Genomic DNA, 144,179 nt, shown 5'->3' on the forward strand with positions numbered 1-144,179 from the left:
CTCCAATGTCATCTTGCTCCATTTGCTTGCTAGGTTCTGGCCATGCAAGCCCTCTATGTGTTTCTTGAACACACCAGCTGATTCCTACTTCAGGGCCTTTTTTTCACTTGCTCCCATTCCTCAGATGAACTTTCCCACTTTGTGGATGGGTGCCTTCTCATTGTTCGGGTCACACTTGGACTGTTCCCTCCTCAGAGAAGCCTCCCTGACCCTACTGCTCTTCGACATTCCTCCTTTTAATTTTCCTCATTTTTTGGTAATATGAAGTCCATAGTTGATATAAATTTCTTTAGTTTTTGGGGTGGCTGGCTGTCTTGGTTGATAGTGCATGTGACTCTTGATCTTGGAGTTATGATTTCGAGCCCAATGTTGGGTGTAGAGATTACTTTAAAAAAAAAAAAAAGAGGCAAATCTCCTCAGATTTTGCCTCATGTCCTTTATCTTCTAGGACCCCGTCCAGGATTTCACATTACATTTAGCTATCATGTGTCCTTAGGCTTCTCTTGGCTGTAACAGTTTCTCAGACTCCATTTTTGATGACCTTGACAGTTTTGAGGAGAACTGGTCAAGTATCTGTAGGATGCCCCTCTAGTGGAATTTGTCTGGTGTTTTTCTCATGATTAGACTGGGGCTGTGGGTTTCTGGGAGATATGGCCCAGAGGGAAGGTGGCATTTCATTACATCATGTCAAGGGTTCACATTCATTTTTATTAGCTGTCGCTCCCACTGTTAGAATGTTAAGTTCCACAAAAGTAGAGACTATTTTGCTCATAGTTTTATTCCTAGAACCTTGAATAGCATGTAGTACATAGTAAACCTCTTTAATTATTAGTTGATGGGATTAATGAATAAATTAGAGAAAAATGACCAATATACTGCCTACTGCTTTTGCATGTGAAATGAAATATGGGTCAAGAAGATTCATTGAGCATAGGTCAAAGGCACTAAAACCCTTTCAAATAATATGGCATATCCGTGAGATAAATCTAAACCTTCATGCGAATAAATAATTAACCCGAGGCCAATAGTACACTCAAAATCATTAATGAATATTGATTTTCCTTCTCTGTAGGGCTGCTTCTCTCTGCTGCACCACAATGCCATTTACAGAGCCAGCCATGATTCATTGTGTTTTATTTCATTTCTACCCAGGGTCTTCTTTCTCTTGAATGATGCTAGCCTCTGTGAATTAAAAAATGTATATCTATTTGGCTGAGTTGGCCTATACATGAGAAGGGTGATTTCATGTAGGTGAGTTTTGAGAGGCAGAACAATGAGTTCATGCATGATGGGAAGCTTGGCTTGCCCGGGAGAGAATTCAGGAAGAGGATTAGTGAGCCCCTGTAGCTGCATCAAGGGCTCAGCCAACTGACTTCATGGATGTACAGGAGCAGGAGGAGGAGTCTGTTGGCAGCCAGCTAAATGTCTTTCCAGGAACATGGTGGAAACTGATTAAATATATATACCATCATATGAATTGATAGAGGGAACCTGGGGGATGTCTCTGGCCATTAGAACACCAAACACCAGTGGGGGCTCCCTGGTGATCATGAAGGAAGTTTGTTTTCTGGCATGAGCTCTCAGAGAATAAAATCCCTGAAAGGAAGAACTATTTGTATTCCATTCAGATTTCATTTAACTTTTTCTTTTGGAAGCCCCAGTAAGAAAGGCACATTTGTCAAGGGTTCAGGATGAATGGGGAAAGCTTTTGTGCATTAAACTTGCAGATATCTAGAAGGACTTACTGGAAAGGCAGCCCTGGGCTGGGAGTAGGAAGACATCCACTCTAGCTGGCCAGGCAGTGGGGGTTCTCAGCTATTATCACCTCCATTGAGTCAATTTCCTGACCGAGCATAATCCCCCAACCAATTGATTTGAACATGAATTCCCTAGGTAATTAACAGCATTGGGTATGGCTGGTCAGAATATTTGTTTTTCCCAGCATCCCTCAGAGTATGTGACTTAAAGATCAAATACTAGAGAGTTATCGAAGAAGTTTAACACATTTCGCTTAACTCATACTATTATGACATATTTTGTGTTTGCGTGACTCTAAGATGCCATTGGTGGTGGCTCTAGGGATTTAATACACAGCCTTTGGGGGAAAACAATCACAACAAGACACATTCCAGTTTCAGAAATGTTAGTATGAGGGAAATCTATGATATAGAGCTGAAATTTGGGACGTCAAACAGCAACAGAGTGCTTGCAGTGCTTCCTGGGACCTCAGTCTGCAGGGCTCATACATCTCACAGGCAACCACCGTGCTTCCTGGGTGCCGACATTAATGCTTAGTGTTCCAGGTTTTCCAGGATTCCTCAAATTTAGCTGGTCTTGGAGGCTGCCTGGAAAACCATCTTGGTGCCACCGCCCCTCTGGCTACTCTGCTTGCTCAAGCTGGATAGTAGTGGTGGTCTGCTAGGCCTCTCTGTTCCTAAACCCTTCTCTAGAAGGTACAAGAATTCAATCCTGCTGTCACTGCTGGCCACTTTCTGTTTCTCACCTATCTGGTTTCTTGTGTCGACCAACATCAGTCTCTACCTTCAGTGAATTCTCTAAGGTTCCCTCTGTCTATTCAGTCTTCAATCCCCACCATTCTCTATATTGTATCCTTTACTGCATTCCCAATACATTTCCATTTTTACCCAACATAGGCATTCTTTCTCTTCTATTAAAAAAAAAAAGAATTCTGGGCTTTTCCATATTTGCTATAACATACTAAAGCTCCACTAACACTACCACACCAACAACTAGCATTTATTGAGCACTTACTGTGTACTAGACACTGCGTTATGTGTTTATGGCCTCATAATTCACTGTAATTCTGAGGCAGACTCTATTATTATCTTCTCTTACACACAAGGAAAATGAAGCATGGTGTGTAGGTCACTTGCCCACATTGATACAGCTAGAAAAGGAAGGGCCAAGATTCCACCAGGTCTGCCTGGTTGCATGGAACAACCTTATAACCAGCACTCTGCAAGACTTCTCCCTCTGCTAGAAGTCTGCAGCTGTTGTACAAATAGCCTCTGTGAGTGGGCTCCTTGGCAGGATGGAGAGGTGAAGGAGAGAGAGGATTTGAAGATAAAGCCCAGGTTCCCAGCTTGAATAACTGAGTAGATAGTGATACCTTTCATCCATGTCACAAATTCAGAAAGAGGTTCGCGAGGACTTTGGCATATACCTTCTGCACTGTGAATCCATCATCTTCTTGAAGAATTTCAAGTCCAACTCACAGTCTGACCTCACACTTCGGCCAATCACGTTCTTGACCTCTTTGTCCGGTGACCTTTGGGTGGACTCCATGTCAGCCATGTGCCTTCTTGGCTGTGCTTGTTCCTTGTCTTCCTCAGAACTTTCCTCATAAGAAATCTCACGTTTGAACAGGGAATGTACCCTTCCTGTGTCCTGCCAGCACCCTCACTGTAGCTACTCACGCCACACATTCTTCTGCCTCAGTAAGACCACCAGGACTTCAGCCTATCTTTTTTCTCCGCATGTGTAAACTCTGTCCTGTCTTACTCTTTTTCCAAACCAGCCAAACCCCATGGATGGTGATTCCTACTTACTTCTGCAGCCTCTGCTTTTGCCATGGCCTTGTCTCTCTTTGTCTCCTTATTCTGGGTAAAACAAGAAGGAAAACAGAATTGTTTTCTGTTGTAGAGGGATTATGTAGAGGGATTATGACACTTTCAGTTCTAAAGCTTCTCACAGTCTCTTTGGTCCCCATTACTCTTCACATACTGCTCCCTCTGTCTGAAACAGAAACAGAAATAAAAGGGTAAATGATCTAGTCTATCCTTTTAACAACAATATAACACGGATATTATTATCTCCATCTTATATGAGTATGTAACTAAAATAAGTTTTAGAAACTTGAATTTCTTTTCTCTCTTAAGGTTACATAGGTAATTAGGAGAATCAAGTCTCAAACATAGGCTTTCTAACTTCAATTCCTATTTGCCTTTCATTCGGCCTCAACATAGCCTGATTCATTAATCCCTACTGGTCCTCTAAGCCTCCCTAATAGTACCTGACATGAGAAGCCCTTACTGACTGCCTTTTCCAGATACAGGGTTGACTCAGTGCCCTCTTCTGGGCTTCCTTAGCACCTGTGCATTCCTCAGACTTAGCCCTTTCTGCACCCTTTGGAATGACAGGATATAGTGGTCAAGATCATATGTATTTGTATCTTTAGGACCACCTTGGGCTTAGTACATGGTAGACATTCAAACTCGGTTTCCCTTCCCCAAAGCCATGTAAAGGCCCCACTGGGCACTGCAACTCCGTTTCATCTTCTTGGGGCCATCTGAACTGCAAGAACCACACAGATGTTACTGTTCCTTTCAAGACCTTCAAAAGCTCCCAAGCCTATGTTTTCAGGAAACCTTCAACATTCACCTTAGAAAATTCTAATCAATATTGCAAATTAAATGTATGCTTTTCTGGCCAAGCTACACTGCAAATGGAGGTTTTCACATCACACCTGAAAAACCTGTTAGCTGGGGAGGTTAATAACTGTCTCAGTTGTTCAGTGTTTGGCCCTGGCTTTTTAAAAAGCCCACAAGTGAATTTTACTGGTATGAGCAAAGGCTTGATGATAGCATAGTCTCCGGGGTAGAAGTGGTGATAGGGGCAATGGAGCAAAAGAACTCTTTCCATGTATTGCTTTCTTTAAAAGTACTGGCCTGGCCAAAGCCCTGCTTAGATGACTCATTGATCTCCGCCTTTGGCTCATGCCAGAGCCTCGCCTGCTGGGTTTTCTGAGTTTCTGGTGAAGCCTTCAGTGCGCCATGCAGGAAGTGAGGTCATGATTGTTTTGGCAGTTTGGGTGGCGTTTGTCCCCTGGTAGCAGCTGAAGTTTATCAGTAGGTTTAGCCTTTGCACTTTGAGAAACCAACTATTATCTCACCCACAATTTAGAATAATAAAAAAGTCCACGGCAGCAAAACGTGCAGTAAGTAAAGATAAAGAACAAACGAGGGAGAATCTGGTGTCCCTGTCGACATCAGCCCCCAGAGCACACATCCTATCCATGGTCTGATAGAGTCAGCAAGAAAGCTCCTCCTGCATTCTCTTTCTTTCTGGAATAAGCTTCAGATGAAGAAAATTTTTAGAGGGCAGCTGAGAGCAGAGAAAATGATGTGACAACTTTAGTTAATAATTTAGATGCAGTTGCTTCCTGAAGTGACCTGTCATAGAGACACTAGGTTTAGGGATACTACTATTCTTCATCCTGGAGGCTTGTCTCCTCCCTGGGCATTGTCAGCAGAGCAGCTAAAAGATGGAGTAGGGCCCCTACAGTAGTTGCTAGAACTGGCTGGAAGAACCTGGGGACTGTGGGTCGGGGATCCTGCATGGACTGTTCCTGCACCAGGAGGGACACTAACTGGATTTCCGAGTTGGTTCTAAGAGTGAGATTCTATAAGTCTGTGCGTTATACCAGGACTCTCTTTGTAACATTTTGCCCTATAGGAACCGCCAAGACTACAAAGTAACTAAAAAAATTTATTAAAGTCATTTCAAATCTTACTTTAACTATCCAAAGCAATGGAAAAGTAACATTATATTGTCATCGAAATTGTCTAAGATTGGTTAAATAGCTGAGACACTACACTCTTGTTAACTGGAGAACAAACACATAGATAAAAGCTGTTGAATAATTTATGATAATTCATCAAGCAAGTGGGGACTCTTTATGCAAATACAGTGATTCTGGCTTGACTTCTTCAAGTGCCTTTATTTAGTCTTAAAATCTGGAATATATTGTGGGCCTTTGAACATGTAGTTATAAACCCAACACACACACATATATATGGATTTATAGTTTTGGGGGGGGGTCTAAAAGTTATTGTAGAAATGATTGAAGGTTCATCATGTTGGAAGATAAAAGAGAAGCTTGATACAAAGTGTGGACCTTACAAATCACCCTATGAACTTATTCATTCTGTGAACACGCTCACCTTCAAATCTCTTTTCCTTCTCTTTCTCCATTGTCCTGGCTTGGAAAACCCCCAACCCGAGACGGACCCATCAAGCCACTGCTCAGGGCTTCGCCCTCATTCTCTCACCTAATGGGTTGGAGAAATCACTCACACAACCTTCATGCTTTTCCACCCTCATCCTTTCCAGCTGCCAGCACCGTTGACCCAATGACTGCTCCCTTCTTCTTGACTTCTTACCACTGTTTAAAAATATACTTTAAAGTTTTTTTTGCCACATTGTTTCAATGAAAACTAAGGCTTTTTTCCCCTTTTCACAGGGCTAAGATAACGCTTTTCACAGAAGCAGAACACAGTGATTTTACTGATGAACAAACCACTCAGAGAATGGACGCTCTTTCAAATTTTGGACAGAGCCCTTCTGATACTGTCTCAAACAGAAGACCTATATTGCCACTATAAATGCTAGTGTCTTCAAACTGTGGTTCTTGAGTACCTAAAGAAATTCAGGGGGTGAGGTCAGCAGGCCCTGTAACACTCTGGGTCAGCCTCGGCGTTGACCATCAGCTGACTCCTCTTCATCACTCCTCAGAGGTTGAGACTTGAGGAGACAAGTGGGTTCATTTCACCAGTGAATCACAGGGCCTCAGAGAGAGATTTATAAATACCTGTGTGGTTTCCACTAAGGTCTAAGTAGGTGTGGGTGGGACAGGGGAATGCCCAGTGTCTAGGGTGTCGACTGACAGGGAGCAGACATGATTCATGGGCCTAGTCTCTCTGGGAGGGAAACCCAATAGCTACCACACTTTCACAAATGCTTATCCCATGCACCTTCCGCCTGAAAATGACTGCATTCATTTGCAGAGTTACTTTTTTACAGTATCTTTTACAGCAATTGTTAACTTCCAGCTCTCGAAAAGAGTATGAGGGAGTTCAAGTCACTGCCAGTACCCCTGCAGGAAAAAGAACCAGCCCTCAAAACTGAGTTACTCACAATGTGAATTCATTGAGTAAATAAAGGCTGAATGATAATGGGAAGAGTTACTCATATACGGTAACAGACACTCACTGCCATCTGGCCTCTTCATACCCACATTGCTCCTTCCTCTAAATGAGGTTAATGGGAATTAATACATATGTATTAGGGAAAGGAAGAGTTCCTTGGGGACGTGAGCTAAATATCAGCACAGTGCTCTTCACTAGGTAGACATCAAGGGTGCCTGGGGAAGCACTGAGTCATGGTTGAAAGATAAATTACGTATAGATTAGTCAATATCTTGCCAATTACTCTATTCCTAAATAGGACATTTCTGAGAAAAATCCTGGCATCCAGCAGTTCAAACAGTGGCATTTTGTTATGCTATTTTACAGGGCAATTTCCTTCCATGTGGACTTGCACACAAATAGACAGCAGACACTTTTTTTTACATACAAGTAAAATACTTCAAAATTGTATCTGCAGTAATAGCAGTCATTGAGTAGGGAAATCAGTCATCACACGAGACATTGCTTGGTGAAGAATGTCCCTAAAATGTGTGATATTTTCGGCCGAGTGGTGCATTTCTGTCCTACCCAGTAAGAGCAGAGCATTTGAGCAGATCTTCTTGCATGTAATCTCTCTGATTCATATCAATGCCTTCTCAAGCCCATGCTGTTAATTATTTATACAATGCTCATATTGTGAAATATGTATCATGCATTATGAGCATTGGACAGGGCTTCTCTATGGCTTATATCATAGTGCTCTATCAACCCACTATATAAACAACCTCTCTCAGACATAGGCTTGCATGATTACCCTGATGAATTGATCTTGTTCAGACCCCGTGTACATATTAGAGCAATGTTTTATCAGTATATAGAGATATACACACACTCAATATTCACTGGTGTTAAGATAAATATTGTGACTTTGTGGTGAGGAAGGCCTCATTGCTTCAGATGGTCCTTATCAGCCATGCAGATAGGAGTGAGTCAGCTTGTAGCTTGGTTGTCTTATTGTTTGGGGTGCTTCCCTTTCTCATCTAACCCAGAAAAGGGTTCTGTTCTTCATCAGATCAAACTCCTGTGGGATGGTCTAAGCCTGTGTCTACTGGAGAAATCTGAAAGCATTCAATCAGTCTAATTTGACTAAAGTCTCTACTCTGTTGACTTGCATTTATTGACCACTTAGCGGTGTATCTTGAGCACTGTGGGAGATATTAAAGAACAATAATCCTTTAAAGAGTGTAAGCATGAATTGTTCAAGATTGAAATTGTTTCTTAATAGTTTGATTGTGATATAATTCATATATCGTCCAATTTATCCATTTAAAATGTACAATTCAATGGTTTTTTAGTGTACTGAGAGCTTTGTAACCATCACCACAGTCAACTTCAAAATACCTTAGTACCCATAAAGATAGACTGTGTACTGATGAGCAGTCACTCCTCAACCCACTCCTCCCAAATCTCCTAGCCCCAGGCAAAAACGAATCTACTTTCTGACTGTGGTTTATCTGTTCTGGACATTTTCTACAAATAGAATCATACAATATGTGTTCTTTGTGAGCGGCTTTTTTCACTGGGCATAATGTTTCCAAGGTTCATCCATGTTGTAGCATGTATCAGTGCTTCATTCCTTTTCATTTTATTCCTTTTTAAATTTTTTATTCCTTTTTTTACAGTGGAAATAATATTCCATAATGTGGATATACCACACTCTACTTATCTATTCATAAATCAGTAGATATTTATATACTTTCCATGTTTTGTTGCTATGAACATTTGCGTACAAGTTTTTGTCCTTACGTACAGTTTCATTTGTCTTGGATATATTGCTAAAAGTAGAATTCCCAGGTCATATGGTAATTCTATGTTTACTATTTTGAGGAATTTCCAGAATGCTTTCCAAAGTTACCGCACCATTTTTCATCACCATTTGCAGTACATAAAGGTTTCAATTTCTCTGTCCTTTTCAACACTTGTTATTATCTGTCTTTTTGATTACAGCCATCCCTATGGGAATGAAGTGTTATCTCATTGTGGTTTTGATTTGTGTCTCCCTAATATCTGACTATTAATGTTGATCATCTATTCATGTGCTTATTGGTCATTGTATATCTTCCTTGAAGAAATGTCTATTCATATCCAGTATGCCCATTTAAAAATTGGGTCATTTTTCTTATAATTGAGTTGTAAGGGTCCTTTTTGTATTCTAGATACAAGTCCCTTATCAGACATATAATTTTCAAATACGTTTTCCTGTTTTATGGGTTGTCTTTTCACTTTCTCAATGGATTTCAGGGAGGCACAAAATTTTAAATTTTTGTAAAATCTAATTTACCTAGTTTTCCTTTTGTCACTTGTGTTTTTGGGGTCATGTATAAGAAAGCTCTACCTAACCTCAGGTCATGAAGGTTTACACCTATGTGAAAGTCCTTGTTGATCTTCTTCCTAGTTGTTCTATCTATTATCGAAAATTAGGTATAGATGTCTTCAACTATTACTTTTGAATTGTCTATTTCTCTTTTCAATTCTGTCAGCTTTTGCTTCATGCATTTTGGGTCTCTGTTGTTATGTGCATATATACTTATAGTTGTTATACTTTCCTGATGAATTGACATTTCTGTTATAAAACATTCTTCATCCCTAATAACAATTTTTGTTTTAAAGTCTATTTTGCCTGGTATTAGAATAGTCACTCCAACCTTTCTTATGCTTTCTGTTTGCGTGCTATATCTTTTTTCATTCTTTTAGTTTGCATTCTGAATATATAAAGAACTCTTATAAAACAATAAGAAAATGGCAAACAACCTACATGATTCCCTATGACACAGCAATTGCTCTCCTAAATATATACCCAACAGAAATAAGTGCATATATTCAAAAATCAATGAGCCCCAGACTGTTTGCAGAAGCAGTATTTACAAGTTTCAAACTGAAAATAACCCAAACGCCCATCACCAGCAGAATGGATAAGCAAGCTTTGGTATATACATACAATGAAATGCTATATTTCAATGAGAATGAACGGTATATAACCACACACGATAATATGGCTAGATTGCACAAACATAATAGTGAGTGAAAGAAGACTAATAAAAAAGAGTGCATTTGTATGAATCCATTTAAATAAGGTGTAAACACAAATAAAATTAGTCTATGCTGTTGACAGTTAGGATAGTGGTTACCCTGAGACGGAAAGGAGAGTTACTCTCACACTCTAAGGCTAAGGTACTAGAAGGAAAAGTGAGGGGGAGATTTTGGGGTACTTATGTTGGTGTATCTCAATCTGGGTGCTGGTTACTCAAGTATGGTTACTTTTGAAAATTAATTGATATATGTACTTTTCTATATATATAGTTCAATAGCTTTTTTTTCTAAAAAAGAGGACTATAACTTGAATGAAATATGGAATACTTTGCATTTTCTATTAAAAAAAAACTAGCATATACTGAAACCTGACAAAGATGGCACAATTTTTTTTTTTTACTAAGCTCACTTATGGATAGATACAAAACATTTAATTAAAGTACTGGCAAATCGAATCTAGCATCATATTGAAGGAATAACTCTCTAGGAAACTGAATGATTTCATATTAGGAAATTTAAAAATAGCATTGGTCACAACAATGAAACTTTAAGTTCATCTTGACAAATGTCAAAAGGCATTTAACAATATTCAATATTCATTTGTGGTAAAAAGTTAAATAAATTGCATATAGAATATCCCTCAAGAGTGCCTGGGTGGTTCAGTTGGCTGAAGTTCCAACTCTTGATTTTGGCTCTGGTCATGATCCCAGGATCATGAGATTGAGCCCTGTGTCAGGCTCCACACTGAGCATAGAGCCTTCTTGGGATTCTCCCTCCCTCCCTCTCTCTCTCTTTCTCTGTCTCTGTCTCTACCTCTACCCCTTTCCCCTACCTGAGTGTGTTCTCTCTCTAAAACAAAGCAAAACAAAGCAAAACAAAACAAAACAAAACAGAAAAAAAGAAAGAATACTCCCTCAACATGATTAAAAAGTTATCTCAAGCCAAGGAGCTTACATCATACTTAAAAGCAAAACAATGGAGCAGTGCTTTCCAAATTTATTTTGTCAAGGAACATGATTTAAACCATAATATATTGAAGCACTACCAGTAGGAGCCCATGACATATATACAACACTATGTTAAAACGGGACTTTTCCTGTTGACTCAGAGTTTCAGTTGAGGTCTAAAAATTTGAGGACAAATACAATTGTTGTTTAATATCTCCATATCCCGCATCCCTAGGAAGATGCTAGACTGTCTATGCAGGCAAAGGCTAAGAAATTGTGAAATCATCTGCCAGCATTAGCCTGTCATTACCTCTAGGCTATAAAAGAGAAGACAAATGAGTCGTTGTAATTGAAGTTGCCTGTGTTGACTATTTTTTTGGAATCGTTAGTAGGCCATGTATTTCTCCTGTGGAGGAGGAGAGGAGGGTCCTCAAGTCAAGAAGAAGGGCTTCAAGAGACTCATTTGAAAACTTTGACATGGGTCCCCTGGCTAGAGAGACTGGAGCTGGTGTCTGATTGATGCCTGAACAGTTTAAAGGGAAGAGGCTGTGACTAGTCAGGAGGCCCAAGATAGTGAAGCCAAGGGAAGCTGTTGTATTGGAAACAGTCTAACTTCCTGAGCTGAGCAAGGCAAAGAATGTGTGAATTCCCATGGGCCAAATGGAATGGAGCTGGATTGTATCATCTTGAAAGGGACTCTGGCCAGTGTGATTCCAAAGGAAATCATCGTACTGGTCATTAGCAGTTGGAGGAAGGGAGCTGTTGATGAGAGATCCTAACAACAGTCATGGTGAGTTGCAGAAGAGAGAGCCTGAAGAACTCACAGAAGGACATCAAGAATCAGTGTGTCATCAAAGGAGTCTACCATATGGAGAGGGCATCTACTCCAGGTTCCAACTGCACCAGCCAGGCAAGACCCTTCTGTCCCTTAGTTGTCCTTCCTTGTTCTATCTTCCTGCAAACTCCCAGCCCATGCCCAACCTGAGAAGGGTTGAAATAGCAGCTTGCAAGTAGATGAGGTGGTAATGCCAGATATGGGAAAAGAAGTCAGCCAAAGCTCCCACTCCCGCTCCCTGCTCCCACAGCAAGATTCCAAGCTACAGAAAAAGGGGAGACATTTTTCCTTAGATGACAAACTGGAGATAGGCAATTATGATACTGGACTGAACTTTCATTATCTGAAAAAGACCAGATAAGCTATGGACAAGGTTGTGATTTAAGCAAGGAGGGGGAAGAACAATTGAAAGAACAGCTCTGAAAGGCCTGTGGTGAGAAAGAATAAGCTTGCCTTTTCTTAATTCCCTATGTATGCTAGCTCATTTTGAAAATTCAGTACATATACATGTACATATTGGTGCATTTACAAATAAATATTTTTATAAGAAATTATTAAAAAGTTGACTTATATACATTTTGAAACATTAGAACAGGACTGAACTCAGCAATAAGAGGAAATAATTTCTAGTTGTTAATTAGCACAAAATATATCAAAAATAAAGACATCTTTTATTTTACATTTTGTGCTATCCAATAAGACCCAAGTGATTCAAATAGGAAAACATTGTTTTTGTGTCTGTTCAGCTCACGTCCAATTACTACAAAGACTAGTGCTGCGAATTGCATCCTCACATAAAATACCGTATTGCTGAGACACCTGGGTGGCTCAGTTGGTTAAGCATCCAACTCTTGGTTTCAGCTCAGGTCATGGTCTCACACTTTCATGAGTTCGAGCCTGCTGGGATTCTCTGTCTCCCTCTCCTTCTCTGTCCCTCTCCCACTCACACTGTGTCTGTCTCTCTCAAAATAAATCAATACACTTAAAAAAAATACTGCATTGACTCTACCTCTGTATTTTTTCATTGCAGCATTACACAAAAATCCCATTTTCCACAGGTACCACAAGTAGTACAGAGAAGAGAATCATTAACATCAACATTGTCTTCCAAAGTGTCTGGAGGCTTAGTGGGGTGTAATGGAGAATGTTCTGTCCCACAATATGCACTGAGCATGAAGTACCTCTCTATTTACAGCGGATAGAAATCCTGAGGACAAATAACTTTTATTGTCCCTTACTGCCTGATATTTATTTGTTCACGTTGGGTATTGTTTCTTCTTGGAGAACTTTCATCTGTGTTTCTAGAAACTACAGGATGACATAGATAAGCTTGTCTTTGAAGTATTCTGACTTTGGGCCTGTTCGATTAAGATGGTTTGAAACTCCTAATACTGATTTTCTTTTATATAGCAGGCTTCCTTCTTTGACTTGTGCTGAACTTCATTGTATAAAGAGAATAATACTTATTCATTGTTAAGTATCAAATACTGGCTAAATCTCTTATAATTAGGATTTAATTGAATGCTTAGACCTATGGTAGACACCATTATTTGCCATGGATGAGGAAGCAGAGGACAGAGAAAGTAATTGTCTAGCCAAACTCCACTACTGCCCTATACGGTCTTCAATAAAAAACCAAAAAAAAAAAAAAAAAAAAAAAAAAACCCACAAAGGAAAAATTTTTAAAAGTGTATTTAATAAACAATAATATTTAAGTAATAAGACACATAAATGTTTATAACATGATCAATCATAATTAGGCAACAATAGGATAGTAAATGAGGCTTGTGTAACAAATATAAAGATTAAAGATCATTCATTTCTTTATTTAGCCATTTGATGCCCTCCCCTGCAACTTTCTAGTGTTCTCAAATATCCACAGAGACTTTTGTACTACAAATTAATTTATACTTTAATTTAATTTTGGTAGTAACAATTAATGTGGGATTTACACATTTAAAAGGTTTTAAGGTGTACAATACAGTATTATCTATAGGCGCAAGGTTGTACAGCAAGTCTCTAGAATTTATTCATTTTGCATAACTGAAACTTTATACCCATTGAACAGCAACTTCTCATTTCCCTCTCCCCGCAGCCTCTGGCAGCGGCCACTCCATTCTTTGCTTCTATGAGTTTGACTACTTGAGACACCTCATATAACACATGGAATCCTGTAGTATTTGTCCTTCTGTGACTGGCTTATTTCCCTTAGCATAATGTCCTCAAAGTTCATTCATGTTGTCACATATTTGTAAGTCTGATAACATTCTAGGGTGTGTATATACCACATTTTAAAAATCCATTCATCTCTCCATGGACACTTAGGCTGTTTCTATATCTTGGTTATTGTGAATAGTGCTGCAGTGAATACAGGAGTGCTATTATCTCTTAAAGATCCTGATTTCAATTCTCCTGGATAAATGCCCAGAAGTGAGATTGCTGGAGCATATGATTGTTCTATTTATAATTTTTTGAGAAACCACCACACTATTTTCCATAGCAGCTAGACCATTTTGCATTCCCATCAACAGTGTACGAGGGTTCCAATTTCTCCACATCCCTGCCAACACTTGCTGCGTTTTGTTATTTTAATAATAACCATCCTGACAGGTGTGAGGTGATATCTTACTGTGGTTTTGATTTGCATTTTCCTGACAATGAGTGATGTTGGGCATCTTTTTATATACCTATTGACCATTTGTGTGTCTTTGGAGAAATGTCTATTCAAGTCCTTAGCTCGTTTTTCAGTTGGGTTAGTTTCTTCACTCTTGAGTTGTAGGAGATCCTTATTTTGGAAATTAACTCCTTATCAGATGTATGGTTTGAAAATATTTTCTTTCATTATATAGGTTGCCTTTTTACCCTATTAGTTTTTCCCTTTGATGTATAGAAACTTTTTTAGTTTGATATAGCCCCATTTGTTTATTTTTGCTTTTGGTGTCATATCCAAGAAGTTTTCAAGATAAATGTTATGAAGATTTTTCTTTTTCCCATGTGTTTTCTTCCAGGACCTTTACAGTTTCAGGTTTTATGTTTAAGTCTTTAGTCCACTCTAAGTTAATTTTTGTTTATAGTGTAAGATAAGTGTCCAACTTCAACTTCATTCTTTGGCCTGTGGGTATCAGTTTTCCTGGCACCATTTGTTGAAGAGACTTTCCTTTCCCCCATTGTGTGTTCTTGGCACTCTTGTGAATGGATTTATGGATTTATTTCTGGGCTTTCTATTCTGTTCCATTGGTCTATATGTCTATCTTTATGCCATGCCATACTGCTTTGATTACTGTACCTTTGTAATATACTTTGAAGTCAGGAAGTGTGATGCATCTAGCCTTGTTCTTCTTTGTCAGAATTGATTTGGCTATTTGCAGTTCCATATGACTTTTTTCCATTCCTGTAAAATTGTCATACGGATTTTGACAGGGATTGCATTAAGTTTGTAGATTGTTTTAGGTAGAATGGACATTTTAATAATACTAAGTCTTCCAATACATGAGCATGGGATGTCTTTCCATTTGTTGATGTCTTTAATTTCTTTGAGCGATATTTTGTAGTTTTCAGTGTACAAGACTTTCACTTCCTTAGTTAAGTTTATTCCTATTTTATTCCTTTTGATATTTCTTTAAACGGGACTGTTTTCCTAATTCTTTTTCAGAATGTTTGTTATTAGCATATAGAAAAATAACCAATTTTATATGTTGATTTTGTGTCCTGCAACTTTACTGAATTCATTTTTTTGTCCTAGCTGGCATGTGTGTGTGTGTGCGTGTGTGTGCATATGTGTGTGTGCATGTCGTCTTTAGAGCTTTCTATATATGATATCATGTCATCTGTAAACAGGGACAATTTTACTTTCCACAGAGTTTACTGAAGGCAGATCACTGCATAATAAAGTTGGTATCATAAATCACTGAGAAAAGAATAGTTTATTCAATAAATTGTGTTGGGATATTTGGCTATCCATTTGTCAGGAAATGTTCTTCAAACCATACATCAAAATAAGTACCAGATGATTTAGCATTTAACTCAAAATAGTGAGCCATAAAAATTCTAGAAGAAAATATAAATGAATGGAAAGTACATAAAAGGCAGAAGCCACACATTTAAAAAACAACAATATAAAAATTAATGCATTTTGGGGCGCCTGGGTGGCACAGTCGGTTAAGCGTCCAACTTCAGCCAGGTCACGATCTCGCGGTCCGTGGGTTCGAGCCCCGCGTCAGGCTCTGGGCTGATGGCTCAGAGCCTGGAGCCTGTTTCCGATTCTGTGTCTCTCTCTCTCTCTGCCCCTCCCCCGTTCATGCTCTGTCTCTCTCTGTCCCAAAAATAAATAAACGTTGAAAAAAAAATTAAAAAAAAATAAATAAAAATAAAAATTAATGCATTTCAAAACCACTGTAAACCAAAAATGAAAGGTTAACAAAAAAACTCAAGGATAACCATAACTTTCATGGTAGGACAAGATCAGTATCTTTTATAAAAAATAAATTTATGATTATTACAGTAGACAAGTTTCCAATAGTAAATTGGGCAAAGGACATGAACACATATCATAGGAGGAAGATTACCAGTGGTGATGAAAATGTTCCATTCTACTAGAAGTTAGAAAAATACAAATAAGAACAACACCAACAGATAGATTCTTCCCAACTGTGAGGAGGAGGACATGGAGAAAATGGCAAGTCAGCTGGGACCTGGGAGATACAAAATCAGGAGGTTGGAGATAGAAGTAGGGACTGCCTCCAGGCAGATGTAACTACAGAGCAAAGGCAAATCAAGCCAGGCTCCTCTGGGACTATAGCAAACCTAGATATTTGGGTGGTAGAAGAGACCAGAAAGATACACAGGAAGTTTTCAATGGTGTGTTTTATTATTTTCTTGAAATGACTTACTGATTTTCAGGGGTTGGCCAAAAACAAACAAAAACTAATACATTAGCATATAGTGAAAAATAAAAATAAAAACAAGCCAATCAAAATATGCAGTTTCCAGGGGTTTTGTTTTTCTAGAGATTTTAGCTAAAACATGAAAAATCTCATTCTCTTTAAGAAATAGTTTTGAACCCAAAAGGCAGTGGGTGGACCAGACCAACCCCCAAGTTGTATGGGTTCTGCTCCTGGAGTACCTGGTGCCATGGATCCTCAGTCATGGCTCTCCAAGAGCAGGGAATCTTCAGACCCTTCTATCCAGGGGGTCATTTTCTTTTATAGTAGTGTTTGGGTGCCATAATAGAGCTCAAAAGCACAAATGCCATTCCTGAAAGAATGAATGCTCTTCAGAGTTCTTTAAAAGTTCATTTTCAACATATTAGCTTTGTCAAAGGACCATTTTATATTTGCAGTACTCCAAGAAGAAGCCAGCAACTTCTAAAAGTTTTCTGAAGATGAGAAATATGGGGAAGAGAGAGAGATGATGCGAATGAATAAAATAACTAAGAACAACTGCATAAATGTTGGTCCTGGGGGAATTTCTCTTCCAGATCGGCATTGCAGGAGTCTGCTGCATTTTTCAGACCCCACGGTCTGAGATGCAGTCCATTTTTGAGGCTGATTTCTGTGTGTGGCCACTGACAATCCTGCGTAGCTGTGGCCTAATCGATTTCCTTTCCAGTAGTAGATCTTTTCTGCTTTTCCCTATCTTTTCAAGGTGTTTTACAATAACTTAGGCTAATTAATCTTCTAGGTATTCATGTCGCCAAAAGAGGAATCTCATCCAACTCTCCTACAAGGATTCTTTCAAAATTCCTCAAATTTGGATGTACCTCATTCCTTAACAGCAGTTTTCCATGTTCACAGTTCTGTCTCATCTTGGAAATTAAATTCAGCCTTGCAAAGAGGTATTCTCTCCTTTCAGTAAGGGGCATGTAACATGGGCACCAACCTATTTATATTGATAGTTCAAAGCCAAATTGGCCCCCAAATTTACAAATGATTCTTAGCTAGTAGTTTATTAAGAATGTTTTGGTGAACAATAAGCTACCCACTCTGACCTCTATACCAAAGGTTTATAGAGAAATTTTAACAGGATTCTGTCACTCCAGACCCAGCAAGGCCATATTGAATGATGGCTGAAAGACCAATTTTTACTTTTTAATTTCAAAAGCATAGGTTTTTTTAAAAAAAATGTATTTATTTGGGGGGGGCACAAGTGGGGGAGGGGCAGAGAGTGAGGGGGACAGAGGATCTGAAGCAGTCTCTGTGCTGACAAGCTGACAGCAGTAAGCTGGATGTGGGGCTCGAACTCACAAACTGCAAGATCATGACCTGAGCTGAAGTCAGATGCTCAACCGACTGAACCACTCAGGTGCCCCTCAAAAACACAGTTTTGTGGAAGTATTCTCCCTATGTCCATAGAGCCCTCATAACTATCTCAAAGATTAGAAATAAATCTTGTTCTCTGTGACTTTTCTGTAGCCAACTGTGACAAAAATATATTAAGCATGCAATAAACATTTGTTATAGATTGAACCTGTGGGAGCAATAATCACTTTTCTTGAGTACCTGCATATTTCAGGCCAAGTGAAATCCTGGATTTATCCACTCTCTTCCAAAAGAAACAATCATTGTGGTAAGATATTTGGATTAATAACATCATTTCATGTTTTAGTTTGCATAGTACTCTTCCACGCCATCAATGTGCTGTGCAACAAGGCCTCCTTATAATGTCTTCCAGAAGGCCAAACTTTCTCAAACCTGAGGAATTAAAGTCTGGCAGATTGTAAGCTACTCCTCAAAAGTTAGTTAGAACTTTGTGAAATTTCTTTGTTGAATAGCACTGAATTCATTCTCAATCAGCTTGAAAATGCATCACCGCCCTCTGAAGAGCCAGTAGCAGATTACTCATTAGGTCTGAAATAATCTAATAAGATAGGACATGGAAGGTAAGTATTAAAAAAAAAAAAAAAGAAAGAAAGAAAAAACCGGCCAACTGAAAAATGCTTATTTTGTGAAATTTTAGGTTTCAGTGACTTAAAATGTTACCTATATACAAAGATTGGCATCTGAAGGTTTTTTTTCTCCACTGTAAAAAGCTATGAAGACAGCAAACATACTGTTTTGATCAATAAAGCAACAAGGCTCAGGAAGGCCAGAGGTTTAGGGTGACCAGCTGGGCTGAAGTGTTTTCTGAGAAGCAGAACTTTGGTGCTAAAACTAAAAAGGTCCCTGGAAAACCAGGCCGATTGCTCACCCTAGCACGAGTACTAACTGAGAATCCTTACCCTTAGATTCTAGTCCCAGCCCTACCTGTAGGTTGGCCCTGCCCTGGGCGAGATATGCAATCCTATTTCCTTACCTATAGAATGAATAATCAAATGGTAACTGATGCTTCTATCAGCTTTGAAGTGAATAGTGTTCAATATTCCACAACATATATATATATTTTTGTCTTTAAAATATATATTTGGTCTTTGTCCACATTCCTGGCACAAAGCTCCTAAAACCCTTGGGATTTCCTAAATGAGAAGTGGGAAAGAGTCTTTTTTTATGTTAATGAGGTGACTTTTGAAAAGACCCTGGGTAACCTAAGGATGGGGACTGGTTACCAGAAGAACTAACCTTGTAATTAGAGATTGGAACTTTTAGTTCCACCCTCTCTGACTTCTGAGGAGGAAAGTTTAGAGAGTGAGTTCAATCACCAATGGCCAATAACTTAGCTAATCATGCCTATGTAATGAAGCCTCCATAAAAACCAGGAAAAGGACAGGGTTCGGAACACTTCCAGGTTGGTGAATGAGTGTAATGCTCCAAGAGCATGGCAGCCCCAAGCTTTCCCCACACCTGGCCCTGTGCATCTCCTCCATCTGACTGGTCCTCACATATATTCTTTTATAATAAACTGGTAAACATAAGTAACGTTTCTCTGAGTTCTGTGAGCCGCTCTAGCAAATTAATTGAGCCCCAGAAGGAGGGACCTTCCGATCTCTAGCCCGCGGGTTAGAAGCACAGGTGGGTGACAATCTGGACTTGGGATTGGCATCTGAAGTAGGAGGGGGGGCAGTCTCATGGGGCTGAACCCTTAACCTGAGGGACCTGACACTACCTCCGGGTAGACAGTGTCAGATTTGAGTTCAATAGCAGGTCACCCGGCTAGTGTTGGAGGATTGCTTGGTGGTGTGAAAACACACACACACACACACACACACACACACACACACACACACACATACATTGGACTTGGTGTCAGAATTGGAGTGATATTCTCAGGACTCCCATCTTCTATGAGAATATGAAGGGGAAAAAAAGGTTAAGTAAAGCTTGCTTGCGGGGTGGGGGGTGGTCACTCAATTACAGCAGTGAGCTGATGGACCATATCTGTCCCACCCTTGGCCGGTCTTTCCTAAGAATCCCGGGGGCTCCTTAAGAGAGGGCTGGGAGAGAGCAGAAGCCAAATCGGCTACGGGTCCCCTCGGTATTGACTGACCACACTTGCGTCCTCACAAAGCAGTGAGGAGCTCCTCACTGGGTCTCAAATAAGAAAAGGCCCAGGCCCTGCCTGTTTAAGGGTGTGCATCCCAGTGTGTGCCCTGCAAAACGTTGAAATGCAAAAGAAAATTTAATATGATCAGCTTTTTCACACAGATCTTGGACACTTTCAACCCAGACTGTGACTTCACCACAGCCACGGCCCAAAACCTCTCAGAATGAGGAGGGCAGGAGTGATCACAATTTAACAGGCTGGGGAGCCAGTGTTCAGAACACCCCCCACCCCCGTGGAGGGGAAGACTACCCCCCAGGAAAATGTAGAGCAGGGGAGGGAAGCCCAAAGGAGGAAAGGAACAAAGGTTGGTTCTGCTGGCAGGGAGAAGATAAAGTTGGGAGTGGAGAAGGAGAAAGGTAGTGTCAGCCAAAGGCAATAAACAGGCCTTCCACAAGTGCCTCAGAGCAGCACTGGAGAGGCGAAGGAAATTAGCCCATTAATAAAGGAGAAGGGAAGGAAATGACTGCTTCAAGAATGTCTGGGGCACTCAACTATTTAAAAATATTTTTAGTAAGAAATCTAAAGAGGCCCTGCATAAAGAGCTGGCGATCAGCGTCAACCTGACAGTCCTAAGAGGTAATAATGCTAAGTGAGGACAGCTGAGAAAGCCAAGTAGCCAGGAGCCTGTTTGTCAGACAGGTGGGGTAAAGAAAGCTGTCATCTTAAGGAAGAAATCCGTCAAGCTGGTTATTTTCTTCTGGGGAGAACATTGTAGTAGCAAGAGGATGGGCCTTCCATGGGCTTAGATACTCCAGGTCTGAATCCTCTCTCTAATGCTGAGACCTCGGGCCATGTTCCTAGACTTTCCACTTCAAAGTTTCCTCATCCGTAACATGGAGCTGTGAACAGTTCCCTCCCATGCAGGTGCATATCGGGATCCCAGGAGACCATGTGAGGGCGCGAAACGGCAGCTATTTGCCTTAACAAGCCTACAACCTCTTCTTCGTGAAACCCCAAATCCAAAAACTTCAAAACCAAAAGGGTTTTGATAACTCATTTGGCAACAACAACCTCATCTAGAATTACTTTGACAGTCCAAACTAGCCCAAATTGATTATTTATGTTTTCTACTTACATTATTTATTATTTTAATATTTATATCTATATTATGTTAAATATTTATGTTTCCATTATTTGTTATATTATGTTGTTTATATTGTGATAATATCAGACTATTTATATTTTACATGTATCCCACTTAAAGTGAATATTTATATATTTAGCTACGGAAACATTAATGTGTTTGATTAGGGGTGCTGCCTCAGACCCCTGTGGGAGATGTTACGTAATGTGCAGCAAATGCACATATCTTCCCTGAAGTCTAAACAATTCTGAGTCACAGCGGTTCAAAGAGTTTTGGAGAAGGGCATATGGACTCACACCTTGGCGAGTCTCGGATCCACCCCCTCATTAAGAATGGCACAGCTCCAGCGTGGAATCCTGACCTTATAGCCCAAGTGGAGGATCAGACCCAGAGTAAGTTCCTCCCAAATTCCGTGAGGACTTGACTCCGCCAGCCCTGCTCAAGCAAATGGCAGGGGGGAGCCTAATTTATTAGCTGTTAATGTTGTTACGCAACAAACTTGATCTCCAAGTTGCAAAAACCCAGTTGGAAGAGGTAAAAATGTAAAGTGATCATAACGACCAGAGTGTTAAGCTCAGAAGATATATGAGTTTCATGGGAAGAAGTTTCCAGAAGTCAGAATGACACTGAAGCTCATGAATTTGTTTTTTTAAAGTACTACTTCTATTCAGCATTAATTTCCTTTTATGTTGTGGTTTAATTTCAGTCTTAACAAATTCAGCCAGGATTTTGGGCATGAGGATAGGATAAGTAAGCTGAAAATTTGGATATGCAGATAATGGAAAGGAATCTGCTCCAACTGGGCAGTCAGGACTTGGCGGGGCGGTGTGGGGGGGGCGGTGAAGATGGCAAAAGGGCGGTAAGAATGTGTTAAGCAAGGAATCGGGCAAGGTGAAATTGGTGTAGAAAAAAGAGGTGTGTGTGAAGAGAGGCAGAACCACCCCTACCAACTTACCTGGGGCTTCTTATGAACTGGTGCGTGGGTGTGTATGGACACGTCTGTGTGCTATGCACACACCTTACTGGTCCACATTCCATCCCTCACCAAGTCTCTTTCCTCTTCCCCACGAACATACTGTAATCTCCACATCTCCACCCACCATGCCTGAGCGGAAAATGCACTTTCGACAGCCCTGTATCTCAGGCCTGGGACAAGGCACGTGTAGCTATCATCCAAGTTCACCTAACACGGCGCTGCATCCTCTTTCCCAGTTGCTAAGGTCCCCCTGCAGGAGGCGGGATGGCGCAGTGGTTAGGAGTGTGGCCCTATGCTGGAATGTGAATCCTAACCCTGTATGAGTTTGGTGGTCACTTAATATCCCTGCATTCAGTTTCCCCTTCTGTAAAATGGGACAACAGCCACAGTGCTTTACTCACGGGGCTTTTTGAGGCTTGAATGAGGCAGTTCTTGTACAGCTGACCACAGGGCCTGGCTCAGCGATTTCTCCGTCCAGGGGCTTCGTGCCCTGTGCTTACGGCAGCTCCAGGGCTCCCAACTATGCCAAGTAGCCTGTCTTGCAGAGACATCTCCAACCCCTGCTTAGACAATTGAACCTAAAATAAAAACAGTATTTTATGGTGAGGTCTCTCTGGCTAACAGCTGTTAATTTGGGGGTTCATTATTTTCTTAATCATATTAAGCCCTCAGTCTCCAAATCTCTCAGCTAAACTGCCCCGCCACTTCCTGCTTTCCCACAAGCTACTCCTGGCTCCTTTGTCTGTTCTTGGCCCTCTTGTCAGTTGTGGTGGTGTGCAGGGTAATCCTAGTTGTGCAGATTTGCTTCCATGGGACAGACAGGGTGGGACCCGGGCCGAACCTACAGGCAACACGGCAGCCTCACGTCTAAGTTGCTTGCCCTGTTGGTGTTGTTGCAAAACTTCCAAGTTTTATTGGCAGAAAGGATTCCAAGAATCTTTTTTCAACTTCAGATAAGAAATTCTGGAAGAGAGACCATTCAAATGATATCCCTTAGAATTTGAAAAATGTTCACTGGCCTGTCTCCTACTATTATTTATGTACTTCTTATTTATGTTGAGAGTTGATCCTTTGATTGTTGGAACGCTGTCCTTTATTTCACGTATCTAGTGCAGTCTTATCGTCAAAAACCAGGAACAGTGGTAATATAAGAGGACTCCGAATACAGCACGGGGCAGGGCTCCTGGAACGCCCGGGTCTCTGCCACTGCCCCCCTCTGAAGCTGGTCAAGATACAACAAAGGCATCACTTAACATGGCCTTTATCCCCTCTGGGGATTGTGAAGCTCTGAATCCTCTGCTGAAAGGAGAACTGAAATTACTTCAGTAAAATGAACATAAAGGATTAAAAAACAATGGGTAAGAAGTAGGAGAGGTGAGAGAACAGATCTGTGGAATACATACTTTAGCCAAAATATGAAATTTCTTCACTTCAACACTTACTAGGATGCCATTCAGAGATAATTACACCATTTATTAAGCACTCCCTGTGGTGGGCAGAGCGGCAAGCCCTTGGGACATTAATCTATTGTGAATCCTAAATCCTGCAAGGTGAATGTTATGGCTGTTTGAACGGCCTCATACAGAAGAGAAAACTGAGGCTCAGAGGGGTTTAGGAGGCCAGTAGACCATGGGGCCAGGATTCAAGGTAAAGACCGTTCGTCTCCAAAACCAGCAATTTGCCACATGTCATCACACCTTTTTAGGACTGGTTTCAGTCATAATACAACATCAGCAGTGAATGTGGAAATGTGACCAGATTTTCTTCCTTGTTTTTAAATTTTACCATCTCCTATATCCTGATGATTCCCTTTTGCAATTTCTATTCATTTATTCACTTATGTATTCATTCACTCACTTATTTGACATGTTCTCTCTCTCTCTCTCTCTCTCTCTCTCTCTCTCTCTGTCTCACACACACACACACACACACACACACACACACACACACACAGGAATTACTATTATAATCACTGTCCTTGAAGAACTTGCAGTGGAATCAGAGTTTGCTGTAGTGAAATTTGCTACAAAGTATAGATTTATGCATTTTACCAGAAGATAAAGCCAAAAGAAATAGAGGTAGGAAAACAGTTTGCAGACAAAAGTTAAAGAAGACATATTAGCAGCATACAAGGCGGCTTAAATTAAATGTTATTTATGCTTTATGATTGCTGTTTGACAATCTCCCCATTGTTTATCAGCGACACTACAAATTACTATGAAGAAAAGCTTCTCTGTGCACGGGGTAAGACAAATTCACTTTCTGTTTCTGTTGACAAGGGAATCAGAATCTGTTTGGTGCCATCTAAGGTCTTCCAAAACAACATGAACACTGTTCATGTGCATTTTCTGGGAGAAGGCAGAAGGGGTTAGCATGTTTCTGGACTGAGGGCCATGATAACTGTCTACCGATATTTAAAGGGTATAAATGAAGACCTGATTGCTTTAAGACATGTTGGTACTAACTTAGTTTACTAAAGATGCAGAAGAGCCGGGTGAGGCATGACTGAACTCCAGACCCCCCCCCCAAAACTTTGTACTGGGGGCCTACCAGATATAACACAGCAGGGAGTGAGCCTTGGGCTCTGAGAGGAGAGAGCCCTTACAGATTGTATCAGCGAGGAGGTGACAAAGATAACGGTCTATCTGGTGGCCTCCAGAAAGACTTTATGAGGGAAGATGATTGCAATTTAATGGCATTCCAGGAGAAGGAAACTATTCATGGACGCTCCACTGAGGAGAGAAAAAACAGAAGTACCTCCAGCTTTAAGAAGAATGTAAAGGGCAGACTCAAGCTCAGGGAAGTGGATGGTTGATTGTACAGTTTGTAATCACCAGCCCTCACTTCGTTTCATTCTCCTCTGACTCTCCACCTTTCCTCTGCATCTCTTTGGAACTTTTCATGGAAGCGTGGGATGGGAACAGAGTAAAGGCTCTCAAAGTAGTTAAATTGTATTCTTTTTTGGCAACTCTAGGGAAAGGCTCTTTAGATTAATTTAGAGCTATTAATTATTAAGAAGTTATTAAGGTTAAAGTTTCTTGGAACACTTATGGATATCATTTATCCAGATAACAGGTCCCAAGTTTATGTGGGTAATTGGATTTTGGAGCTACATACTCTAATTTTGGGGTGAGAGGAGGGTATTGTTGCACAACAGGATGGAACCATGTAGAAAGAGATCATGTTAAATGTTATCATCTACAATGAAGGCTAACTCTACAGAATTTAGATTTTTTTAATGACCTATAAATGCCTTCAAAAAGACAATGAATTGATGAAGTCTTTTGATAGGTGTAAGTCACAAAATTAAGAGACTGTTTGTAACAGACGCAACCAATGACAGGGCACTCAGAGCAGACAGAAAAACAAAAACAAAAACAAATAAAACAAAACAAAACAAAAGCAAAAACAAAAACCTTCTCTAGAACAGAGGGCATGAAGATGAAAAGAACTTCTCTTCTGCCTTATGTAAGAAGTGGCTGATGATTTCTTTACAAATACCGAATAGTATAAGTCCTAAATAAGAGGCAAAATGTCTCAGTTCCATCCAAATGCTATAAATGTAGTTAAATGGGAACATACGGTTATTTAACATTTCTATAGGACTGTCTGTTTGCCAAAAGATTTATAATCACTGTTCCTGAATATTCACGACATCTCTCTAAAGCACAATTTCCCATACAGGGACTATGAGGCCGTGGGGATGGTGGAAGAATTCCAAAAGAGTCATGGGGATTGGAACTGTAGTATTTCAAACAGCTGTCTGGTGGTGATGCAAAATTGGGGGCTAGAGGAGGGAGGTACAGAGATCCCAGCACCCTGCGTTCCCTGGGCAAGTCTCCCCCTGGACCCTTGGCCCTTTCTCAGGACCAGGCCTGACCCCCTGCAGCATCCTAGGCTCCGCCCACTCTCCTGTCCTCTGGAGCACCAGGGGCACCTGAACCCCTTGGGAGCATAGTATAGAAGGGGCTTTTTGGAATCTATTTGAATCCCAGCTTCCGTCCTTGCTTGCTGGATGGCTCTGGCTGGCATATTTCTTACCCATTCTGAGCTTTGAGTACTACATCTGCAAAATGTTAGCTATTCATAATGCTGTGCAGAGTTGTGATAAAGAATGAGTAGGAGGAATCACGCAGGCTTATTTCACTTAGCATAATGCCCTCAAGGTCCCCCATGCTGTTGCACATTGCAGAACTTCCTTCTTTCTTGAAGGTTGTATAGTATTCCACTATGTAAACACCACATCTTCTTTATCCATTCATCTGTCGATGGACATGTAGATTATTTTCATACCTTGACTCTCGCAGATAGTACTGCAATGAACACAGGAGTGCAAATATCTACTCAAGATCCTGAATGCAATTCTTCTAGAAAAATACCCAGAAGTGGGATTGCTGGGTCATATGGCAGTTCTATTCTTAATTTTTTGAGGAGCCTCCATACTGTTTTCCATAGTGGATGTACCAGTTTGCATTCCCACCAACAGTGTACAAGGATTTCCAGTTTCTCCACACGTGTTGCCTTATGTTTTCTTTGAAAACAGCTATGCTGACAGGTGTGAGGTTATATCACACTGTGGTTTCAATTACATTTCCCTGGTGATTAGTACTTATAGTTATAATGTGCGGTACACTTAAAAATTTGTTAAGAGGGTAGATTTCATGGTAAGTGTTGTTATAACAATAAAATAAAATTAAAAATAAAGTAAAAAAATATTTACACAGATAAAAATAAAATATAAATTAATTTCAATGTATAAACTACATATAACATACTTAACACATTGTAGGAGCCCAGGGATTAGTAGTAACTCTGTTCCCATAATCTCTCTAGGTGCTTCTTTGATGTTTCAGGGAAGCAAAGACTTTTTCATTTGGAGAGCTGAACTCTGAATATCTCTGACTAAAACAAATAGGAAATGCATACATACATATCTATAAAAATAAATAGATAATATTGCAAATACTTAAATATATAGTATATAGATATAATAAAGCTTGATAAAACTTAAGTGTTCTCCCAGTCATGATCTTTGGTTTATTCCTTCTGACTATCTTGCTGGGATAGTGCACTGGAAATCCCATTTGACCCGTGCCCCTACTTTTATTCCCCAAAGCCCCAGCTATAGCAGAGTCTGGTGACTTTATTTTCTAGGATGGGCTATCTTCCTGGAGGATATAACTGAAATATGATGAGACTTTTTTCAAGAACAATAGGTAACTTCTTATCTCAAATAGAAAATTTAATCTTTAGGTATTTGGTGGCCATTCTATCAGGAACTTCCCCTTAACAGAAGTTATACTATTCTGGAAATTTCTTCACCTTTCACATGTTCCATGTCGTAGTCTTTTAAGTGGATTGAAGAAGGAGGCTGAAGCTACAAGGACAGTGATGATGAGGGTGGCACCTGAAGATCAAATGTAGTCCTTTTTCTGGAGGATCATTCTCCCAAGGGTAAGTGTTATGTGATCACAGTTCCAGAAAACAAAGCAATTTGATAACTCAGATATTCTAATAGTGAAAAAGTTCATTATTTAGTCTATTGGCCAGTCAGGGGAAGTAGGGAGATTTCCTCGTGTGCAGCCTGGTGACTGCCAATCACTGCAGGAGGAGAGGCTACAAGTTGACAACGAAAAGTTGTCTCTCACCATCCCAGCCTCATGTTCAAGGTGAATTCCTTTTAGCTCAGAATATGGCCCTGGGCTCTCTCCTCACATACATTTCTTGCAAATAGCTGATTCAGGAAGCCTCACCTCACTTAAAGATGAATAACCAGAAAGGAACCAGCACAGTACCTGTACATGAGAAAGGCTGAAACAAGTGAGAAAAACAAATGAAGAAGATTTGAAAAAGATTCAGTAGAAAAATATTCTCACAAAACAGATGAAATTTGGGACCCAAAAGACTGTCATGAATTTAAAAAGAAAAAAAAAAAAAAAAAACCCAACAACTTAGTGAAGCAATCATCTTCAAAAAAACAGGAGCTCAAAGCAAAACAAAACAAAAACCCAGAGCCCAGATAGACAATAGTTCAGGAAATATTGAGCAAGAGAAAAGGAGGTGAGACAAGAACTGGCAGAAAAAGGTGACTGAGAAATAAAAACTACAATGGTGGCCACAGAAGGGAGGTAGATTCTGCTGGATGCATGCCAGGTATTCACAGGATGGGAGGGAGGAAAGGAACGAAATGGAAATGAACAAAGGTTTGTTAAGGATTAGCAGGAAAGCAAACAGTAGATAAAATAGACCTGAAAAAGAAAACAGAAAGTGTGCAACAGGAATAATGTTTTAATATATAAAATGTTAACCCTTTCATATATAAAAGACTGGACTATTCAGACTGAAAGGGGTTACTCCATTGCAGGAAAAATTAATGCAAAACCATCAACATCAAGTCAAATCCTAGAAACATTTTTGGATTGTAAGGATACATAGGAATCCTTTGAACTTATTCATTGCAAGACCAAGTCACCTATAAAGAGACTTGAAATAACTCAGGCTGGCCTTGGGTTTCATCATAGCAACACTCAGAAGAGCTAAAAGACATTTAAACAACGTCCACAACATATGACCAAAGAATTTTATACCCAACCAAACCACTTTCAAGACAGAAAGCAGAAGACAAATATTTTGGGTATACAAAACTGATAAAATGTTAAGTTTCATGTAAGAGACTTTAGTTCCCTTTTGTTATGCCTTTTAGTGCAAATCAACAAAAAATGTAATTAATAAAGTAAATTTAATTGATACACACAGCTTTCTATACTATGAGAATATACTTTTCCAAGTACTCTTGGAATAGTCAAAAAATTGACTGTATAGACAGGGGCACAAAGAAAACTTCAATGAATTACAAAATTTAGAATGAGCATAGAAAACTTCTCTGATCACAAAGCAATTAATTTAGAAATTAATAATAAAATTAGGGGAGAAAAAAATCCTTCCACTTGGAAAAGCTAAAATACTCTTTCGTGTACAATACTACTATCAGGGATGGGTTTAAATAATGAAATAAAAATAATTAAGTTAGCATATATCAGAACCTATAAAATAGAGCAGAACTCTGAGGAAAATTTCTACATTCAATATTCACATTTATATAAGAGAAAGAAAGCATGTAGGTATAAATTTAAACAAAAACTGAAAATTTAACAAAAACATATAAGCTCTGTAGAAGGTGACATCTTTAAAATGCTGTTAAGAAGCAAAAGACTTGGGGGCACCCGGGTGACTCAGTCAGTTAAACATCTGACTTTTGATTTTGGCTCAGGTGATGATCTCATGGTTCCTGAGATAAAACCCCATGTCAGGCTCTTTGCTGAGTATGGAGCCTGCTTAGGATTCTCTCTCTCTCCTTCTGTCTCTCTCCTCCCGTCCCCTGCTCATGCTTGCTCTCTCTCTCTCTCTGTCTCAAAATAAATAAATAAATAAACATATAGAAAAAAGAAACAAGATTTGAAGAAATTGAAAGGTATACCATATTCTTAAACAAGAAGACTTTAAGCAAAAGCCTCAACTCTCTAAAAAAAATCTATGTGTAGCAAATAAATATATAGGATTTTAAAAACTAGAAAAACTGTTTTTAAAGCTTATAAGAAAAATCAACAGGCATAATTCCATTTCTGGTAATAGTGGGCTCGGTTATTTAGATTAACCCTTCCACTGAAAAAAAATGAAAAAATGAATAAAATATTAAATAAAATTGTTCTTAAAAGTATTGAAAAGTTGGGGCACCTAGGTGGCTCAGTTGGTTAAGCATCTGACTCTTGAGCTTCAGCTCAAGGTCAAGATCTTGAGGTTTGTGAATTAGAGTCTCATGTCAGGCTCTGCACTGACAGTGAGAAGCCTGCTTGGGATTCTGTCTCCCTCTCTCTCTCTGTCCCTCCTGCTCTCTCTCTCTCTCTCTCTCTCAAAATAAATAATTTTTTTTAAAAAGCATTGGAAAGATGACAAATAACAAGAACCTACTGAATGATCAGCATCTGACATCAGTGACTTTGTTGATCAGGTTAAATTGAGTTGGCTCTGATTTTTAATGGAGCCTCAGGATGAAAAAGACAGAACTCAAAGGCCAGGATGCACCCAAGGTCAGAGGAAGGGTCTCATAACAGACTCTTGCCCCACATTAGCTGGGACTCCCAAAGGTGAACCAGAGATAAACCTGTTCCCCTTGCCTCTACCTCAGGGACCTTAGGGAGAGTTGCCTGTCCACTAAGCAAAGTAGGGAAAAGAAAACAACCACCACCACAACAAAAAACACATGTCTCTGTTAGATGTCACTATTAAACCATTGGCCAGCATTCACACTTATTTACCACCCAAAGGCATATCACTGGAGTGGCCCAAAAATCTTCAAGCTATGAATTTGGTTTAAAGTGATACCAAACCATAGTGCTTCCAAGCACAGGGCAGAAGCAAACGCTAATCATCTCTGGGAGCAGATGCTTTCATCCTAGGCCTCGGGGATTTTGTACAAATGATTTTTCATAGGCAGTAAGCATTGCAGTTGAAGACTAGTAAACACACTAGAAAGCAAGGCACCATTAGTTAATGCCAGCACAAATAAAGAGACAGAAGAGGTGATTCACACAACTTTGGCTCTTTAAACACAGAGCATAAACAGCTATGCCAATTTTATTTAAATGAATGGAAGAGAAGCTTTAAATATCTGCAAGGAATAGGAAACAATAAAACGTGACATGGTGGGTTGGAAAACCAAATAGAACTTCTAGAAATGAAAGATAGAGCAACAGAAAAATACAGTAAAAAAAAAAAATCAATGAATGGGTGTGGCATTAGATTAGACACAGTAGAAGAATTAGAAAACTGAAGATAGTAAGAATAAACTATTCGGAATGGTAGTGCAAAGAGGCAAAAAAAGAAAATATGAGAGAATAAGAGACACCAAAGATAGAGAAGTTCTCTCTTGTCAAAGTCTCTCTCAAGAGAGTAAATGGTGTGTCAGCTGGAGAGAAGAGAATGGGGTTATGGATTGGTGAAGGAGTAATATTGAATCTTAAATTTGAATGAAAAGAAATTCACACCGGGGCACCTGGGGGGCTCAGGCGGTTAGGTGTCCAACTTCAGCTCAGGTCATGATCTCCCTGTTAGTGGGTTTGAACCCCACATCTGGCTCTGTGCTGACAGTTTGGAGCCTAGAGCCTGCTTCAGATTCTATGTCTTCCTCACTCTCTGCCTTTCCCCTGCTCACACTCTCTCACTCTCTCTCTCAAAAATAGGTTAACATTGAAAGAAAGAAAGAAAGAAAGAAAGAAAGAAAGAAAGAAAGAAAGAAAGAAAGAAAGGAAGGAAGGAAGGAAGGAAGAAAGAAAGAAAGAAATTCATATCAATACACATCACAAAGAAACTATGGAACGTTCTAGACAAAGAGAAGATCTTAAAAGCAGCCAGAGTTGAAGTGGAGTGGGATGTGACAATTATCGAGTAAGACTAGCTCTACCAGATGTCATAGTACATTGTAATGTGCTATCAATGAATACCTCATGGCATTGGTACATGAGCAAATAGATAGATCTATGTAACAATAAGAGACCCAGAAATAAATCTATGATATATGGGGATTCAGTATATGATAAAAGTTAGCAACTCAATAGGGAAAAGATGTCTTATTTAATAACATACTGAGACATATAAGCCTCTGGGAAAAAAAATACATGCTTGGATTCTGACTTCCCACATTATTACAGTTAAATTGTAGATGGATCCAAAATTTAGAAGGGAAAAAAAAACAAAACAAAAAAAGTTACTGGAAGAAAAAATAGAATATACTTAAAAAAAAAAAAACTCTTGAGTAGTAGAAGCTTTCTGTGTATCACAAAAAGAAAACTGAGAAAATATAATTTTGGTAATTTTGGCAATTTTTACTGTACAACAATTTTTAGAAGTGTGTCTTGTGTAATAATAATCACAAATGAATAAAAAATAATGAGCTGGTAAACGCATGTGCATGCAGCTCATATCACTGATTAAAGACAGTGTGAATAATTTACACAAATCACTGTACAAATAATAAAATATAAAATGGATGAAAGCTCTAAAATATTTCACCAAAAAACAAACTAAAACGGGCTTCTAATGCTATGAAAAGATGCTCAACCTCATTCATAAACAGAGAAATGCAAATTTAAACTAAAAAGTAATGCAACTCTTGGGGCACCTGGGTGGCTCAGTCGGTTAAGCGCCTGATTCTTGTTTTTGGCTCAGGTCATGCATGATCTCATGGTTTGTGGGATCGAGCCCCAAGTTTGCTCTCAGCACAGAACCTGCTTGGGATTCTTTCTCTCCCTCTCTCTCTCTGCCCCTCCCCTACTCCCACATGCATGCTCTCTCTCTCTCCCAAAATAAATAAATAAACATTAAAAAAAAAAGTAATGCTATTCTTCCATTATCAGATTGGCAGAGATGAAAACATTCGGTAGTACGCTGTGTTGGCAAGAATGTATGGAGAGCATTTGGTTCTATGCATTGAGATTTTACTTCATGTGGCCTTTGACCCAGGCCCTTTACCTCTGAGCATTTCTCTTACAGATATGTTCATAAATATATGAGATGGAGGGTTCAGGAATATTTATTACAACACTGTAAAAAACGAAAGCTTGGTAACAACTTAAATCCTTGTCTTATCTATGGGGAACTTATTAGCCTCCTGCCAGCTGTTTGCTTTTCTGTCTCTCTCCACTTCATGTGCACATTACCTGGTCCACTTATCTATCTCTCAGACCCCGTACACATAGGAGACCCTGTGGAGGACTCTTTCTCGTTCAGAAACACAGCTCTTCCTTCCTCCTGTGGGTTGTCTCTCCTGGCACCACCACCCACTTCCAGGGGGTTCGCTTGTCATTTGTAATGCCCTTACGTCTTTTCATTCGAGCCAGCCTGTGAATTTTACCTCAATTTAAAAAATGGGTTTTAACATAATGCCCTCCAGGCCCATCCATGTTGTCTCCAGTGGCAGGATTTCCTTCTTTCTCATGGCTGAATAATACTCCATTGTGTGTATATATACCACACCTTCTTTATGCTAAGTGAGATCAAGTCAGACGGAGAAAGGCAAAAACAGTAAAACCTTGGTTTGTGAGCATAATTCATTCTGGAAACATGCTTGCGATCCAAAGCACTTGTATATCAAAGCGAATTTCAAGAACCATTGGCTCACTTGTGATCATGTGACATTCAGCATCAAGTACTACTCATATTGTAAGACTTTGCTCATTTATCAAGTTAAAATTTATTAGAAATGTTTGCCTGTCTTGAGGAATACTCGCAGAACAAGTTACTTGCAATCCAAGGTTTTATTGTACTGTATGATCTCACGTATATGTAGAATCTCATGAAAAAGCCCAACTCGTGGAACCAGAGGGTACAGAGGTGGTTGCCAGGGGAAGGAGTGGGGGAATTGGGAGATGTTGGTCAAAGAGTATAAAGTTCCAGTTGTAAGATGAATAAGTTCTGGGGATCTTCTGGTGATTATAGTTAATAATACAGTATTATATATTTAAAAGTTGCTGAGGGGGTGGGAGGGAGGGGAGGGTGGGTGTTGGGTATTGAGGAGGGCACCTTTTGGGATGAGCACTGGACTGGGTGTTGTATGGAAACCAATTTGACAATAAATTTCATATATTAAAAAAAATAAATAAATAAACAGAACAATCAGGTCTCACAATGCAAAAAATAAATAAATAAATAAAAAATAAAAAATAAAAGTTGCTGAGAGAGTGGATCATAAATGTTCTCACCACAAACAAGAAATGATAATTATGTGAGGTGATGGAAGTGTGAGCTAACACTCTGATGGTAATCATACTACAATACAATGCATCAAATCTACACATTGTACACTTAAACTTACACAGTGTTTTAAGTCAATATATCTCAATAAATATAAAAACTAAAAACCTGGTTTTCATTCAATCCCCAAAGCCCGCTGCAAAGGTCCTCTGCGGGAAACCTTCCTTACTCCCTTCAAGCAGAGTCAGCCCACCTCCCTCCCTCTCCTCCTGTGTATTCTCAAGGGGGCGAAATGCATTGGGGATAGGCAAACCATCCTACTCTTTTGATGTCCAGAGCATTGATCTATGTACAGTATATAAATACATATACAATATAGCTGGGGTATTAAATTTTCACAGGGGCAGGGAGATTCAGAAAAAAATATTTTAAAAGGCTGCTTAAGGGGGCACCTAGGTGGCTCAGTCCACTGAGCATCCCACTCTTGATTTCGGCTCAGGTTGTGAGGTCACGTTTTGTGAGATCAGGCCCCGTGTTGGGCTTACACTGACAGCACAGAGCCTGCTTGGGATTCTCTCTCTCTCTCTCTCTCTCTCTCTCTCTCTCTCTCTCTCTCCCCCCCCACCCTTTCCCCGCTCACGTGCACATGCTCTCTCTCTTTCTCTAAATAAATGAATGAATAAACAAACAAGGCTCCTTAAGGAGCAAAAATTTGAAGAAGGTTGAGAAACCCTGCTCTTGATGTTTCCTCCAGGTTGAGAAAGAGACGTGCCAAACCCAATTTGTCCGAAGCCAGATGAGCTCTCCTCCCTCACCTTGCTCCCCAGTCTCTACCCTCCTCCCAGGTTCCTGTCACAGTTACAAGGGGCAAAGTCATTGTCAGTTACCCAGCACCCCTGCTGGGATCCTCAGTCACATTTGGTGAACACCTGTCCCTCACCCTCCATATCGAATCACACCGAGCCTGCCTCCTGTACCATCTGTCTGCTCTCACTGTTCCAGCCACCCAGCCTTGTTGTCCCTTGCCTGGACCCTGCAATAGCCCCCTAAATGGTTTTCATCCACTCCCCACTCCAATCTGTCTTCCACTCTGTCACTAAAGAGAATGTTCTAAAGCACAAACTGATTAGGGCCGTCTGGGTGGCTCAGTCAGTTAAGAGTCCGACTTCTGCTCAGGTCATGATCTTGCAGTCTGTGAGTTTGAGTCCTGTGTCAGGCCCCATGCTGACAGCTCAGAGACTGGAGCCTGCTTTGGATTCTGTGTCTCCCTCTCTCTCTGCCCCTCCCCTGCTCATGTTCTGTCTCTGTCTCTCAAAATAATAAACACACGTTAAAAAAAATTAAAGCACAAACTGATTAGTTTTCATTTATTCATAGTTACATTCCTGTTAGCTTAACATATAAGTCCATAGCAGAAAATACAAGATGTCTACCACTTCCCGCATTCCCCTACAGACGTGTTCTGTTCTAGCACATTTGACTGTGTGCTTTCCCCAGAACTCATTCAATATTTTCATCCTTCCCCATCTCTTTTGTACCAAATCCTCTGCTCAGAATTCCTTCTCCTCTCTTTTCACCCTAACTCCTATTCCCACCTCAGGGCTCAGCTCAAATGCTACCGCTTCTGTTGAGTCTCCCCTCAGAAGATTCCAGGAGAATTGTTTGTTGCTTTCTTTGCAAACCTACAGCGGGATGTCCATATTCATATAACAATGAATGCACCACATTGGTTTTCAGCTGGCCCCCTTATTACACTGTAGATTTTTGAGAGCAAGGAGACTTACCAAATCAACACATTTATTGAGAAAAATACTCCTATTTGCAAGGCGCTGTGCTGGGTGTCAGAGGAGCAGTCAGTGAATGAATGAGACTTGCCGGCACGAAAATCTGGTAGGGAGGACAGATACTCAGCAAAGTAATTTAACAAGTAATCATTTAAATATAGTTCCAATAGGGGCGCCTGGGTGGCTCAGTCGGTTGGCGGCTGACTTCGGCTCGGGTCATGATCTCGCGGTCCGTGAGTTCGAGCCCCGCATCGGGCTCTGTGCTGACAGCTCAGAACCTGGAGCCTGTTTCGGATTCTGTGTCTCCCTCTCTCTGACCCTTCCCCATTCATGCTCTGTCTCTATCTCAAAAATAAATAAACGTTAAAAAAAAATAAAAAAAAAATACATAGTTCCAGTAAGTGTGACACTGGAAAAACATGAGGGCAAGGATCTGGGAGATTCACCTGTACCTGAGGAGCCTGAGACAGCTTTAAAGGTGAAAAGACCTCTAAACCAAGAAACAAGAGGGCCAGTGAGTGTGGTGGAGGAGAGATATCCAGGCAGAGAGGATATCACAGGAGGATGTCCTGTGCTAAGAAAGCCTGAGATCATGGAAGACTTGAAATAAAACCAACAACCCAGCTTGCAAACACACCAGCCATCTGAGGCATGGTGAGCAAGGGGAGCCGGGTGGGAGGTGACACTGTGAATACCCAACAAGTGACTGTTGGGGGGATTTATGCAGGAAGGAGTTACTCTCAGAACATGAAGGGGGATCTTCACACTGCTCCCTTATGCACTTCTCAGGGCCACAAGAATGGACTGCTGACCTGGATCTGTGCGACAGTGCTTTTGTCCTTGTTGTCATATGGCTGCAAATACAGACCCAGAAGTATTTTTCTCTATGACGCCAAAAAAAAAAAAAAAAAAAGACCACAAATTCTGATAGATGATTTATATTCAACACCTTCTAGAAATACTCCAATTTCATTATGCAGTACTTTGGGAGCTCAGCCTCTTGTACAAATGACTAACAATCTTGCAAGGTGTGATTTTTCAGGACCTGACCTCGATACCTGGTGCTCGGGTGAAATGGCTCCGGGTTGAGGAAGAACATTTCCCTGTGCTTGAGACTCGGGGATCAAGCGTCAGTCACATGAATATGAACATGGAGCAAAGACAGTATGCTCACTTCCATGACCGGGTGACAACTGGGCAGTTTCATCCTGCATCTTGTGTGCTGGTAGTTGTCATTTGTCTGGGGCCCTGGAGGTCCCACGTGCTCCCCCCCAGCAGTTTAAGGGGTGTTGCAGGTACAGATGGGGTCGAATGAATTGCTTTGTTAAAATAAACCAGTCTTGCGGTCAAGGAGTCATGTGGACGTGGGGCCATCGACAGAAATGACTCACCAAGGGAGGTATGTAGATGGCTGTGGAAAGAGAGGAGACAACTAAAAATAACAGTTCCTTTGAACGGTGGAGCTAGGGCCTGGTGTTGTCTCATATTTGCCTGCTGTTTCTGAAAATTCCCCCAGTCAAGTGGAGAATGGAATGGTGACTGCAGATACCTGGCCTTTGCAGAAAGAGACAAGCCTACAGATGGCTCTGGCTAGGTCCAGCCTTCAGGAGAGACAGGGATTTCAGGGTCACAAAGGCCTCCCTGAAGCTGATGCCTGACATTCCATACTAGAACCCCACACCTGCATTGGAGACTTTGGTCCCTGATAAATCAGAAGAGCAACACATAGGCTATTATTAACACTACACTCAAAGGTTGTTGGGGTGACAGGGATGTTCAGACTTGGTTTTCTTCTACTTTCTTTCTTTTCTCTTCCTCCCAATTTTCCATACACTCCGTGGGGACCGAGACCCTGTGTGTCCTGCTTTCAGTTCATTCTCAGTGTCTAGCACAGAGTAGGAGCTAAATAAATATTTGCTTAAGGAAAAATGGAAGGAATGCATCTAGCTCAGCCCTGTTAGCTTGCAGACAAGGAAACTGGGCAGGGAGCGGAAATTTGCCAGGGTCATGCAACTGGTAGGCAGCAGTGGGAGTGAAGCCAAGTGGCACTCCTCACTCAGTGCATCCCTCACTCCAAGCCATGAAGAGGGCTCAACATGGCTACACTGGTTGAGGGCAAGGGAGACTTGCCACTTGAGTGGCAAAGTCCATAGACTGAGGAATACTGTGTAAGAGGGTCCTAAGGGTGCCCAAAGATGGTGTGAACCTATATAGGGAGGCGGTGGCATTGAGGGCTGCCCAGCACAGCCCCAAGACTGCAAAGGTGCACCTTTCTTGGGCATGCTATGTTTGCCTAAATTTGTTTTTAATCAGACCTTGGAGAAAGCAGACGTTCTGGAGTGGCAGAGGCTGGTGGCTTGTTGTTTGCATCAGACCATGAACTTGACTATATGTGGACAGTCCTACAGTTGTTACCACTGATGGCGTGCATGCTTTTATGTATTTTGGGGTTTTTTTCTTTTAATAATCAGATAATAGTTTACATCTGTACGTTGGCAAGGAGCCACAAGGAAGAGCATCCAGACAAAGAGGAGAAAAGCCACACTGGCAAGTGGGGGAGCTAGGAAAGAGAATCCAGATACTTTGCCTTCTGTCCCTGTGGATGGAAGGATTTAAAGTTCACTTCGGGGGAAGGGGAGAAAAGGGGAAGAGAGGGCCTTTCAGGAATCACTAGTGGATGCAAAAATGGTTATGTTAAAAGTCCATATGCATTTAGTCCCACGTTGTCTTATTGTCTTAAAAACTCTCTAAGGCGAAGGGCTTCTGAGAGGTCAGCAGCAGTTGTAGGAGTGGCAGGGAGAGGCCCGGGGCTCAGGAATTGAGTGGAGGAGATGCAAGAAGGGCAGCCACTTATGGGGGCCTCCGGGCCCCACACCCCCACCTGCGCGAATCCCCCTACTCTCCCCATCTGCATCCCCACAGCCTTGGAGGAGGGAGCAGAGCCCTATCTGGCTTGCCATCCAAGTCCCAGAAAAGATGGATTCTATTTCATCCCCAGCCAATGGGGTGGCAGGATTTGGCTTTGAGTTCTGAGAGAATGTGCTAAGCTCCCAAGTCTGGGGCCACTCTGGACTTTGGTGAGCCCAGATTTGCACATGAGAACAACACCAGATATTCGACTACAGCCTTACATTGAGTCGATCCACCCAGTCTGTATATTTGGACACAGAATTAACAATTATTTGAAAATATCTGCTTCTTTGGGGTACTTGGGTGAATCAGTCGTTAAGCATGTGACTTTGGCTCAGGTCATGATCTCACGGTTTGTGAGTTCAAGTTCCACATCAGGTGAGCTCGAGCCTCGTTTTGGGTGAGCACCTACCCCACTTCGGGTGAGCCCTGCTTCTCTGTCTCTCTCCCTTCCTCCACCCCTCTTGGGATTCTCTCTCTCTGCCCCTTGCTCACTTGTGCCCTCTCTCTCTCTCAAAAAAAAAAAAAAAAAAAAAAAAGAAAGAAAATCTCTGCTTCTTTGATCAAGCTATTGAATGGGGAAAACCACAAGGATTGATTTACCTGCAGGTTTACAGCCAAAGCAGATTTTGGAAACGGGTGTTCAAACAGCTTATAGAATTTCAGCTTAGAGGTCCTGAAGCTCCATCAGCTGAAGTCGGCGGAGACTGGTTAAGGATATCCATGAAGCAGAAGTAGTTTAGATTATTATTGGTTTTTAATTTTGATTTTAAACTTAAAAAAAATGTTTTTGTTTACTTATTTTGAGAGCGAAAGAGTTTGGGAGGGGCAGAGAGAGAGGGAGAGAGAGAAAGAATCCCAAACAGACTCCGCCCTTGCCAACACAGAGGAGGACTCCATGTTACAAACCATGAGATCATGACCTGAGCCAAAATCAAGAGTCGGACTTAACCCACTGAGCCACCCAGGCGCCCCTGATTTTGATTTAAAAAAATTAACAATCAGGGGCGCCTGGGTGGCTCAGTCGGTTGAGCATCTGACTTTGACTCAGGTCATGATCTGACGGTTCATGAGTTGGAACCCCGCCAACGGGCTCTGTGCTGACAGCTCAGAGCCTGGAGCCTGCTTCGGATTCTGTGTCTCCCTCTCTCTCTGCCCCTCCCCCGCTCATGCTCTGTCTCTCTCTCAAAAATAAATACCCATTAAAAAAATTTTTTTTAATTAACAATCAAAAATAAATTAATTAATTAAAAATCTTCCAATCGTTGACAACATTACTTGACGAGTCTGAGATGCATATTTATTTCTAGTCCAAGTTGTAAAGCAGAGACATCCAAGTCAACAGAACTCCCACACAAACCTTAAGGACACAGGATTTTTTTGTCTGTTTTTAAAACATTTTCAGCATAAGAACATATTCTAAACATATAACAAGTAAGGGTGTACTTGTTAGTACTAGTAACGGCGATGACGACATTGAGACAGAATAAAGAAGGAAGGAAGCAGAAAAAAAAATGAAGGCAATACTGACAGCTACTCAGATGGCAACCTACATAAATTAGTCAGTTTCCTTATCAGAGATTTACATGTTAAAACTGCTTGATATAACCCAGCAGGAAATTGAACAAGTGATTCTATGTCCAGACTTGGAAACAAAAATAACCGCTCAGGGCCTACACACATTAGTTTGTTCAAACTTGCGCTGATAAAAGTCTTTTTGGCTGGAGCTGTAGTGTGCAGTTATGAGACTGGAGGGTTTGGTTGGTGGATGATTGACACTAAAACAATTGCAAGCGCTTAATACAGGAAAGCATGTTTCATGGAAGTCTCAGCTGATCCGTGGTAGCCACTGAGATGAGGCAGAATGTAAGATACTGCACGTGATTTAGCATCCTCCCTGGTAAAGAAGAAAGAAAACCTCCTCTGTCAGCGCTGCAAGGCAAGGTTAGCCTATGAATTAGGCTTACAGTCGTCTCACGTTCACATATTCTCGTTCATACTCACACACAGATACTTCGCTTTCTCCTCTTACATTTGTACCCATTCCAACACTTCTTAGTGTTTCCCCAAGAATGAGAACGGTTTTGGAATTTCTGACTTGTAATGTTAGGGACAAGCAGACATCTGCCGGTTGAACCCTTTGGGCCGGGACCCCCCTGCTCCCCCTGGCAGGCCCTAGACGCTTTTCCAAACAGTCTCTCTCTGCTCTCTGTGAGTTCCCTTGCATACCACATGCATGTTCTATTTATATGTTTCTTTGTCCTGAACAAGATTTGGCCCCATTGTGTGGGAGCAACACCAGCAAAGAAAAACAAAATCCATCCACTGAGAGAAAATGGATATTGTGGGAGCTTGGAGAAATTTACATACTTTGCTCATTCCATTTTCTGGTGATGTCAGAGCCAAAGAATATGCCTTTAAAAAAAAAATCACACACACACACACACACACACACACACACACACACACACACACACACATTAAAAAATGCTGGAGCTCACCAGCTCTGTCCATCAAGTGGACTGTCATGAAAAGGAGAAATGTAAATACTCCCTTGCCTGTCTCCCCCTCTTCCATTTCCCTCATCAGCCCCGTAAAGATTCTAACAAATTAGTCCAGACTCCATTTGGATGGAATTAAGGGCCTGTCTGCAAAAGGATGAGGGGTATTAATGGAGATGGGCTGGGCTTGGGAATAGCAGTGGGAGGTGGGAATGCGGTGCCTGAGTCTGGGGTGACCGCTCTGGCGTTTCATGGAGGCAGAGAGAGGGCCGACTGACACTTTACAGATTGGGTGTAATGTTCAGGGAATTTGGCATTTCTGCCACAGGGCTCCGGCTGCTCTGCTCACCGCTTTCTTTCTCCCTGCTGGTAAAAGTGCAGGAGAAAAGGGTTAAATAAATGTTTGTGATATGATAAGGTGCTTGTTTATTCAAGGAATGACAGATTATTGGCTCCAAAGGCAGCCCTGAAAAATAGTACAAAGGAACTGGCTCTCCCCTCTCGGATGATGTGATTTCCTCCTAGATTCTGCTCTTTCCTAGGAACACTTTGCTTTGGGAATGAAGAAGGATGATTTTCCTGCCGTTGGAGACAGAAGGCTGGAGCCCCGGAAGCTGGCCGGGTACTGGGATGGCTTGTCTTGGGGAGCGCTTGTCTCACCGAGCTTGGCACCAGCATCCCCGGGCCCTGCTCACCGTCCCAAGGAGACTGTGCAGCAGGCGGCCTGCCGCCATTTCTTGGGCTATGGGAAAAGCATCTGCCAGCTCTGGAGGAAAACTTCTTCCCCAGGAGATCCCGTGTGCAAGGTCTTCCTCCAGACACAGACCGCCACGTCCATCCCAAGACCATCCTGACACTCCATGAGCATACACATGATCAAATGCACATTTGTGTAGTCATATGCAAACACGGGCTAGACCCCAGGAGCTTTCTCTTGTTGGGCTCTGGTGATTTCATAGCTGGTTCTGGAGGAGAATTCAGCTCCAGAGCCCCTAATTTCTGCGCACTTATCCTGGGGGAGGAAACACCACTGACTGCCAACCCTGAACGTCACAGAAAGGCCTGGCCTGGGGAACCTGGAGGCAGACACCACCGAGTGTGCTCCAGCGGCTAGGCCCACACTCTGCTGAGTTGCTCAGTCCATGTCCTGCTCCCAGATGTCACTCCAAGCTGGCTCCTGCCTGCAGAGAAAGAGTTCCTAGCTGTCCGTGTTTTCTACGGAACTCTCCCTGCCCGCCACCCCCCCACCCCCACCCCCGCCTCCCCCTTCCCCCTGGCAGGCTACAGAGAGGTTGTTTGCATATCTGCCGAGGGGAAGGGTTCGAACAAGATGTTTGGCATAGTTCTCATTTGAAAAGAACTCAGTGCCAAAGTCAAACACCAAGGAAAAAAAACCGTTGTGATTGAACTGCTGTTTTTCCAGGATCCTGGGAACTACTGTGTGATTTTCACAATAGCCTGCCGCCGTCTTATCAGCCAAGGTGCTTGTCTGAGAGACACAAGGCACCAGCCTAGGGAACCCAGTGCCCTTCAGACACGATGACTAAGGCTGACTGCAGGGACATTATCAAATATCCACGTTTGGGCTATTTTTATGATTGCATTCAGTACTAATGGGGCTTGTTGAGGGTACACAGCCATGTGCTCATTCTTGAACTTATACAAGATAAGATCCCTGTCCCAGGGAGCTTACTGCCTGACTTTTGCAAAAACCAGATGGCAGAAAATGGTTTCCCTCTGCCCATCAGCAATGATGGAAGGAGTGGAGATGAGAAGGGGTACAGTCAATTCATAACTCTCCCAGGGTGGGACCTCTGCTTTGGCATTTATCCCATGTGACATTTTAATTGTGGACTATCTTTTCCTCCATCATCTGCTACTCCATAAACTACATCTCCTGGGGGCTCTGAGAACTCAAGCTAATTTGAATATCAGCCTAAGTGAAGCATTATTAGATACATAAAGATGCCTTCTACCATACACAGACACATATATTATGCATAGACACGCTCACAATAGATCATGGATTCCCAAACTAGGCATTAATTGGTTTTGGTCTGCCAGTGGGGACAGCAGAATGTGTAGATGTGACCTAATGTTGTTGATCATGTCTGAATTATAGGCTGTGATACTGGAGTAGGAAGGGACAGCAGGACACCCCATCACATCCCCACACTCCAGGACAGCTTCTGTCCAAGTCTGTCTCCAGCTGTGAAGTCAGCAAAGCAGCAGGAACAGGCCACCCTGTCACACACACCAGCATCATTGTCCCCAGAAGAACCTCCTTGCATGTGAGCAGGTCAGTGGACTTGTGTTTCAGGATAATCCCCTACCTATTAAGGCATTTGCAATCGTGTGGGTTTTCTTGAGGAACAAAAATCTACTTTTTATGTTAATGAGGGAACAATCTTAGCAAAGGAGCACGCCCCAGGTGAATCCCAGAAATGAGGCAAGTGTTTGTTACTCCACACATGCTTATCCTTGGAAGCCAATCCTGACACTGGCATTTGAGTCAAAGGAGTTGATTTGGGAGGTGACCTGGGGGAGAGTCAGCAGAGGAGCAGGGAGGGAAGACCAGACATGGTGTGGGCAGTTACTGCTGTGGGTAGCTGGGGCTCAGCCCCGCTGGGGACATCTGAGGGATGGTATAGGATGCATCCAGAGCTCTAGCTTTCTAGGGGCAAGGCAGCTGGAATATCAGTCCATCAATTCCTCTCCGCCATTGGCTGAGGGTTATTCCAAGGACTTGCAGCTCCCAGGAGCTTCCAGCCTAGCTCTGTGTACACACTCAGCGCACTCCTTTAGCCAGAAACGGCTCTCAGGCAGAGTTGCAGTTGCTTGCAGGCTTGCTAGTGTGCAAGAAAATGGTGGGAGCCAAGGACACATAAACAGAGATCAGAGTCTCTCATAGATCCCCTCCCTTGCTCCCTCCCTCCTTCCCTCTCTCCTTTTTTCCTTCCTTCCTTCCTTCCTTCCTTCCTTCCTTCCTTCCTTCCTTCCTTCCTCCTTCCTTCCTTATTTTCTCCTTTATTCCTTCCATTCTTTTTTTTTTTAAGTTTATTTATTTATTTTGAGAGAGAGAGAGTGAACAAGGGAGGGGCAGAGAGAGGGGGAGAGAGAGAACCCCAAGCAGGCTCCGTGCTATCAGCACAGAGCCCATTGTGGGGCTCAAAGTCACAAACTGTGAGATCATGACCTGAACTGAAACCAAGAGTCGGGTGCTTAATGGACTGAGCCACCCAGGAGCTCCCCTTCCATTCTTTTAATAAGGAACTCCTTTGAGGTACATTGTAAGTATGTATAAATTTGCTTGAGGAGGAAATACATATTGAGAAGTCTAAGATAAACAAACAAACAAACAAATAAATAAGAAGAGAGAAGAAAAACAAAGGGTCCAGTTCAGTCTTCATTTCCTCTGGGAAATCCCCAAGCCTCTCCTCCCATGCCCTGTCCCTCAGCCTGAGTTAGGTGCCCATTCTGTGGTTCCAGTACCACACTGAGAGCACCCCACCTTCCCCTATTACCCTGACTTGTAATTGTGATTCATTTATGACCCTTCCAAACCAAGGCATTCTTTTGTTTGTTTGTTTGTTTGTTTGTTTGACTTTCTGCATTCCCTGTACTAACTTGCTTGGAGATGAATAAAGCCACTCTTATCTCTACCCAAAGTTTTAGAGTTTAGCATTCAAGAAGAGAACTTCCAACCAAGTTACCTTGGAGCTTTTGTGATTGAGTTTGAGAGTGCCTGTCCTGAAAAACAAAAAAACAAAAAAACAAAAAAAGGACTCCCCATGGAAGTGAAGTGGAGAGCTCAGGTACTCAGGCTGAAAACTGTTCCTGAAGGTTCGTGTCTAGCAAAAGGTAGTAGCTCATTAAACATTCATGTCCAACCTTGCAAAGAGAAAAGCAGGGGAAGCTTTATCATTTATCATTCTTCAGAGAGGAAGAAAAAATACATAACAGGGCACAATCCAGTCACCACCTCCAACCAAGGTGGAGAAACCTCTCCCTGTCTCCATGATTTGAGCCAAGAGATGCATTTCTCCAGAAATAGATCTCTTCTCTGTTGCAGATGATTTAAAGACACTGTGGTGACCTTCACCCCTAATTCTCCCCCAGGAGACTCTACCCTGCTGGAACCCAGAGCACATCCCTTCCTCACATGGTGCCCATCTCTGGGTTTCCTGCTGGCTGACCAAAGATCTGAGTCATTCCAGACAGGACTTCCCTGGGCCTGTGTTCTCTGTACTCGGCAGATCCCCATTAGAGCTCCTAGAATTGTCCTTGTCATCTACAAAGAAGAGCAGTCATTCTACTCCAAGGATATTCAACATCCACACCATTGACATTTTAGACGAGAACATTCTTTGTGGTGGGAGTTGTCCTGTGCAATGTAGGAAGTTTAGCAACATCCCTGGCCTCTATTCACTAGATGACAGTATCACCCCTTCCAATCACAACAATCGATATAGATATTGCCACATGTCCCGTGGGGATAAGATCATCCCTGGTTGAGACCCATTGGTCTAACACAAGCCTGTGAGGAACTGGGAAACCACGACCTCTGGCCTGCAACCTATTTTTGTAATGCTTATGATTAAAAATGGTTCTGACATTTGTAAAGATTTATTAATAAAGAAAAATCAAACAAAGAAAATAGATGAGAGAGAATATGTGTGGCCCTGATATGGCAGAACATGCACTGGGGTGGAAGGACACAAAGGAAGCCCACCAACTTTGGGCACAGGGTAAAGCAATCCTCTGGACACTAAGTGTCTTCAGTCAAATGAAGGACCTGGACCAGCTTCAGGAGTTTGGGGGTTGACATACAGTATCTAAGGACATGGGAGGACAGCTGTAGGACCAGAAAGAGACCCCCTCATATGACCACCACATTCTCATCACAAAAGATTTTGATCTTTAGTCAGACATTGTCTTTTCACAAGACATGGCACGGGCTGTCTTGGAAAGAACCCGGGGGAATGGTTGATTGTCTCATACCCTACTGGGTGAGAAAGCTTCTAGAGAACGTCACCGCCATTCTACAATGTTCATGCCAGGATAAGCAGAGATAAGTGACAAATGGTTCACTTGGGGGAAGGTAGACAGGTCAGCAGAATTTAAATTCAAACAACAGGGGTTGCAAACATGTTATGCCTAAAAACCAACCTGAGGGGTCCAAGAAGGCTTTCCAGGGAAGGTGGCATTGTCTAGGAAGTGGAATCAGGAAGGCATTAACTAAGTGAGGGGTGCTTTTAGAGGAAAAGGAAGAAAGGCAGGGGACGTTGCTCTTCAAAAAGAGCACAGCAAGAATAAAGGCTTGGAGCCTAAAGAACAAGGTGTATTTGAAGACCTATGGGGAGTCTGGTATTGCCAAAGGGGAAAGTGAGAAGTGAGGAGCTGGAGAAGTAGACACGGGTCATAAAGGGCCTCATAACACATGCTGAGGAACCTGTCTTTTATTCTGTAGGCAATGGAAGGTCATGGAATGGATTTTTTTTTTCACAAGTAACATGATAAGTTTTGGATAAATCATTCTCCCTCATTATGTTAGAACAGTCCCACAACTGTCTTCTGAGGAAAACTCTTTTCTCACTCTTTTAAATGACAAAGGTAACACATGTGCATTGCAGAAACTCTGGGAAGTACACCAAAGCATAATCAATAATAAAAAAAAATTACAAATAAACTCCTCATGCAGAGGGAACCATTAAGAACTTTTTGGAACACATTTTTCTAATCTTTTTTGTACTTATATTTTTAAGTACCTGAGATTATACATACATGGTACTTTGTTGTCATTGTTTTTCTATTTGTTTCATATCTATCTCCCAGTCTCTGAAAATGAAGCCAATGAGAGGCTTCATTACTGGTCTCCCTCCTTCTACTTTTCTTACCCCACAATCTCCCCCCCAGCCCATTCTATTCTCAATACAGAAATCAAAGTACTTCTGTCAAAATGTAGAGAAAACTATAAATAACAATAAGAAAAAAGTTACATATACATGCACTATCCAGAGTCTCACTGTGCACATATTAATGTATTTTTTCCGTGTCTTTTTTCTGTGAATATTTTTAAACAGCTTACGCCACATGGAGCACAGTAATTGCCTTTCATTTCCTTGTAGCATAAGCCCAACTGTTAATAGGACGTCAATTATACAAACTAATATTTATTAAGAAAAACATTTGCCATTCATACAGTCCTCCAGCTAATGTAGATCTCCCCTTCTTCCTTCAGCCCCAGATCAAGAGAGGCTACCACAGAGCAGCAACTTGGTTGGATTGCTTAAATCCACTGCAAATTTTTTGTTTTAAATTACTTTCTGGTGTTATGTCCTCAGCTTGTAAAAGAGATAGCATTTTTAATATGAAATTTGCTGTCATGTTTGCAGTAAGGACATGATTGGGGTCTTGTCCACTACGTCAGGTGATATCTCCTGTAAGAGGCCTCAAGAGAAACATTCTTTTCATAGCTATTGCTAAAAAATGTTTTGCTCCTCAACAGAGAGCATGAGTTTTAAGAAAACTCATTGACAGTGCAATCCAGGTAACTCAATGTATTCTTTTCTTTTTATTGGCCACTAGAGACTAAAGCTTATGTCTAGTATAATAACTAGTATATATTATATGGTATTCTGTAGGGTATAGACCAATATTGCCTTTTTTATATATATAAAGTCTTTATTACAGGCAATACTGGTCCACACACAACATAGTACCAACAGTATAAGTTTAATCTTTCAAAATCATCAGTTAGACAACAAAAGACCAAAAAATAAAATTTGAGTCAATATTTAAATATTATGAGAATATTAAAAATATTCTCAATGCACATTATCCTCAGTTCCCTTATTAATCATAAAACATACAAGTACAGAAAAGTACCTCATTTAACATATATTAGTGCTTCATACCAGCCACCATGTAGAAATTTATAGCATAAATTTGTGTCCTAAACTTTTATCTATCCTTGTCTCATTCTATCCTTATTTCCTCTTTCCCTTGACTCTCTGTATAATTATGTATAATATTCATGCATGTACAGGCACATATATCCATATAAAATGCATATGTATACATATATTTCTACAATGCACTATCTCTTATGGTATAGTAAATTTATAACATTTTTGGAATGAGAAAGGTCTCAATAAGCAAGTGTTGTACAGATAAGTAGGCAGGGCCAGTCTGGAGACAGGGAGACCAGGTAGAGAAGTATGGCAAAGTGACGGGCAATGCCAGTTTGACCTAAGGCCACAAATGTTCAGATGCACGGAAGGAAATAGAATGAGAGATATTTGTAAGGCAGAAACATCTCAACCTGATGACTGGTTAGTTGGGATGGAAGGAGAAGTGACCTTGAGGCTTCTGGCTTAGACTGTAGAGTTACCAGTTGGGGCAGGGAGTGTTCTATGAGGAAGCGTGAAGCACTCATTCTTGAACACGTTGATCTGAAGGAAACTGTCCAGGACAGCTGGATGGAGATGTGAAGCCTTCTTTACCACTTCACAAATTTACGTTGATGTTCATTTGCTCCCACTACTTTTCTCTGCCTGGAAAACAGCCACTTTTGCTTCTACTACTGACCTAATTTGAGCCATCTTTGTGGGTCCAGTTGAGGTCCTAAACTTCCAAGAAGTGTGTTTGTTCACTTCTTTCTTCTGACCTCCCATAGCTCTTATTATTAGGATTCCACTCAGAGCAAAGGTGTGAAGTTGCCCCATGTTGCTCTTGTTCTAGGTCACAAGTGAAAATCACCTACTTATTCATTGAATGAATATTTAGTGGGAACCATCCACACATCCTGGCTAGGTGATGAGCACACAGGTGACTCAAGCATGGGGCATGATCCTGGCTGTCCACTGGAGGAGGAGACAACACACACTATATAAACAAGTCCCTGTATGCCTCCTGAGGGCACACAAGCTCCATTCTCTTTCTTATACTTTCTCATGGTGGCAAGCTTGCTCAGGTTACACACAGAGCCAAGCTTCAACAAATAGCATATCAACTGGTAGATTATTGATTCAAGCCGGCAGAAGAGAAAATCCATAGCAAACCTTGGTGGATCAAATCTGATCTTTTTTGAGCCACCAAGATTCCCTTATACAATTTGAGTCATGACAGTTAATAATGCAGCCCCCATCCCTAAAGTGTGGCTTTTATCTGCTTGGCCACGTTAGGCCGGCTCCTGTTGCTCAGGCCCAGGAGGGGCAAAATCTCATCTGACACTCTGACGTGGCCAGCAGGTGTTTGCTCTTGCAGAGTGGACCTCATTTTTACTAGTAGCCAACAGGAATTAGAGCCATGGCAGTAAGGACTGTCTCTACTCAGATACATAAAGCAGGTGAGGTGACTTAGTAGCATTTCACAAGGTACTGAACTGGGAGTTGGGAAGAGTTGTCTTCAGGCACTGAATCTACCCTTAACTAACTGCTTTCACTTGGGCCGGTGGCAACCTGCCCTAATTCATAAAAGAAGGTAGCAGGAAAGGTGATATTTCAGAACGCTTTCAGCTCTTTTTCTTCTGTTTTGTTTTGTGAGATTAAAAGAAAAAAATGTCTGTGGTTAAGAGTTTTCCAGAATGACGGTTACTCAGAGTGAGGTCTCTGAGTGCTCCAAGCACATCAATGGGAAGATCTAGATATAGAAACTACCAGGTTTAGAAGTTAGGCAATATTCGGGTGTTGTCTTGGAGAAACTCTTCCACTGCATGAGAATGATTTATCCAGAAAGGACAATGTGCCTGGGTTGAGGTGGTGTCCTAAAGTCTCAACACCTCCAGCTTATTGCCTGGAGCACGAAGGCGTGGCTGAGAGTCTTCAACTGGGCAAGATGGAGAAAGCTCTAGGCCTGAAATGAAAGATGTCACTCCTGGTCCCACCACTTGCTGCTGATGGAGCTTGGGACAGAGTCTGAGATCTCTTTGACCTCAGTCTCTTTGCTTAAAAAAATAAGGGTTTCTCTTCAATTTCCTGTCTACCTCTAGCATCCTATAACCTCTTGTAAACTGCATGCACGTGTGGGTATGTGTGTGGTTTGCAGCAAATGCTTTGTTTAAAATTGCAAGTTCTTTTAGTGTTCATAATGACAGTGTCTGACGATTTCTAACATTCTGGAAACAAACAGCTTCTTGGCTTTCTTCAGCACACCACACAGTTGTGAAAAGCACACAGGCTTTGAAGCTGAGGGACCTGGGCTCACAATCCACCACTGCCACCTCTTAACGGTGTGGCTCTGAGCAAGTTACGTTATAATTATCGCTGGGGTACACTTTTGCCGTGAGGAGGGCCTGTACAGAGCGCCTGGTACATAGTCCATCTTTACTCACTGGGTAATTCTCCCATTGTAATGTCTGCAGGATTTATAAAAACATTTGAGTCTACTAATCAAATGGCTAATGGATGAACAGTGCTGTCATAGTTTGATGTATTCCACAAGATAATGAGGTAAGAGTGTCTTAATGTAGGAGATAAAAACAAATGCACAAACTCGACAGGCTCCGTTTCTTCATTTATGAAATCAGGGGCTATACCAGATTATTATTAAGACCTCTTTATGAGTTTACAATTTTGGCTTATAAACTGGATCTGGATGTAATTTCAAAGCAATTCAAAGAGATAAGTTTCAAAATGGGGTTTTAAGACTAGCATCATCATTGCAATACATTAAAGTATGACTACTTTAGAGGACAGTGTTCATTTGGATGTGTAATTCGAGTCAGATTATTTTAATACTATTTATTGGATGCTTACTTTGTTACATTCCAGTGGCTTGGTTACTTTTGTAGCCACACCTCAGACATGTGGGAAGAACAGGAAAAGATGGAGGAAGAGATGGAGACAGAATGAGGTAGCAGGTCAGGACAAGAGCAAGGACCAGGCAAGGCTGGTGGTGTTTTCGGGCCGAACAATGCCTCTTGCATACGGTAAGTCGTACTTTATGCCGTTGTTCCTGAAAGTAGCTTAGACGCACTTGTAACTTGACTCATATTCTATTGAAAACACTTCCATGACAAAACTTGTTGTCAAAAAGATGTTATTCCCTAATTCTAAATCTATATTGGATCTGCTTAAAGGAAAGTTCAATTCTAGTTCTTTTCCTGGAGAGGAAAAGTGATGTCAAGCTACCCTGACGAGAGCCCGGTGTGGGAACAGCTTGTCTGGCCTCCTGGGCTCTCTGGGGGGAAGTAGATGGAGAGGAGGAACAGATACATATTCCAGAACTGGACTTTGAATGGGACTTTGGCCAAACTTGGCCCAATTTCTCAACTGAGAGAAAGCACTGACCAAAGCTGAATGCTGACTCAGAGCCAACTTGCTCCGGACACATTGTCCTCTGACAGGCAAGCTCAGTGCCCTCTCCCCAAAGCACTTATCCAGCCAGGGGGAGGCAATGCCGGGAGCAGAAGCTCCGCTGTTCCCCCCTTCCTTACTGCCTGGTGCCAGCTTTTGTGCAGCTCTCATGACTAGGGGAGGGGTGGGGGGGGAGAGCGAAGGAAAAGAAGGGCAAGTGGAGAGAGAGGAGATAAGGCCACCCATGAAGATGCAGGGTGAGAGAAAGCCAGGAAAAGCCAGGAGGGAGTCACCGCAGGAAAAGAAAGCAATCTGAACAAACTTGGGGACTAAGGGAAAAGTGAGGAATGGTTTCAGGGAAGCCTCATGAACATGATGGAAAACAAGGAGGAAGGGAAGGGTCCCAAGATGGAAAGACAGTTGGGGAAGAGATAGCAAGGAACTGGATCAAGTCAGAGCTCCTTCAGGTGCTGACCCAAACCTCAAGTTCAAACCTTCTTGATTTAGAAAAATGTCCTGTGATTAACTCTTCAATACGAAGCCCAGTGTGTAGGAATTTCCTTTAACTGTTGCTTCTTTACATATTTCTGGAATGACAACGAATTTAAGCATGATAGCTCATTTTCCAGGAAGATTCATGGCAGGATTTCTAATTCTGCAGAGACTGCATTTGCAGAAGTTGTAACAGGAATGGCATGCTGAAATGTTGGTGGGGGTGGAAGAGGGGGAGGGGTTAATATTCAAAGTGAGGTTGGCATTCATTTTGAAGTCACTGCCTTAGTTTCAATAGAAATATAAGGAATCAAAGAACCACATTACTGGGCGATCAAGGTTCTAATGTCCAACATGCCCTGTCCTGGGGAGAACACAAACACATGGGACTCATGGCTAATTCAAATGTCCACTCAGTACCCCATTTGTCCAAGCAGTTATGTCAGAGAATAAGATTGTACAAAGTGAATCTTAATTCTTTCTCAGTAGCTGTCTTCTAGAGGTAGACTCTTCAGGCTGAAGAAACAAAGAGCAGAATCAAATGGTTGATGTAACCTACACCTTATGTAAACAACCTCTGGGAGAGAAACAAAAGAGGCAACACCTGTAATTGCTAAGTCACAGGATCGGCCAATCCAATTCCACCGTGGACATAAACAGCCTCTATCAGCCCTACAGATAACACCCCCAGAGCAGCTGATTCTTCTTCCCAGAGGGGTGTGCACACTTGGACCTATGAACCTAATCATTTAGTAATTATTCATTTAATATCTGTCTTCCTTTCCAGACTTAAGCCTGTTGAAGGGTTTCACAGCTCAACAAACTGGAGATGCCCAACAAATCTTGGTTATCTGACTACAGACACCACACCAGTGAACCACACAGAAAATGTGTTTCTTACTCTGTTGTGGTTAATTTACTTTTTAAAAAATTTTTAATGTTTATTTTTATTTTAGGACAAACAGAGCATGAGTTGGGGAGGGGCAGAGAGAGAGAGAGACATACACAGAATCCGAAGCAGGCTCCAGGCTCTGAGCTGTCAGCACAGAGCCTGACACGGGGCTCGAACCCATGAACTGTGAGATCATGGCCTGAGCCAAAGTTGGACACGCAAGCAACTGAGCCACCCAGGTGCCCCTTGGCTAATTTAAAAGAAGTGACATAGAAAGTGGAAAAGCCCTTGATATCAAGGCAGTAGCTCTGCTCGTGCCCCAGCTCTGTTATTAACTTGCTGTACAGCTTTGGTCAAGTCACTTCCCCATCTTTATCCCTGACTTCTTTGCTGTGAAACATGCCCAGATTAGATTCAATTACCTCTGAGGCAATCCAGCTCTAATAGTCTGTGATTCAGCTTCCCTATAAAGTGGACAGGGGAGGTTTATTTCTGACCACAACAGAACATGAGGAACTCATAAAAATGCCAAACACCACCTAAAGGAAAAGTGGGAACAAGATTTTGTATGAAATATGAAATATGCTAGGGTTGCATGATGCAAATGTTTCTTTTGTGAGAGAAGGAAGGCCATAGGATATGATTACTTAATCTACCACCAAGCTTCCTGGGCAGCTCTGGCCAAGCTAAAGATACCTATCACTCTTGTTCAAGGTCCATTTCCTACTGAGATGTCATATTGTTGAATTATTGTTGAGTTGAAGTCCAAAAGGGGAAATATTTTGCAATCTAGGGTTGGACCCTGGAGCTATACAATCATGATTACTGATACAGAGTTTCCCAGAAATACTCTGTGCACCAGGGCCACACTGAGGAGCCCTCAGGTTTCAGTGTGCCATTTTGTGAGCTTACTCCGCTAGTGGTGCTGTGTTCCATGAACATTTTCCAAACGAGGTAGTGAAAAGATTTTGTTTTGCCTCTTGTTGGACCATTTCTTTTCTTTAATTATATATGAAATAAAGTTTTAAACAAGACTCTTCTTAACAGCTCATTTTAAAAAGCACTTTAGGAATAAGGTCATATTTGTCTTCACATATTTGTCCCCCTGTGATGAGCCAGGGGATAATAAGCCTGGAGCTTCCTGAATCTTAACACAGATGCTGTTTTGATGGTTGTTGACTCTTAAAACTCCCACCACCCCAACAGAGTTCTTCTTTGCAGTGGTGTTGGTACACTTGCAATTATGTACCTAATCATTTATAATAACGGCGATAAAAGGAATTATAACATGATGTGTTCAAAGATGCCTGGATAGGCATTCAGAAACCCCACTTTCCCACCAATTAGTGTATGACCCTGAGGAAGTCCCTGTCTCTCTGAGCCTCAGTTTGTTTCCTTGTGAATGATTCAGCCTGGTGCCCAGAAGCTCCAGGTTCTATGGAGAGCCTCTGAAGTTAAGGTGAGAGGCAGGGGAAGAGGAGAAGAACCAAGAAGCAGATGGGCTCTGGTTTTCTGTAGCAGAAGGTCACTCTTGTCTTTTATGTGTTCAGAGGCTGCAAAAAATTTCACTGAAGAAAGGATTCTGCTGCTTATAAAGAGTTTGAAAAGCACAGGATTTGATGACCTCTAAAAAAATACCTTCTGAGTTCATGTTCACATAAATTTATGAACTCAGGTATATGAACACATACATTTGCACACCCTCTCTCCACAATGCAAAAAACCCAAACTGGTTAATGTCCCATGGATCATGATGAAAAAGAATCCTGGTTTCATTTTTTTTTTTCATGTTACCAACCCCCAGGCCAACCCCAGGTGGAGCTGGGAATTGGGGAAGCACTGCATTTGACTGAGTCTTCAGTTGAAAACTTAGTTAGAATTAGAACTTTAACTTTTAGAAGGGAAGCTTAGAGCTCATCTGTCTACCCCTTCACTTTGTACAGGAGAAATCCAAGGCCTAAAAGGTGAATGACTTGTCCAAGTTCATGTAACCAGGTTGATGGCAAAGTCATCATCAGAAGCCAGGTCTCTAAATCCCAGCCCTTGGCCCTTCCCAGTGCACTGTGCTCTTGGAAAATGAAAGAACCACAAATGGGATGTATAGATATCTTCTGTTGGTGATCCAAAATAAAAATAGTCTTCATCTGCCTCTGTGGTATAGGTTGATCTTTAGATCTATCAAGACCCAAAAAAAAAAAAAAAAAACAAAACAGTGCGCGCGCGCGCACACACACACACACACACACACACACACACACACACACACACAGAGGCACTTTGCCAAGAGGGATAGGGGTAATGAAAAATCCTTGGCAACTGGATACTTCAAAGCTTCAGAGGGTTTATCTAAAGAAGACTTTGAATAGAGTACAATGTTTTATGGGTTCTCCTAATCCCCAGTAAATGTGCCTTGCTGAATAAGCAGAAACATTTTTAATGACTACTGGAGAGTTATAGACCCAGATCTGTGACTGTGTGTTAGAGCTCTGTTTCCTAGGACCTTTAGTCTCCTACATCACAAACCTAGAACATCCTTTAATCTCATTTTAGCCTCACAGTATCCCTGGGAGTAGTGTCATATGTGAGTCCAGAACCTGTTCTCCAGCTGGGAAGTGAGTGTTGGGTGAGCATCAGAGACAGGCACACTTTGTTGAGTTCAGGCCAGGAGGGGGATCCCACATCCAGGGAAGCTCAGGGGGATCAGGTCATGATGTGGGAGACTAAAAGTGTAGAAGAAACAGAGGCCCAAGGCCCTGTGGTTCAAGATTCTGGGAAGGAGACTAAGGGCAGAGAGAGTCCTGGATGCTGAGGGGCTATGAGGGTGGCAAAGCCAGTAAGCTCTTCCTCCCTTGCTCTGTTGCTATTCCTGCCTGTCCTACTTCTGGGGCCTCAGGCCATTCCATTTGAGGCAGCAACTTCAGTGGGGTTGGAATTATAAGAATTTATCCACTATGTTAGAGCATACACTCTATGGGTGTAATGAGCAAATGGGGGCATTTGCAGGGCAGGTAAGACTTGAGTCTAGGCTACAAAGTCAAGCACTGTGGCTTTCTGAGGTCCCTTTCAAGGCTCACACTGGGTCTTTTAAACTTACTCTCCCTTTTGAAGCAGTTCTGCTTTTGAAAAATTCATGTCATGTTCTCAGTTTCATCTCCCTCTTGACAATTAGAACTCCTTTTTAGGAGATGAGGGGTTTAATTGTCACTTGACCACTGTATAGATTGATGTGACACACCAAAGCAAGCCCAGCATGGTTCAAAAAAACCTACCAAAGAGCAGAGGATAATAAAAGGTACCAAACACAGAGCGTGAAGTGAAATAAAGCAGAATTGCTGTTGTCTCTACCTTCTGCAGCAAAGGAAACAAAACAGGAATTGAGAAGAGTCAAGGTTAGGATGGGCCTGGCCTCATCCAAGGCTATATCTGTAAAAAAAAAAAATGCTAGATGATGGAGTGAAAATTCAGGAAGAAGATAGACACACTTTAAAAATATATAGTAAGTTCCAAAAATGATTCATGCAGGACATCTGACATTTTTAGTGGAAATTTGAAAGAAAAATCAGAAAAATGACAACATCCTTCTACCTGAAGTGAAAATAACTCATGTACTTTCTTCTGACCTCAGGTCTGGTAAGTCTTTACCCTGCAAAATGTGGTAGAAGAAAAATAGCTGTGAGTCATATCCCATGCTGAAAGCTGAAAGATTTTCAAGACAAGAGAAGGTTATTGGAAGGCCCATAGCTCAGAAATAAAAGGCAAACAAAAACTTTGGTAGTGAAAAAAGAGGCAGAGACTGCCTGGGGAAAAACAGACAAGGGGGTAGTGAAAGAAAGTGAAGGGGGGTCCACATAGAACACTTTTTATCAGCCAAGGAGCATTCACATGAGGGTACCCATAAAGGCAGTAAGGCTCCACACTTGCATATAAAGCAAGAAGAATGATGAGATATACAGAGCCTGCATCCAGCTTTCCATGCCTCACCATAACCCTCCCCAAAGCCTAACATTGAGAACATCCTCGAAGTTCTGGGTATGTGCAATCTTGGGCCAACCACTCACATTCCAATAACTAAGATTTTCAGTGTGGATCTTAGGGAGGCCTAGGGAAGCGTATCTTTTGTTAGAAGAGGAATCCAGAGAGATTTGGCAGATGTGCTATAATAAGGTTCACTCACTGAGCATATGCTTTAAGGTCACTTACTGTAGAATCATAGGGCTCTGTGGGTTTGGAAGGTGGAAACATTAGGTATCTATTGTTGTATAACAAATTAAAAATTGTGACCCAACTGTATTCTGTCTACAAGCAACTCACTTCAAATATAATGATATAGTCTGGTTGAAAGTAAAGGAATGGAATAAGGTAGGTCATAGAAACACTAACCAAAGAAAAACAGAAGTGGCTATATTATTACTGGATACAGTAGACTTCAGCACAAAGAAAACTACAAGAGATAGAGAGGGGCATTATGTAATGATAAAAGGGTCAATCTACCAAGAAGACATAATAATCCTGAATGTGTATGCACCAAAAAACGGAGCTGCAAAATATGTGAGCAAAAACCAATAAAACAGAAAGGAGAAACAGACAAAGCTACAATGATAGTTTGAGACTTCAACACCTGTTTCTCTCTCAACAACTGAGAGAACAACTAGTCAGAAATTAGCAAAGATATATAAGAACTCAGTAAGACATTAACCAACAGGATCTGACTGACATTTATAGAATACCACCCAACAGCAGAATATACTTTTCAAGTCCTTAGGTAACAGATATGTCTTTGACTGTTTTCATAGCACAAGCATATCTCACATACAGTTTATGTATCTTTATGTTTGACATAGGATATATTCTTCTATTTGCATATAAGTGAATAAATAGAGATAGGAAGTTGCATATTCATAAATTAATTTATTCAATTTGCATCCTTTCTTGTGTATCAGGGACTGTGTTAGATGCTTGATTACATGAAGAACTCAGACAATCCCTGACCAGAATTACTTGGGGAGTCAGAGTTCTAGGTGGGATAAAAGTAGAGTGAATATTTGGAGTAATGTAGGGAAACAAAGGGATAGATTCCACCTGGTGTGGGTGCCAGGGAGAATAGAAAAGGCCTCAGGGAGGAAGTTTCACTTGTGTCAATTCTTGAAAGATGACTAAGTGTGATCTAGCAATCCTGAGACAACCAAAGTGACCACACCCCTCACATACACTCTTGTGCATACAGAGGGAGTGTGTATATATATATATACATATGTATATATATACATATATTTTAATATCCCAAGTAGCCATGTCAGCCTTGTAGCTGGGGAGCCCAAGAAAGAAAATCCACTGCACCTTCGGATCATTCCTATCTATCTCAGGAGGTCTAAGGGAGGTGGGAAGAACCTTCTCCAAGTGCCTTCCTCATATCATTCCTCCGTTCTCTCTTCCAGCTGGTGAGCCCCAACAGCCATGGATCTTCCAAAGCTAGTGAAGCCAGGATAGACTTTCTGATAAACAGACATTTAAGTTCTTTACTAACCTTTTCCTGTAGGTTCTAGCTCTTATCCTCTGACTTGTTCCTCACAAGCTTCTGTCAATCTTATCAGTCAGGTTAGCTGGACACAGTTGTATATCATGTGTCCTTGTTTTGCTTGTAGAAAATAAGAGTCTGTTACATAACTCCTCCATCTCCACAGAAACACAGATGAGCCCCTTTTGTTTTTTGTGATGCTTTCAGAATCTTTGGGAAAATATTCCATAAATAAACAGATTCCAGGGCATTGGGGTACTTGATCGGAGGAAATCATCTATACAAAGAGTGAATTTTGTACAAATAGCAACTATGAAGGAGAAGATGATATCCATGGATACTCATTCATACTCCCAGTATAATATAGAGATCTGTTTATCCACTGAGTCAAACAAATAAACATACATATATTTCAAGGCTCCTTTTCCCTGCCTGTGGCTGAGGAGGAAGAAGGCTTTCATTTCTACAGACTCCCAGTCACTCCTGAGGAGCACACTCACATCATGTTTACATATCACAGCCTTCCTGCTACTTCACCAAACGCCTCCTAGCCTTTGCTCAGTGAGCCAGCCGGGCTCCCAGAAAAGCCTTCATTCTTTCCCAACTGTGCCTCCTAGGACAGATGTTCTCTACCAAGAACACCAAGTCCTGTCCTGAGGTCGTAACCAGCAAAAACTCATGAGTGGCCCTTGCCTTTGGGAGATGATGTCATGCATTGTGGAGATGTGTGCTACAGTCTTTCCCCCAAGGCAGAAGATAGCATGGACAGCATGGGGGCTAGGGTGGGGGATTGGGTGAGCCATCCCCCTCTCATGTGATGTGTGGCTGCAGTGCATAAGCTAGCCTGGGAGAACATCTCTTGTCCCAGTCATCTCCAGGAGAGGATTGTACAGCTCCTTGGACAGTTCCCAACGCCCTCTGCCTGCAATACATTCTTCTTAAGGTAATGCTGCAGCATAAGCAAGTGTTCTCTCCCATACTCGGCAGGCTTTCAGCATGGCCCCACCACCTGTACAGAGAGCAAGGTTTCACATGGCTGTGGCATCCTCCGGTGAGAACCCAGCAGTCTGGGGGAAAGCAGTATGAGCAGCAGAAAGGATGCCCCAAAGCTGAGCACTCTACATGACAGGGCAGGCTTTGAGGGCCTTGCTTACTGTACGTACACTAACACACTTATATGCCCTAACAACACTTTGATGGACACTAACATGCTCTGATTTCTGAGCCCACAGCCAACAGTAGTCAATCCTCAGGGGATCCTAGAGCCGGCAGGGACAGGCCTAGTGACATTGCCTAGCACACAGAGTGTACTCAATACATATTTGTTGAACAAAAGAATGAGCAAAGACATCAGAAAAGGCCCAGCTAACAGGAAGAGAGGGCTCTCCAAAACCACTCAATCTGCTAAAATTGATGCTCTTGTGCCTGAGGTCTATTAGGAGAAGGAAAAGAACTCCAAATTGCAAACTGCCTGGTTAGTGCTAGAAACTTAATTTATTACCTCAACTACTTACACAGTTATCCTGTGTAGTATAAGAACACATTTTACAGACAAGGAAATGGAAGCACGGAGAAGTGGAGTGGTTTGCCCCAGGTCCTTCATCTAGGAAGAAGCAAGGCCTTGGTCCCAGCTCGGATCTGCCTCAAAGGCCTGTGCCCTTGACCATATTTTACTACCTCATTTTAGACATCACTTCAAACTGAGCTCTTCCTCTTCTCCTTCCTGGACCAATTCAACCCTCCACCTATCCCTCTGTGTTGTTTTAACAGATATCCAACTGGTGTCTCTGTTTCCAGTCTCTGCCCACCATCATTCCATGCATCATTTTTCAGGCTGTACCTGAGTAATCTTTATCAAAACCAATGCAGATCATGTCATTCACTGTTAGAAACCTCAGATACCCCTCGCTGGCCTGGCACCCATGGTCCTTCCTGGCTGGCTCCAGGGTGCCCTTGCAGTGTCACCTCTGCCACTTCCCACAGCACTGCCCATTGCCTGACCATTCTTATGCTTTGTTTATGGGACTTGGGGAGCTTCCCCTTCTTCTCTCAACCCAAAAAACAGCACCCTGTCACCCATCACCACCTGCTACCAACATCACCTTTCTCCCTCTACCATCAAAATCCTCACCTTATCCATGACTCCTTCTTGGACTTGCATGGAACAGCCCCTGCCCTGAATTCCCACAACACAGCATATTTACTGAACATATTAAACTTAGTATTTAAGCATATTTTTTCCTTATAAGCATATATTTTCTATCAGTTAGGTATTTTGCTTGATATAGTCCCAATTCCTGGCATAGAGCCAAATACATAATTAATAATGACCAACAACAACAAAAAAGAATTAAATTACAATCTGAGAACTTCAAAAAAAATAATAATAACCAACAAATGATAGAAAACAGTCCATACTCATAGCATTGGAGTAATCAGGTTAAATGCTGGTAAATTCATAGGAGTAATCAGGTTAAATGCTGGTAAGAATGCAGAGCATGCAATTTATTTTAGAATGACTTACATTCATGAACACTTGCATTTGTAAAAAGTGTTGGGCCTAAAAAAGGTAAAGTTCAATTTTATGGAAATATACTTCTATGGCACACCTCATTCCCCCTCAATTCCAGATGAATAAAGTCATTATTTTAAGTAGTAATGTGCACTTTAAATAAACTCCAGGCACTGGTCTATTAGTTCACAGGTGATCTCTAAAGGACCAGAAAGATAGAATTTATATATACAAATTCTATAAATTCTATACACCATGTACCTTTTTGATGATCATCTCAGCAGGCAATCTGGATTTATTGGGATAGCCCTCCAATGGAGGCAGGCAGGCTAAGGAACATGTGTGATGTGGGCTGAGTGGTTCTTCAATGTATCACCTGCACAGCATGCTTTATGGCTCAGTTTCCTCAGCTGTAGAAAGGACACAACATTGCTTATCAAACAGGATGATTTTAAAGCAACACAATTAAATCCTTTGGATTAGCGTCTCATTAAATTTGAATATGGATGGGATCTAGGGTGAAGTTTACTTTTGTACTATTCATAAAAGAAAAGGTTTAGAAAATCAAGAGCCATATAAACCACACTGCTGGGTGGAGGGATGTGAAAATATCTAAGCAAATAAACTGTCTTTAAGCCACTTCAAACATTAGGAAAGCATTTATTTGCATATAGATGAATGATACGGCTGCCTCTGCCCGGAACCATTTTTCACTTTCCCCTTTTGCCTAACCAACTTTTACTTACCCTTCAAGTCATGCTTTAACTGTCACTCCCCATGGAAGCCTCCACTGACCCCTAGACTAAGTGATGCACTCCTATTATACTCTTAGATTACCCTACGTCCTCCATTATTTTAATTGCTTGTTTATTAACTGTCTTCCAGGCCAGGCAGCCAATTCCACAGGAACAGTAGTGGCAATGTCCTTAGCACTTCACACAATCCCTAGCACCCTCCCCGAAAATGAGTCAATGATAGGCTAATTACAAATCAGAGGTTTCACTAAGACACTTAGCTGAAGGAGTCACTGAAACAGTCACACCTTTAACCATCCTCTCTTCCTCTCTTTCTCTTTCAACAACAATTTATCAAATGCCTACCTTGCCTCAGATTCCATGTTAGGTGAGGATGTAGACCCAATTTTCTGTGCAAAGCAACTCACTGCATCCCGTTCATGTGTATGCAGAAGCCCCATAATGCTTTGCAGCACTTATCAATGGAGGTATTGTTCTCCTCAACTAGGTTGTAAGCTCCTAGAACTCAGAGTTGGGGTCTTATCCATCTTACATCACCAGAGTACAATGAGTGGCTCAGAGTAAGTACCTCATAATTATATATGGAGTAGTGAGAACATTTTTCTTTCCCTCAAAAAGAAACCCATATCATTTGCAGTCATTTCTCACTTCTTACTATCCCTTCCCCTGGAAACTACTAATACACATTACATCTTTCATATAAATAGAATCACAATGTATTGTCTCTGTCACATGCTCCTTTCACATAATAGATATTTTTAAGCCATGTTATAGCATGCATCAATATTTCATTCCCTGTTATTGCCAAATAATATTCCATTGTATGGATATACCGCATTTTGTTTATCTATTTGTCAATTGATGAACATTTCAGATGTTACAACTTTTTGGCTATTATAATCAATTCTTTCCTGAATATTCATGTGCAAGTTTCTCTGTAAAGATGTTTTTAACTCTCTGGATATATATCTAGGAGTGGAATTGCTGGGTTATATGGTAACTAATATTCCCAAAGTGGCTACACTATTTAATATTGCCACTAGCAAAGACCAAGGGCTCCAATTTTTCCACATCCTCATGAACATTTGTTATCATTTTTGCCATTTATTTTAGGCATCCTAGTGGGTGTGAAGTGGTATCCGATTGTAGTTTGGGCTTGCACTTCCCTAATGCTAATGATGTTGAACATCTTCATGTGCTCATAGCCATTTGTATATATTCTTTGGAGAAACGTCTATTCAAATCCTTTGCCCATCTTTAATTTTTTTTTAATGTCTATTCATTTTGAGAGACAGAGAGACAGAGCATGAGTGGGGGAGGGGCAGAGAGAGAGGGGAACACAGAATCGGAAGCAGGCTCCAGGCTCTGAGCTGTCAGCACAGAGCCTGACGCGGGGCTCGAACTCACAGACTGCAAGATCATGACCTCAGCTAAAGTTGGACACCCAACCGACTGAGCCACCCAGGTGCCCCTCCTTTGCCCATCTTTAAATTTGGGTTGTCTTTCTGGAGGCGTTGTTGCTTATTTCTTCTGGATAAATTTTCTTATCAGACACATGATGTGCAGTATTTCCTCTCAGTCTATGGATAGTTTTTCACCTTCTTTATGCTATCTTTTGAAGCACATTTTTTTTTTTTATTTTGATGAAGTCCAATTTATCTGGTTTTTTTTTTTCTTTTTTCATGTGTATGTTTAGTATCACAACCCATGGTCATAAAAATTTGCTCCTATGTATTCTTCTAAGAGTTTCATAGTTTCAGCTCCCACATGTAATTATGTTCCATTTTGAATTAATTTTTGTACCTGATGTGAGGCAGAAATTTAACTTCATTCTTTTGCAAGTAGATATCTATTTATTTCAGTACCATTTGTTGAAAAGACTATTCTTTCTCTATGGTATGTTTTTACCATGTTTTTAAGAGAAATTGGAGATTCTTTAATAACTCGTAAAAACAGAACCAAGGAAATAAAATTATTTACTACTAATGTAGTGTTGCTATATTTAGAAAATAAAAATTCAGGACATCTAGTTAAATTTGAATTTCAGGTAAATAATGAATAACTTTTTAGTATCAGTATGTCCCAAATATTGCATGGAACACACTTATATTAAAAATTATTTGTTGGGCCACCTGGGTGGCTCAGTCAGTTGAGTGTCCAACTCTTGATTTTGGCTCAGGTTGTTATCCTACAGTCGTGGGATAGAACCCCATATCAGCACAGAGTCTACTGAAGATTGTCTCTCTCTCTCTCTCCATCTGCCCCTCCCCTGTTCGCTCTCTCTTTCCCTCTGTGTGTTTCTAACAAACAACAACAAAATTATTTGTTTTTTATTTTAAATTCAAATTTAATTGGATGTCTTATAGTTTTTCTGCCAACTCTATGTAATTGTGTCTCCCTTTTATGAATCAGGCTGCTAAGACCTGAAGGAACCAGTTACACATTGTTCAGAGATTGCTGGAAATGTCACTGTCACTGGAATGTCCTCCCAGCATCATGTCCATATATCCAATACTATGTGACCTTGAATGTGTCTCTCTCAATAACCTAGTTTCTCCTATTGCAAAATTGAATTCTTACTAGAGATAAGAAGAGCCAGTAATTGTATGTAAGATCTCTTTACACAGCATCATATGCTTGCTAATTTAAAAAAATGAATAATAAAAAAAACCCTATCCTGTGATTTTTGAGGTTTCTTTACACTTCCCTGACAGTTTTAGAGTCAGCCTTCCCCTTTCTTCTCCATTCCATTTGTCTTTTTTTTTTAAGTTTAATATTTATTTTGAGAGAGAGAGAGAGAGAGCGAGCATGAGCACATGTGTGTGGGAGGGGCAGAGAGAAAGGGAGAGACAGAATCCAAAGTAGGCTTCACAATGTCAGTGCAGAGCCTGATATGGGGCTTAATCTCCTCAACCATGAGATCACAATCTGAGCCAAGATCAAGAGTGGAATGCTTAACCGACTGAGTCACCCAGGTGCCCCACCATTTTGTTTTTTTAAGGATAGGAATTGAAAAGGACTGGAGGACTGAGATGTGTAGTCTTGATACATTCTATAACTAACATATATTCTCTTTAGGAGGAAAATCTCTACTTGACCTTCGAAAGTGGCAAGCAATTTTTAAACAAGTCCAACATTCTCCCTTCTCCCAAGAGAGGACAGAATGTCCATTAGCTTCCAAGTAAACCTGCAGCCATGCCCCTCAGGTCGGGTGTGGCTAGTTATCTAAACAGCCTGTGAACGAGGTAGCAGAGGCCACATTGAAGCAAGCTGTGAGAATGGCTCTTGGTATACCAGACTCTATGTCAGAATTATACTGCAGACCTTGACCTTCACAGGTTGAAACCAGAAAGCGTCCTCTGCCTACTTTGTAAAATCCATGATTTAATAGATAGCGCCACTGTACATCCATAAATGGTCTACTATTTTCTCCATTAAGCACACATGTTCGAAGATTTATAAATTGCTGCATGACTCTATAACAGATTTGTTTGATCCTTTTGGAGGACAAAACTTAAGTGCTACAGAAATGAGACATTTATGATTTTCTGATAGCATCTTTAAATAACAACAGATCTAAATATCCTTTTAGTTTTTTTTTTTTTTTTTTTTTTTTTTTTTACCATTTCTCAAGATTTCAGAGCAGATCCTTTTATACAGAAAAGATTGGAACATGTATTATCTTTTAGCACTTGCTAAAACGCCCTCTTCACAGCTGTTCCTGCGGGAAAAATTCTAAGAAAAGGTAATGATTCTTTACAGGTTTTTAACTGATCGATTCATGTGGCATCTAAGTATAATTGTGAGATATTTATGGGGTCTCAGTTCCCCTTGGAAAAGTCCTGATAATGATTATAATAAAACCTTAGTAAATTTTAATGAAAGGGGCCAAAGAAAAAAATAATCCCAAGAATTTAAAATTCACAAGGTTGGATTGTTGGAAATTTTATACATGGACATCTATCTAGTTACCTAAAAATAAACATGTTATTTCTTTTGATTATCTTAGAAGTGTTATAAGAATGGTCCTTAAGAGTATGAGATTTTTTTAAAAGAAAAAGTTCTTATTTTCTTCTAATTACAAACTATAATTTAAAGTACAAACTATAATTTAAAATAATTTCAATACAGTTGGTATTTCAACCAAGGTATTCTGCTTTAAATACAACCACACACAACATTTAGATGAAACATTATTAGTAACCAATATCGGTTTAATGAGAGTATATGGCTTAAATTAACATTAGCAAGGTTAACAACTTTGGCATTGATGGCTTTGGTGTGGCTGATATTAACGTCAATAATAAATAAAGAGAATGTTGATTTTGAAAGAAGCCTAAGACCTTGGAGAGCAATAAAAACTTCGGCATGCAAGGAGGGCTCCTTTCTGAAGGACACATTTACAAGAGGCATGGCAGTTGGTTGATAATCTGAACCATTGCCAGGACGATCACATACTCAGGGGTGTGTGGGTAAGGATCCATTTCTTCTAGCAGCCAGGGCTCAGACACCCCAGACTGTGGTTATCTCTGTCCTTGATGTTACAGCCTCTGGGGTCAGGAGTCCAGCTTGGAAACAACTCCTCAATTACCCATTTATAGGAGGCTTTCAGTATAGCACCTTTGACATATCCAGATTTCATGTTATCTTCCCTTTGATCTATAACAGTGTTTGAGCTTTGTCAAAACACAGGAGTCAGTGGGGAATCTTTTCAGGTTACCATAAAAGCCAAGCTAATTAAGTCATTCAACCTTTCATAAAAATCACACATAATGGTAATTTGGTCTTAATTTAGTTGAATAGAATCAAGAGGAATTCCAGCATAACTAGGAAACTACATCCAACATCTAAGTCAAGTACTTACCATCTCTGTCTCTCTCTTTAGTTCTACTCTTAAAATATGCCTTAGAGGTTGGGAAGCTTTCAGATCAAAGTATACAAAAGGACCATTCAGTATCTCTCACTGTAGATTCTGTTCCACATGAGCTTCAACTTGTACAGGAGAATTCAGTGGAGCAGTGGGCTCCTCTTGCAGGCTTTGCCTAGAGAATTCAAATTCATCCTGGTTTTGCCTCATCTCTTAGCCACTCTGGGATCCACTTTCTTTACCTGTAAAATTAAGAAATTAGATGAAATATTAGAACTCTAGATAATTTCCCACCTCCAAATTCTATGATCTCCAAATGATTTTTGGTAAAATCACTTCCCACTTTTACTGAAGCTCTCCTCCTGTCATTTATGGCCAAGTGGAGGATGGATGTGTTTGAATGTTGGAGAGTGGAAGGTGAGGGAGGGGCCAGGAAGGTGAGAAAAAAGCTCAAGGTCAATCAAAGCCTAGGCTGTGGTTTCCTGTCTGTCCTGGAAAAGGGGATTTCCCAAGCTTCAGAGCCAGAGCCTTCCTTATCACTTGTTACTCTATTATGGATAACAATCAGCATAATTAACAATGGGTGTGCACCACACAATCGAAAAGACCCAATGCTATTTGGCAACAGAAAGTTTCATAAAGGAACTGTTGGCTCCCTTTTGTCTGAGCTTAGGTACAGATGAAAAATAGAAAAGTCAATTAAAATTATCCTACAAACTCTCCATTACTTAAAAACAAGCAAAAAAGGGGGTGAAATTGATTCCAGACCATATAATGCATTTGCAGATATTAACTAACAGTTATTAGTGTTTGCGGGATGTTTACCGAACTCTGAAATAAACTGGTTGTTTACAGAACTTCCTCATTCCCGAAAGTTCTCTACCTAAGCAGTTTGTCCCCTATGTGCAAAGGATGTGTTTTTTGAGCACACAAAAGAAAAGGCCATCCAGTGTCTCCCATGAGTTACTGTGTGGGAGGGAAACTCAGTCTTAGCCAAATCACTGTCCTACAGTGAAGCGCCTTACATGACCTGTGGGAGAATGAGTCAAGAAGCATCAAATCCATGAGAACAGCTTGTATTTATTTATAGCAGAAATCAGAGGATTGAGAACACATGGCTGGATCAGGAGCCAGCGTACCATGTATTAATGCTGAGTGCCTACTAAGTGCCAGGATTACTCTAGGCCCTAGGGACTCAATGAAGAAACAAAGCCAACAGGGTCCCAGCCCTTAATGGAGCTTAGAGTTTAGCAAATGGGCAGATGTTAAAGGAATAGAGCCAAGCTGTGATTTCCCATCGGTGCAGATATCAGGATTTCCCAAGCTTCAGAGATAGTTGGTCTTAAACATACAACAAGTGCAGTGAGGGAGAAGTACAAGGTGCAAAAGACAAGTTGGTCAGTTTTTGGTGGCATGAGACCTCACACAACATCCATCCTCAGGACCTCAGAGGGACTCACAGAACCCTCAGGGTTAATGATGGGAATGAATGGTGCCATTTTCTGGGTGTCAGTGTTTACTAGTGACCAGGTACTTCCATACATTATTTCATTTAAAACAGGGGTCAGACACTGGACTCTCTCTCTGCTTTTGAAAGGTTGATTATCCATAATTAGAGAATGGGGAGGGGCTTATACTCAGGATTTAGATACAGAACATGCTCTCATTTGCAAGAAAAAAAAATGAGATTCAGGATCTCATTTGCTAATGCCTTATTAAATTTTTATAACATGCTATTTTTCACATGCAAAATGTGGTCACTGATGGAGCCTTAATACCATATAATTGTGGTGTTTCACTAGTAATGAGAATAAGCATGGGTTCTTACAGGGTCTCAGATAGGTAGATGGCTGGAGGCCAAGGGGCAGCATGGTATCATGGAGCACAGAATCATAGCCTGGGTGTCCCGACTCCCCACCCCAGTATCTCTACCTCTAATCAGGGGCCAGAGGCTTTGAGGAGGTGGGGGAAGAATATGCAAATGATGTGCCTTAATAACAAGCTCAGGAATGTGGCCTTATTCTCCCTGTCCTTCCCCAATACAGCTTCTTAGATCAGACATCCTATCTTGGAGGCTTGAGTGTGGGGACTGTGTAATTTTACTAATGTCAAGACAGTTTTTTAAGCCACTATGTAAAAAGTTAAATTCATGTATTCAAATCACCACTACATACGGATTTCCCTGGACAACTAACAAAGCAGTTCAGTACACTAGGAGAAGATTTAGTTTTAGGAGGTCTGAAAATAAAACGTGCCACTAGCATCTTTACCCAGTAACACGAATGACTAATAATAGATTAAAAGGAGAAATTCATTTGTGGGATATTTATTAGTATACATGCAAAGCCATTTGCCAGTTCAATTTCCCCATTTCCCATTTTTCTTCCTTCCACAAAATTTAATAACAGGAAAAAATATAAAATTAGATGACTGGGTGTTGTATGGAAAACAATTTGACAATAAATTTCATATTTAAAAAAAATAAAAAATATAAAAATATTTCTGGCACGGGGTGCCTGGGTGGTTCAGTCAGTTAAGCCTCCAACTTTTGACTTTAGCTCAAGTCGTGATCTCACAGTCGTGAGATGGAGACCTACGTCAGGCAGGATTCTCTCTCACCTTCTGCCCCTCCCCTGCTTGCTTCTCTCTCTCTCTCCCCCTCTCCAAAATTTGCTTGGAACAAAAGAGAATTGGGAAACCATGTGAACACTCCAACTGTCTGAATGGACAAGGTAGAAAGTGGGAGGCAGATAGAATATAGGGTAAAAGACAGTGTATGACACATGTCATTGATAAATAGTTGCCCTTTAAACTAAAAATTTTCAATAATGCCTAAAATAAGTCACTGTCCATGAACTTAATATGGTCAAAATATTTTCTGTGTCTTTCAAATTATCAACCAGTATTTTTTACTTCTTTTGAGTAGGTTTTTTTTTTTTTTAATAGTTTAAGAACTGTCATTGAATCCTCTCCCACATAGCATTTAACTCTTTGACATGTGGTCACTTAAAGGCATTTTGGATTTTACTAAATATTGGCAGTGCAGCAGTGGGTAGTAGAAACAATTAAGGTTGGGGAACATTGATCATCTTTGTTCCCTTAACCTATGCGCAGGTCCCACTGAAACCTCCCCCTCTTCTGGAGGATCCTGATCTGTTACAGTCCTATTCTCCCGCTCATCCAGCCACCCCTTTGGTCATTCAGGTTTCCCTCTCCTTTTTTTTTTAAGGCAATGAAGGAGAAACACCAATGGTTCATGTGTGCTGAATTAGAGGTAGGGTTTTGATAGAGGTGGGGGGGAAAAGGAGTGTGCATTTCATGAAGGAGACAATGTGAACAATTGTGCTCATGGGTCAGGAGGATGGAGCAGCTTACAGTAGTCCAAGTGCAATGACATGAAGAAAAGGAAAGGAAAGTAGGTTAGGGCAAATTGGTGAGATCTCCACCACAATTAAATGATATGGGCCTCAGGCATGTCTATAGGCTAATTCATCTGTCAAACTGTAAATGTGGAATATACTTCATGTTTTTTTCCCAACTCACATTTCCAATGCCACACTACAGACTTGAATATTGACAAGAAGAGGTTTGTGGAGTTTGAGATACAAATTCAAGAGTTATTTACATAGAGGCGACACTTAAAGCAGTGGTTGGTGAACTTACCAAAGGCTAATGTGCAGAGAGAAGACTAGAGGACCAAGAGTAAAATATATTCAGAGGAAAAGAGAAAGAAGTGGATCACTAAGAAGATTAAAGCGTTGTATGGAGAGGAAGAAGGACAATCAGGATGGGACCCTCCCAACAGGGTCATTACCACGAGAAATTAAGAAAAGATGGAAACCGCACAAGGAAATGGGATTTGGCACTTAAGGTCTGATTGCTGATCTTTAAGAGAACACAGTTCTTAATAAGCATGACTAAGAACAAGCAGCCCATAGATCTGGACCACACTGAGAATGACAAGGTAAGATGAACTCTAAAACCCCTGGTTCTTGGATGTAGCATTCCAGGTAACATGCCCGATGTCTTGAAGTAGGTAAGTTTGCCAAGATCAAGAAATCCAGATAAACAGAACTGAATCTCCTCAAGAGGAACTGAACAATTCGCTCAACATTTGGACTCCCTTCATACCATTAGAGTTAGCTGGACCAAGGCAGGGTGGTGGTTAGGCCCTGCCCATCTCATGATTCATTTCTTGCCTTTAATGGAGAAGAGGGCTGACAGTGGTGATGCCTGATTTAGGAAGAGCCTGAGTGTGTGTTACCTAGTGCTCCCTGGTGCAGCCCTTTCTTCAGAAGCAGGGAAAACAGAAAAATAATTAGGAACAAATTGAGGTGCCAAAGAGGAATAGGAAGAGGAAGGTTGGAAGCAGGCTCTTTGCAATGACCTTGAATCCTTGGGTGACCATCTCCCCACAGAGATGAAGTGATGGAGCCATCATGGGGAGCCAGATCCCTGGAAGGGGTGGGTGCTTTCCTCCCCAAGTCATTCATACCCAATAACAAGCACATACCAGATAACACTCACCTTGAAGGCTGCGGGCTGTTGGAAGCAGACACAGTGTGCCTTTGGGAATCCCCTGAACCAAGGCACGAGAAACATTCTTTTCCTTAACACCTGCAACACTCTCCAGGATGACTGTTTCTCTTAAAGCCATAGGCGTCTGTTTTCGCATTTGTTCCTTAGAGACAGAAACAGGATTACGATATATAATGTTTTTTTCTCATTTCCTCTATGTGCTGTTTTAAGTTTCTGTGACAGCTCTTCTATGCTTTCCTCCAAATGGTGAATCTATGTCTGGTCACCACCCTGCCCCCAGACCCCCATGTTGATGGCTGCCCCCACTCCATGTTGATGGCTGGGGCACAGACTTATATAGGAATGTTTAAGACATGGAATGTTCTATAACCAGTGATTTTTCATCTGCTATTTTTGAAAAAAAAATCTTTATACAGATTTCAAGCCCACGCAATAGAATGATCAAATAGAATCTCTTTTTTTTTATTTTGTTTTTTTCAATTTTTTTTTTCAACGTTTATCTATTTCTGGGACAGAGAGAGACAGAGCATGAACGGGGGAGGGGCAGAGAGAGAGGGAGACACAGAATCGGAAACAGGTTCCAGGCTCTGAGCCATCAGCCCAGAGCCCGACGCGGGGCTCGAACTCCCGGACCGCGAGATCGTGACCTGGCTGAAGTCGGACGCTTAACCGACTGCGCCACCCAGGCGCCCCTAGAATCTCTTTGAAGATTTGGAATCACATTCAGTCTCAGAGTCATTTAGATCATCATTTGGTTCATCACTGACCTCAGTGCCATGGGCCATGGGACAAGCACTGAGGATCAGAGCCAGAAGATGTGGGTTTGAGGATCAGCTCTACTTGAGGAGCTGTGAGGTTCAAGGCAAGTTGTTTAAAAAAAAAAAAAAAAGCCAGGGGCGCCTGGGTGGCGCAGGCGGTTAAGCGTCCGACTTCAGCCAGGTCACGATCTCGCGGTCCGGGAGTTCGAGCCCCGCGTCGGGCTCTGGAGCCTGTTTCCGATTCTGTGTCTCCCTCTCTCTCTGCCCCTCCCCCGTTCATGCTCTGTCTCTCTCTGTCCCAAAAAATAAATAAATGTTGAAAAAAAAAAATAAAAAAAGCCAAAAAACAAAACACTAAGCCTCAGTTGTCAGTTTCCTTCTCTGTAAAGTGGGAATAAAAAGCAAATCCACTTACTCCACAGGATTACGTGAAGATTACAAAAATCTTCCATGAAACCATTTTCATTAACTTAAAACCTGCAACTACAAGGATGTTATAATTAGAGATGTAGTTCCAGGAGCATAGGAGTTCAGGCTAAATCTTCACAGGTGAGTTTGAAAAATTGGCTTATAAAAGAAACCCCAAAATTGAATTTGACTTCTTGTTATTTATTTTTTTGTCCTACAAGTGGGATGCTAGAAAAAAAAAAATAAAGTTGGTTTTCAGTTAGCTGCTGGTACCCACATACAACAGATAAGGAAACCAAGATTTAGAAAGGTGTTGTATGTCTGTTTTTAAGTGACTTGTCCCAAATCTCACAGCTAGCAAGTATAAGCCCAAGAGTCACACCTGAAATTCAGGCCTGCAGAAATAGGCTGCTTGAGTGCTATTTTCACAATGGCTTAAACTAAAGAACATACTCAGTGAGATAACACAGGGAGCATCTGAGGTAATGCCCAATGGCAGGACCTAGACCCTGAGATTAGGGCCACCCCATGACTCTGGGGTGGAGCCCTCAGAAGAGGAGCTCATTCTGACAGGAGAAACCTTAACTGGGGTGTTGGTAGGAAGGATGCTTGTGGATGCCACACTGGGTGGGCACACACCAGTTGCCTTCTAACTGAACCCCTTTGGCAGCTTGGGCTAAATCCCTGAGCAGAGAAAGACGGCTATAGCTCAATTCATGGCTCAACAAAGTAATAACATGGAGTTCTGTGAAAAACGGACAAGGATAAGGTACCTGGGTAGCTCAGTTGGTTAAGCATCCAACTCTCAATTTCCACTCAGGTCATGATTTTGCAGTTCATGAGTTCAAGCCTTGAGTTGAGCTTTGTGTTGACAATGCGGATCCTGCTTGGGATTCTCTCTCTCTGTCCCTCTCTGCCCCACCCCAGTTTGTGTGCATATGCACATGCTCTCTCTCTCTCAAAATAAATAAACATTTAACAAATGAACAGGGCAAGTCTAAAAAAATTCTATCACTGGTGGGAGATGGGCTCTTCTCCCACTCAATCAGCCCTGTGGCTGACAGAGACAAACCACCAAGGCCATGGCGGTGATAGCTACATGCATGATGTCACACGACATGGCTGGGCCTCCACTGACGACGTGACCCATTACAACTCTGGATGCTCCACACAAATGAGTTACACAGTGTTATTACCACATATGGATTTTCTTCTCTCTTTACCAGATCCCTTTGCTTCCACCAGCGCCTGTGTTCGAGTCAACAGTTTAAAGTTTGGGTATAAGTTGTTCTCATTATTCAGCCCCTCTAAATGTGACCTCTGTTTTCCTTCTAGCTATGCCTCCCCTGCCCTAGGAGACGGGGAATACATAATGCCGTGGGTATGAACAGAGGCTTTACGAGCAGACAGAAGTGGGCCTGGCCCCTGGCCCTGACTTTTACCACCCCTGAGACTTCAGAAAGTCATTCAACAGCAGGTTCTTGTGTTAGATGAGAATAACAGGAATGCAGATGTCATCCAGTTGTTGGAGGGATTCTGTGCAATCAGCCCGACCACACTTTTTAGGCACCCACTACATGGTAGCTATTGTTATTAATAAACAGTAAGATGTTTCCATTAAAAACAGGACTGAAGATGACTCTTCAACCAAATCTCAAGGGATCATAATTTTCTGTATAAATAATAACCTAATTGTGTAAGAATTGTCACACAGAGTCAGTTTCCCATTCTCTCTCTCTCTCAACCTCTCTCCCTCCCAAAGCACCCAAGATTTCTTCCTCACCCACCCCACCTTCTATCTTTCTGTTAGCTCTCCCCAAACTTTTCTTCAAAGTTGAATTTCACATCATTGTTTACTACCTCACCCCCTTCGAACATCTCGCCAGAATCCCTACCTTGGCAGTATAGTTGGTTTTGTTGTTGTTGTTATTTTTGGGGGGAATTTACATTTTCCTGTTAGGAAATCATGAACTTTACTGGCCACATATGAACAAATCAGTTTCCCATTCATGTTCCGCTCTCCTGGGATGTTGGGAGAATTCGTTAGATGAAGCCTGCAAGGCATGGCCTGCTCTTGGAGAAATATGATATATTAATATCACATTTAACAGAATGTTATTTTCACAAAAGGCAAATTACTGGCCATCCACCTGTTTTAAATCTGCAGAATGCTGCCATAGGAGACAATGCCTGTGAACTTAGTCACCCACAGCAGCTTAACTCTCCTTTAGGCACACACGTTTCCACTGAACAGTAGTCATGTTTCTGATAAGCAGTATTTCCAAATTAGTCGGATTCTTTACTCAAATGTGAATCTAACAGGTTGCTAAGAAACCTACTCAAATTTCCCTGTCCAACTATGTTCTTACTCTGCCTGTATTTTCCCACCATTCTGTGGGAGAGTCCCAAATCCATTCCAGAAAAATCGAATTTTGTTGTAATGAGAAACCAGGTCAGTTAGTGTCAGTGGCAACTATTAATATCTATGAAGGCTAAAAAATAAATTCAATATTTGGTCATAGAATTGGCCACGGTTATTATTATGTAGTATGATGATGATGATGATGATGATGATGATGATGATGATTCGTTTCTTCTTTTTTGTGTGCTATTGTACCTGCAACTCCAGGCCGGGAGGAAATGACTTCTGGAAACTGGCAGTTCTCAAAAAAAAGGAGAGCAGGTTGACACAAGCAGCCAAAAACCATCTTCTTGATAAAATGCTGCCCTTTCCCTCTAAGTAGGAACAACTGCAAAGGCATAATTAGCTTAGTCAAATCTATTGGAAGGAAAGCATCACTTACTCTCAAAAGGCAGATTCTGAGAAGCTGCTGCCAGCCCCAAACTCAGCAGCTTGGAGGTCCCAGATCCCACATGAGGGGCTGGACAAATCTTCCTCTCCTGGAAAATGAGTTTCTGTTTAGGCCCCTGGATGTGACCGGTCACTCCCTCTCTTCCTTTTCTCTTGCTCTTTGATTCTCTTTCCTGACGTGGTGAGTGGTACCCATCTCTTTTTGCTTTATGTCAGTTTTGTTATTCTCATGGAGGAAATGAGAAGGATAGGAGGCAGGCCATGAATGATGTCCTCACTTTGTGCCTTCTCATAGGTGACAGTTCACACGAGGCCAGGAAGTAGGCCATTCTCAGAATTGTTCCCCAAGAGCTTTCTTTGTTCTGTTTCCCTTATAAGCCTTCCTGACTTATTTTTTGCTGTTGAGAAATTTGAACTCTTCATGGAATGAATATGAGGAAAACATTTTCTGTTTGTTTTCTTTTATTTTGTTTGTTTGTTTTTATTCTGGGCCTGCTATAAAATCTCTCAGAGAATCATTATGTTTTCATAAGGAAATCTCAAGCTTTTGTCTAGTGATCCTTCTCTTTGTTTCTCTACAAGAAGGAGGGGCTGGGAAGGTTTCCTGGTACCATCAGGGGACATCACTGACCTAGCAACAGGTCACTATGGTGAGTGCATGATGACAGCAGAAAGGCTGTGAGTGGAACAGGGATGTCGAGGGTAACTATTCAGGCAAGCTCTCAAGAAAGAATTCCAATGGGACCCTTTATCTCCAAAACAGATTAAGGTGCTGATTTTGCTGACTTCAAAGCATGACAATTCTGGCCAAGCTTTTCTCAATAAAGCCATCAGAGCAGGCAGAAGGAATCCTATTCTCTTGATGCAATTGGAGACATGATTCTCAATACCATGGGGTGGGAGAATATACTTTTTCAAATTACATGTGGCCCTACCCACAGAATCACTGCCCTTGAGGAGAAAATGCTGCTCATTCATGGGGTGAGCTATATGCTTGATGGTGAGGAGGTTAAACAAAACAAAGCAAAACAAAACTGTTGGGAACCATAAGAATCTGCCGTGTGTGTGTGTGTGTGTGTGTGTGTGTGTGTGTGCGCGCATGCGTGTGTGTGTGTGGTGTGTTTGGCCCATGAGAAAAAATTATTCCCAGCTTGCAGACTTTCCTGAAGTATGAACAATGTTAAGATGTCCAACTTTTGATTTGCACTTGAGATTTTAAATTTAATGTGACATATTAATGAAAGCAATGTGCGGTATTTACTCAAATCACAATTTTCTTCAGGGTAGTGCAAGATTCAGTCATGGATAAATCAGGAGCGTACTCCAGACTCTGAAAGACAATAGACTAGAAATCAAAATGATGGGGGGGGAGGGGAGGACAGAAAGACACTACTCAAAAAAGAATTATTAAAGTTTGAGAGGCGAATGATACTACTTGAGGGAAGTATTAAAAGCCATGCAAAGTCATAAACTCTATGAAGGCAAACAGTTGCATACACTCTGCTCACCCTCATGGTGTGCAGTATATGTAGCAGCACTGGGGACCCTCATGGAGCTGGGGCCTGTGCTCTTCGTCACTGAGGGTGCTTCTTTCCTGAATGTCAAGCCATTTGATGGCTTGACCCTGTAGACACATTTGGATGTAGCTAAGTTGTATGAGTGGTAATTAAAGTGAATTGAGAAACATACAGACTGAGCCTAACTAACATTTTAGTGAGGTTCAATAACACTGGTTTGATTTAAAATTTTTTTAATGTTTATTTATTTTTGAGAGAGAGAGACAGAGACAGAGACAGAGTGTCAGCAGGGGAGGGGCAGAGAGAGGAGACACAGAATGTGAAGCAGGCTCCAGGCTCTGAGCTGTCATCACAGAGACCAATTTGGGGTTCGAACTTATGAACTGCAAGATCAAGACCTGAGCCAAAGTCTAACGCTCAACTGACTGAGCCACCCAAGTGCCCCAGCACTGGCTTGATTTTAGAAGGACACACATTTTTCTATTTAAAAAATTTCTCTGAGGGCTCTAAAGGGTCAAATGCATTTTTTATAAAGGTGAAAATGTATTCCTAAGCAAAATAAAAAAAGTTGAGACACAAATGTGAAATTTTCCTTGAAATCCAGGTACATGGAATTACAAAGATTCCATAGAAACTTTCTGGGAGCTACTATTTACTGAGTGCTCGCTATGTGCCAGACCAACTGAATGAATGAATAAACGAACGAATCAACAGCCCTATAGAATACTTATTAATATTTCCTTTTACCAATGAGGAAACTGAGGCTTGGAAGGCTGTAAGAAGTCTTCTTACACCCCATCTGTTAATATTCGAACAGAATTCAAACCCAAACTTTCTGACTTTATGAAACGTAAGAGAGATTCAAAACAGGGTGCTGGGAACAATCACATATCCTAAAAACCCCTCCAACTTAGGCTGGCTGATGAAGACAGCTTTTATTTTTCTCCTTGAAGTTCCTAACTTCCCCCAGTGAGTGCCAATGTCCTCATTCATTTTCTCACATTACTCATGTCTTTTACCCACAAAATTCTGGTTGAAATTAGTGGAATCTTCGTGCTTAAGAGCTTCTAATGACACAGAGAACTGGGAATACTAACCCAATGTTCTGATCTTTTTTAAAAGTCCAGACAGAAAAGAATATTGGCCCCAGCGGTCAAAACCCAGACAACTCCAGTTTTGATGGGACAGCTCCCAAAAAGTTCAGATGCTTCCCTGAACTTATCCAAACCTTGGGCGGTCTCCTGCTTTTCCGGAGGGAACATGCTTGGTGGATGATGCACCAAGTTTGAAACACATGGAGAATGCCCTCCATAGGGACTCTTGGGTCTTATGTGAGGTTAAATCCCAATTGCACATCAGGCTGCCATGGTATTTTTTCCCTGTAGAAATATAAGGAGGCTTTGTTGTGTTGCAAATGAAATTTCAACCACACAGCAAGCACTGGAAGTTATATTAGGTGAAGTTATCAAACTTCTGTTTACGGTCTTCATTATTAGGCACCTACCACATGTCAGACACTTTCCCAGATGCTTCACCTATGTTACTTCCTTAATCTTTTCAGCAAACCCGCAACATAGTTGTTATTTCCATTTAACAAATAAGGAAGAAAAAAAATGAATAAGGAAACTGAGGTCTGGGTTGATTAAGTAACATTCCCAGAGTCATGTGACTCGTAGGTGGCCGTTGACATTGGAACCAATTCTGCCCATGCCCAAAATTTGTGCACTCAACCACTCCATGATGTCCCCTGATCCACCCAGATCACCTGATACACCCAGAAAGACATGAACGAAGATTACACTGTGGATGGATTGTACTCTAGCTTTATTCCCATTTGACTGCAGCATTGTCTGGTCCATTCCAGAAGCAGAGATGGAAACAGTGGAGCTGGATGGCACCTCTGGTTCTTATATAGCAAACATAGGTAATGTGGCCAGGTTGCTAGGCAGAGGTCACCAGCTTCAGGCTAAGTGACAGGAGTTAATGAGTTCCAAGGCAAAGCAAACCATGAGGTTTGCAAATCTATGAGGTTCTCAGAGTCTGGAACCTCTGAGAAGCCATCAAAAAATTCTGACCAGACAGACTAAGAAATTCATGGGTTGACTTTAGAAATCAGAAATAAATCAGGAAGAAAAAAACAATCAATGTACAAGCCAATTCCATAAACACTAGAACCTCATAGAATCATTAAAAGTCCCCATAACTTAGGCCTGACTGAAACTGTGGTCCCTTCACTGTAGTAATTTAAATCAACTATTTATTTTGGCTTCTCTGCTCAATGACTTGTTCTAATCGAAATGCTTTGATGAGATGTACAAAAAGAATAAAAATATGATTGAGAAGCCAGAGAGTAATATCTTGGTTTAAAACAATTGTGAACATAAATTTTAATCTTTGGCCATATTATAGGGGCCATTTTGACTGACTAGGGCAAAGACTTCTAAGGTCTTATTTAGAAAAGAATTTTGGGTTTTAGAGTGGGTGTAAATGCATTCTAACACTATCCCTACAGAACATATTTCCACCAAAAAGACCTCTTATTCTGCTTATAAATCAATGTACATTTGATATCTAAAACTATGTATTTTGGAGGCTTATATAATAACCTATGGCTAAGAAGCTAAGGTCAACTTCATGCTGAGTTTGAGCAATATTTGTGGGACTTGGGTTCCTGCTTTTCCTACAAGAAAACCAGTATATTTCCTTCCTTCTTTACATGAAATACCTCCATTAATCTACATAAAATTCATCTCTTGGTAGTGTGCTTATCTGAATGGGATATTATCTTTCTGAAGCCAATAGCAATAATAAATGACAAGAGTTAATATTTGTTACAATATTACCATATATCAGGTATCCTCCAGCAGAACTAGGTTTGAAGCCTGGCCAAGCTATTTGACAACCTGGGGACCATGGACAAGTTACTTATCTCTCAAATCATCAGTTTTCTTACCTACAAATTATGATAATAATACATTGGTTTAAAAAAGACAATTACCATATGATTTCACTTACATGTGGAATCTAAAAAAACAAATGAACAAACAATCAAAAAGACTTTTAAATACAGAAAGCAAACTTGGTGATTGTCAAAGGGGAGGTGGGTGGGGGATGGAGAAATAGGTGAAGGGGATTAAGAGGTACAAAATTCCAGGAATAAAATAAATAAGTCAAGGAGATGAAAAGTACAGCATAGAGAATATAGTCAATAATACTGTAATAATGTTGTATGGTGGCAGATGGTGACTATGCTTACCATGGTGAGCAGTGAGTAATGTATAGAAGCATCACCATGCTGTACACCTGAAACAAATAGAACATTGTATGTTAATTAAACTTCAATTAAAAAAAAGAGAGAGAGATGCAAGTGGAAATTGAAAACTAAAGGAGACTTAAAAGACTAAAAACCAAAAACCCCAATGACCCAACATTTGTTTGTGCAGAAAAGTCAATGGGATAACATATGTTGTATTAATTTGCTAGGGCTGTCCTAATAAATACCACAGAGTTGGTGGTTTAAACAAAGGAAATTATTTTCTCACAATTCTGAAAGTTAGAAGTCATAGATGGAGGTATCAGCAGGGCCTCTCTCCTTAGCTTATAGATGGCTGTCTTCCCTCTGAGTCTTCACATGGTTTTTTCTCTGTGTGTGTCTGTGTCCTAATCTCTTCTTTTACATAAGACCAGTCAGGTTGAACTAGACCTATCCTAATGACCTTGTTGTAACTTAATTATCTTTCTACAGACCCTGTCTCCCAATCCAGTAACATTCTGGGGTACTAGAGGTTAGGATTTCAACATACGAATTTTAGGGGGAAACAATCCTAAAACATAGGTGAAATGCCTAGAACATCGCACACTTTCAATAAATGCTGGTTCCCTTCTCTTCCCCACTTCCAAGGTGGGTGTAAAGAAGACACAGAGCATGTAACACATGCTCTTTGAGTGGATTGTTCAGATTCTTTAACAGATACTAAAATAATCCCACTTAAAATGGAATGTTCATTGCTGTTCATTGGAAGGCCTTCAGTTTAAAATCAGAGGCAAACTAGATTTCACTTTATATCTTAAAAAGTGCACATCAAGGTACAAAGACGAGTTTTTACTTCCTGAGTTCTCAGCTCCCATTGATTTAACTTCTAATCAAGGGCAAGGAAAACACTAGAATATGGTGACAACGATGATGATGTGACAGGGTGATAACAGCAGCTCACATTTACTGGGGGCCATAACATAGGAAGCCTTTTAAATGCATTCTCCCATTTGATCTAACACAACTTATACAAATGATTAGCTGTGTGTGGTCTTCCAAATAAACTGACGTGCGTGTGTGTGTGTGTGTGTGTGTGTGTGTGTGTTTAAGGAGAACACATTACAAATTTCTACACTAAGAAAGGGTAAAATCAATGTTGATTTCATGAGAGGACCCACAAACCTAGATGATCATTGCCACTCTAACTGTGGTTTTGCTGATATTTAAGGACACATACATTATGTCTGAATTGACCAGAAAATGCTGACATCCACTTTTGGAACTGGAGCATATTCTGGAGTACAGAGATTCCTTGATAGGTGTTAACTGACCAGGAGAGCTGAAGATAACCAGCATTCAAGTCCTTCTCTACCTAGCACACTGCTCTGCATGGTATGAAGACAAAAAAATATTTGTGGAATGAAAGACAGGCCACCCCACCAGACTTCTGAGTTGCTCTCTCTTTTCAGGATCAGCATGGCTAACAGTTCTGATGGACTCACTGATCAAACAGTTGTCTGTTCCCCTCTTCACTCAAGAGACCCCCAAGAACACACTGCTGCAGAATGAGGGGGGCCAACACTTGGCTCCTTTGTAATTTACTCTCAAGTATTTTAGGGGTTTTTAGCAAGAGTCTTAGTCACGTGAACATATCTGTAAAACTATTGTGGGGAAAACAGAAAGAACAAATGTTGAAATTCCCAAGTTTTTATTTAGTGGCACTTCTACATCCACCTCCCAAGAGAACCAGATGTGGCAGCTGTCACTGACAGTGATGGAACCACACATTTAAAAATGTTGTAAATCACAGAAATATAAAGGCCACTGTAATGCCTATCAGATTCTACTTTGCCTCTGTCGGAAGAGGCAGGCTGCCTCTTCCTCGTTCAGAGGAACCAATGCAACTGCCCATTAAAAAGGGTCAAGTAGGCATATTTTTTGGTAACTCTTCCAGACTTGAACGAAGGCATAGAGGAGACAGATGCATGCAGGATGTATTCAGAGAGTTGCTTTCTGTCAGCTTACTCTCTGGACATGATCAGGCCTGCAGGCAGGGTTTTTGAGTTTCTGGCCTGCTGTCAACCCCATTGAGCAGCAGCCTTGGCTGGGTCATACACAACATTTTTTCTGTCTGAAGGATGACCTGGTTAGCAAAGGACAAATAGTAGGGCTCCCAAAAAATAATTAAGCCTTTGGACCCCTTTCTGCAAACACAAATCTGTGTGAGGTTTTCTGGAGAAAATGCTGTAGACTGCATTCCAAAGGCCAAAAGGCAAAACACCACGCTGGTCAGTAACCCATGTTCTCTCCATAAATAGCACCATGCCTTTCTGAAGCAATAAGACAGAATGTTAGACAGCCCTATTTGTGGTACCAGCAGAATGGAAGCTTTAACAACAGACACGAATATGACCAAGACAATGAAAGGGATGGACATAAGACAAATTCAGCCAATGCACAGTCTGAACAAGTCACTTAACTTAACTGCTTAACTACTACTTGGGGCCTCAGTCTCCTCAGCTCTAAAGTTAGGCTAATAACTCTGCTCTATAAGGTAATCCATTTAACCAGAACAGATTCCCTGAGAACCTACCACATGTGCGGTTAATGGCTGGTGGTGACGATCAAATAAAATGTGAGGACCCAGATGAGCAGCTGCTTCATAAAAGGCTTTCCACAAATGTTTGTTGACTATGGAGAGGGGTTGGGAAAGGAGGAAGCTATGGACTTCCTTTGAAAATGTGGGTATTTATTCAGATTCCTGAATTATTCATTAAAAATATTAAAAATCGCTTTCTTCTATTGGAATAATGATTAAGCACTAGAAACAGACAACAAAGACCCTGGGAACAGAAAATTATGACAGGAAGAATGAGCTCTGTTCCAGCTCAGGGAGACCTTGACTGAGCTTTGACATATGTGAATAGACTCCCAGGAGACTCCATGGCTTCAGATCTAGGTCTAAGTAGGTAAAGAGTGGAGGGGAAAGGTGCTGGGGTGGGGGTGGGGGAGTGATGAAAGGGGAAAAGTAATATATTGCAACAAAAAGTATAGGATAATTCCTAGGAACAAACTAACAGACATGTTTATCCTGTCAGAAGCCTTAGTGATTTCAGTGGTTGTCTGGAGGAGGGGAAAATTGAGCTAGTGTTAATCACACTCCCAAGTTCAAATCTAGCTTCTAACAAAATAGACAATAACTGGCAACACCATTCCTGATCCTCACAACACCCAGGGTCAAGGCCTGGCCGGAATTACCCAACAGGATTTCAGACTAGGCCTGGAAACATGTGCATTTAAGCTTATTCTGTAATGCACACTCCATGTAGAAATGGATTTTTCTCAATCTAATTTTAAGAAAATCTGAACTTAATAAGAGTAACTGGGTGCTTTAGGTAATCCCATACTTTTTTCGTAGGAGAAGTATTTTGTGGCAAAAGCCAGACAATGGCATTAGTCACACCTATCTCAGGCCCACGTTTGGATAGTAGCTTTTTTTTTTTACTTTAATAGAAAAATAGAAATATTTAACTACCATATACCCTTTAGTTGCCTTTTCTTTGTGTTTTGTGATTTCTTTTGTCATTATTGTGCTCCTCTAAGGGTTAACAGAGGTTAACAAAGATGACCTTGGGGAGCTGGGGGAGTTAGTGCTTCTAAAAATCTCCTGGGTGGGGACTACAGATGGCAGGTCAAAATTGACATCATTCTTCAGCTGCCTGGTATGCACCTTATGAAACCAGGCACACCCATGCTAAAATAACGAATTGGCCCATACTCAGGGAAAATCACAAATGTGTTTCTTCTTCCAATGATATATGTAGTAGAAGCAAAGGGTGGAGGTTGAGTATGGAGAGAGTAGAAGAGGAGGTGAAGGCAAACCAGAGCATCCAGTGCAACCAATCTGTGATGAGACCCTCCAAATGCTGGAATGTCTTCCATGCAAAGATGCTCAGGATGAGTCCAATTTTAGCCCAGGAGAAATGAATCATCTATAGGGCAAAAGGTTTAAAGAGAAAAAAAGTATTATTCCAAGTATGCAGTGTTGTCCGCATCCAAAACTTCTAGGTCAAATACAGTGAAGAACTGATGTGGGAAAAAGAAAGCAGCCTGAGCTCTCTGTGCTCTGGGTTGGCTGGCGGCTGTCCTCGTCCTCACACCACTGATGTCCCGGCCCTGTTGGTGGGCTATGGGAGGAAAACTCAGGCCTTGTACCTCTTGATGCTTGGGAAATGCAGGCTGAGGAGTTTCTGACTTGTATGCACTTTAATTAAAGGGAATATGACCTCTTCTACAATGGAGATGATGATAATAAAACATCCCCAAAAAGAATGGGGGCATACACAGGCTTATATATTTCCCCAAGCTTTGTGGAAGGCAAGAGGGTTAGAAACAGTAAAATCTTGTTTGCTCTTGCAGCTCTGAGTAACTTAAGGGAGAAAGAGCTCAGAAAATAATTGATTAGATGCCAATTCACATAGCTCACTTAGTCTGCTTTTTATTATCAGTATTTCTTTAAAAGGCTAATAGATCCTGTTCTTGACAAGCATGAAGCCAGAAGGTGGGCTCTTATCCAGTGTTTTCATTTTTCAGCCCTCAAGAGGCAATGATTAGATCTTACTATTGAATGCACAAACCACACTCACTGTGTGAACTCTCTGAGAGCGCTCTCCACCTAGGGATAAAAAAAGTAGAGAAGTTTTATTGGAAGGATTGTAAAAGGAAGAGGGAAGAGCATTCTGGGTCTCTTCAGGCCAAATGATTAGGGATGAGTTGACTTTCTTATGATCACTCTAAATCTACTCTCCCAGGGAGGAGGGAAACCTGAGAAGACTAGACTTCAGTGATTTAATTCCAGGTCTAAGAATAGCCAAACCTGGGTTGGACAGGAGCAAGCAAAAGTCTACCACTGAAAGAGCATTTGCGAAGTAAGCAAAGTCCTATGAATCCTAGGTAATTGCTGTCAGTGGAGTTTCTCTCTTCCACATCTCATAAACTATAACTGAATTTAGGAGAATATGCCAATCAATGGATGCTCTCCACAGATTACATGATCTAAAACTGAGCTACAATGAGCCAAACACGATTAAAATGTGCTTCCAGTCATAACTTCATGGCAATACTTCTCAGAGGCATTGTCCAGTCCAGTAAGCCCTGGACACATTTTATTCATTACAACGCAGTCAATATCAAGTTGCCACACACCGTATCTGTGTCTGTCATGTATATACCCTCAACATATACTAAAAGTGCAGTGCTCTCTCCTTCAGAATGGGGTTGATTAGTGAGTCTCTGGTATGCCCTTGGGGGTTACCTATCCACTTCAATCATAGGTCCAGTGAATGAAAAGAGAAAAGATCTTTTCTCCAAGGAAGAATACATGCCAAGGGAACGGATGGCCTAAAGCCTAACTCCTGGGATTAGCTCCTAGATAATCCCAGTTCCTTCTGATGGCAAATTCTTCCTGTTGAGGTGCTGGAAGGGTGGCTGAGCTGGAGCTCCTTTACAGTATCTGGTTGGTTCAATGGAAATACTTTTCAGTATTTACAGAATAGTATTGAGAACATAGCCTTCAGTAAAACCGATGTGTAGAAATGACAACGTAGATGAGTCCAGATATGAAAAAGGCAACACACAAATCAGTCTTATTATTTTAAGGGCACTTTCCATGTTGCCTATCAGTGCAATTGTGCACTGAGGGCGAGCCCATTTGTGTTCCCTGGAAGCCATGGGAGACAGGTGGGTAACACTCAACCCCAGGGAAGGTGACAGGTGAAGTGATAGAATGCAAACCCATCTTTTCCATTCTGTGAGGGGTAAGATGCCATGAATAGCACTTTCCCCAGAGTATGTCACAATATACTACTTTTTTTAAGGGAGGTTAAATCTGTTTGAGCCTTGGAAAATTTGTTACTATAACCATAGCAAAGCTGATGTGAAACCCAAATATCATTGTACTTTATTATTCTGCTTTGTCTACTATGTTTTTCCCATGGATCTTACTACAGAAATGCTTGGCCAGGTTCTCACCCTTTGCCACTCAATGGGATGCATGTATTTGAAGGCTGATAGGCAGTTGGGAAAGGTAGCTGTCACACTTTTGTGCGGAGTTTAAAGAATTGACGCCACCGTGTCAACTACTAACACTCTGTATTAAAAATGTTTCCAAATATTCTAATTTAAGCCCTTTTATTAGATAGGGTTTGTTCATTGCCTGGGGTCTGTTGTCTTCTAATACTCTTGGCTGACTTACCTTCACCCCCTGGGCACTTGGGAACACACTCCCAGCTGGGTGGAGAGGCCTCTAAGAGCTGCCAGATTTAGAATGAGCATGTCCTTCACAGAAAAGTAATTAAAATGTTCCAGTGTAGTTCCTCTGAGAGAGCTAGAAACTCTCAACTTCTCTCCTGCTAGTTTATCAAAAAACTCCTGGGTAGACATTGAACACCATTAACAGTGCCAAACATAGAATGTTTTTTTTTATATAGAAATAATGTATGTATTTATTCTTAAGGCCAAATGAAAGTCCACTATTCTCTTTTTAGACATTTTTATTTGATGGGGTGTATGCATGTGTGTGCTTGTGTGTGTGTGTGTGTGTGTGTGTGTGTGTGTGTGCATGAGAGAGACAGAGACAGAGACAGAGACAGAGAGCCACCCCATAGGAGAGCCAGATGGTGTCCTGGTCTAACTGAAGTCCATGTTGTATGCTATTGTTCAAAGAGGTGCAGTAAGAATCTTTGAGAATTCACCAGTCTCTTCCAATTTTTATCATTTCACAGTTACTTTCAGAAGTGGCTTATTAAAAGCATCTCATTTAAGCCCAGGAGTAAGTTAATATATCAAGAGAAACATTCAAAACCTTGATGCCTTTTGTTTGTAATTTCCTTGTGTGTTTTATGTCCCCCAGAGCAGATAAACAAGGGATGTTCACTAATTAGAGTCAGAAACCTCTCAGCCCAAAATGTCTGGAAAATCCTATGTTCTGTTAGTTCTAATATACATGCATCAGCCATAAGGGATGTCTAATAGTGCAAGACAATAAAATCCCTTCATGTTTTCTGTTTTAGGGAAATCCTGCATGGTTGCATTAGGGTCATAAAAAATTACTAATGTGTTTTCTCATGGCGCTGGGCCATAACATAAGGCCCTGTGCAATGGTATTGTAAGCAGCCTGTAATCACAAACAAATGTATTCCACCAGCAGATGAGATGTTATATGAGAAAGTGTGAGAGGTTAGAGTTTGAGCCTTGGTGTCAGCTATGAAGCAGGTCCCTCCATAGTTGAAGACCCCAGAGGCCATGCAAATGAAAATGACAGTGCCTGGGAGATGGGGGTGGGAAGAGGGATGCCAAGAGAGATGAGGTCATCACAAAGAACATCCAGTTTCCCTCTGAATGGAAAATAAGAAAAGGCTTCAACTCTGGTGCTATCAGGACTGAGAAAGGAGGTGGAGTTGGTGGGCCAGGTTGAGGGAGATTTGGGAATCTCCATGAGGAGGAGACAAGTGACAGGATGGAGGATGGGTCAAACACAGAGCCAGAAGTCCTGGAGCCAGCCTTGTACCAGCAAGTGGAATGGGTTGGCTGCTTCTGTCACCACTTATCTGACGTGTGCAATGTCAGCTTAGTGCGCGAGGAGGTAGACCGTTAACATGATGGCAAGGGTTGTCCCCACTACAGGTCTGGTTTGGAAGGACACTCAGGGCTCCTTTCATAGACCAAGCATCATTGGCATCATTCCGTCCAGATGAAAGGAAACTCTCATGAAGAAGTTGATGCGTTTTATCTTAGCTTCCAAAAAAGAAGTTTTGAGCTGTGAACAGTGACATTTCTCCAGGTTAGTTTCTGTGACAAGGAGGAATGTTTTCCAGAATTCTCAGATGTGGGAGGAAAAAAGCCATAGGAACAGTACAATCAGATTACTCAGAAACAGTGCATTTACCCAGAAACAATGGTGTGCAGTGGAAACGTACCAGTTAAAAATTCTGGCTCCACCACTCCCTGACTGATTTTGAGCAAATTATTTATGCTCTCCAAACCTTGCTTCCCTCTTCTGAAAACAGGGAGAGAAATATCTGCCTTAATGATTGTTGTAAAAATAAATCTCCCACTTTAACCACTACTTTTATGCCAGCAACTTTCAGGTCTTTTCTCTCCAGCCCAAATTTCTTTTCCAAGTTTCACGTCCATACACTCTAACCCATGTCCCACAGGCTTTTCAAAACCAAATGTTCCAGACGGAAACCATCATCTTTCCTCTCTCTAACCTCACAGATCTGTTTTCTACTCAGTTAAAGATGCCATCAGGTGTCTCCAGAAAACTTATCTCTCGAATTTCTTTCTCCCTGTCACCACTCTCCAATCAAATAAACTGCCAAGTTTCAGCTCTTGATTCCAGCTCTCTTGAAGCTTAGTAGCTATATCTCCATCTCTAGTTTGGGTGCCTAGATCATTGTAAGAGTCCTCTGTCCCTAAGATTGGCCCATTTTCCACAATCCATCCAGAGACATCTTTGGGAAGAGCAAGTCATTTTGGTTTACTCCCCTCCTTACACAACGTCTCGCTGCCCTCAGGATATTTCTCACCCTGGCTGGCAAGATCCAGTCCTTTCTTACCACCCTGGCATCATGTTTGGTCTCCATAATTCTGGCATTGTAAGTTCTCTCTATCCTGAACACTGTTGACTTTCATTCACCTCTGGGCCTTCACAGAGGTTGTTCTCTCTGCCTGGAATCTGCTTTTCTCCCCGTGTCTCCCCTCCCCCTTACCTGACTAATTGCCACTCATCCTCAGGTCAATGTAGATGTCACCTCCCATAAGAGCCTTTCCTGTGCCCTCAAGGCTGGATATGTACTCTATCATGTGCTGCCACCATACCTTATAATCTCCTTATCCCAGGCACATAGACCTCACAATACTGGACTACCCTACAATTGCCAGTCTCCTCTACTAGACAGTAAACTCTTTAAGGACCTTGTATCTTCTTTAAAGGAAGGAAGAGAGGAATGGAATAATGTGAATGTTAAGCACCTAACACAGAATCATTCACATGAGCACCTAGCACAGGATCAGTCATATGCCAACAAATGCTAGTCTCCACTCTATATTGATAAAATACACATCTTTACTTTTCCGAACTGGGGCCCATAATTACTTTTTCACACTGAGCAAAGTGGTGAAGTCTCTTCACATCCAGGAATGCTAAATTTCTATAGTCTGCCAAGTGTGCCCCAAACTCAGCAGGCTGTATCAGCTTCAGAAGCTTCCAGATTGAAGGTTTTGTCTGACAAGGTCTTTATTCTCCTTCACTTTTTTTTTTAAATTACTAGACTGTATTTTTTAGAGCATTCACTGAGTGAAAAATACAGAATCCTCATATACCTCCTTACTTCTCACCCACACACAGTTTCCCCTATTATTAACATCTTGCATTGGTGTGGTACATTTATTACTATTGATGAACCAATGTTGATACATTTTTATTAACTAACGTCCGTAGTTTACAATAGGATTCACTCTTTGTATTGTACAAGTTTGGGGGTTTTGATGAATGTATGACATGTATCCACCATTATGATATCATACAGAATAGTTTCATCCCAAAAGACTCCAGTGTTACAGTAAGACTCCTTACCCCTTCCCACATTCCCAAACCCCTGGCAACCACTGATATTTTTATTGTCTATAGTTTTGTTTTTTCCAGAATGTCCTACAATTGGAATCATACAATATGTAGGCATTTCAGATTGTCTTCTTTTACTTGATAATTAGCTTTTAAGGTTCCTTCCTGTCTTTTCATGGTTTGATAGATTATTCCTTTTTATCACTGAATAATATTCCATTCTCTGGATGTACTACAATTTGTCCATTCACCTGTTGAAGGACATATTGGATGCTTTTAATTTGGAGCAATTATGAATAAACATTTATGTGAACATTTATGTGTAGACATGAGTTTTCAATGTATTTGTGTAAATATCAAGGAGCACAATTGGTGGATCATATGGTAGACTGTGTTTGGCTTTGTAAGAAACTGCCAAAATGTCTTCCAACGTGGTTGTGTTATTTTGCATCCCCACCAGCAGTAAGAGCTCCTGCTGCTCCACATCCTTGTCAGTATTTGGTGCTGTCAGTGTTTGGGATTTTTGCCATTTGAATAGGTGTGTAGCAGGATCTCATTGTTGTTTTAATTTGCAATTCTATAAAGATATAATATTGAGCATCTTTTCACATGCTTATTTTCCATCTGTATATCATCTTTGGTGAGGTATTTGTTCAGGTTTTGGCCTACTTTCTGTTGTTGTTGTCCAAGGTTTATTGAAGATAATACAGCCCAATAGAAAGATTCAAACAGATCCACGTGGTGTTTTGAAATTGATCCAAACTGTAGACTGAGTGTCTACAACCTGTAGATTGGACAGACTGCCAAAGTCCAAGAGTTTCAGCATTTCCTTAGTATCAGAATCTACTTCAATGATCTCCTGATCCAGGGCTGAGACCTCAGAAACATAATTCTTTCTTCTCCTCCTGCAGTGTGGTGAGATTCCTCTCACCAGGCCTCTCTGAATCCGCTTCATTAGATGTGTGACATAGCTTGCAATCTTGTTGTGAGCTTCTTGCTGGGAATAATGGTGATCTCCTCACACATGTGCTCATCGGCGTGGAAGTACTTCCAGGAGTGTGTAGTACTTCTCAGTGATGACTTGGGTGGCCTTCTTCATGGTTTTGGTGTGAAAGCAGCCTGTGTTGGTGGAGAGGGTAAAAGAGTAATTTTGGCCTACTTTTTCATTGGGTTTCATTGTTCTCTTATCATTGAGTTTTAAGAGTTCTTTGCATATTTTGGCTACAAGTCTCTTATCAGATGTGTGTTTTACAAATATATTCTTCCAGTCTGTGGCTTGTTTTTCACTCACATAACCTCCTTCACTTTTTAAAAAAGTTTATTTATTTATTTTGAGAGAGAGGGAAAGAGAGGGTGAATGGGGGAGGGGCAGAGACAGAGAGGGAGAGAGAATCCCAAGCAGGCTCTGTGCTGTCAGCACAGAGTCTGACGTGGGACTCAATCTCATGAACCATGAGATGATAATCTCAGTCAAAATCAAATTGGACTCTTAACTGATTGAGCCACCCAGGCACCCCATCCTTCATTTTTGAATGACAGTTTTGAGGGATATAGAACTCTGGGTTGGTTGGTTTTTTCTTTGAACATTTTAAATATTTCACTCTTCTCTCCTGTTGCTTGCATGGCTTTTGATGAGATGCCCAATGTAACTCACACCTTTCCTCCCCTATATGTAAGATGTTTTGTTTCTCTAGCTTCTTTAAGGATTTTCTCTTGGTCATTGATTCTCTGAAATTTGAGTATGATATGCCAAGGTATATTCCTTTTGATATTTATCCAACCTGGTATTCTCTGAGCTTCCTGAATCTGTAGTTTGGTGTCTGTTCTTGGCCATTATCATTTCAAATATTTTCTCTACTCCATTCTCACTTTCTTCTCCTTCTGATATCCCAACTATACATAAGTTTCATCTTTTGTAATTGTCTCATGGTTCTTGGATGTTCTGTTTTATTTCATTTCCACTTGTTTTTCCTCTATGCATCTCAGTTTGAAAAGTTTCTATTGACATATCTGGAAGTTCACTGACTCTTTCCTCATTCATATCCAGTCTACTAATGATTCCATTGGAGATATTCTTCACTTCTGTTACAGTGTTTTTTATATGTAGCCTTTCTTTTTTATTCTTTCTTAAAAGTTTCCATCTTTTTGCTTACATTAACCACTTGTTTTGTATGTTGCCTATTTTCTTCCATTAGAGCCTTTAACATATTCAACCTAATGATTTTAAATTCCCTGTCTAATAATTCTAGTAACTGTGTTATATCTATGTATGGTTCTGACACTTGCTCTCTTTCTTCAGGCTGTGTTTTTTTTGTTTGTTTTTTTTGCCGAGTAATTTTTTGTTGAAAGCCTCATGTGATGTATCAGGTAATAGGCCATTAGTGTGAGATTTTGTGTTAACCTAGCTAGGAGTTGGGCTGTGTTTAATGTTTGCTGGAGCTGTAGGTGCCAGAAGCTTCAAAGTTCTCTTACATCCTCGTTTTATCTCCCTTGTTAACTTTCGGCTTTCCTAAGTACTTCACCTTAGAGAAAACCTGTCTCTCAGAACTCTTTCAGCTGTAGGCCACTGTTATTATACTGAAGCCCTGTTGGTGGCAGTGGTGGGGGTATATGTGGAGGAGGGGAAGCATTCTATAATCTTATTACTAAACTCAGTCTCTAAGTGGGCCTGTGTCCCTGGGCAATGCCCTTCAGAGCTATCTTAGCTATCTTCCCTTCCTCCTTAGACAGGCTAGAGAGGAGTCTGTGAAAATTAAGTGTAGGGAAAACTGTTTGTTTGGGCCTTAGTGTACATCCTTTGCTCCTAGAAGCAGTATTGGGATTGTAGGTGTTGAAAAGAGTGAGAAGGACAAATCTTTCAGGAGACCTAACTCTGAAGAAAGGCTGGAGATTCTAGGATTGACTCAAATAGAATTTGGAGCAAGAGCGTGGTGGCTGGGGTGATAATGTGGTGATATTAACTGGCTGATGGTTTCTCTATGGGTTAAAGAATGAACAGGGAAGTTCTGGACTAGAAGACAAAATGCAGGTGAAATTATTAAGGAAGGTTTAGATGATTCAAGGATTGAGAGAATGAATGAGTCAACTAGACAGAAACTGCAGGTTATATAAATCATGGTCAGTGAGCTAAACTACATTAAGGTACTGTGAGTGACCATGTGCATCAACTGTAACAAAAACTGGCATGTGTCTGTGACTAGTAGAAACCAGCCCATTAGAGTGCATTAAGCATAGACATTACAGGTCCACACTGGCTGTTTTGCTGACATGCAGGGTGAGAAGGATATAACTGAGAACTTTCCCCAACAACATAGCATACAGATATTTAAATGTTATTTGAAGCATATCATGATCCTAAATTAGCAGCTAATACACCCAGTTGACACATTCAATCCAGCTAGAAGCCCCATTCCATTTCTACCCTAGACTAACCAGCCCAGTTTGCTCAAGGTCAAGAGCAGGAAAAAAAATTGACTCCTGGTTTTTCAAATAGTTTGTTTTTTATAATGGAAAATCTCTGCTTCAGTCTCATTGCTTTATACTTATCTCTGACGTACAGGCCAACTCTAAGATTTATTTACATTTTAGTAAGGTAGTTTTCCTCTTTAGAAAGAACAGACTATACTATGGTGGAGAAACCACATGATGGAGGGAGAACAGAGCAGAGTAAATGGGAAGGGACAGCTGTCCTGGGATACAAGGACAGGCTGTATACATTGTCTAAGGACATGCTTATACATTATACAAGGACATGATGTATAAGGGAATCGAAACAAAATAAAGCGAAAACAATACAGCTTCTTGTTCTTTGGGGTAGTGTAAGCAGATAGGTGGTCATGGAAATCACTTCCTCAGAGCCTTGTGTTTGAGCTTTACTTGAGATTTGTTTCATCACATGGCCTTGAAGCAAGATATGACCATTCATTCAAAATACTTATTAATATTTTCTAGCCTACTATATGCCAAACATTATTCTAGGTGCTAGACATATAGCCATGAATAAAACACACCAAAAATTCCCTGTATACATGGAGCCTACATTTTGTGGATGAGAGGGAGAACATCAGTAAATAAGTAAAATAAATAGTATATCAAATGATGATATGTGCTATGGGAAAAAATTAAACAGGAAAAGGGAAGAGAGTGCTGGGATGAGAGATACAGTTGCAATTGTAAGTTAGCTGGGGAAGCTTTCTAATAAGGTGATACTTGAGCGAAGACCTGAAGGAGGTATGGGAGTGAGCCACATGGCTCCCTGAAGGGAGAACACTGCAAACAGAGGGAATAGTTAGTATAAAATTCCCAAGTTAGGGGCATTCCTGGAACGGTGGGGAAACAGAAAGCAGGTGTGTGGCTGGAGAGGCATGAGAACAGAAAGAATAGAAGATGAAATCAGAAAACTTTTAGGTGCCAGGTCATGGAAGGCCTTGTAAGTCATTGCAAGGACTGTCTTTTACCCTCAGTGAGATGGGGGCTATTGGACAATTTTGAGCAAAATATGTCATTTCAATATGACATGAAATGACATATTTTAAAGACTCACTGTGCTGTGTTATGGGTGCATTTTAGAGGTACAAGGGAAGAAGCAGGGAGAAAGTTACTGGTAGCTTCCAGTAAAGAGACATGGTGACTTGGCTGGGCAAGTAGTGGAGGTGGTGAGAGGGTTCACATTCTGGATACATTTTAAAGACAGAACTGACAGAACTTTCTAACAGATAGGATGTGGAGTGTGAGAGGAAAGAGGAGTCAACAATGACTTTGAGTTTTTAGCCTGAGCAACTGAAAGGAAAGAGTTGCATTTCTGAGGTTGGGAAACAGGATCACAAAAGGTATGGAGGAATGGTCATGAGCTTGGTTTGGCTTCCAAATGTTAGGGTGTTGGGGAGATGAAGAAGAACCAGAAGAGGACAATGGAAAGGAACAGCCAGGGAGGTAGCAAGAAAATGCAGAGAATGTGGTGCCCCAAAAAGATCAAGTAAAGAAAGTGTTTCAAGGAGGAGGGGTTGATAAACTGTGTCAACCGTTCAGATAACGCAAGTAAAACAAGGACTGAGAACAGACCTGTGGATTTAGCCATGGATGATATGAGCAACCCTGACAATTGCAGTGCCCATGATCATGTACGGTAATACTTTAAGCAAGAAAAGAAAAATGAGCTGCATATAATTCCAGGTTGAGAAATGAGGAAATGGGGTCATTGTCAAAAGGCTGAAGTCTACTTGGCAAGTTCTCTGAACGGTAAAGGTGTGACTTTGGTCCTATCTCACCTCTATGCCCAATCATTGCTCATTAATTATGGTTCACCTTTGCTGGTGAGTTCAGGGATAGGGTCCATGCCTTCATCATGTAACCTTGAACCATGCCCAAAATTACTTAGATTTCCTCACTGTGAAAACAAATATAATGGTCACCACTAAACTAAAATATCAAAGCCTGGGAATTGCTGGCCTGAGGGAACAATGCTGGCACTGGATTTTCTGAAAAGGAAAGCCACATTCCACGACTACCTTGAAGTCTTTGGAAATGGAACAATTAAAAAATAGAGAAAAAGAAAACTGCCAATCCAAATGCAAAGGGTGGATTAGATGGCTCCTGCATAACCAGGGACTTTCTGATAAGAATGGACATTCCTCACTAGCATAATCACCTGCTGCCATTTGGAATTCAGGAAATGTTTTATAAGCGAGTGAATAAATGAAATGAATCAATGAATAGGATTCACTAGTTACAGTGCAATGGCTTTCCCTGACTCATCTGACCACATGCTAATCATTATTTCTTGTTTCTTTGACCCTACCAAACTTGATTCTATATTTCTTGAGGACTATATCAAGACTTTTATTTCTCTTTATTCTTTACCACACTTGGTTTGGTATTAGACCTATTACTTAATGTATTAGTCAGGATTCTCCAGAAAAACAAAACCAATAGGATATATGTTATAAGAGGAGATTATTATAGGAACTGGTTCACATGATTATGGAGGCTGAGAAGATCCATGATATGCCCTCTACAAGCTGAAGAACCAGAATCTGGTGGTATAATTCAGACTGATTCTGAAGGCCTAAGAATCAGGAGCACCAATGTCTGAGGGAGAAGAAGATGAATGTGTCAGCTCACACTGAGAGAATTTGCCCTTCCTCTGCCTTTTTGTTCTAGACCCCAGCTGACTGGATGCTGCCCACCCTCATTGGTGAAGGCAGTCTTCTTTATGCAGATATGGATTCAAATGCAAATCTCTCTGGACACATCCTTGCAGACACATCCAGAAATAATGTTCTACCAGCTATCTGGGCTTTCTTCAGTCTGATCAAGGTGAAACATGAAATTAACCATCATAATATATTCTATTTGACAGAGAAAAAAAATTTTTTTTTAAGAAATTGAACTAACTCAAATCAAGGAAATAAATTTAATTTAGAATGCTCCTGACAAAGAGACAAAAGAAACAATCCAAATAAACCTTACCAAACTCAGGCTATTATGGTTTGTAAGATTTAATAAACTGGAGCCATATTTGTCAGACCTTCCTTATTTGTTTTGGTGTTAAAGGCCCTTATCAGAAGGTTTCTAGCATTAATCACCAACTATTATTTGCTGTTGCCAATCACTGATAAAGGACTCTACATGGCTACAACTTCATACTTCCAAGACCCCTGCATAACTGGTGTGATGTTTTCTCCCAGAGAAGCTGGCTGTTTTCTTGGTTGCATATACTTTGGGGTATCCCAATGAGATGGTGTGATTTTAGCTCCTGCCACACACACACACACACACACACACACACACACAAACACATACAACATGACTCCTTATATACCACAGGGGATCTTAGCTAGCATTCATTCTTGTTTGTTTACCCCAAAATAGCTTTATATAACTGCTTAGGTCAGTAACAGAAAATAGACATAGGTTGACAGGTTTGATGGCGGTCAATCCTAGCCAAAGAATCCTCAGTAATAATTACTTATTCACATTCAAGATATGAGTTATTAAAACTGTGATCTTCAGTAATGGCGTTGATCATAGGAAGGTTACTTTGGAAAAACAAAATGTTAAACGCTAACCTAAGACATAATTTGTGATCTTCCCTCCTTGCTGCATTAGTAAAGCAAACATTGTGAGTGTTAAAACAATAGAGATGTGTATTCAGAAATAGAATGTTGCTCTCTGTCTTTACCTCGGCTACGCTATTGGTAACATGATACTAGAGGTTGTAGCAGAGCTTCCAAAATAAACTTGATCTTTAGAGTTTTACAATGATAGGTGAACCTCACAAAGTTCAGAGATTCTGCCCAAATGGAGAGTTAATGTTCTTGTGCCAATTTTCTTTACCTCTGAGTTATTGAGCTAAAGTTTTCACAACAATGGCAATTTCTTGACTGTTTCACACTGATAGGACACTACACAAAAATAACACATTTTCTCAACAGCCATTCATCCATTCAACAACAATTCATTGTAGTTCCCAGTGTTTTGCCCGAGCCTAAATTAAAAACACTGAAAATAAAAAATATGGTACTCAGGTTTGGAAAGTGGGATATGAAAGCCCATTCTTTATAGATTGGTACCTAGACACACCCAGTCCTCTTTTGTTCCTCTGTCTTTGATGGAGGCCATCCTCCAGAAACACTCCTAGGTTGTCAGCTAAGCTCATCAATGACAAAGGCAGATTCTACAGCCAGGGCTTATCAAGAAATGGGGAGGGATTTCCTATTCTTACCGTTTGTTTTATATATATATATATATATATATATATATATATATATATATAATACACACACACACAAAACAAATGTGTATATATATATATATATATACACACACACACACACACAACACAAAACAAGACAGATGTCACTAAAAGATGTTTTCATAACAATGGAATCAAATCCTAAAATAAAATTCAAAAGGTCAAGCCAGTATTCTTCTAGACATGGGAATACACTATTGGGATCTCAGAGCAATGATAATAATGACTTAAATTGTAGGACAGCTAGTCCTTCCCAATACACTCACATGTTTACTGCTTTCAGAGGTGACGTCTCTGTGAGAAGGATGGAACCAGCATAAATGCCCAGCACAGAGCTCTGAGGTTGAGTCTTTACCACCACACAGACAGCAAACTGCAGAGCTAAGGCTTAAGTCATGATTTCCAGCTTTTTTTAAATTTAATTTATTTATTTTGAGAGAGAGAGAGAGAGAGAGAGAGAGAGAGAGAGAGAGAGAGAGAGAGAATCCCAAGCAGGCTTTGCATTATAAGCGCAGAGCCTGATGCAGGGCTCAAACTCAGAAACTGTGAGATGACGTGAGCTGAAATCAAGAGTCAGATGCTTAACTGACTGAGCCACCCAGGTGCCCCAATTTCCAGTTTCTAAATCTGTATCATTAGCCTGCTTCTGGGGAGAAATCTTGAGTTATGTCAATAGTTTCTTTTTATTTTACCAAATAGTTTGAAAACTGATTTTGAGTTATAGAGCATTATTTGTGCCTAGGTTAAATCCTGAGATTGTTGCATCAGGAGACACTAATGTAATCTCTTTAAATATTAGTCTCCACGACTATAAAAGGGGATTAATAACACCAACTTCTTAGAGTTGTAAGAATTAAATAAGACAATGAATGAAAAGTATAGAGCCTAATAAGTGCTCAATAAACTATGGCTGTAGTTATTGATAATAATAAAAGAATTTGTCCATTGTAGACAATGCATCCAAGTGTAAAGCAGAAAATAACAATTATCTGTAAATCTATTATACCTATATAATCACTGAACCAATTATGACATATTTTCTGCTTTGGGGGTGCCTGGGTGGCTGAGACAGTTAAGCATCTGACTTTGGCTCAGATCATGATTTCATGGTTCATGGGTTCAAGCCCCGTGTTGGACTCTGTGCTGATAGCTCAGAGCCTGGAGCCTGCTTCAGATTCTATGTCTTCCTCTCTCTCTGCCCCACCCTGCCTCTCTCTTCTCTTTCTCTCGCAAGAATAAAAGTTAAAAAAAATCTTTTTTGTAGATAATGCCATATAATACATTTCTTTATTATGAAAATCTTCAAATATATATAAAATGTAAAAGATAGGGGCGCCTGGGTGGCGCAGTCAGTGAAGCGTCCGACTTCAGCCAGGTCACGATCTCGCGGTCCGTGGGTTCCAGCCCCGCGTCAGGCTCTGGGCTGATGGCTCAGAGCCTGGAGCCTGCTTCCGATTCTGTGTCTCCCTCTCTCTCTGCCCCTCCCCCGTTCATGCTCTGTCTCTCTCTGTCCCAAAAATAAATAAACGTTGAAAAAAAGTTTTTAAATGTAAAAGATAAATACAATGAATACCTATATATCTTTGATTTAGAGATAATATTTATAAATACTTTGCCATATTTGCATTAACTATCTAAATATATGTATGTGTATATTTTCATATGTACATATGCATTTTTTGCAGACATGTTTGAAAGTAAATTGCATTCATCATGTCATCTCAACCCTAAATATTTCAATATGAATCTCCTATAAATAAAGACATTCTCACATGTACTCATAATACCATTATCACAATAGAATATTAATGATTATTCCCTAATGACATTTAATATCCAGTTCATAGTCACATTTTCTTAATTGTCTGCAGAATTACTTTTTCCTGTTTTCCCCCCACCCCCACCCCAAACAAACTCATGCATTGTGTTTGGCTATGTCTCTTCTTTTCTAAAACCATTTTCTCACCAATTTTAAATTACTCTAAGCATATTTTAAATTACTCTAGGCATATTTTTAATGATGTGTACCTTCTAATGTAGGCATGGCCATAGCCAATTCTTTGGCTTTAGATGTATAAGCGGTTCCCCTTTTGTTCCTATGATAAATCATGCTAACATGAACATTTGGTTCACTAACTTTTTCACCTTTTCTGATTACTTCCAAATATTTATTGTTCCTAAAACATAAAAAATATTTAAGGGGAGCTGGGTTACTCAGCTGGTTGAGCACCCAACTCTTGATCTCGGCTTAAGTCATGATCTCACTGTTTCTGAGCTCAAGCCTCTGTGTCAGCACAGATCTTGTTTGGGATTCTCTCTCCCTCTATCTCTACCCCTCCCCTGCCTTCTCTCTTCCTCTTTCTCAAAATAAATAAATAAACATTTAAAAAACTATTTATGAACCTCCTTATATATTAACAGATCACTTTCCAGGAAGTTTTATCTACTGCTGTCCCTGAAGTATTTAGTGTGGTAGAACAGCCAGTGTTCTCAAGCTCTAGGTCCTGATCTGAATGTCGCCCCTCGAGGGGACACTTCATGGCTATATACACTGGGTGAGCTTCTCTGTCTTGTTTCCATAATGCATCCTTCCTGGGATTGCTTCATTATGTGGCTCATCCCATACAGGAACAAGGAATCTCTACTTGAAAAGGTCATAATTTTTCTCCGAAACTGGAAGCTCAGGGAAACTGATTGATTGCTTTTTATATTGTGCTGATTTTCATGAACTTTTAACATAAAAACTTCTGGCTCTTTAATTTTTGCCAACACGATACACATTAAGATGAAATATTACCATATGTACATTAAATATTGTCAGTACTTTGAAACCAATGAAAATTTATCCATAAGGGAATCCTATAAAAATTCTTATTTAAAAAAAATAACCCAAACAACCAATATTAGGTGAGTGATTAAGTGTGGCAAATCTATATGATTGCACAGCCTGCAGACATTAAAAACAGTACTCATAAAAAGTTTATAATAACATAGGGGAAATACTTATTAAATGGTGTGGATAAAATAATTGTTAGAAATTCAGAGTAATAAATATAGGACAAAGAGACTAGTAAGATCTAGTTAATGCTGCAACTATAGTTGATCAAAATTACTTTTCTTAAGTGTTTTCTTTCATTCTATCCAAAGCAAAACAATGAAAGAAGGAACTTTGGAAAAATATTATTTAAGCATCCATGGCTCCTGTTTACCAAAGTATAAAATCAGAAAGGAGTTTTCACTCATGGTAATTTCTAAACTTTCAATCTGATTTTTATAGCATGAAATGATAATAGTTCTTCAATATATAGAGAATGTGGCAAAAATAAAACAAACAAGCAACCAATCAACCATCAAATAAATCTTTTGTAATTTTCCACTTCCTTCTGAAGACTTTTTAGCCATGTCTTATTACAATGGCATTTATGATTATTCCATTTTTTAATTTATAGGCCCCTTGACAAAACTTATTAATACCTCTATTTAATCTGATGAAATGCACATCAGTATCCAAATAACATAACAAATGCCAGGTTATTTCACTGTTTTCATCTTGAGCAGTAATTAAAGAGCACTTACTGAGCATTACTTGAACCCAGCATTATATTTGCTGTTATATAAAGCAGCTTGCACTGTAGACTTGGCTTGAGCTCTAGAACCTTACAGCTAATGACCTGTGATCAACAGACTCATCTTTCGTCGAACCACATGACAAACCTCCTGGACCCAAAGCCAAAGGAATTTACAGCTTTCCAGGGGAACATGATATTTGCTTTGACAGTTTCACATAGCTTTATCCTGAAGCCAGACAAAAAGCTAAAGTTTCATCTTCACTCGCCTTTCCTGGGATCAAGCCCTTTGATGGAAGAAGATCATTGGGAATCCATCCCTAGGCCTGGAGGTGTTAGAGGTAGAAACCAGACATACAAATCCTGCTCTCTTTGGGCCTCTGGGAAAATACCTAGCCATCACTGCCCTGATCTACCAGTCTCATGTTGTCTATTCGGCTCCAATGTTAGCACAAGTCCTGACTCCCAATACTGTGTGTGTCTGGGAGGTGAGAGAGAAGAGGGAAGGAAAGGGCAAGAGGTATGGAGAAGAGCCAGCTAGTGATGCCTGCCCAGAGCACTGGCAAACCTCATTAGGCTCTGGGGTAAGTTTGAAATACTCCACCACTGCTCCTCCTGGCGCTCGAACCCCTACCATTTTAAAGCTAACTTTTAACATTCCCATCTTCTCCCCAGTCCTGCAAGGTAGGATCTGTGCTTTTTTCACAGCTCCAACATCAACACTTTCTTTGAGCAAAACTTGCATAAGCAATAGATGTTCCTACTGCCAATGTATCTTAGCCAATTTCTTCAATCAAAGTGAAACAAAGAAAGGAAACTTCATAAAAATCGGTTTTGTGGAATGTAACCAGACACAATAAATAACTGCCTAATAACCTAAAGGCTTTGCATCCCCAGGATTTCTTGAGGTGTCATGAAAAGATTTTTGAGAGGGAGATGGCATTTTCTAATTCGGAGCCTACAGCTGAGTTACTCTCTGAAACACACATAGTCAAATAGAGCATTCAAGTTGCCATACGGCAAAATGTTAAGAAGTATCTAATGATGAACCTAAAACACCTTCTCAGAGTGGAGACATGACTCGTAGGATATAAATGAATATGAAGCGACCAGGCATGGCCAACATGGCTGTATGTTGGAGTTCCTCCATCAGGCAACATGTAGTGTGTTAGAAGAACTGAAGGAGGTTTAGACTCGCTGGAATGTAAGTGGGGGAGATGGTGAAGGTTATTGTGAAAGACAAGAAAAAAGAGGTAAGCCAGACAAGTTCACGAAGGGCCTTACAAGTCATTTTAAAGAGTTGACAAAGTGTTTAAGCAAAGTTGTTGCATGATCAATTCAGGCTTTAGAAAAATTACTCCTGAAGCATGGAGAATGGATTAAAGGCAGGCATAAGTAGAGGCAGGAATACCAGCTGCAATATCCAAGTGAAAAATGACAGTGGCCTAGATTGGGGTAGTGGCCATAGAGGTTGAGAGACTCTGTGGACTGGGGGGGGTATTTAGGAGGTAGAACTGATAGATCTTGGTGAATAACTAATAAGTCTGGATGAAGAGAACAGTGAAGAAGAGAGAGGAGACTAGAATGACTGCCAGACAGACTGTGGCTGAGGCACCAGACATGAGTGGATGGTGGCACTGAATCAATGAGGGTGCTCAGGAGAGGCACATTCAGGATGATGATAATCAACTCAGGCTTTGGTGGGTTGAGTTTAAAATATGTTTGGAAAATCTCACAGATAGATCTCAGTGAGGAGCTTTACCACGCAGTTGGAAACATAGATCTAAAGATCTGTGTTCTACTTCTTGTGTTGGGAGTCATCCACATATACATAATGATAGCCAGGCCCTGTGCTAAGACATTCATATTGCTTTTTTGAATTTCGTGTAATCATCACAGCAATCCTACGTAAAGTAGGTACTGTTATCCCCATTAAAAAAAAAAAAAAAATATATATATATATATATATATATATATATATATTTTTTTTTTTTTTTTTTGAGAGAGAGACAGCATGACGGGGGAGAGGCAGAGAGAGAGGGAGACACAGAATCCGAAGCAGGCTCCAGGCTCCATGACGCAGAGCCCAACGTGGGGCTCCAACTCAGGAACTGCAAGATCATGACTTGAGCTGAAGTCAGACGCTTAACCGACTGAGCCACCCAGGCGCCCCTATTATCCCCATTTTGTAATAGCAAGAGCAAAACTTGGTCACTTTAAGTAACTCTGTGACTGCTGTCTGATATGTTAGCTGCTAGCTACATTGGCTATTAAGGACTTGAAATGTGCTATGGAGGGACTTAGCTTTTAATTTTATTAATTTAAATTCAATTTTATTTAATTTTAATTCAATTTAAAAACGAATACTGGATTCAGTTATTGGAAAACGTTTAAGTATGTTTGGAACAACTTGAACATCTGAACCAACTTTTCCAACTCTAAGTTTTATGAAATCCAAATACAGATCAAGTATTTCCAATGGAAAAACTAGTATCCGAATTGAGATGTGCTGTTAGTGTAAAATAAATACTGGATTTCAAAGACTTAGTGTGACTGGAAGAGTATAAAATATCTCATTAATAATTGTTTATATCGATCGTGTGTTGAAATAATATTTTGGATATATCAGGTTAAATAACATTATTAAACTTAATTTCAGTTTTGTTGTTTTACTTTTTCTTACATGGCTATTGGAAAAATCTAAATCCCCTAAGTGGCTGGCGCGGGGTTTCCCCTAAAGGCTGACAGAGGGGGCTTATGCCCGGGAAGCAAGGTCCCAACGACTTCATATTTTAGGGAGCACGCCAGCAAAAGTGCGCGTGCGCACGTGCGCGTCTGTGCCGTCCCGCCGCGGGTGGACCGAATCTCACCCGGTGCCCACGCCACGACTAGCCGGCTTTCCTGTTTGCCTTTTTGAACTCTGTTTTCTCTGAGCTTCGAAGAGCCAGGGGCTGTGATGTCACTGTATAAACAGAGGGAAGGGTGGGGGCGAGAGTTGCGCTGGAGAGGACCGGGCAGAGGAGGCCGGGTGGGAGGATGGGGGTGGGGACGGGAGGTTTTCAAAGGTGGCTTGGTCTGGAGTGCGTGGGAGCAGCGGGAGACTGCAGTGCCGATAAAGAAACATAATGGGACTGCCAGTCACTAAACTGGGGGCGGGGATGGGGACGTGGCTGCAGGAGACGGGGGGGTTTGGAAAAATATGGGACGCCTAGAGCTAATTCCCCTGATTAAAAATGCATTAGTTTGGAGGTGTGAGGGACACGCAGCTGTTTTCAAGGAAAGCCTGGCTCCAAGAGGTCCTCCCTGGCCGGGCCGCCTGGCGGCTCCATCTCGGAGTGGATGTCAGCGAGCCCCCGGCCCCGCCGACGCTTGTCCTCTCCCTGACAGGGCCCTGGCCAATGTCCTGCTGCTGAGGGTCGTGGTAATTTACATCCTCTCTGTGTACATTAACTTATCTGCAGCCGCGCTGGCTGCGCTCCTTCAGTCAGCCTGTCTCCTGTGCAGCCTGGGAGACTTCCCCCACCGACGGCCGGCCGGGGGCTGCAGGGGGACTGGGCCGCCAAGTTCCTGCGCCCTGCGAATCACAACAAACGCCTCCCGAGGCGGAGCCCCGCCGCCTGGTCCCGACCCGGGCCGCGGAGCGCCGCGCGGGGCCCCCGGCGTGGGAGGCTACGTGGGGACAGCCTGGGCAGGGCAGAGGCAGGCGGCCCGTGGCTGCAAGCGAAACACTTAGTGGCTAATTCATGACTCATGACTCATGTGCAGGCTCCTCTTCAGTGACAGCCGGGACAGTTACTGGTTATTTGTAGTCCCCCGGCTTTCATTTCGCTGTAATTAAGCAGTCATTTGAGGGTCATTTCATACCAGTTATAGGTTTCCCTGTTTTAATAATGTTTTAAGTTCCAGGGGGGCAACAGGGAGTGGAAGGGGAGGTTGGGAAGGAGGCGTGCAGGGCAAGAGGGTAATCGTCTCTGAGAACGTGTGCACTTTCCATAACTCTTTCCCTGACAGGCCCCAGAGTGGAGTTTCCTCAGATGCCGACGACGACTGACTCGAACGTTCTGTTTCACAGCGCGCAGGCCAGATCCTCTTCCATGACATGAACGGTCTGCCCCGAGAAGAGGTCTGGCCACGTTTGAGTCAGATGTTGGATTTTCCTCTTTCCCCTCTGGCACCACACTAATCATTCTCTTTAATCACTGTAGCTTTTTAATGAGGCCAAGTAGGTATTTATGGAGCCGTCTACTCTCTAAAAGCTAATGCTTGATAAGTCATTTATAACTTATCGGTGGGCTTTGCATGGCCAAACCCAGAAGAAAGGAAGTGAGAGTAAAATGGGGTCTGGAGTTTGCTAGGAAAAATGCAGCATATCTTCAGGTCCTAGATGGTACCAAGCCCTTGTGGGAAATGTTCAATCCGTCAGGCGTAAGAGTAAGGAACAACCAGTCTGTCCCAATTTTGTGAAAATTCCAGGGCTGTCATTCTCGCTGTTTTTCATTCCCACCACTTTCTCCTTTGGCTGGTTCATGTATCTTTGGATATCACTGGAAGCTTCCACTCTAAGGCCAATTCTACAAAAAAATTGTAAAATTCTACAATTTTACAAAGTTCTGTAAAGAATGCCGGGGCTATTGCATTTGGAGGGTGCACAGACGCAAAATGAAAGAAAGGACTGGAAAGAAAGAAAGGACAGAAAACAGATCTCCTGCTGTTGCAAAAGTAGGTGCCACATGCTCCAAACTTCAAGAGATGTTAAAATGAAAGTTAAAGCTGGTGTATGTAGTAGTCCCGGGGAGGGAGTGTTGTTGCCTTCATACAAGAAGAAGAGAGAAAACCCTCCCAAGGGAGGGTAGGAGAAGGAGTGGTGAGGAAGAAAGCAAGACAGGACCCCACAGACTACAAAACAAAACAAAAGTCCATAACATATGAGTATTTAATATGTGTTAAGGAGACTTTTAAAAAGATTTCAGCCATAAAAAAGCAATGAAGCGCTGATGTGTGCTAGAACATGAATCTTGAAAACATTATGCGGAGTGCCATTTACAAAAGATCACATATTATATGATTCCACTTACATAAAATGCTCAGAATAGGAAAATCTTTAGAGACAGGCAGTCAATTAGTGGTAGCCTTGAAAGGGGCAGGGAGTGGAGAGAGGGAGATGTAACTGCCAAAGGGTTTTGCCAACAGGTTTCTCTCTGTGGCACTGAAAATCTTCTAGAATTGATTGTGGTGGTGGCTGTACAACTCTGCATATACTAAAAACCATTGAATTATACATGTTAAATTGGTGAATGCTATAGTGTGTGAAATATATCTCAATAAAGTTGTCACCAAAAGTTTTCAAAAGGTTAAAAACAGACCCAAAAAAGTGCTATTAAAAAATTATCTTGGGGCCCCTTGGGTGGCTCAGTCGTTTAAGCATCTGACTTCAGCTCAGATCATGATCTTGCAGTTCGTGAGTTCGAGCCCCACGTCGGGCTCCACGCTGATAGTGCAGAGCCTGCTTGGGATTCTTTCTCTCCTTCTCTCTCTGCCCCTCTCCCATTTGTGCATGTGTTTGCTGTCTCTCTCAAAATAAGTAAATGAACTTAAAAAATTATCTCGCTAAGTACACTGCTTCTTTCTCCAAGACAGTGTAGGCAGCAGGTAATGTACATCAGGGCAGGGACTTTGGTTCTCTGTTTAGCCCTTAGTGCCTAAATCAATGCTGCTTACGGAATGTACTCAATAAATATCTGCTGAAAGAATTTGCAAATAATCCAAACTAGCCTAGCTCAGATGTGTACCACACTCACCCTACCACTTCCTCTCTGCATCATCTAGCTTTCCAGTATACCTATTATTACTGTCAATACAGCTAGAAACTATAACTAATTAGCAAAATTATTTTTATCTGTTTGCCAGGGACCGTACTTATGTTTGTACCTTTGTAAAACCCAGCAATGTAAAACCTCTGAACTCAGGTCTGTCTGGCTTCCAAAGCTTTAGTCTACTATAAACACTGCCTCCTAAAGACGCTAACAACAAAGGCAGGAAGGAGCACTGATGAACATACACAGACACCCAACCAACGTCACCTATAAAGCAAATCAAAGTACACAATTTGGTTTTCATGTTTAAACTGAAAAAAGCATGAGCACATCACTCAATGATGGATTTTTCTTATTTAAAATCATTCTAATTTTATAATAACTATGGACTATATATCCAACAAATGCAGAGTACTTACCGCATCCATAGTCCCTAGTGCAGCACCAGGAAGAGTTACAAAAGCAGTTAACACAGGAGCTTATACTCACATATACTATAAAAGCCATTGTCCCTTTTAAAAAAAAAAAGTACTATTGAGTCTATTGTTTGTCTAAATAGTACACTAAAGGTTTTAACATACATAATTGGAAAAGTCTTGGTTTCCTGAGACCTCTTCTAAAAATCGAAACATTTTAGTGGAACGTTAAGGACAAGTCCAGAGCTCTGTCAAGAGCTGCTTAAATGACTGCCCTCCACATGTGGCCGGGCTAGAATACAAGTAAGAATATATCCAGACTACATGAAAGCTACTGTGGTTTCTGCGTGGGCTTGGGTCAGCTGTCTAGGTGTCCATTAAGTGGTTAGTTAGTATTTCTCGCGTCGGTAATTCCAGATCCACATCACAACTGAGACAGTCTCACCAACTTATCTCATACATTTTAGTTGATATAGTAAGGTACCACCTGGAAAGACACAAAACCTTCTAATTAAAGTTTCCACTGTCCCCTATTTTACAATAAAAAATTTGACCTAAGGTTTATAGTAAATGGCTCACATTTTACAATTGGGAAAATCAAGTAACCTTCAAAACTATTCACTGAAACTATCCCAAAGACCCATAACAGTATCCATAAAAGATCCCAAATAATTGGCAAGTTCTCCTTCCAACTGCTAATACACCTATCCATCTAAACTGATGAGAGGTATTACTTCTACTTAAAATAAAACTATATATACACTATATACACCTTTTTATATTATATATATATATATATATATATATATATATATATATATATACACTAGTATATACACATTTTCCTTAGTGAAGTACAAGAAGGAGGTATAATCCAGCCCATAACATAGCTACCCCTCTTTCCTGCATGTGGGAGTTTCCAGAAATGGAAGTCCAACCACTTAGGCTGATGAGCTTCAAGAAATGACTCCAGACTTTGGAATGTGCCTAGGTACCACCGTGTCTACAGAAGGACCATCCATCCCCAAGCATATGTGGTTGTCACCCTCTAGTGGATGATCTATGATAATAATTGGCAGTCTCCTGTGGGGGACAAGAGTGAATGTCATCCAAAACTGACTTATCTCAAAGAGGTAGATGACAGATAAGCCAGCGCCAGAACTCTTAAGTCTTGGACATATATTTCCCAGGAAAATGGGTGTTTGTGGGCTGTTTATTCAGTCTGCAGTTCCCTGCTTCTTTTGAGTCTACAGTGTGTGTTTCCTATTTGTATTGTGGCATTTTCAAGAACAATACGTATTTGCTTAAGGCAGACTTCTCCTACAATTGAGATAGTTCTAGGCAATTGATTCACAGAAGTTGTGCCCCTCCAGACTGGCCTCGAAAGCTTTCTCTGTCTGTCAGCCTACTGAGTGCATCCGACTACTTAGCTGGCAATATAGAACTTGCCGACTGCACACCAGTCCTGTGTTAAAAGGTTTGATCTGCCTAGGGAAGTTGTAAATAAATAAATACTGCCTTGATATTTACTGTTGTGTAAGGAGCCTAAATGTAACTCTCTAAATAATGAAGTCTGGCCTCGGATACGTTCACAGCATGAGATTCAAAACATAATAATATGATTTTCCTGTTTCCATTTTATCAGGTAACTGAAGAATTGCATTTCTAAATCTGGATGGGAACTGAATTTCTACATCATAGATAGCTTCCAGGAGGGAAGGATTATGGGTACAGGAAATACTCCACATTCTCAAAAGCCTACATTGTTGGCACTTGCATTTGCTCTGTGAGAACTTACTGAAAGAAACCGTTTCTCTGGAAGACAAGTATAGTTTCCTGAAGATCTGGAAACTTCAGGAAACATGTTGAATGTTGAATGTTTCAAGTCAAGGATGATCTTGGTTCTAAATCTGCAGTCAAATGGGAATCAGAGCATTATAGAAATGAAATGCCCCTCCCCTCATCTTACCCATTTGACAGATGAGGAAACTGAGGTTTGCATAGGTTAACAGTGCTAATTACAGAGCTGGTACCCAATGAGAGTTTACTCTACAACCCTTCTTTCCCCCACATCACTGTTGTCTCCCAGGTAGAGCTTTGTTACTGATTATGATGAAATCCATTTCCTAGCTTTGTTTGTAGTATATATTCTGTTTAGTTAGAAAGGTTTTTTTCCCCCATGGTGACAAAATGTATGTAATATAAAATATACCATTTTAACCATTTTTAAGTGCACGATTGAGTGGCATTAAGTACATTCACGTTGTTGTGCAACCATCATGACCATCTATCTCCAGAACTTTTTTACCTTCCAAAACAGAAATTCTGCAGCCATTAAACATAAACTCCCATCCCCTCCTCCCCCAGCCCCTGGCAACCACCATTCCATTGTCTATCTCTATGAATTTGAGTACCTCATAAAAGTGGAATCATATGGTATCTGTCCTTTTATAATTGGCTTATTTCATTTTAGCACAATGTCTTCAAGCTTCACCCATGTTGCTCATATGTCAGGATTTCCTTCTTTTTTAAGACTGAATAATATCCCATTGTAAGTATATATCACATTTTGTTTATCTGTCAATGGACATTTGTCGAAAATATTTTTCAAGTATACAAGAAAAATAAATAAAAATCTCTTTTAGGAAGTAAAAGCGTGTATGCAAGAGACTTAAAGCTATATTTTTTAAAAGACTACTGGGGATTGGTAGAGTAAAAAAATAGCTTAATCATTTTATGGAGCTTGTTTTCAATTAAAGCTACAGAATTTGGTTTACCTAGCATTATAGTCTCTGCCGCCACCTCCCACCCCATCCGAACGTCAGCATAGGGTCACATGTGATGGGTACACAATAAATGTGTGCTCAGTTTCCAAGTCAGACACAGGGAAAATCAAATGAGGTATATATTATGATGGTTTTTCTTAAGATTTCCATTGACTATACTAAAGAAGAATGCAAAGGTTCTGGCAGAAATCTGGTAGAAAGAACATTCTCCTGGAAGAACAATGTATCTGTTGATTTCTTAATTTCTAGCAACAGAAACAAACCCTAATGGAATGAGCCACAAAGGAGTTTATTAAAAGAATATTGTGTAGCTCATGGAATCACAAGATGGATAGAGGGCCAGGCTTGAGGCTTCCAGAAACAATGCCCCCAAACCATGTCCGAAACTGGCCTGAGGAGGAAAACACCACCAAAGGTTATGCTGACACTGACCAGGGGGTGTCCACCTTGAACTGCCACCAGGACTTCACTGCACCCAGCCACTACCACACTTTGCCATTTCTTCTTTGGATACAGATCTCACACTGTCTGCATCTTCCCAAACCTACAAACCTGGACCTCCATCTCAATAGCAAAATGGATTCCACAGAGGCCCTTGCTCAAATGGTAAGGCGTGTCTCAGGTAAGTACAGTGATTGATGGGGCGCCTTTATATACATGCCTCAAAGGTGTCTGGGAAGTAAGTTTTGTTTCTTCTGAGGGAGGTGGGATGCATCAGGATGATGATTCCCCACATGTAGAAAGGGTTCAAAAGGTGTGGGCAGCCTCTACTGAAGGTATGGGGACTAAGATTATAGGGCAGAGGAACAGATAAAACCCATTCCTAATTATTAGAATCAGCAATTATTTTAAAATACCATTAACACCTGATGTGGAGAAAGCAAAATGAATTGACAAGTTTTCAGAGAGTTCATTTCAGCTCCCACTGCCATTATAAACTTATAAAGCATCACTGAGACCTTCTCTCTCTAGAAAGAGTTTTGGCCTTAGGGCGCCTGGGTGGCTCCATCAGTTAAGCATCTCCAACTTTGCTCAGGTCATGATCTCGCAGTTCGTAGGTTCAAGCCCCACATCGGGCTCTGCACGGACAGTGTGGAGCCTGCTGCTTGGGATTCTGTCTCTCCCTCTCTCTCAGCCCCTCTCCTGCTCTTGGGTGCACTCTCTCTCAAAATACATAAATAAACTTTTAACAAAAATAAAGAAAGAAAGAGCTTCGGCCTTGGTAAGGGAAACCAGAGCTCAAGTGAGCAATAATTCATAGCAGCTATAACGTTTAAGGAAGGAGCCGTACCGTGTACTTAGACATTTGAGTTATTGTTCCTCCATTAATTCCTGTACATTTTCTTCTATATTTTGATTGTGAAAGATAATCTACATTATTATCTTAAATTTACATTCAGGTTGGAAAAGTAGAAAATATTAGATCATATCTTAAAACTTCTATTTGTATTATCCACATTTTTTTCATTGACCCTTACACCCTCAACCAAATATCACCAGGCAAAACAGACACGTGCCTGAAAAAAAACTACTGCCAAAGGGCTGGTGTTGGTGGCTCTGACTTATTGGAAATGGCAAACATGCAAGTGGTCACGTGCATCAGCTTGGAGTCAGATGTCAGAGAAAGAACATCGTTTCATCCGACAATGGCTTTCTCCCTAAATTACCCCAAATGGGCCAATCCCTAAGTATCACAGTTGTCATGAGTTTTTAAAAAAGAAAAGAAAAATAACTTCCATGAAAACCTATACTTGCAAGTAACTCCGTTTCTAATAGTTACAGTCACGCACATCAAGGAAATCTACCTACAGGGAGAGATGTTTGTTTACTGGCATTTTCCCCAAAGTATTAGTCCTTGGATTCTTCAACTACATATAGTCTACGTCCATGAAAAAGGATTCATTAAATATACTCAAGTTGACCGAGAAAAAAATTTTAATCTACAGTTGAAACTTCCAAGTATCATGGTGAACTGATTTGGTTCATAAAAATGCTATTTAGCAGAATTTTTCTTACTTTAAGTTGCTAAGGATACTATAAAAATTGTACCTTCAGGAAGATCTGTGGCAATCTAATGAATGTACTATTAAGAAAGAAAGAAAGAAAGAAAGAAAGAAAGAAAGAAAGAAAGAAAGAAAGAAAGAAAGAAAGAAAAGCATGGAATCCAAAGTAGAAAATGAAAATCATAGGCTAGAAGAATAATTTTTAGCCTGAAAGAAAGAGTTCAGATCATCTAATCTAGGGTTCACAAATACATGGGGGTAAGGAGAGTTATCTTCTTACTTTCTGTCCAAGGAAGACACAAGGCAGCAGTTTCCAGCTGAGTCCACACATACATAGTCTCATAAGACCTCTGGTAGCCTCTATCATACACATATGTAAAGAAACTATTTGCAATCCCTGGTATTCTGAGCTTCTCAATTGACATACATGTGAAAGCTGAATGGCGGGTGGTGACTAAAGTCTTGGCCAATGTCATGCACCTAGGAAAGACTCAGCATTATAACCCTGATCATCTGTGCATGACTTAGATTGAATACATAGAGCCATAGAATACACCGCACTCAGCTGATTGCAATCAAGGCTCTGAATTCCCAAGTTTAGTAATCGTAATGCTCCTAAAAGAGGTTATATTATCAATTTTATTATTTCCATTATAAGAGAAGTACAATAGGAAAAAATAACATGGCTTGTGATTGAGTGTGTATGAATTCATTTATTGTTCATAAAAAGGGAATTTTATTCTTTTTACCATGATTCAAAGGAAAATATTAAAGCTCTCCCTGTACATGAAATTATGATTAGATTATGGGTGTGATTTAAATGTAATACCCTTAAAAACAGGGGATGGGATGTACAGAATTGGGACAGAAGAGCTCTTTTGCATGAAATTTTCTTTGTTACAACAATGAAAAATTCAGAATATACCATTAGCACATGCAGTTTGAACAACTATTTACCTCCATATAAAAACAATGATGATCATAAGTATCTTTTGGATTTAAGCATGCCTTGCTCCATCCACTAACACAGCCTCGTTATCTTGTTTAAGTTTGATGTGTTGTATCCATCACTCCATTCAACTCACAAGTGAAAATAAAACCTAGAAATTAGATGCCTAGCAGTAAAAGTGCCCAGAAAGAAGACAAATAAAAGAATCACTCTTGGTTGTAATAATTCACCTAAGATCAGAGAAGTCTTATATAGTGACACATGCTGTTTCTAGACTTTTTTTCTCAAGTGTAATTTTGTTGATTTTCTTTTAAAAAGTTTTTATCAATATAACACACACACACATACACACACATACGCACGCACACACACATTACACCCTAAAACCAACTACTTTTCAACTTTTTAAGCTGTTGATTCTAGTATTTATTCCTGTATTTCTAAATAATATGTCTTGATTTATCCATTTAGGGTTTATCCTTTATGGTAGACAAAAATTTTAGCTCCCCTATATATCTTTTTTCTTTCCCTTTGCACTCTCTCATTTTTTTGTTAGATCCATAATCATTATTATAACTATGGAAATATTGTTACTATATTGCTGGATCATCTAGGAAAGCAGTGTTCTATGATTTCTTTCTTGTAAAACTTTGTATTTTTCTTAAAGTTAATAGTTGCCTCATATACTCATATATTTAGTTTTCTTTGATGGTATGGCCAAATCTTCCAACATTTCCCTACAGCTTTGTAAAATGCCTCTCAATACAATTTTCCACAAAGTCAAACCTAAAAGTTTCTCTGTCAGCTGCATTTTGCTTTTTGTGGAGACATTTTTCCTCCACCTGCTCCAGTTTTCCTGGCTGTTCCCTCGGTCTCTTGCACAATTACTGCGCTAGTGCTTTCCTTGGCACATCTGCGACACTGGATACCCCTCCTTCCCAGATTCCATGTCCTCCTCTTTCTTGGAATACAGTAGCCTTCCCTTGTCCATGACTTTGCTTTCCACTTTCAGTTACTTGCAGTCAACTATGGCCCAGAAGTAGATGATCCTCCTCCTTCTGATGTATTGTTAGAAGGTCAATACTAGCACAACACTAAGTCACAGTGCCTATTCATTCATCTCACTCATCTCATATAGGCATTTTATCATCTCACATCCTCACAAGAAGGACGAGTACATATATATATATATATATATATATATATATATATATAACCCTTAAGATTCCATCAAAAAACTGCTAGAATTGGTAAATGAATTCAGGAAAGTCGCAGGATACAAATCAATATACACAAATCCATTGCATGTCCATACACTAATAATAAAGTAGCAGAAAGAGAAATTAAGAAAACAAAAATAATAAAGTACCCTACATATGCTCCTTTCCAATTGCATGAATGTATCAAAATAAAGGATTTTACTGTCATTTCCAGTTGATTCTGGAAACAAATCTAGAATTAGTATTTTCACGTTTTCCTATTTTTATTTTATAGAAAAAATATATGTATATAGATGTACATGTATGATTTTTATAAAATCTTATATAAAAATATAAAATTACATATATAAAAATATATCTATAACCAACATATATATGGATTTAAAACACACTAAAAGTTTATTATGATAGAGTAGCATGGTGTACAAGCAGAATTTAATCTTTTTTAAAAATAAACATTTCTTTAAAAAAAGAAAAAGAAAACAGAGTTTTATGTTGCTAACAATAAACAAACAAACTTCCAGCAGCTCAAGAAAATTGGAAACTCAGAACTCCCAGGGTTCACAGAGGCTCTGAACTTGGCCAAATCAACTGCTTCGAACCCATTTTTTTTTATGGGATTGGGGACAGCTCAGTTCTTTCCATGGCAACCGACTGTGCTGTCATAAACACTACAGGATGGTCTCTAAATGATCCAACAGTTGCTGGACTATGAGGGAGATAAGATCTCATTAAAAATACAAAAATTGGAGCTAACATACCAGAATATGGACATATATTGACAAGGGGATCTACATTATATATACACAGTCCTTTCTCATTTGGCCTCATAAAGAAAAAGGCCTTGTTTGGTGAAAACCAATATGGATTAATTTTGGTCTTCCTTAAATAGTTCTTACACAAATTACCTACCAACAGAAAAGGTGGTAAAGAGAGGGAAAAGCCAATACAGACAGTCCCTTTTGAAGTGTGATTTTGCCTTTGTCCAAAAACATCACCCCAAACTTAGGGTAATTTTTTGGTTAAGAGCTATTTTTCCTCTTAAAAGGATAAAACTCAGGGGCTCCTGGGTGGCTCAGTCGGTTGAGCATCCGACTTCAGCTCAGGTCATGATCTCACAGCTTGTGAGTTCGAGCCCCACGTTGTGCTCTGTGCTGCCAGCTCGGAGCCTGGAGTCTGCTTCAGATTCTGTGTCTCCCTGTCTCTCTGCCCCTAACCCACTCTCATTCTGTCTCTGTCTCTTTCAAAAATAAACATTTTTTAAAAAAGGATAAAACTTGCTGTATTCTTTCCTAATTAGAAAAACAGTCTTATCCATAAAATTTAGAAACACATAAAACATAGAAAATAAAAATCACCTATAATTTCACCACCCTGAAAAAAAATTTTTAAGCAGCTAGAATCATGCTGAATGTAGAGTTTTTTAAATAATTTTTTAATGTTTATTTATTCTTGAGAGAAAGAGAGAGAGAGAAACAGAATATGAATGGGGGAGGGGAAGAGAGCAAGGGAGACACCGAATTTGAAGCAAACTCCAGGCAATGAGCTGTCAGCACAGAGCCCAACGCGGGGCTCGAACTCACAAAGATCATGACCTGAGTCGAAATTGGACGTTTAACCAACCGAGCCACCCAGGTGCCCATGAATGTGGAGTTATATCTTGGTATTCTTCATATAGCATATCAGGAGCTTTATTGTATGTCATGAAAAATGCTTCACAAACATGTTATTTGGCTAATGTCTAGTATATGAATGCACCATAGTTTGTATAACATTTTCCTGTTTTAGGGAGATGTTTTAATGAACTAAATTTTTCAGTATCACAAATAATGTAATGGTGAACATCACATAAATAAATCTTTACTCACATTTCCTATTATTTTATTGATATATATTATTAAATATGAAATTATTAGGAAAAGGGTTATGAACATCTTTAAGGTCTTTTCACTAAGAACCCTTTTCAGAAGTTTCTCTATTCTTACTTGTTTATATTCCCAGATGCACTTTGTTTAAAATTTTCACATTATAGAAAAAGTTATAGGGATAACATCAAAACTATAAATTCAAATGGGAAGAACTGACATTTTTACAATTTTCAGAAACTTGATATGTGTATCCATTTATTGAAATCTTTTATATCTCAATAAACTTTTGAAGATTTTTTCATATTGTTCCCACACATTCTTGTATTTAAATTTTTTTGTTGCTATTATAAATACAATATTCTTGTCATTGTATTGTTTAATCAGAGATTGCTGGGATAGAAAAAATAGTTACTAATTTTAGAAATATTTATCTTCTAACCGATTTATTTAACTATCTTGTTATTTATAACAAGCTTATTTATAGTTGGTGCATTTGTGTGTGTGAGAGAGAGAGAGAAAGAGGGAGACAGAGAGAGAGAGAGAGAGAGAGAGAGATGTGGCATATAATCATTCTAGCTGAAATCATTACATTTTGGCTTTTTCTTTCCAGTAGCGATGCTCCTTTGTTTTGAGTTCTTGTCTCTTCCATTGGGCACAGCTTTCAGAAAAGTTAATTAGTAAAGGTAATAGATGGAATATTTGATGACAATAACCTTGTACATGTTCCACCGCTAAATATGTTGGTTGTTAAAGTTAATACTGGAGGAGGACACATGTATATCTCTAAAGGGGTTACACAAGTAGCAGGAATACTGGAGCAGACCAGGTGAAAGATTATAGAGCTTGATGGAAACTGTGACAAACCAGAGGGTATTCCTTCCAAAGGGAGCACACAGCAGGTGCCCAGCTGAAACCTATTATATGCTATGAAAATGTGGACTTACTGTTAACAGATCTTTCATTTTTTTCATGTTAGAAAAGTTACCATTAACCTAGTCCTATACAACAGGCATTTAAAAAGTGTTTGCTGAAGTGAAACAATTCAGTATATTTAAGAGAAAAAGGCACTGAAAATTAAGGACTTCTATTTCTTACTTAGAGTAGTTTTTTTTTAAGTTTTGTCATAATTCATTATCCTAAAAGACTCAATATAGGAAATTTTGGAAATGCATAAGATAACGACATTTTTAAAGTTAAATATAGCATCACCACCCAGTCAATGGCTAACATTTTGGCATATTTTTATTCTAAACTATTATTGAATACATAACATATAAATATATGGACACATATATTTCGTTGTATTTTTTAGTTTCTCATGTGTACAATGTATAAAGTAAATAAGTAGAAGTACATTTAAGCGTTTATAAATAATATTACTATAAAATTAAGGTTATATTTTATGTAATGTTTCATAATATACTTTTTCCAGGTCACATTATATATTATATGTGAACATTTTCTCATGCCACTAAATGATTTTTAAAATACATTTGGAAAAAATAATTCTGCATAGTATTCTATCATAGTAATGCATCATAAATTATTTAACTAATGTTCTTTTTGGGTTATATAGGTTTATCCAATTTTTTAATGTTATAAATATTGCAACAATAAAAAGTCATGTACATAAATCTTTGTACACGTCTCTGATTAGTTCTTCTAGATAAATTCCTAGACGTGAAATGACGAGATCCAAGGGTAGGAATTTTTCAAATTTGGATATACATTGCCAAGTTGCCCTTCAGATGTGGTTGGGTACGTTCCCACCAGCAAACTACAAGATTGTTCATTCTCACCTCCCCAATATTGAATATTAAATGTTGTCAATTTGGTGGGGGAAATGTTTTAATTTATATTTCTTTGATTACAAGTAAAATTTAAATGTGTATTTTAATATATTTATTGGGGTTTTATATTTCTTCTTTTGTTAATTATTTGCCTATATCCTTTGCCAACTTTTCTATTTGGATGTACATCTTTTTTGAAAATATTTTTCACTTTATATGTCTTAAGGATATAATATGTTAGTCACATATATTTCAAATATTATTTTCAGTTTATTTGTTTTTGTCAGTGTTGATTTATTTAATATAGAAATTACAACTCATAAAATATTTCATTGTTTCAATTTTCATTGTTTGGTTCTTTTTCATTCATGTTTAGGAAAACCTTTTCAACTGTAATATCAAATAAGAAAATCACTAATACATTTTCTACTTCTTTCAAGATTTCTTTTTTTTTTTAATTTAACATTATAATTTAGATGAATATGTGTGATGGGGTGAAAATAGGGACATATTCTTGTTTTTGTTTTGTTTTCCCCCGACATTTAGTCAGTTGTTGCAGTTGATTTTCACATACTAATGTCACCCTTTGCATGAATTTGGGAAATTTTGTTATTTTTTAAGCAAGTTCTAAGATTTATAAATACTAGGATCTATTTCAGAACTTTCAAGGCTCACCAGTTTTGTCCAGTGTGACACTCTTCAAATTATTATATCCATATAATGGAGTTTATTATGTGAGAGTGTAAATCCTTCCTATTTATTTTTGACAATTTCCTGACCTATCAATAATTTGATAAAGGTATAAATCAACTTGGTTCTCAATGTCTTGTTTTACTCTATTTATAAAATAGTGTGTAAGTGATACAGAGGTTCCTCAAAAAGTTAAAAGTAGAACTACCCTACAAGCCAGCAATTGCACTACTAGGTATTTATCCAAAAGATACAAAAATACTATTCAAAGGGGCACATGCACCCCAATGTTCATAGCAGTGCTATCAATAATGGCCAAATTACAGGAAGAGCCCGTATGTCCATCGACAGATGAATGGATAAAGAAGATGTGATATATATACAATGGAATATTACTCAGCCATCAAAAAGAATAAAATCTTGCCATTTGCAACAACATGGATGGAACTACAGTGTATTATGCTAAGTGAAGTAAGCCAGAGAAAGAAAAAATACCATATGATTTCACTCACATGTGGAATTTAAGAAACAAAACAGAGGAACATAGGGGAAGGGAAGGAAAAATAAAATAAGATAAAAACAGAGGGAGGCAAACCATAAGAGACTCTGAACTATAGAGAACAAGCTGAGGGTTGCTGGAGGGGAGGTGGGTTGGGGAATGGGCTAAATGGGTGATGGACATTAAGGAGGACACTTGTGATGAGCACTGGGTCTTATACGTAAGTGATGAATTACTAAATTCTATTCTTGAAATAAATACTGCACTATGTGTTAACTAACTGGAATTTAAATAAAAACTTGGGAAGAAAACAAAAATTAATTAAAAAAATTAAGAACACTTGAGGCTATCAGAAATATTTTAACATTGACTGTATATTTGGTCATACTATGCAATTTTTCTTATTTTGTTCTAGTGGTGGTACTGTGGTTATGTTTTTAAAAATGCAGTGCTTGCTTTTTAACAATATATATCAAATAATGAAAAAAAAACAATGTGTGCGTGATAAATACTTTATTTGGCAACACTATTAATGTCGATTCTTTTGTACCATGAATTTCTTCTTCCTAGACCTAATTAACCATTAGAAAAATTAACCAACTTTGAGTACAGTATTTAACTTCTCTTAGCCTCAATATCTTCATCAGGAAGAAAGGAAAGAGGAAGAAAGAAAGAAAGAAAGAAGGAAAGAAAGAAAGAAAGAAAGAAAGAAAGAAAGAAAGAAAGAAAGGGGAGGGCACCTGTTCGGATGAGCACTGGGTGTTGTATGGAAACCAATTTAACCATAAATTTCATAATAAAAAAACTAAAAAATAAAAAAATATAAATAAAAGAAAGAAAGAAAGAAAGAAAGAAAGAAAGAAAGAAAGAAAGAAAGAAAGAAAAAAGAAAGAGGTGGGGAGGGAGGGAGGAAGGAAGGTAGAAAAAAGAAAGGAAGAAAGGAATCTCTTCTGATATCCAGTTTTAAAATACCTGAGTAATGTCTCTTCTCACAAATTATTCAAAACCATCAAAGAATAAAAAACAATTTTAAATTGGATCTCTAACAAAACCAAGAAACATCTGAAATCTGAAATCTGAAATCTGAAACCACAGAACGGAAGGAGGATAATATAAAAGAACGAGTATCCAACAGGAATGTGGGAGAATGGAGACAGGATAGAAGTAGCTAAATTTCTTATTTTAAAAAGTTAGCAACCCCTTTTCAAGATAAGAAGTGCACCCTGAGGTGTAAATCACAACATTTTTCCCCATCAATGGGTGTTGTGTGTGCCAACCGGTGAAAGGCCCTTTCCTGGGCCTGGCTTGGATCCCACAAGAAGCAGAAGCAGAGAAGGCAAGATTGAACAAGGAATCACACTGACAAACCATGTTTGCAGGAAGTAGTCTGTCAAAACAGGTAGAAGGAAAGGAACTACCTTTTGAGCTGCCTTGCAATGCCAATTCTGGTTGGTTTGCAAGAAATAAAGGCTGAAAGAACTCTTGAGACACTCTCAGCTATGTGTCATAACAACTGCTGATCTGGAACATGGACCTCTACCTAACCTGTGTGAAGGTCCTACAAATAGTTGGTCTGTGTTCATTACCACATGAGCAACAATCAAAACGAAAAGGATAAGATTTCATTATTTAAAAACAGGAAAAAAATGACGAGTTGAAGAAATTCACCAGAACACTGAAAAAAGTAGATGAAAATTTTGTGCAAACATTTCATTATGAATTTAAAAAACTTGGTGAGAAGAAAAATGTAAAGCTCTAGCAAACAATATAAGCCCCAAATAAATGAAGGTACACATCATATTCACAAGTGATATAACACAGTAAGATGTCAATAATCTACTAATTGAATACAAACTAAACTTCCACTTGGATATTTTTCAGAACTCAATGGACTTATTCTCAAATGTATGTAGAAGGATAATGTATGTCCAAAAACCCAAATAGCTAAGTAAGATGTGGTAAAGAAGAGCAGAGAGTGTAGACTCCTTACCATTTATCAAGATATACTGCAAAGCTTTAGTAAAAAATCCAGTAAGGTTTTGATGCACAGATACATAAATCAATGGAACAAATAGAGAGACACAGAGCTCAAGAATGGATCTATGTGTATGTGACAAATTTTAATACTATAAAAAATGAAAGACATATTCATTAAATAATGACATTGGAAAAGCTGGCTTTTTTATGGAAAAAAAGAAAGTTGGATCACTAGCTTACACCATAAACCGGGGTGGACTTTCGATGACTCAAGACCCACTTGTAAAAAAGAAAGCACTATACGTCAGTAGAAAAAAAGACAAGAAACTGTTTCGGTTAAATAGGAATGAGTAAAATCTTCCTAGACAAGATCTTCCAAAAATAAAAAACCACTTACAATATCAAAATTAAATGTTTTTGTTTAATGCAAGACACCATAAACAAAGAAAAAAGACAGATGACTAACAAGAAGTTCAGACTCGCTAGTAATCAGAGGAAAACAAATGAAAACAACAAAGAGATACCTCTTGACACTTATAAGAATGGGAAAAAGTTGGAAAAGTGGATAATATCAAGAATTGACTAGGACATGGAAAGAATGAAACTTACATTTATTGTTAGTGAATGGGTAAACTGGCATAGACATTCTGAAGTGCAATCTGGCAGTATTTAGAGAAACAGAGCATGTGTCTATTTTATGACTCAAAAATTCCATATCTGGGGTTACATCCCAAAGAATTCTCAAACTAGTTGGGACTTGAGCAAAAATATAAATTGTGACAGTCTGGGTGGTAAATATGGGGAATTAAAGGCAACCTTAAGTGTCATCACATAGAAAAATATATAGGTAAAGTGAGCTGCCAAACGATGGAATAGTACACTGCAGTTAGAATAAATGGATTAGATATCCAGACAGTACAATGAATAGTTATTAGAATTACAAGACTGAGTAAGTAAATAAAAGGAACAATCCTTATCTTCTCATTTCTTTCATCTTTCTATTTCCTTTCTTACCCGACTTAAATTCTGTGTTCCGTGATTATAACCACTCTTTTACATATGTCTAGACTTTCTTGTCCTTCTTCACTTTGTGGTATTAATCTCACTATTGGAGTCAGAATTTTTAGAAAGGAAGAAAGGAGATAAAGATTTAATATCAACAATAAAATAGAAACCTTGTTGTCCTTACTTTGAATTGGAAGTAGTATAAACTAGTATAAACTCATGGCAGAAGTAATCTTTGAAGCATAGGCATGCACACATTTCCCAGCTCCATCTAGTTAAAAGGCCTAACTACGATAGCCAACACAATAGCAATAAGCACCCCTAATGTCCAAACTTAGTTTCTAAAAATAATTTCCCACTAAAAGTAACTAAGGCTTCTGGGGAAAATGTCCACTTCCAGATCTGGGACAGGAAATGTGCAAAATAAGCCTGGAATATCTTTTTAAACAAGTAGGTAAAGAACTATCAATGACTTTATTTGTGTCTAAAGACCTCAGGAGCCAATTTCGATAGGTTCCCACTGGCCAAAGACAGAACAATTTGAATATCGATGAGTATAATAACTTCAATGGACTAAAACATACCAAATATGTTTAAAATCCATGCATTCATAATAATACAAAACAAAACAACTGGTCACCTTTGACAGATATTAAGAATCAACTCTTTATTTTGAAAACTAATAAACAAAGGGAAAGAATCAAGTATTTTTCCTCTCTTTCTTATATGAATGCATCTCCAGTGATTACGCTTCAGTGTACTTTGCATACATACAAATAGTTAATGAGGAAAGCATCTCTGTTTAGAAATAGCCCATCTAATAAATGAAGTAAAATGATACAATTAGAATATCACCATTTCCCAAGCTCTAATAAATCAACAGACCCAGGAAATAATTATCAATGACTTCTAATGCCACAAAAAGAAAAACAACCAGATGTTATTTAGTCTTCCCCTCAAAAAAATCAAATCTGAATTTGATCACATCTCTAGATCTAATTAAATTTATAGGAAACACAGAGGAATAAAGGAATATGATAACCCCATGGGGAGCCAATCAGCAAAATCCAAAATATAAGAACCTCTAAAGGATAAACGATCCAATTTCTTCAACAAAAATGTGCAAGGTAAAAAAAAAAAAAAGCTAGAGGATGAACCTATAGATTAAAAAGAGACTTAAGAGATATAAATAATTGTGATATATAGATTTTATTTAGATCCTAATTTGAACAAGTGAACTACAAGAAAAAGACAATTAAGGGAATATGTTCATTGACTAGATATTTAAGGATATTATGAAACTATTATGAAATATTTTAACATACAAAAAGTTGTGCTTTTTTCAAATTACTATCTTTTAGCGATCTGCACTTAAATATTTACAGAGGAAATTATACAAAATCTTGGGTTTGCTTTACAACAATCTGAGTGGCAGAGGGAAGAGAGCTGGAGGAAATGAAACTGGCTGTGAGTTGAAAACTGTTGAAGCTGGATGATGAGTATGAGGAGTTTCATCACCCCATTCTCTCTCCTTTTGATGTGTTTGAAATTTTCTATAATAAAATTTCTTAATTAGTTATAATGGGATAAAAAAATCCTCTTTACCATGGGAACAAAAATGTAAAACACCTAGGAAAATGGGTAATTGGTATAAGAAAATAAAACTTTAGAACATTATTAAAAGGCACAATAGAAGACTTTAACAAATAAAAGTGCACCATTGGGTGGTAAATCCCATCATACAGAGACGATTTTTCTAACCCTACCTCTTCTCCATAATGTAGTCTAAGAATAAAATGCAATCCCAATAAAAATACAAAAGTGTTCTTATATGCCAGTAAGCTGATTCAAATGAAAAAAAAAAAAAAAAGTAAGTACATATGATAATCCAGAAAATCAGGGATGAGGGATAAGGGGAAAGGGACAAACCCTAATATACATTAAAGTCTTACGAGACTAGTGCAAAGAAAAGATCAGTGGAAGGGAAAACAAAATTCAGAAATAAATCTAAAAATACAAAGTAACATAGCACAGAATATAGGTGGCATTTTAAATATGTGAAAAAAGATGTATTATTTAATAATGTCATTGAGTTAGTGATTAATCATCCAAAAAAAAATTAAACTTGGACCTATACTACTAGAAATCGACATGTGATATAAAACACAAAAGCCATTAAAAAATATTTGTAAATCAGCTTATATAAATAGCAAATACTAAGCAAAGCAAAAGCAAAATCTTAAAAAAAAAAATCCAAAGTCAAAAGACAAATCAGGGGAAAATATTATACCATACATCACAATTTCCGTAATATATAAAGAACTCTTACAATTAAAAAAAAAAAAGACTAACAATCCAGGAGGGAATCAGAGTATAGGATACAGATACAAATGGTCAGTCTGCCAAAAAGTAAATGCACATGACACTTAAACATGTGAAAAGATGCTTCAACTCACCAGTGCAAGTTCACAGCACACAGCACACTGGGTTTCCACCAGGGTGAGGAAACACTCATACGTTCTTAGTGTAAGTGAGAATCATTTAAGTTGTTTAAAGGGAAATTTGACAATATTTCCAAATTTTAAAAGCACACACACTTTGACCCAGAAGTGTTGGTATAGAATTTATACTGTAGCTATACTCAAAATGTTGAAATGAAGTATGCACAAATTTACTTACTGCAATATTATTTGTCACAGCAAAAGGCTGAAGCATCATAAATGTCCATCAGCAGGGACTGCTTAATAAAATATAGTATACCCAGACAATGGGATACTATACCCCAGTTAAAAAGAATGAGGCAGGCCTTAACATACAATTTGCAAGGATCTTCTAACATATTTAATATACCAAAAATACTATTATATGAAAAAAGTCAAAGTGCAGAATAGTATACATACTATGCAGTCATTTAGTAAAAAGGAGAGTAAAAGAATAAAAGAAACTGGTAGGTGTGGTTGTTTTTTTCAATTTTGTAGCCTGAGTATGTGTTAACTCTTCAAAAATAACTTCTGATGGTTTTATGAAGATTAATTTTGTAAGATAATTTATGTGAAAGTCTTTGTAAACTTTGAAGTTCTGTGCAAATACAACTTAAATAAACCGCTGTTTACTGGGATTAGATCCTCACTTCCTGGGTTCAAGAACTGATTCACTTTCTGTATAGTTACTCAATATCTTGGAGTCTTGATAACTGAGTCTCAATTTCTTTCTCTCTGAACAATAATCCTTCCATCTTCATAGGAATTGCTATGAGGACCACTGAAGACAATTTATCTGAAAGTGCTTTGTAAACGACAAAGTTTTCAAAACTGTAAGTTGTCATATTTATAAAGTTAAAAGTTAAAATGTATGGTGTAAACTCTGAGTGACACAGGATTACAAAGATGGACAAGATCGGATAAATTAGCCCTGTACCGTCCAAAACGGTGGCCATTCCAATGTTGCTACTAGCACTTGAAATATGGCAAGTTCAAACTGAAATGTGCTGTAAGTGTAAAACAGACATCAGATTTTGAAGACCTAGTAAACAAGAATGTACAATATCTCATTGATGTAAGTTTATATAATATTTTTGAGATACTGAATTAAATTAAAACATCATTGAAATTAATAATTAATTGCACCTGATTTTTAATTTTTATTTTTTTTAATTTTTTTAACATTTATTTATTTTTGAGACAGAGAGAGACAGAGCATGAACGGGGGAGAGTCAGAGAGAGAGGGAGACACAGAATCTGAAACAGGCTCCAGGCTCTGAGCAGTCAGCACAGAGCCCGACGCCGGGCTCGAACTCACGGGCCGCGAGATCATGACCTGAGCCGAAGTCGGAGGCTTAACCGACTGAGCCACCCAGTTACCCCGACACCTGATTTTTTAAATATGCCTACTAGAACACTTCAAGTTACATATGCAGCTTACCTTACATTTTGCTGGACAGTCCTGGACAAGACAGTTTAGGAGTGACTTGTTCAAGGCAAGATTTGGATTTGACCTGAAAGGAGGAATAAGGACTTGAAGAAACAGAGAAGTGACGAATTTCTGGCATTACTGGCAACATATGCCAACATACAGGACAGTCCTGTGCAGGGCTCAAATTCAGGCCTCAGTGAAGATGCTGCCTGAATGGTTGGAAGAAATCCAAATGAGACGAGGCAGAGTTGGATAAGCAGTTTGAGTCTAGATAATGACAGAGTTGGAGGATCAATCTGAAGTTTGCATCTCACTGGGAGTGTTTGTAAAGCAGGCTCGGTAAAGCAAGTTGAGGCAGGGAATAATGCCTGCCAAGCAAGGTTTTACCTACAGTCCACTTGTTATTATCCCGTTGCAGTATATATGTTCACTGTGTTTGCTCTATACCCAGACTATCCGGATTTGGGATGGTTCACTATTAATGAAGAAGAAGGAAATGAGGAAGAGAAAGAGCTAAAAAGGGAGTCCCTATTTATTGGAACTTAGAGCACTGTGCTAGGCATAGGCATAGTATGTACATATGCTACCCCACTTGTTCTCGTACAATCCTATGGGAATCTGAGCATTGTCTCCATTTTACATAAGGCAAGATCATTCAGATATAAGTTGTCAGAGGTCATTCCAGTTATTCCATACAGGACTAGCACTGAAGGCCAGTTCTGACTGACCAATTCTCACTATACAATGCTGCCTATTAGAAAGAAAAAAATAAAAGGTGAACGACAAACCATGCTATTGAACATATTTCTTCACTTCCAAGCCTACATAGTAAAAGTGTGAAAGGAGGAAGGGATGCAGATTTTCAATGAAATCCTGGTGGCTTTGAATAATGAACATTCTACTCCTAGCTCCATGACTATAAATAAATAAGACTTAAATGAATTCATGCATTAATATATCTGGAGTGAAATGGCAAATTTCAAATGAGGCTTTTAAGCAGATTGAGGATTTGTTGTTTTTTAAACTGACCACACATTTACTGAGAAATTTAGAGTAGGGTGATATCACTGTGGTTCAGATTTTGAATCTCTGTGGGGGGAAATGGGGGAGGGGGATGGAAGAACCGGAAAACATGCCATCAAGTGACTGTGGGAGGGGAAGAAGTCGTTTCTCTCATATTCTTCCTAAAGAGGTTACAAGAAGTGAGCAGTTTAATATCCAAGGAAGAAATAAGGTATAGATGAAAGTTAGAGTCTAAGATAGTAGGGGTGGCACGGGGAGTTATATGTACCTGGTATCTCCTTCCCCTTAGGGAAAGGGTCATGACTTCCATGTTCATGAATTTCTAATCTAGAAGATATCCATGCAAAACAAAGACAATACGCTTATGGATCAACATAGTCTCTGCAAGGAAGGGACGTGTCTGATCAAGCTGTCAGAAACCACCCAAAGTCTCTCAGCGTGTGCCCCTTTGCTGTTCTAGAAGCTGTGTCAGTTCTTTGAACAAACTTTATTTTTTCAGGCAACTCACCAAATGGTGATGTAAACCTCGAAGGCTGACAAGTTGGATCCCAGTTCTAGCTTTTTCTCAGAAAACTTTGCTTTGTCGGTTAGAACAACTTTTAGAGGATGCAGACAAGACTTTTATTAACTGGGATAATAATTGGCAGCACCGGAAAGTTAGAGCAAACCCAAGTTCTGGAGAGTTAACTAGATGTCAGAAACAAGTCTCTGCTCACAAAGGACATAGAATTTAATAAAATATATACAATCAAATACTACTACAAGATAGCATAAAATAAAAGCACATGAATAGTATAAACAGAAGCAGATCACCACAGTATTGGAACAAGGAGAATAGAGATAAGAGCCATTATCTGATTCCATGTAAAATTCCATCTTGAACCACTAGAAGCTAAGAAGGGAGCGTTAGTTCTTGCTGCTTCTTCTGATGCCTTTGATGTTGGAATCAAGATAAATTTTAGAAAATAGATTTTTATAGCTCTTCCAGAAAAATTCTCTTAATTATATGTATGATTAGATGTGTCCGCATACTATAAACTCAGAGGATAGACTCCTAATTGTGAAAAACAATATTAAAACTAATGTATGAATTAATAGTTGTTTCTTTTTATTGTATTAAATTTGCAAGGAAACAAAAATAAATGAAACAAACAAAAACTCTGAGGATTAAAAACAGAATGACAGCTTGGTTCGCATATCTTATTTCTCTATTCCACATGTATAATAATTCAGATCACAATAAGAATCTTCACTTTGTAGGCTATATAGAATGCAAAGAATACATTCCTGAGTGGTGCAAATGAAGAGGTGGGCAACAAAGTGAAATCTTGTTTGCATCATCCTGCAAATTTGGCATTCAATTTTGCAACAGGGAAAAAATGTAATTTCAATTCCTTAATGCTGTGAATAAAGTTTGACAGCTGTGAAACTGACTTATATACTGATTTTGCTTACACAGTCACATAATCTATCCCTTATGCTAGGAAATCTAGGTGGTAGAAATGATCAGTATTTCAGATACAATTCAAGAGGAGTGTGTGGTAAGGTAAATGGACAATATAACAAGTTGTTTCCTACAAAGATATTCTGAAGCATTCTTTGAGATAGTACCAGAGGAAAATGTTTTACTTTTTATTTTTAAAAAAATTTTTAATGTTTTGTTTTGAGAGAGAGAGAGAGAGAAAGAGAGAGAGAGAGAGAGTATGAGCAGGAGAGGGGCAGAGAGAGAGGGAGACACAGAATCTGAAGGGAGGGGGCTCGAACTCATGAGCTGCGAGATTATGACCTGAGCCGGAGTTGGATGCTTAACTGACTGAGCCACACGGGCACCCCAAAAATGTTTTAAATTTTGGAGTTAATGCTCTTTTGGCTAGCCATTTTAAAAACAATCTTATGGGAAAATATTCACTCATATTATTAATAAAATCAGGGCAATTATAAACAAAATATATTTGTTGCCAAACAAATTAGCTAAGATTGTTTTTAATGAGGATACCAATGCTGTGAAAGTATAACGTAGTGGGCATTTTCATACATTGCTGATGTGAGCATTCATTGGAACACTTATTTTCCAAAGCAATTTAATGACACATATCAAAAGTCTTTAAAGCATTCAAGCCCTTTGATTCACTATTCCTACTTCTGGGAATCCCCTTATAAAAAAAAAATAGAAATGTTGTAGAAATTTTATGAACAAAAATCTCACTAATGGAATAAAAGTCCTTCCCTTCAGTCTGACTGAAACAATTTAGGTCATGTACTCACCACTGGACCACGCACAATGCCCAGAGCATATTCAGACAAGCTAAGACTGAGTTTCTGAGCCAGCCATCAGAAGGAAAAATGGGAAAATCACGACTGGCCTAGACTAATCACTAATGACCCCCAGAGCTGGAGTCAGTTTCTGGAACTATGTTTCTGTTACACAATGGGAGAGGAGTTGAATGCATGATAGGAGCTGACCTCCTTGGCCACCACATCTGGTCCTCCAATTTTCCCCACTTCAGTGGCCTCTGGATCTGCCAGCTTACTTAAGCTGATAAAATTGAATCATCCTTCATAGTCCCCTTTTCCTTGTCCCCCACATCCAGTGCAACACTAAGTCCTATTATTAGGCAGAACTGTGTGAAATTCCCAGTACATGATATCTTTGACTTACAAAGTTCTACCTGCAAAATATTTCTCAAATCCACTCATTTTTTTCTTCTCCACTGTACCACGCTACTTGAAGCCACCCCATTCTTCACAAAGACAACTGCTATGCCAACCTAACCAATCTTATTTCCGCTCATCTGCATTCCTCCTTTTAAAGCTCATCAATGGGTCCCTATGGCTCATAGAAAACACCGCAAACTTCTTAGCCAGGCTGTGGAAGCCCTGCATCTTCACACTCTTGCCTAGAAATCTGGTCTCCTTTGAGGTCACTCTCCCCATCACTGGGGAGCACTCTGTGCTCCAGATTCACTGATCCCATCTTCCTCTCTCATATCCCTCCTGCCATGCCCTCTGCCTGGAGTGCTTCCCCCTCACTCATCAACTTGCCAGTTCTATACATCCTTCCTATTTCCACCTCAATTTACCCTCTCAAACCAGCCTTTCCTGATTTCCCAACCTAGTTTATTACCCACCCCAGCCCCCAGTTATTCTCTCATAATGACCTACTTCTTTCCTTTCTGGAAACAATTTTTAGTTGTCCATTTATTTTGTTGTTGTTATTGTGTACTTGTTTAATACTCTCTTTCTACTACACTGGAAAGTTTTTTGTTTGTTTTTGTCTTTTTTGTGTCTTTTTTGTTTGTTTTTCATTATTACTGGGGACACAACAAACTTTTTTTTTTAATTAAATTTATTTATTTTTGGGAGAAAGAGTGAGAGAGAGTGCAAGCAGGGGAGGGGCAGAGGGAGGGGGAGAGAGAGAATCTCAAGCAGGCTCCATGCCCAGCACAGAGCCTGACGTGGGGCTCAACCTCACAACTATGAGATCATGACCTGAGCCAAAATCAAAAGTCAGACGCTTAACTAACTGAGACACTCAGGCACCCCCATAGTAAACTTTCAATAAATATTTGTTGAATGAATAATTGTATGATAAACAAATAAATCAATAGGCTAGATTAAAATGTTGATAGGAAAAAATAGGCTATAAAATTGTGTGGCCACTATTATTATAACTATTTTGTTGGACCAAGCATTAAAGAAAGAAAGGCTCAGAAAGAAATAAAACAAAATGATAATAGAAGTTGTTTGGATGATGGGATTATGAGTAATTTGAATTCTTATCTCTTTGCTTTTCTGTACTTTCAAATTTTCCTTAAGGAGTATCTAAAACTTGAAAATTACATATTTTACAACTTTGAGAGCAATCTTTACTTCCTCTATAATTCTCCTTACAAACATGAATTTTTGATCTCTCAATATTTATTATAAGTTGTTCCATACAAATTTTTCCAGCATATATAACCAATTTCCCTCATTATGGCATATAGAATTTGAAGAATATACAGGGAGATTCTAAATGGAATCCTTGCTCTATATGGATACATGAGAAGAGAGTCATTAATTCCTTGTTCCATAGTGTAAAGAAAAGTAATTTGATTACATAAAAATCTACATGGCATTGTCTATTATAATAAATAATAGATAAATGTGTATATGTCATATATGAATAATATAGAATTACCCATTTTTCCATATATGTTGGTGTACTTGACATTTCCTAGCAGTTTCATGCACATAGGTCTCTGAAACTCCATCATTGGGACTTTCAGAAATCAGTGTAATCATCAGTAAAGATCACTGTCTATTTCTTGAATAAATTCTCTGTTCATCCCCACCAAATATTCCAGAAACCTTCCCTTCACTCTGACGTCTCCATTTTTAAAATATCAGATGTGTTCATATAATAAAAGGGGAATGCAAAATTCTTTCACTTTCCAACATCTTTCAAATCCATACACTTCTTGTCTCATATCTCCATCCCACCTTTACCCCTCTAATCCAGGCCACTGTCATCTCCAACCTGGACACAGCTACAATCCCCTAACTGGTTCCTTCCATCCATTTAAAAACAAACCACCACCACCAACAACAACAGCAACAACAAACACCTTTATTAGGATACAGTTTATAGAAAATACAGCACACCTATTTGGTCATACATTTCAATGAGTTTTGACAAATCTATACCTCCGTGGACTCACCACCACCACTATAAAGATGTAAAACATTTCCATCACCCCAAATTTTCCCTTATGCCCCATCCTAATAAATCCATTGTATGGAAATGCCACATTGTTTATTCATTCTTTCTTTATGGACACAAAAGTCATTTCCAGTTTTTTGGCTATTGTGAATACATTTGCTACCAACATTCATGTATTAGTCTTTGTGTAGACATGTTTTAATTTCCAATGGGTAAATACATAGAACTGCTGAATCATATGCTACATATATTTTTAACTTCATAAGAAACTGCCAACTGTTTTCAAAAGTGGGTGTAACATGTTGCATTTGACCAGCAATGTATAAAAATTCCAGTTACTGAGGTGCCTGGGTGGCTCAGTCAGTTAAGCACCTGACTCTTGATTTTGGCTCAGATCATGATCTCACATTTGTGAGATCAAGCCCCAAGTCGGACTCCATGCTGGTCATGGAGGCTGCTTAAGATTCTCTCTCTTCCTGTCCTTCTGCCCCTCCCCTGCTTGCTTGTGCTCTCTCTCTCAAAAAAAACAAAAAAATCCAGTTGCCAACATCCTTACCAACATTTGGCATTGTCAATCTTTCCAATTTTAGCTATTCTGAAATGTGTATATTGATACCTTATTGTGGTTTAAATTTACAATTCCCTAATGGCTAAAGATGTTGAGCACCTTTTTATGTGACTATTAGCTATTTATATATCTTTCTTTGTTAAGTGTTTTTCAAACATATTGCCCATTTTAAAAACTGGGTTATGTGTCTACTTATAATTGAGTTATAAGGTTTTTGTTTGTTTATTTGAGTTATAAGTTTTTAATGTGGTTTAGGTACAATTACTTTGGCAGTTATATGTATTGTAAATATGTTCTCCCAGTCTTTGATATGAACATTTATATTCGTGAGAATATTTTTCAAAAAGCAGAAGATTTTAGTTTTGATGGAAGTCAATTTATGAAAATTTTCTCTTATAGTCCATGCTTTTTGTGTCCTAAGAAATCTTTGCCTACCTCAAAGATGTAAAGATTTTCATCTATATTTTTTCCAGGAATTTTATAAGTTTTGCATTCCCATAAAAATTTTAGAATCTGGGGGCACCCGGGTGGCTCAGTCAGTTAAGTGTCCAACTCAATTTCTGCCCAGGTCATGATCTCAACAATTTGTAAGTTTGAGCCCTGCACTGGCCTCTGTGCTGACAGTGTGGAGCCTGCTTGGGATTCTCTCTCTCCTTGTCTCTCTGCACCTCCCCTGCTTGTGCTGTCTCTGTCTCTCTCTCAAAATAAATAAAAAATTTAAAAACATTTTAGAATCTGGTTGGAAACTTTTACAAAAAAAAAAAAAATCCTGCTAAAATTTAATTGGCATTGTGTTGAATAGATCACTTTGCAGAGAACAGCTATCCTACAAATATTGAATCTTCCCACCCATGAATCTGGTATCTCTTTTCACTATTAAATCTTTTTTTAATTTCTCTGAGTGATGTTTGACAGTTTTTATCGTAAAGATGCTGTACTTATTTTGTTAAACTTATCCCTATGTATTTCATATTCTTTGACCCCTTGTATTTGGTATTTTTTAATTTCAACTTACAACTGTCCATTGCTAGTATATAAAAGTACAATTGATTTTTTAGACTGGTTTTGTATTCTGCATCCTTGCTAAAACTTATTAGTTTTGGTAGCTTTTTGTAGATTTCTTAAGATTTTCTTTGAACATGGGGGCACCTGGGTGGCTCAGTCTATTAAGTATCTGACTTTTGATTTTGGCTCAGGTCATGATCTCATGGTTCATGAGTTCGAGCCCTGTGCTGACAGCACGGAGCCTGCTTGGGATTCTCTCTCTCCCTCCCTTTGGGCCCCTCCCTGATTGCTCTCTCTCTCACACACACATACAAAATAAATAAATTAAAAATTTTTTTTCTTTGAATACAATTACATTGTTAGCAGATAGAGAATTCTTTCTTCCTTTACAATGTATGTGTCGTTTATTTGTTTTTCTTGCCTTTTTGCAATGACTAGAACCTCTAATATTGAACATAAATGGTGAGAGTGGGCATCCTTGCCAAAATTTAGTAAGAAATCATTCAGTTTTCAGAAATAATCATGTTAACTGTTAGGTTTTCAAGAATACTCTATCAGGTTGAAGAAGTTCCCTTCTACTGCTAGTTTGCTGCAAGTTTTTATCCCAAATGGGCATAACATCATTTTGTACATTATTGAATTCTACTTGCTAATATATTGTAAGGGTTTTTGCAGTCATGTCTGTGTGGTATACTGGTCTTTAGTTTCTCTTTTTTTTGTCATTCCTTTATCTAGTTTTGGTAGAGAAGCGAACCTGGTCTCAAAAATTATTTGTAAAGTGGCCCCCTCTTCTCTCTTTCCTGAATGATTTTGTATAGAAATGGTGTTTCTTTCTTAAATTTGAATAGAATACACCATTATAATTATCTGGGTCCAGTGTGTGTGTGTTTGTGTTTGAAAGTTTTTAATTACTAACTCAGTTTCCTTAATGCAGGTAGGACTCCTCAGATTTTCTATTTCTTGAGTAAGTTTTAGTAAACTTTCAAAGAATTTTCCCTTTTCACCTAAGTTTTCTAATTTATTGATATGATTTTCAAAAATTTTCTGTATTCTTTTAATATCAATAAGATCTGTGGTAATGCCACTTTTTGCCCATCAGTCTACCTCCCATTTTAACAGTTTTATTGATTTTTCAAAATACCAACTTTTGGTTTCATTTTGTTTTCTCTATTTTTTTTCTCAATTGTATGGGCTTTCTCTTTCCTTTCTTCTACTTGTTTCAGGCTTAATTTGCTTTTTGTCTTTCTAGCTTCTTAAGATAGAAGCACATGATTTGCAATGCTTTTCTTTTTTTCTTATAATTTCTATTTCCTCATTACATCTTATGTTTTCCTTTATACTCTGGGTCATATTTATAATAATTTACTCTTCTTGTCTGCTAATTCCATTATCTCGCTTATTGCTATGTGTGTTTCTATTTATTTTTCTTGGTTTATGGGTCACAGTTTCCACTTCCTTTGTATGTCTAGTAATTGTTTAATGATTGCTGGACACTTTGAATTGAATGCTGTCCAATGCTAGATTTTGTACTGCTTTTAGGACTGTTGGGCTTTGTTGGTAGACAGTGAAGTTATTTGTAAATTGGCTTAATCTTTTGAGGCTTATTATCATGTTCTTTTAGGGTGGGTATAACGTAGCTTTTACTCTGGAGCTGAGTTTATGCTATTTCTAAGGCATCATTCTTTTGGGGTCCCTGTTAAATACCACAACTATTTAATAAAATCTCTCCTCTTTGGCTGAAGGGAATTAGGACAATTTGCAGCTCTGTTTGAGCTATGGAAATTACTTGTATTACTCGTATTGACAGTGTTTTCTTTGAGATTTGTTCTTCCTTGGCTTTACAGGGTTCACCCTATGCATGTGTGTATTGATACTGATACTCAGCCAAAGACTCAAGGGAACTTTTATGCAGATTGCTTCCTGAAACTTTGATCTCTTTCTCAACTCCGAAAAATTGCTGACCTATATTTGAGCTCCTGCTTCCTGCACCTAAGACTGGAAATTACCTCCATGTAGAAAGCTTTAACGATGGTAGGGCTTACATCATTTGTTTCCCTTCTCTCAGGGATTACAATCCTGTGCTGCCTGTTGGATAATATCTGAAAATAGTTGTCTCTTATATTTTGTCCAGTTTTGTCATTGTTTATAGGGGAAGCATAATTTCAGATCCTATTTAATCCTCATAGCTGGAAACATAAATTTCTTCTCTCCACTTCTGACATCTGCCATTCATCCTCCATACTGTAGCCAGAGTGATTCTCTCAACACAAATCTGATCATATCAACCCCAAGCTGCAATGAAGAAGGCCGTACATGGTCTCATCCCTACCTACCCTGTAGCATAATTTGTCTCCATTCCACAATTTCTACTTTATGGTCTAGCATTACTAAATTACTTCCAGTGATATGCTATGCTCTCTCTCACATCCAGACCATTGCAAATATTCTTCTCTTGGTTTAAAATACATACATATCCTGTACCTCACATATACATTATCCCTAATATCTACTTGTCCTTCATAATTAATTTCTGTTTCTTTTTCAGAGAGGTCTCCTACAAAACTTAGAGTTGGTTTTACACCTGCCTAACACTGTAAGAATATCCTGTATTTGCCTTACAATGACCTTCATCATTTCATTATAATTACTTATTTAATATATCTTCTTCATTACACTGTTAAAGCCAAGTGAAAGTTCAACATCTCTCTCACTAAATCTGTTAAATCTCCAGTGTCTAGTATAGCAGCTGGCAGAGTAGATATCAACAAATATTTGATGAATAAATTAATGAAAACATAAGGTAATTAGCCAAAGAACTGATGGGGGGGGGGTGGGATGATGGAGAGATAGAAGAAGGAAACAAACAACAAAATGAATGTTCAAAAAACAGAAGGATCTTAAGGTCGACACTTCCATTTTGTTGATGCCATGGGTCAAATTTTTCAGATGTCATTTAATTCCTCACTTTGTTTTGCCTGTGTCAACAGAGACACTAAGATGAGAATGGTTCTCTCCCAGAACCAAGAAGACTCAGGGTAAATGTTTTTCCATAATGGAGTTATCAGAAACAATCATGATGAACAAGTTTCACAATAATTGAGGGTAATACCTGATGATTCTATTACTCTGTCTTGGGTAATTCCATGGAAGAGGGAGAGCCATTATTCCTTAACCTGTTTTTTTGTCACCACTGTTGTTTTAGTGTCAAGGTAAAAGAATGTCCACAGACCTGATATGATATTCATCATCCTAATGAAGTCATGTGAACAAACAAAATTAGGTTGTGGCAATCAAAGATCCAGGAAAGAATGTTTAGAAGAATTGAGAGATTCCATGTTTCATAGAGAAAAACTATGCAGAGGTTGTAACATTTTAATTCAAAAGTTGTGATCCATTGCCTGAAACGTAGAAGTGACCTGCTCATTTGTCCTCATTCAGTCTTTATCATTTATCACTTTACCAAAAAATAAAATTTACTCCCATCTGTAGCCTGGATTCCCACAGCATGCATTTCAGCACACTAGGGCTGCTTATGCTCCTTGACCTACCCTATTTACCACTCCAGTGTCCAGCTCTGGGCCAGCCTCGTGTCCTCAAAGTCATATTGGACATTTCTCTGGTAATCATCTCCTCTCCAGCTAACATCTTTAACCCTTTCACTGATTAACAGGAACAAGTCACCCAACTCTGGGGACTCAGTGCACTCCAGAGCCATGTTATTGACCTCAAAGGGCTTCCCCAGTGCTGCTCAGCGGTTCTTAATTCATTTTGTAATGCTCTGTTGCATTCCACACTTGCAGAATCTTCAAACCGTGGGATTTTGTAAATACCTAGAACCTAGAGTCCAGAAAATCCAAATTCTTTATTTTATAAATAAAAAATAGAAGAAAGGCCAAGATAGAAAATCACATAATTAATGATAAAGGTCTGACTATAATCCTGAAAAGGTAAACTCTAACTCCTTATCCCACTCAGTTCACCTGTGCCCTGACACTTCAAAGCCTGGGCTTTCATTTTAATGCCCATTCCACCGACAAAAATAGGCCACATAGCAAAAACTCCCTCAATTTTCCCAATCTCTCTCTACCCCAACATGGTAGGGTGAAAAGAATATTGCCAGAAAGACCAAGATCCAAATTTTTGGTCTGTCATTTACTACCCACGTGATCTCAGGGAAGTTACTAAACCCATTTTGGCGTAAATTTCTTTACTTGTTAAGCAGCAAAAATAGACTGGCAATCTACCCTGTAGGGTTTTTGTGAGGGTCTGAGTGAATGAGTGTAAAACAAATAAATGGCTGACAGATCGATGGTCAACGATGGCCGCTATTTTTATTTTAGCTCTTTTAGCATACTTTTCTCTCCACCTGCAAACTTGTCCTTATCTATATCCACACCTTCCTCCTTCCAAACTCCTTCTCTCACAAGTGTGGTTTTCATCTTCCTCCTCTGAGAACCCCTTTCCATCTGGCTTCTCACCTGCTCAGAACTCCCTTGGCCTTGACAACACCCTTTGGAGAGAGGTTGCCATAGAGTGGTTCCAACTGGGGAGCAGGGAAAAAGCAAGTGACAGGTCCTGGACACGGTGGATATTTGACAACACCAAGGGAATTTTGATATGCCTTCTTCCAACCACTCTGGAGAAATTTTGTCTTATTGAATAACAAGTATCTAGCTCTTTTATTCCATTTACCACCAATTTCTGGGGTGGGGGGAGGGCAAGGGGTGTAAGTAATAAACCTATATATGTCATTTAATCATTGCTCAGTTACTATAATGCCTGGATGACTTGTTAAAACATGAATTTCTAGATCTCAACCCTAAAGTTTTCACTGAGTCTGGATATGGGCTGAGAATTTTATTTCTAACAAGTTCTCAGGTGCTACTGGAGTCCTTATTCAGGGACACCATGAGAACCACTGCTCCACAGCCTTGTTACTTTAAGTGTGGTCTGTGAACCAGCTCCACCGTCCTCACCTGGGAGTTGTCTCAAATGCAGAATGCAGGACCCGCCCCACTGACCCAGAATCTGCATTTTAGTAAGATGGATGTGATTCATATACACATTGAAGTCTGAGAAACACTGCTCCGGACCAATGGTTCTCAATGCTCAATAAATGTTAAAATCACAGGGAAGGTGTTGTTTGTTTGTTTGTTTCAAATACTGATTCCTGGACCCCAACCCTGAGATTCTGATTTAGTTAGAGTGGAATGGGGCCCCAAGCATTAGTATTTGTTAAATACTTGGGAATTTTGTTAAAGTGCAGATTTGGACTGAAGGGGGCTAAGGTGGGGCTGGGTTCTACATTTCTAAAAAGCTCCCAGATGATGTCACATTTGTGGGTTACATTACACTTTAAGTAGCAATCCATTCCAGAAAGGGCCATCAGCTCTCTCCTACTTCCCAGAGTCAACCACCTTTTTTCAACTCTCATTCATCTTCAGCTCTCTGCAGCTGTTATCCATTCTTCCTGCCTTAAAACACTGTTTCTCACCTTTGACTGCAAATTGCCATCACCTAAAAAGCATTAACAACTACTGATTCCTGGGTTCCACCCCGAGATTCTGATGTAACTGGCATGGGAGACAGCCTGGGAACTAGAATGTCTACTTTCCCCTGATATTCCTGATGGGAGCAGAGTTGAAGAAGCACTGGTTTAAAACCATTGCTTGCCATATTCCTGAGATATAGCACTATTCTGTATTTTCTCCTACCTCTTGATAACTTCTTAGTATCTGTCATTTGGCTACTTGCTTTTTTTTAGTTAAAACATTTTTTAAATGTTTTATTTTTGAGAGAGAGAGCACAAGCAGGAGAAGAGCGGGGGCGGGGGAGCAGAGGATCTGAAGCAGGCTGGGTGCTGATAGCAGAGTAGCCCAATGCAGGGCTTGAACTCATGAATCGTGAGATTATGACCTGAGCCAAAGTCAGACACTTAACCAACTGAGCCACCCAGGAACCGCTGTCACTTGCTACTTTTTTTATTATTCTGATGGCTTTCATCCATCACTACTCTAGTAACATTATTCTTAATATGTTTATGAAAACATGACTTCTACTAAAGCTCCCCAATTCCGCCTCTCTTGATGTCTACATTTGAGTTACAAGTCTATTCATTCTCATAGTCACCCAGACTCAAAACTAGACAGGTGGAAACATCCAGACAGAGCTTGATTCCTCTTTCTGATGCTTCTGCCCTGCTCAGCCAGCGGCAAGCTGTTTCTTCTCCTCTCCTTGGATGTCTCTCCTGCATGGCTTTTCACTTCCATTTCCACTCATGGCTGCTTCCGGCCTTCATGGTCTTTTGTGGCTACTACCATAGTCTCCAAAATATCTCTGCTTCTCACTTCTCCCCCCTGACTCAGTTTACACATCTTGACCATGGAGCCAATTCATCATCCCACCTCTATGGCATCTATGAACATCCCATTGAAGTAGCATTCTCAGGGGATCCCATCATGGGAATGCTACAATTAATTATTTTACAAAATAATGTCTCCTCCCTGACACACATGCCCAGCCTGCCTTCTCTGGTGCCTTTCTTTTCTTCATGGCACTTGTCACCTTCTAACTTCATATTATTTGTTTGTTCTGTGTATTATTAAGTGTCTGTCTCCTACCATTAGAGTATAAGCTACATAAGGGCAGACAATTTTGTCTCTTTTGTTCTTTGACTTGTCTCAAGAACCTAGAAAACCTCTGGCACTCAATTGTTATTTGCTGAATAAATTAATGGGTTTCAACGATAGTCAGCAATGTAGATATCAGTTAAATATTCATAAATTAGCTAAGTCCTGCTACCAGAGTTAGGAGCTCCCTGGCAGGACCCCCTCAAGCCCTTGTCCTCCCTGCAGACAACTCTGGGCTTCAGGGGGTGGGAGGGTGAAGAAAGGGTGGGAAGTAGAGGTCAATGGGGAGGGACAGAGGAGAGTGGGGAGAACAGTCCTCAGACAAGCCAGTCAGAAAACTGATTTTTGCAGGCCTTTGTTTGGTTGTTCCCTATCCCAGTCCGTCTATAAGATGCGGAAGTCCCTTGTCTGGTCACTATTCAGCCCTGATGCAAACTGCAGAGGGTTGCAAGTACTGGACAAGGGCTAACCTACCAGCTGAGAAACGCTCTACAGGCAAAAGTGACTTCTTCAGGGCCTCCCTGCATCAAGGACGCGGCAAGCAATCTTTCTTCTCCGAGATTAACCTGGCCTAGAGCCACAGTAAACACCCAATCTCCCTTACAGGGAGGAAAGATTAAATATCTGATTAAAATTTTTGGCTGCTAATTTATTGAACTTGGATAGATGGACCGTTTGGAAGTCATGTGACTTTCCCTGTGTGTCTGCCTCTGTTGTTCCATGGAGCGGGGTCATGGGCTCCGTGTGGGCGGGTGGGGACTGGTAGGCCAAGGGGTGCTTTCTCGGGCCACCTCTGGACACTCAGGGGCCAGCTCTTTTGGGCCGGTTAGTTCAGGAATGTCTTCATCGACCATGGCAGTGAGAGGTCTCAACCTCTCACTCTGTTCTTGTCGCTTTGTAGATTGGCTCATTTCAGTCCTCCCCCACCTATTGTTCTGAGCCGCCAGCAAAATGATGTCATGGGCAGCTTAAAAGTATACAGGAAGTCTTCAAAGCTGAATGACTTCAATATACTTTATTCCGTGGACTCCTGCTGCTGGCTGTCTATAGAAACCCTGACCCCACAGGCCTCAAGGAGGCAGCTGTCCATTGAGAGACCCTCTCCCCCTGCAACAACATTTTCTCCCCCACCTTAGGGCCTCTGTGCCCACTCCTCACCTGCATCCCAGAGCCCTGGACATAGGCCAGCACCAGAAGGAAGAAGGGAGGCTAGGAGGAGAGCCAGAGGGGTAAGGAGGTCAAAGGGAGATTTCTCAAAAAAACAGAGGCCCAGGACTCCTAGGAGAACCAAAGGTCACCTTTACTGGCCTTTGGATAATAGTCAGTCTGGCAGAGTTGCCAGTCATGGCAATGTCCACACAGAGGGCAAAGTGACAGCAACCACAAGGGACTTGCCTCTACTTGCGAACAGCAGCAAGGCTGCCTTGAGACTGCTGCCCAGTGATTTTGAGTAAAGTTAAACAGATGGCAGTTTGTAACAGGGTAATAATAACAAATATATGTGCAGGGCTTTAAAGTTTACACAGCAGGCTTTTATGTATCTATTATTGTAAGCGGCCATCACAAAATCCTCATGAGGTATTAGCTCCCTTTTAACAACGGAGATCAAACACATAAAGCAGAGGGGCACCTGGGTGGCTCAGTCTGTTGTGTGTCCAACTCTCGATTCCAGCTCAGGTCCTGATCCCAGGGTTGTGCGATCGAACCTGTGTCCTGCTGAACATGGAGCCTGCTCTCCCTCTGCCCCTTTCCCCCACTCTCTCTCTCTCCCACACAAATAAAAAAAATAATAATAATTAAAAAAAAACCATAAAGCAGAGTCTTTTTCTTGTTTTTACTTACACAAGGTCACCCAGATGTCAAGGGTGGAACTGGACTCAAGTCCAAATCTGACCTACTTCACAGCCCTCCACTTTGTGCTGGAATTGGGGTCCTAGCTTCCTTTCCTTATTCCTACTCTTTATAGAAATTGCCCTAGGGGCTCCTGGGTGGCTCAGTCAGTTGGGCGTCCGACTTCGACTCAGGTCGTGATCTCATAGTTCGTGGGTTCGAGCCCTGCATCAGGCTCTGTGCTGGCAGCTTGGAGCCTGGAGTCTGCTTCAGATTCCTTGTCTCCCTCTCTCTGCCCCTCCCCCGCTTGCAGTCTGTCTCTCTTTCTCTCTCTCTCGGAAATAAATAAACATTAACTCTTAAAACAAACTGCCCTCAACGAGCCTTGGAGCGGCTAGCTAGTTGGTAGTGTTGTTCCATCTTATGGAACTACCAGAACTTTCCTTTGCCGGCCCATAAATGACAGTTTGTGCTGGCCCTGGTGCGTTTGCCTGTCTCTGCCTGCTCAACCTTCCAAGGCTTTGGAGAGAACTGATTTCACATGTCCACAGACTGGCCCTTGTGGTGAGGCTGGGAATTGTCTTCTCGTTATTACAGACACTGGAGACACTGCAGTTCAGTGATGCTGGCGGTGAGGTAAGTAAATGTACCCAGAACAAGGTGCGTGACTTTCCAAAGGCATTTTCCACTAACACATAAGGCAGAGGTCTTAATCTGAGGTCTATAGACAGAATTTCAGGGGTCTGTTGAGAAATATGGAAGAAAGTTACATCTTTCTTTTCATTACCCTTAACTAAAATTTAATTTCTCCAATTATGAATACACACTACATTAGTATTACAGCCGTCCATTTTGAAACCACAAAGTTTTCAAATCACATTTCAGTTGTAGCAGATAACTCAAAATATCATTTATGCTCATCACTACTTGGAATTATGGCAATTAGGCCTGCTGTTAAGTCTTGTTATTTATTATATTACTAAAGGGAAGCATATATTTTAATATCACAAATTTATTGTTTAGACATTTTGATCATGCAGGCTCTTACCTGCATAGAAGGAACCCGACCCGCTTTCAACATCCTTATCTTCACCTGGCCCTAATTATTTCTTGGCTTCCTTTGTAATGCTAATGTATTTTATGCATTTAAGAACATTATTCTCTGGGGCACCTGGGTAGCTCAGTGGGTTAAGCCTCTGACTTTGGCTCAGGTAAAGAGCTCAGGGGGTGATCTTACAGTTTGTGAGTTCGAGCCCCACCACAGGCTCTGTGCTGACAGCTTGGAGCCTGCAGCCTGCTTCAGATTCTGTCTGTCTGTCTCTCTCTCTCTCTGTCTCTGCCCCTCTCCTGCTTGCACTCTGTCTCTCTCTCTCAAAGATATCTCAACATTTTTTAAAAAATTAAAAAATAAAAGCTTAAAAAAAAAAGAACATTATTCTGATAAAGAATCCATAGGCTTCCCCAGACTGCCAAAGGAGCCCATGTCCCAATACAAGGTAAAGAGCCCCAGATGTCATTTTGCTGGAGTTGGAAGGTTTAAGGAGTATAAGAGGCTTGGTAACTTGACCTTCCCACCATCTGCTGGGACTTCACTCTGGGAAGATGGAACATGATGGCCAACAAGTCAGGGCCATGTCCAGTGAGGAACTGAGGCCTTGTGGGAGGCCGTGCTCACTGGATATCTTGCCGGGCTGCTGTCCAGGCTGCTTCACACCTTCACATGTACCTCAGGAACTGTATCTTCCATCTGTACCACCACTAGTGCTCCTTCTCATGAAGTCTCACATTAGCACTCTGAAAGTTTCGTTTTGTGTTTTGTGGCTACGCAGTCACACTAGTCACCCCCACGTCTTTGCCTCTGGCTATCTCGCTAACTTTAGAGGAAGTAGGGTCAGGATGAGCTGTTCTATGTATAGTTATCAAGCCTGATTTCATAGAACATTTAAGTGGCAACGGTGCACCAGACATTATACAACATGGCAGCCAACTTGAGACCTCTCTGTGGCCCTCAATGTGGAGAGTAGTCAAGCCAGGGGTCAGGAGGGAACTGCACTGTTGGAACTAGAGGGTATGCACAGTCATGAGTGATTTTACCCAACCTATCTGGCCTAGGTGGTGTGATCCCACAAGACACTAACACTTACTCACTGTACACCAGCCATGTTATTCTGGATTCTCAATGCTCATGTAACTAGAGTAACTCCAGCCCTTCCCTGTCTATGAAGACATGGCTAACTCTCAAGGGCTTGTGACCTCAATCAACCTGCATGGAAGGAATCCAACCCCTTTTCAAGATCCTTTTCTCTATCCAGCCCTAATTATTTCCTGAAGTCTCTGGGATGTTTCAAACATGCTTGTGAATCAGTCTAGATTGAATCTTGGTTACCACCCCTGTAGCCTGACACAGGAATCCAGGCCTCTCTTTACTGCTGACCTTGCTGCCCCATGCCACTAGGCTGTGGCCACCCCATACTCCTGCTGATCTCTGCTTCCCCTGATTGAGGATCAGTTCTTGGCTACCAGTCTCAATCCTCCAGGCATTTGGCTACCAGCAGCTGGCTGCAAAAGGTGAAGAGCTCCCACTGCTGGAGGGTGCTACGGCAGGGCAGCCTGGGCTCAGAGAGCAACACCTTCTCTTACACAGATAGCCCTTCCC

General features: G+C 40.1%; 1 long non-coding RNA gene and 1 pseudogene across 1 annotated transcript; both read right to left on the bottom strand.

The window, feature by feature from the left end:
• Positions 1 to 18,687: 18,687 nt before the first annotated feature.
• LOC113602214 (uncharacterized) lies at positions 18,688 to 80,171 on the bottom strand. Its single transcript, XR_008291786.1, has 6 exons — positions 72,320 to 80,171; positions 71,135 to 71,288; positions 66,605 to 66,849; positions 61,247 to 61,395; positions 23,061 to 26,646; positions 18,688 to 22,911 (listed from the first exon to the last, which is right to left on the bottom strand). It is a non-coding gene; the product is annotated as an uncharacterized LOC113602214 (long non-coding RNA).
• A 5,433-nt stretch (positions 80,172 to 85,604) lies between these two features.
• On the bottom strand, positions 85,605 to 93,734 carry LOC128312446 (40S ribosomal protein S17-like; annotated as a pseudogene).
• Between the last annotated feature and the right edge of the window lie 50,445 nt (positions 93,735 to 144,179).

This window comes from Acinonyx jubatus, chromosome D3 (genome assembly GCF_027475565.1).
Source record: "Acinonyx jubatus isolate Ajub_Pintada_27869175 chromosome D3, VMU_Ajub_asm_v1.0, whole genome shotgun sequence".
Classification (NCBI taxonomy): Eukaryota; Metazoa; Chordata; class Mammalia; order Carnivora; family Felidae; genus Acinonyx; species Acinonyx jubatus.